This window comes from Ochotona princeps, chromosome 12, assembly GCF_030435755.1.
Source record: "Ochotona princeps isolate mOchPri1 chromosome 12, mOchPri1.hap1, whole genome shotgun sequence".
Taxonomy (NCBI): Eukaryota; Metazoa; Chordata; class Mammalia; order Lagomorpha; family Ochotonidae; genus Ochotona; species Ochotona princeps.
Window position 1 is genome coordinate 7,083,138 of NC_080843.1, and position 144,179 is coordinate 7,227,316.

General features: G+C 41.0%; 1 protein-coding gene across 3 annotated transcripts; it reads right to left on the reverse strand.

The window, feature by feature from the left end:
- Positions 1–313: 313 nt before the first annotated feature.
- TPP2 (tripeptidyl peptidase 2) lies at positions 314–65,374 on the reverse strand. Of its 3 annotated transcripts, XM_004577365.4 has the most exons (30): positions 65,107–65,372; positions 57,444–57,572; positions 51,975–52,070; positions 50,285–50,389; positions 49,447–49,571; positions 44,301–44,464; positions 43,094–43,248; positions 42,449–42,525; positions 40,804–40,931; positions 39,324–39,423; positions 36,442–36,590; positions 34,701–34,816; positions 30,579–30,747; positions 30,090–30,247; positions 29,044–29,120; positions 26,482–26,588; positions 24,786–24,940; positions 23,622–23,738; positions 23,331–23,431; positions 21,541–21,637; positions 20,374–20,511; positions 18,897–19,141; positions 18,601–18,679; positions 16,788–16,826; positions 11,646–11,797; positions 8,694–8,790; positions 7,615–7,745; positions 2,533–2,740; positions 1,772–1,891; positions 314–1,230 (listed from the first exon to the last, which is right to left on the reverse strand). In XM_004577365.4, exons 1-30 carry the CDS (start codon positions 65,269–65,271, stop codon positions 1,141–1,143), a joined length of 3,789 nt encoding a protein of 1,262 aa, XP_004577422.2. In that variant the 5' UTR covers positions 65,272–65,372; the 3' UTR covers positions 314–1,140. The 3 variants fall into 3 exon arrangements, with proteins under 3 accessions (XP_004577422.2, XP_004577423.2, XP_058526483.1); XM_004577366.3 differs by lacking the exon at positions 16,788–16,826 and having other exon boundaries at positions 65,107–65,371; XM_058670500.1 differs by lacking the exons at positions 314–1,230; positions 1,772–1,891 and having other exon boundaries at positions 2,575–2,740; positions 7,604–7,745; positions 65,107–65,374.
- Positions 65,375–144,179: the final 78,805 nt, after the last annotated feature.

A 144,179-nucleotide genomic window follows, 5' to 3' on the forward strand; every position in this document is an offset into this window, starting at 1 on the left:
TCTAAGAAGACAAGATTAAAAACCTACAGCCCCTCACCCACCATTGGCTATAAGTGACTACAGACTTTTTAATATTATCTAAGTCTGTTTATTTCATGGAGTCAGGATGAGAGAAGCAGGTATGGCAGCCAGAAAATTAAAAATAGTAAGACATACAAATCACACCATAAGAACTGGAAATAAGTTCACGTAACTGCAGGACTATAAGAAACATTATAAAGCTAATTACCATATGTTTATTTTTTGGTGTATAAGTTTAATATAGTAGCTTTGATATAGCAAAAAAACTTGATTATGAAAAATTAAGACCAACTTTACGAAGCTTCAATATTCACTTTTATTATTTATAAAAAAATGAAAGTATCAGAGTGCATAAGGTGTACTATGATCTTGGTTCTGCACATTATTTCTTGTGTTTTACATTATTTTGACTTTAATAAACATACCTTATGTATATTTTTACATTGCTCAATAAGATTGCTATCTGGCACTTACACATGTATTACCTGTTCAATCTGATGCCTTGCACTTCAAGAGGTTATAGCACAACTTGCCTGTAATTCTGAAGATGAAAGTTTATGGAATCAGTTAAATTCACGCAATTGCCACACACTTGTGCTGATTTTATTTTTTCTTCTTAATTGAATGTAAATGTTTGCAAAAGAAAACAATCTGGAACTGAGGTTGTTAATTTGTAGTCCAATAAATAATTTTAGCTACGCTTAATGTAGCTTTTTTAAGGCCTTCATACATTTGAAAAAATTAGAGTTGAGCATGTTAAAACCCTGTTTGTTTATAAAATAAAAATAGAATTTTACAGGTTTGCAGTTAAAAGTTAATGTTTAAAATCTCTCATGCATGTAATAAGCTGCAACCCAACTCAAAATGCTAGCCGCTGGCGGGCAGGACACACCCCCGCCAGCACTGTGAAGCATTAAGAAAACAGCATGATGGAAGAGGTCTAGATTTACATGTACTAGGCCACAAGTCAGTGAATTCTCTGATAAATACACATCATTTTAATAATCAGCATTTGGTGGTGGATGAAAACATGCATTAGACTAAAAACGCCACAAATTTGTTCTTATATCCATTCACTATAAAACTTTCCTTTTTTAATTTAAACTTTGTGCTTCTATATTAGAATACACAATAATCAGGAGGATACATGATGGGAAGCCAGTTTTCAGTAAAAGATGCACAATGGGTCCATCCAAGTAACTTCATCAACTATAATAAAATAAGAAAAATATTATGAAATCACAGAATTATGAAGCTCACTATTCAAGAAAAGTTCCGAATATTTACTACAAATGAAGTAGTGACATGCAGAGCTCTCCTTTTACCAATCATCAAACATAATACCAACAATCCATTTCACCACCAACTAACAACCAACTTATCCTTCTGATTAGTATCTTGAACAACTTTACGCCGCTAACTTTTCTCATATCTGCCCAATTTGGCATACCTTTTTTCCTTCACAAATAAAATTCTGTTTTTCAGTTATACAAAATTAACACATTTTATCCTTGTTGAAAACACATTTGAAAGCAATAAAGATTATTTGGGTTTGAGCAAAAATATTTATAATTTAACTAGTACGTTGTTGGTTTTATAACCATTGTATAGGTCACATTACACGAATTAAAATTAAAAGTGGTCAGGTGATAATGTTATATCACACTACCGTAGCCCTCCCCTCTTATAATCTTGTCACTATTCAATATTGATGTGACATATTCATTTTAACAGTTGAAGCATCACTTACTTGAATACAATTTTTCCAGTTTTCTTTTGTTGGCTTTTCTTCCACAAGTTTAGTGGCAAATTTAAGGCCTCTCCCATACATCTTGTTAACTAATGCATGCTTGTATGCAAATGTCAAAACCTGTAACAGAAAGTGAGATAAAGCTTAAGTATGAAATATTTACATTTTACAGCATGTAACTTTAACACTACAAAGAATTAAGGCTTTAAGAAAAGTTTAGTTTCAAAATAAATTAAAATAAATGCATTATATCAAGAAAATTTTAAAAGCTATAGAATAATCAGTATTTACAAGAAATCTAGGTAATTTCACAGAACAGCTAATTTGTTTTTCAGAAGAGAGCTAGGACCCTGAGAAATCACGTGTCCTAAAATCCATTTCAAAATGTTTCCTGAATGCAAAAGAAACCAGAGCTGACACAAGTCGTTCCAAAAGAGAAAACCAGGGTAGAAATAAAAATAATCATTATAAGTTACATTCATTATAAGCATAATGAGCATAAGCGTTAAAATAAGAAATTCTATTGAATATAATTTTAATGACTGTAATTTCATGTTTTTATTTTTATACTAACTTGATGCTTAAATTTTCAGTAATCTACAATACACATGCTACTTTTGTATAAGCTGTTGCACCATTAGTTCTTGCATATTTGAAGTAGATTTTTATTAATTTGTTTATAACAGTTGATAGACAAATAATGGTTAACATTTTCCAAACAGGCTGGGCCTGGGAGCAACCAGCACTACAGCAGAATTTACCTTATTATCAAACAGATCAGTCCATTTTGTAGTTTCCCAAAACGTTTCGGACAGAGAATCCAAAGTCCTGTCCCCCTCCTCCTCTCGTCCTTCTCCATCACTGGAAACAGCCCCTTCCTGAGCCCGGGCGTGAAGAAGGTGGTCGGCCAGTGCACAGCCCTTTCTACAAAGGGCATCTACGAGGGTGGATTTCTGTTTGTCCATATCACTGCAGAGAAAATCGAGAAAACATTTCAAGTAACAGTAAAGTTTCCTTGAAAGTACAGACTTATTTGAGATTAAATCCATGCTTTCTCTGGCCTAGGTTTTATAATGTAGAAATACTACATATATAGCCATGTACATACATCTGTACTGTATATAAGACTGACACCAAACGAATCACTACATCATGCAGATTTCATGAGTCCGGGTAGCTGTATACCTGGTGGGAACAGAATGCCGTAAGCAATACAGCTGAAACATCAATTGGCTCCAACTCTTCATTAAGCCAGTATTTTGTGTCTTCGGTGACTTGAGAAGCAGCAATTTTTCTATTTATCAATGTGTTTGTACAGTGGTTGTTCTAGTCATGAGCTTTCATTTCAGAACAGTATTACTACTCTGAATATGCTAACAACTACCTTGACATTTTAACATATTGGTTTGTTTTGCACTCGAAAACAACTGTCCTCATTTTGCAGAAGAGGAAACTGCAGCACAGAGAGATGAATTGATGCAGCAAACACCTTCCAAGCAGGGCACGGCGGGTCTCCTCTAATCACCATGGAAGCCCCCCAGCTGCTCCGCAGAGCCCTCTACTTCCTTCAGGTGCCGAGGACAGTGTCTACCCATAAATCATAGTTAAAGGAAATGCCTGTACAACATGCTACACTCCAGGAAGAAGTGCTACAATCTAGGATGTTTGCTCATCTGAGGCATTCTGTCCAACTCCAGTTAGATGTGGGAGCACATAATGAAGCCAAAGTGCTGAGGTAATACCAAGAGGCATTCAAAGTGAGCTGCTCTGACAGGGATTCTGAAGGATCCAGAGTGGAACAGGAAATCCGCTAGGACTGTAAAACCCACAGGGATTAGTAGGAGAGACACCTTGAAGCCCAACAACTTGGGGCTGGCAGGATCATCAATCATCTTGTGCGTGAACGAGTCCGGGTCATTTAAGAGGCTACAGAATGGGGTCATTAACTATCACGGAAAATGCCGGCACTGTAGCACTTGCCAACACAACATCCGCAGAGAACCAAAGCTGATTTGGTTTCATACCGTGAAAGTCATCGGGAGACAATGTGGACACAGGTAGAGACACTCCGATGTCTGGAGAGGGCAGGTACCAACCTTAACACACTTGCAATGTAGATGCAATTATGCTTTCATGGTACCCCCTACATTTCAAACTTTGAAGAAACAACTTTTACTTGGAAAGGTGCCTGGGGACAGCTTGTTACTCTAACTCAAGAACAAAAGGAATAACGAGTAGGCTTTTGGGGTCTGAAACTTAGGGAACAGTTACATAGCTTTTTATCTGATAAACCACTCTCCCAGCTACACCTTTTAGACATCAGGTCCTATCCTACACACTTAGCAGTGTTTCATTTATACCCTAGGAGTAAGGCATAACAATTAACCCAACTTTGGAAAAGTGAAAGGGGACCTTGAAATAGCTTTTTTTACAAGGCAGGTTTCATCACCCATGCCAAAACAGATGGCTCCAGGTGCTGAGAGAGAGGCAGGAAGGATGCAGAAGTGAAAAGGAAGTGAGGGTGGGGTGACACAAGCGTTCTACACTTGGCAGCTGCTAAGACGTCTATTTTAGCATCTTGTCTTCCAGTAATCTAAATTCCACCTATCTGCAATATTGCTTTCCTGTTCTCTTATAAAATTTAGTTGTGGCCTGCTTCGAGTACATATCTTATTAACCCAAGGTAGTCTTTCCACTTAAAAGGAAGTCAGATTTCCTTCCTAGAGAAGCTTTAAAATTTAAAACATTTATTTACTTTGTATCATTACCCTTAACTTCATAGTTTGCATTAGATTGTAAATTTTTCTAATAAGAGTACCTTCAAAAAAATAGTGTCTTCATTTTATAAGTTCATTTAAGTGACAGCGCACATAAAATACTGCCTTAACACTGTTTAAATCTGATCCAGCTAGGTAATCATCAAGGTAATAATCACTACCTACCTTTCTAAATGGAAGAAACTTAAATTGAATTAATACTTCAATGCCTAAATAAGCAAAATGTAGTATCAACTGAACCAAAAGTTAATATCAGATTATCTACAAAGGGCAAATTACACTTATAAAATTATAAAATGGTTATTTTTGACTCAAGAGAAATTGGTAAGTCCCACTGCTACTTGGCGGTTGATGAAACCTATGAGAAATATACTACCCTAAAGCATGCAGCTGTGAGAGCAATCTACTGCAGACCTGAATATGACCCTTAGTTCAAATACAGCTGGTCTAAGTCCTGGAAGCCTGGCTAAAGCAAAGGCCTGGGGAAACACATCTTCATTACAAGGTAGAGCAAACAGACGCAACGTTGCCAATAACTTAAAACTTGATCCACTCTGAGTATTGTCACAATCCTTTTATAGTACTTTTTTTCAAAGCCGCATTAAGTTCAAACTGCATCTCTCCATTTTAACAAGAATATTATTTATTTGAAAGGCAGAGCCAATGAAATGATGGATAACGGTTCATCCCTCCAAAGCACACAAAAGCCAGGCTAGGCAAGGACTCAACCCTGTGGGCCATCACCTCCTGTCCCCTTAGCACATGCATCGGCAGCAGGCTGCCATGAGATGAGCTGGGATAGGAAGCCAGGCACTTGATGTATGACATGGGTGTCCCCAGTCTTGGGCTCTTTACCAAACACCTGCCTTAGGTTATTATTTTACAATGGAGACAGCATCTAGCATTGACCCAATATGAAATAATGAAATAGAAATGACAAGGGGGAAAAAAAAACCACTAAATTTTTGGTTCGCCTTGACCAGGAATAGAGATCAGTTTTGGATGGTAATGTTAAGAAGACATAGGCAAAAATATCAGGAGATATAAATAGATCTTAGAATTTACTAAAGTTTCAGGATGAGCCACACACATGTATTTTCACACATACTTGAATCTGAGGAAACTGTATTCTTTTCACAAACGGTTTTGGGAAGCACCACGCCCAGCTAAGGCTGCTGCCACAGCGGGGTCAAACAGAACAACATGGGCCACTGTTTCTGGCACTGGTGATTTGAAGAAGAGAGTTCCGGCATGATCAAAGCCAGATGCCTTCTGTAAGAGGATTAATATTGCCTGGATTTAGGGCAGTAGAACTGGAGGGTACATCAATCTAGCAATAAATGAGCATCCATGTAGGAAACCGAACATGTCAGAGTATGCTGTTGGCAGAAGTCAAGATGAGGCAAAGCTCTGTTAGTGCCTCAGGAGCAGGGAGGGGATTTGGTATTTAGACAGGGGGATGGCCTAGGAGAGAAACACCTCTCCACTGTATGACAGAATCAACCACAACAGGTACTCTGGGGGCTACACTCAGACTTCTGAGATAAAAATGAATCGTGCTTAGGACGGGCATTTGACATGTGCCGTATCTCCTATGAGAGTGCCTGGGTGGTACAATTCCAGATTCCGACGCACACACTGGGAGGCAGCAGACAGGCCATGGTTCAGTGCTTGCACCCCTGCCGCCACCATGCAGTCCCGGATTCAGTTCTGGGCTCCTCTGCTTTGGTCTGGCCCAGCTTCAGCTGCTGCCAAGTATTTAGAGTGAACCAGTGCAAGGAAGATCTGTGTGTCTCTGCCTCACTACTTTTACTAAAGTCCTACTGCTTTTTCTGTAGATGGTAATGGAAGTGAACAGTGGCTTTCCCACTTGGCAGCACTGGCACCTGGGCCAGTGCATCTTAACTCCTGGAGCCTCAGATACCACTTCTATAAAATTGGGTAAATATTTCCCAGCATCATGTGATTTGGGAGACTAAGTTTAAATAAGACCACTTAAAAGCTCCAAATGATTTCTCCTATGTAACTAGCATTTAATAAATGGTAGCTGTATTTTCAAATATTAACAAAATCAAGATGGCAAAATTTGAGTTTACATTGGTTGGATGATTAAATGACATAAGAAAGCCATGATCTCAAATGAAATCATTACAAACCCAGTTAGGCTTTGCTATGCACATTGTACTGAGTTTTAGAAAGCCCTTCTTTTCCACACAATCCTGGAATTGGTGTTGTGGTGTAGCAGGGCAAGCCATCTGCAATGCTAGAATCCCATAGGGGTGCTGGATCGAGGCCCAGATGGTCCATTTCCAATTCTGCTCCCTGGTAATGCACTTGGGAAAGCAGCAGACTGCCCAAACATTTGGGCCTTTACCACCCATATGAAGACTCAGATGGAGTTCCAGGTTTCTAGCATCACCTTGGCCCAGGCCCGGCCTTTACTACCATTTGGGGAATTAGCAGGGCACTGGATGGGAAGCGGAAAAGCCACGACACAAACTGGCACATGGGATACTAGCACTTAAAAAGGGAGGATCAGCCATTCGGCCATCATGCTGACCCTACATCCTTCTCCCTCTCCCTGTAACTCCGCCTTTCAAATAAGCAAATGAATTAAACAAAACAAAACTACTTTTCCAAAGCAAACACAAGGCAGCTCTAAAACTCAAGTTGTCAGGTTATAGTTTTAAACTGATTTATTTGCTTTATCATTTATTTTATTAGGTATTGCCAATTAAATTTTAGGTTTTCCATGTTATGAGTCAATAATTTTATAGGGTGTTATGTTTTGCCTCCTCAATATATCTAGTCCACACAAACCCAAGTAGCTGGACTGTGTGGTTGCAGCTGTTCAAATTCCTGGCAGTAAAAGAGTCCCTGCCTTGGATTTGCCCCTAGAGAAATGGAGAAAGTGATTACAGAATTTCTAAGGAGGGAGTATCTACTATTGATAATTCTGACTTTATGACATAAGCATAAAAGACTATCCTTAGTCACATCCATCCCTAGCTTTTATCAAGTAACTAAGAAATGAGATGCAAGAAAGATTATTTACTGGTTAGGTACTTTTTTATAATAGCTGCATCGGGCCTGGGGTCAGTCTTCATGGCGATATAAACTGCTAGAGCCGTCTGATCTATGTGCGAAATAACAGCATCTGCAGCTTCAACAATTTCATTAAGTCTTTTCATTCGTTCCTGGGAAGGGAAAAAAGAAATGAGTAAAAAATAGGTGTAATAATCACTGAACTAAAGCATTTTTGTTTCTGTTGTCTCTAAGATTTTGAATCACAGCTTGAGGGGGTCTACATGTAATCCACTTACAGCCCATGCTAACTCTTAATGTGGCTTTTCTAATTATCAGCATATCTACAAAATTTGATCTCACACACAAAAAATCCTAGTTTCCATTCTTTGTTGGAGTTCAATTGTGAGAGTAGGGAAAAATAACGAAGTTCATAAAATTTTTGAATGCTTTTTAAAAAGGCACCTCCTTTTCTGTTTAACATTTTAGGAATGTGATTACCTATTCTTGCTTTCCTGAACCCACACTTGAAAACACAAGTTAAATAAAGTACCACGTGATGAAACAAATTCTTCCTATTTCATAAAACCCAAGTAATCAGATTTAAGATAATAACTGATGGTATAACTGTGATTACCTCAGTATTCTCACTTTCGCTCACCTCTTCTTAGCCTTTTAGGAAGTCTAGTTGACTCAAAATCCTCGGTGACTTTTAACTGACTATACACTGCCACTACTACTCCTGAGAGCAGTCCAGTTAGGGCAGTCTGGCACCATGGAGGATTCTCACAACAGTGCTAACACAAAGCTTTCCTGCTTTCAGTGAAAGCATTCGGATCTCCAAATGGCCAGGACCTTGGTCTACTGCTCTCTACCCCATGGTTGAGGTTACTACCATAATCCTAAGGGCATCTTATTCAGAGCATCAGTAAGAATCCTCAAAGTAAACTCACAACAGTAGCCAATTACCTGAATAAAAATAGTTACAAATTCACTGGGAGGAAACATGTTTTCAAGTTGTGAAGAATGGAAATGTGTAAGACTGCACCTATACTCAAACAAAACAAAACCGTATGCAATACTATAAACCTAATAAAATACTAAAAATGAACATGCCCAACCTTTTCAGCATCCAACTGATGAAGTCGTGCAACATACAGAGGAAGGTAAGAAGGGTATGTTTCCTTCAATTCATTATAAATGTCACTAGAATCCAACCTATTTAAGAAAGAAAGAGAGGAACATTCATTCTTTTTATATATATAAAAAATTACATTTATGCCTTTTTTATCTCACATTATTTCAAAATGCCTGCAGAAAAGATAAAAGGACAATTCTAGCTATCCTCAATATCTGAAGGAGACCAGTGTTCAGGGTCCCTGCTCAGCAGCAGCACATGCCAGCACCTCACGTACAATGGGGCGGTATTTGCTTATAATCTGTATAGTCCATCCACACAGCTTAGAATACTCTTCCCAATATTTACAACCATTGATACAATGTAAATGCTATGTAAATAGATGTCACATCATATTGTTTGGAAAAATAATAAGACAAAAATGCACACAGTACAGACACAACTAGGGCCCAAGTACACAGTTCATGAGCCACTGGCAGGGGACCTGTGGAAGAGAGTGCCAGCCGCAGTTACTGAGCAGGATCAACATTTGCAGGTGGCATTTACTAAATGGTAGCTAGAAATCCAAGAACATAAAGTTGAATATAGTTGCCATTGTGAAATACATCGCGAGGCTATTTTTTAAAATATAAATTATAGATCTTGTAAAACATGCAAGATGTCATGAACTATTGTGATTGCTGCAAAGCCATAGCAACTGTGGTTGAACTAAGAAAAACGAAGAAAAAAATGTAACGATATTAAAAACAGAAAACAGGAAAGAATTTATATAAAAATATTCATAAAACCTTAGTGTGTATTTTTACATGTAAAGTAAAAGTAAAGTAAAAGTGTTGGTTTTGTTCTCATAATTATTGGGGGAAGAATAGGAAAAAAATCAGTTTAATTTATTCATTATACTAAGAATTAGCACATACTTTGGCTACATGACATATTTGCTGTTTGTATTATTTTCATAAAGTTTTACTATCAGTTTTATAATATTACCATAACCCTTGATAATACTTCAAGTTAACTTAATCTGTGACATCATTTTAAATGCACAATTCAGTAACTTCAAGTTTATTAACAGATACATGCAAACATCACAACAGTCAATTTTAAAACAAACTCTTCAGCGCTACGCTATCCATTTCCTCCAATCTCCTAAAGCCCTAAGCAAACTACTTGCTGCAAATGGAATCATATACTGTGCGGTCTTTCAAGACTGGCTATTTTCACTTCGTGTACAGTTTTCAAAGCTGTCTTGTGAGTGATGACTAGTTTTTATTTTGTTGCTTTCAACTATATAGTCTTCATATTTTGCGATGATCTCTCTGCTGATTTCTTTGCATTTGTTTTAGCTGGAGCTTACGGAGCAGCCTTTTTATGTAGATCAATGTTATACACTCTACATATGGAGTTTTCATCCATTATGTCTCCCACTTTCTCCTTTTCTGGTATTCCCATCTTTGTTTGAAGATGGTTATTTATTTTCCTAATTTCTTCCTCACTGCTTTTGACAGAAATCAGGCTTGAATTATTTCTACTCTGTCATAAACGCAGTGTTTCTTCAAGAAGAGCCTGTGTCTGTGGTGGTACCAGCTTGAGTGTCAAGTTTTTGCCTCACTGGAATGAGGCTGCAAGTGTGGGTGGGGAAGACAGGCAGGAAGCAGCCCTGGCACAAATACCTCACCTTCTCTTTTGCCGAATTTTCCTTAATGTTTTCTTACTTAACATTTATTCGTTGTCAATATGCCTTAGGACAAGAGGCTCTAAAAGTGACTTATGCTAGTTTCACTGGGGAGCAGGAACAAACCAAGAATGTACATCTTACTGTAACCAGCCAGAGAAAACCCTAAAACCCCTTGACTGTGGGTGGAGGTACAATCGAGCTTTAAGTGGAAGGTATACATGAATGTGGACTGCAGTCCCCATCCTGGTTCAACTGTGGGAGTCACTTTCATATGACACAGCTCTGCTCCCTTTAAGACTGTGTTAACGGAGTTATTCTGCCAGAGGACTCCCCTAGACAATCAGCAATGCTGCAACACCAAAAGACAAACTTCACTGACTTGACCACAGAGAACAGACAAACGTAAAACGTAAGTTCAGACAGAGTGTGTGTGAACTGCAACAAGTCCAGAAAAGTGTTAGTTTTGTTTTCATAGTAAGAAGTTAAAAGCCACAATAATAGAAATATGGACAAAGAACATTTTCATTTGACAGAACCTATGCAAAAAATGAAGGCTAACATTTAAATGGCTGAACCTTAACAATGACTAACTAAATATAAAGACAGCAATAGTGGCCTTTTTGAATCTTGTAGTAGCACCCACATACTAGTACAGGCAGCATAAATTATTACATGTGCTCTGCACAGCAATTTGGCAAACCAAGAAGTTTGTCAAAAATTAATGTGACTCAACAGTTGTATTTTTAAGATATTGAAAGAAACTAAAGAAGTCTTCATGATAAAAGTGTTCATCTAAGCATTACAGAGAAAAGCTATAAACATGCATATGCTAGACAAAATGCTTAAACAGATGATGTATCTAGCCGACCATAAATGAAACAGTCATTAAAATGTTATTTTAATGGGCTATCAAATGATAGGAAATGTTCATAATCAAAAAGTAATTGGAAAACTAGAACACAACATTATTCATTTTACTACATGTACGAACAGAAAATTAAAATACACAATCATTATCTTTGGAGGGTGGATAAATTATTTTGCTTTCTTATTCATACCTCCCAATAAAAAAAAATCAGAAGATATACATTTTAAATTCCTATCATAAAAAGAATTATAGGAACAAATACGTAAAACTTATAAATAGTTAGAATCCTATCGTGTGCTGTTACTATGTTTATATATAACCTATTCATTTATTGTTATGGCTGGGAAAATAAAACCAAATATTTACAGAATTAAAATCCACCAAAAACCTACTTTGTCATCCACTGAATTTTAAGATCTCGTAATGCTTCTGTAAATTCTTCTTTTAAATCTTTCTCTTTTTCTGATTCTTTCTCTTTATCTTTGCTGCCATTCTTAGTCTTTGTTGGTGGAGGTATTAAATAATAATGAACAGGGATTACATCCTACAAATGTGGAGAGAAATTCTTATATTAATATAATTAATTTTGCATACTTTAAAATCATCTTCAATAGCTGGATATCATGTCCACAAGGGAATAGATCTGGACTGTACTACAGTGTACTCCAGATTCTAAGGGCCACAATGTATCAAAAACTACAACCTGAGATTCCAGTAATTTTCTCCTCAATTTAAAAATATTGACGCTTCTAATTTTTCTTTTTAAAGAAAAGAGATCAGAGTTTTCACTTTTTTTTAGCTTTATTGACAAAATGCTATCAAAAGTACTTTTAAATTGGAACAGGGGAGCAAAACAAGTTAAAGAACATCTTGTCCAAGTCAACTGGAGGAGACACTGACATCTTGATTCAGTCAATAGGACTGAGTCCCACCATGCGCCAAGCAACGCTGGAACAGGTGACTGACAGTGCAGATGAGGCCCTTTCTTGCTCTGAGGGGCAAACCTCCTAACGTGGAAATTTGGATAATAAACATACAAGTAAGTAACTACTCTCTGATACTGACAGATGATATACGGGATTAAAACAAGTAAAAGGGCAGTTTGGCTGATAGACAAGGTGAAGGAACCAAGGGAGACACGGAAGTTCTGGACAGTCACTAGCTGAAGAGCAAGGGCAAACCCGGTGGGGGAAGTGACCTTGTTGCATGTATTGAGAAAGTCAAGTATGGCTTGATCAAATATAACCTGTTCTAAGCACATGAAGATGCCTAACTCCAGAGTCTTACACAAGCAATGACATACCAAAAAATTCTTTTTTAATGATTGTGGATCCTGCATGAATTCAACATTTTGATTCCTTTTAGTAATTTGATACTGTTTGTGGAGTGGTTCATAGCAGGCAAAAATGAACTCAGGAAAATAAGTTAGGAAGCAAACTTAAGAATCTTAGTAATGCCTTGAACTGAAAATCAGACGCAAAATGGAATACAGATCGGAGATCAACAGTGCTGTCTTTGGTACTAAAAACTCTAAATTATATATGGGGTTGAATAAAACTGGCAGGGATGGGTCATGGGAGAGGTGGGTCCATGGTGCTGTATTATACAGATGTTCTAGAAATCTGGGGTCACAGGGAAAACCCCCATCAAGAAGGAAGTGATCAGCAGAGGCCTTAGTCAGAGACAGTGTGCACAAGAGGGAGGGGGTGACCACAAAGCCTCGCAGCAGAGCTGGCTGCGACACTCATGAGCACAGTGTCACATGCAAGGACAGGGAGAAACCAACACACACACTTGAAGAGAGAACACCAAGCAAATACGCCCATCTCCCAGGAGTTTTGCTTTGAAGACAGCAGAGAAATGGACCCTAATTATATTTGTTTTATTAGCATGTATTTAGTTATGAAAAATAATTTATTACTTGTGAAATGAAATCACTTTATACTTGCCAGGTCTGTTTTTGGCATAACTAGGTGTCTTCAATAAACCATTATTAAGTCATTTTTTGAAAATCTATCTTCAGGTTTGTATTAAAATTAAAATGTATTAAAATGTTATATTATTTTATTTAACAAATGTTCTAAAACTGAAGCAAATTATATTACCCAAAAGTCTTCACTGCATTAATTACAGTGATTTTAGGAATAGCCTTACAGAAGTTGAATCAAAACTTCACTCCAAGTCCCCATTCCCTAGCAAGTAGGATCTTTAAATGTACATACTCTATACATTTAAAGATGTACATACTCTATACATTTAAAGATGCTTATATTTACTCTGAGGATTAGAAAGGAAGATCTACCACTGGAATTCTAGTAGTATTACAACACAAAAGAGTAGCTACTGCTTTACACGACTCAGTGGAAGCCTAGGAAACGACTTGGCTGGGAGACCACTCAAGGCAACCTTGGCCAGTCAGTGTCCCCTCCTTGGGAGGCTTGCGACTCTGGAAGCAAAGGCCTTCTGTGAAGTGCAGGTGTGGGAGAACAAGAAGCCTCTTTCTTCGGCTACTCTTTCAGTACTCCACACCTGCCCTTCCTTCCTTTTGCAGGTTCACTGTATTAGATGGGCATTTCCTGGGAAAAGCCAACGTAAGGCACCTGCAAAATCTGGGCTGGTGACTTCGTTAGTACTGATGTAAACAGACTGAGAACTCAGGTATAAAAGGGACTCAATATTTGGACTCAAGTTTGTCATCCAGTATTCTAGAACATAAACCTTGGCTTGGCTATCCTTACTTATTCTGAGAGAAAGATGTTCATCCTCAGCTTCCTACGTTTCCTTCCCCCACAGAGAGGGAGGACACGACCTGGCAGGAAGCAGTTCTTCCCTTGCAATTCAAAGGGAAGGCATTTACCATTAGTGTTTTAGTACAGAAAACAGATTAAAATGGGTAATCCAGTAAATGCAACTTATAATTAGTAACTCATTCTAACAAAGGCATTTACAAAATCTCTTACCATAGAAATCTCAAACTACTATTCAAAGCACAGACAAAAATTTATGCTGAATTACCTTAGGAAAAATACCAAGGCTTTACAACTAGCATTTTACACATTAAATATATCATATTTATGATTGTTAGTAGCATCCTATAAAGTACTCAGGATAAAAACTTTTAATAAAAGTTATGAGTGTGATAGGTTTAATTTCTAATAAAAAGGGTCATTTTTCATTTGCCTTATCACAGCCATTTGTCTTTTGGTCAAGTATTTTTACAAGTCACTTTTCAAAGGCATAATACCGGAATAATTTAGCAGAATTAATCTACCTTAAATCTTAAGAAATCTTCATTGTGGTTTAAATAATCAGTCAAGAAAAATCTTCAGGGCAAAAGTGCTATGATGTGTTTTCTATAGTTCACACTTAAAAACAAGTTTAAAGAATTATTCGAGAAGTATTTTAAAAAACTGAAAGATGTTTTTAAGAAAATGAAACATTTGTCAAAACAGAAACTACTCTTCAGGCACATAACACACCACTCCCCAAAGGGTGACAAAAAGAGGAAGTTTTCTTAGTTCTACTATGATATAAGATCTATAAACTAAAAAAAAAAAAAAAAAAAAAATTAAGCTTTATACAAACTGATATAACTGCCTTAATGATTAACAGCTTGATTGGGTGCTAATTACAACATGATAAAAAAGTAACTGTTCTTTTATACTTCAATGAACTTTAAAATGGTGGTGGACTTTTCCATATTAAAAGTTAACACAGGACCTGGCACCATGGCCTAGTGGCTCAAGTCCTTGCCTTGAACGCGCCAGGATCCCATATGGGTGCAGATTCTAACCCGGCAGCTCCACTTTCCATCCAGCTCCCTGCTTGTGGCCTGGGAAGCAGTTGAGGACGACCCAGAGCCTTGGAATCCTGCACCCACGTGGGAGACCCGGAAGAGCTCTTGGCCCCACGCTAAGGATAAGCATAGCACTGGCCTTTGCGGTCACTTGGGGAGTGAATCATAGGATGGAAGATCTTCCTCTCTGTCTCTCCTCCTCTCTCTGTATATCTGACTTTGCAATAAAAATAAAATCTTTTAAAAAAAGTCTACATAATCCAGAGAAATATCCATGGGGAATGACATATTCATTGTTAACTGGTATTGTCAACAACTAAAAAAATTATGTGACTGAAATCTTTCAAAAAATAAGATACTATATATTTGCACTGATACAGTGTTACAGTGTGAACAAGTAAAGATAACTCTAGCTACCAAGTTCTTTACACAAGTTTTAATAATTTTCAACAATAATCTCTTAGTTCATTCAATACTTTCCTTTTTTTCCTTTCTTACCTTCTATAGGTTAACTCAAAATAATCTATACAAATTTCCAAAGGTCAATCAAAATGTATAATAATAACAAGGGAAGAAACCAAATATGGTATTCATGACAAACACCTTTTGCTTTTAATGGGATCCCACAAAACCTTTTCCTTGTTCCCCAAAGCAGTGGCTTTCAAACCACTTTCAAGACGGAGCAAAGATAAACACATCAATACATATAACAAAATTACAGTCCTCTGGGAGTGAACTGACATTTCCTATTTTACTTTTATATGATGGTTATGCTCTACTAAATGAATTTACCAGGTCCTCAAATGGGTCAAGACACACCCAGCCTGAAAACAACTATTTTTTATAAGAATCCTCTATTGGGTAAAGATCATTTCTGATGGTGCATTTTGTTTGAGCAAAGTGTTTGCATGGTTTCGCAAGGAGTTTTACTCATCATCAAATGGTGTTCTCTAGTTTCTTATTACTACAAATCAGGGAACATGAAGACCCCTTCTCATTACACCTTAAAATACTACTGATTCTTCCACTGTAATATTTCATCCCTGAAGAATGTTGAAAGATGTTAAACATGCATAAATACTGGCCCTCTCTTGACAGAATTACGTGAAGCAGCAATGTTCTAAACTGGGCTTTAGGGGTCCATCAAAGACTGTCTGATGTGGCAGAGAAGTCAAGCAGCCCATCTGAGTTACAGTCTTCAACCGGCTGTGACCTGGGTGTGAGCTTTAATTTCGGCCAGCAGTCTGTTTCTGACCTTACTATATCCACTGCTCTCTTGGTCTCTTACTTCCCAGAATGAGGTCAGAGGTAACAATAGGGAACAAAACAGCACTTCAAAAAGATAAGACTAACTTGACTGATCAAATTATTCAAATTAAAAATGCCTGTAAACTTTAAAAACACTTAAGTTCTTTATCTTATACACCTAAGAAAAAATCGCATCCATCTGTCCGTAGGATTTTAAACACTGTAGATTTCATTATCTGATATAAGAAATGAATAGCATTAAAATTTGTCTATCTACAGAAAACCAGGGTCTTCCAGCCATGTAAACTGAAGAAGTGTCTTTAGGAAACACGCGTTTCTGTAGATCAGCACTGCTAAGAGCATTATACTGCAGAATGTGAAGAAAGGAAGCTGGGAGTTTGTTACAAGACTTACACTAGTGACAGAAGAAAGTTCAACTAATATGTGAGTAAGGGTTCAGACATCTTTTGTAAGAACTGACGATCAGTACCTTTTTAAATTTTCCTTGTCGTTTTGCAGCAGACTGCCCCTGGGAGTTAGAACGACATTCTGTAAGAAAACATGCACGATCTACACAGGATGGAGACACCACCTCTGTCTAATTGTCTTCCAGTTACGTTCCACTTGTATGTGTCACTGCACTTAGGAGGGTCAAGTCTAAGATGAAAATGGCATGCTCTTAAAAAGCAACATTGCCATTTCATTTTTTAAAGAAAAAAAAATGCACCTAAATACATCATTTCCAGGGAAAAAAAAGCTTTTCAACTTTTTATCTGAAAAAGCTATTAAATCAATATTCAATAGTTTATGAAGGTTTAAAGACTGAATTTAGCTGGTGGTCTATAGAATTTGACTTTAAAGCATGTTATGATAATCATAGGTGTATGCATTCTTATGACAAGCATCATTTACAGTTACTGTGAAAGTCAACGTGCAGTAAAGTCAACAGTCGCCATCCCCACCACCAAATACACCCAAATACACAACCAACGCAAACTACTGTGGAGTTATTAAACAATGTGCTGATAATTATAATGGATTGATTTATGTTAATGTTGTCTCCTAAGTTAATCCAACACATTTAAAATTTGACTTCACAATTTCCAATGAAACAATACAGCCAACAATAGTTACTACATTTGAGTCACTAAAATCACTTAGACTAACAGTCTTTTTGACTCTTTAAAAGTGTCACCTGTCTGCTGGTGAGAAATGCATGGTGAAACAGCTGTGCTTCCCCTAAGATGAGCTCTACAGAGACTACCACCAGGATGGAACACAGATTACAGGATCATCGACTAATGATTTATTTGAAATTACAATAAAGTATGTATTCATGTGTATCAGTAGTATAACAGAAATTATATCTATGAAATGTTGGCATAAACAACTCTTTCTAACCATCAAATTCCCAACTTACGCATCAATGACAGTGAATAAGTGGCTTTCGGTTCATCAAGAAGTTGTACGAGATGTACTCATTTGGATAACAGCACATAGTGCCTCCAGCATTAAATGACAGACTAATGTACTCTGTGAAAACTAATGCCCAAGAGAATGCAGAACCCTGGGAATGACAATTGGTTTCACTGCCATTGAGCTAAAATGGTAGGTAACATGGCAAAAGGAGACTGAACTGTATACACAATGTTCACACAATGAATCTATATTGAAAACAGAGATCGGAAAAACACTAACACAAATAACTATAAAATTTTGTAACACTAATTTCTAAACTATAATAATGAAAAACATTTAATAAAATTGTGATTCTAAAGGGCAGTTCCCCCTAAACCCTTCAATTTATGTAATTACGTAACACTCCAGCAAAGAAAGGTCTGTACAAATGTGAAAACTTACTATTATCAGTATTAATTGTTCTGTTATTTAGAAGCACCCAAAGATATTCAGATTTCTTCCTATATCCCTTATACTCTATGTTGTTAAAATTCTATGCTAACTTTAAACATCCCATTCACATAAGCCATGTCTGATTTGGAGCTATATGCTTCATAGAAAAGTTCAAGCATATTAACCACATTATATTGTATGGTTTTAGGACACAAGAACTTAGGTGTGTGAAAAAAAACACACTTAAATTTCTACACAAATATGATATTTTTAAAAGGTAATCACATGTTAATTTACCTTTACTAGCGAAATGGAAAAAAAAATCATAAAAAAATGTTTTTTCTTCAGCAACATTTTCTTATTTATTCGACCTCCAATGTGGATTTAATTTCCATTCCAAAAAAATACAAAACTTCAGAGTAGGTAATTTCAATGTAAAAATTAATACTCACAGCTTTCTTTCCAAGTTCAGTCTTTGATAATGTTAAGGATCCTGAAAGGTAACATCCAGGTCCAGCCCCTTTGGGTATTCTAACAACAGAAATCAAAGAAGGAAGTGTCACAAAGATAATTTAGAAGGGAAATAGCAAAACAATTCTATCCTTGAGTAAGAGTGAAAAGCTAAAAAATAACCTCAGCCTAAAATGACAAATGAACATACACTGAATTCATCCTAATGTAAGGGACTAACATTAAAACGATAATACAAAAATGACAGTCAGTAAGTAAAATCGATATTTTCACTTACTTATCATCAGGCAAGGAAGTAACAAAGAAAGGCTGGTTGTATTTGGGTGGTAATGTCAAACTGCTTGATTTCTTCTTTCCTAAGAGTGCAAGGCTATGATTTTCATGAATATCTAAACTCAAGGTGTTAGACAACCTGTGAGAAACAATAAATGGAAGATCTTTCAGACGCTCCAGATCACTGATTTGCTCATGACGAATCTGTAGGCGAATTGTATAATCTCCTTTCTCCAGTTTCAAAGAATACTGCAAAAGAAAAACATTTGAGAAAGGTTGAACCAAGCTAGTTGAAATCAGTTAGAAGGTGGAGAGCAATGGGCAATACAATGGAATGCACACTGCAAGCTAGTATTTGTGTCTTTTACACACACAGAGTTCAGCACGGTGGCAGGCTAACAGGACAGGAGCATGAGGCGACTTGCCTATGGCCACATAAAAAAAGTGTCAGGGAACTCAAGCAAGGTCTGACTCCAAAACTGGCACTCTTACTACAGCAGGCCTCACTGATATACAAAACTCAATCAGTATCTGCTCAGTCTGACATAAGCAAAACAACGTTCTAGCTGTGGGCTGCCTAAGGCATACCCAAAATGCCAAAATTTAGTGAATTGAAGTTACTAGACAATGTTCAAGATGAAAATATACACATTGCTGTACATACTTGACTTCTGGGAATATTTTTATTACAACTAAAGTGTCACTTCCCTTATTATACACAAGAAGAAACAAGTCAATAGAGATCAAAGGAAAAAAATCTGCTATGCCTGACCCTGGCTAATGAGCACAATAAGATGGGATGTTATGTTCTGAATCAGCATTTTTTTTATGAGAAGATGTAAAAACTCACCAACTTAATGGCGCTGCAGTAACCTATATGTACTGAGATTATAAATGCTACCTGCTTTGAGAAAAAAAGATTCTTTCTTTGAATGGCTAATTTAAAACTTTCATAAATTATTTTATTTTTCTGCATAAAATTACAGGAATTATCTAATTCCTTGTAATATTTTATTCATGGAAAACATTTCTCTAAATTCTATCACTGGAAAACTGTCTCCCTTCAGTGTGATAGCACAAACGACAGTGTTGACATGTAAGCACTCTCAATCTGAAAAGTTGTAATAAACCGAGGCCACATGGCCACTACCGTAGTGCTCCTGCGACTCATTCACACCCAAGACCATTTCACCGTGCTTGTCCATCACAGGCAGGTGAACACTGTGTAGGAAGCACATGTACTATAAACCAAAGCCGTGCTGCCCTGTCTCCAGGGCCATCCTTAGCTTTGTCTGCTCCAAAGCAGGCGTTAGTGCAAACTCATGCAGAGAAGTTGTCGTAATTGTTACTTGGTAACAGAACCCCTCAAGAATTAGAAATTTACTAAATATAAAACCGTGGTGTTTAAAAAACACAAATATTACATTAAGAAGTCAGCAATCATGACTTGGGAGGTGAGAATGTCACTGTTCATTCTATACCTGATGCGGATAGGCATCGCCTGAGCCCATCTGTCTTTTGTTCTGGTCAAAAATAATCCACAGCTGGCTGTCAAATTCTGATTCATACAATAATTCACAAAGCAGTGGGCAGCTTGGGGTTACTTCTCCACTTTTGGGCTAAAAAAAAAAAAAAAGTGATTACTCAACATAGTTTGTGTATGATTTCCACTATAAATTTTTAATAGTACAGACATGAATTCCTAATGAAAATGTATTAAAATTATCTTGGAAAAAAGATTTGAAAACAGAACATTTAGTATTATGGCATTAATAAAACACACTTTTCCTTGGCAGATTTCTATGTCTTCTATCTGCTGGTTCACTCCTAAATAGCTGTGATAGATGGAGCTGAGTTGATCCACAGCTGGGAGCCAGGAGCTTCTTCCTAGTCTCCCACATGTGTGAAGAGGTCTAAGGACTTGAATCATCCTCCGTTGCTTTCCAAGGTTATAAGCAGAGATTTAAGTGGAGCAGCTGAGACAAGAACCAGTGCTCTGGGATGCTGGTGCTAGCAGGTGAAGGATTAGTCTCCTATGCCACTGTTTGGGCCTGGCTTTACAGACTTTTAAAAGTATACAGCTAATATGGGTACTCATTAACAAAGTCATACAACGGGCATTTCTATAATCTTTGTGAAACTCTCCTGTTCTTCAAAACCTCTTCTCACTTTATATACAGTAATCCAGCAATTCACGGAGAACAAAGATCACATACTCCAGTGGAAATAAATCAATATGATGTCAATAGCAATTTTATTGTGATCTCAGTGATTGTGCAACAACACTTGATCCATCATCTACTGCAGCCTCGACTTTCACCAAGCACTTCAACTAGCAGCTAGCCAGGTCTTTTTCCCACTGTTCTGATGTGTGCTTCACAGGAACCAGTATGTGACATTTCTCAGACATTTAACCATGTCTGTGTCAGATGGCATCCCTGGATAGACACAGGTGATTACAGAAACTGAAGCTCAAAGGCCATGCCACCATGAATGGAATATAAAGAATTACAAATCAGGATCTGCTAAAGAATCCCTCTACTAAGAAGTGTTAGCTACTTAATCCCATTCCATTTTATACCATACTACAGACTGCCCTTCCGCTCTCCTAAACAAAGCACAGTAAGATATATTTACGAGGCACTTACTTGATGGAAGTTATATGTCAGAATCATCTCATAAAGTTGGCGATTATTTGGCAAAACATCTCTTGATCCTAAAGGTTTTGTTTTTGCACTCACTGGGCTGTAATGAGGCAATTAAATAACTGATTTGATCAAAGAGCTTATTTAATGAGATAAAATCACAGGCAAAAAATTTTATGTATTATAAAATGTGATAGGTGAGTACTCCTGAGAACTGTCTTTAGATTTCAGTAGTATTTCATTAACTCATTTAATTTTAACAAAATCATAAGTTACATATGGGTACATTTTGCAATAAATGTGACAAAGGAAATCTTTCCCTACCAAAAGGACTTCCAAATGTTGCATAGGGCTCTTAACACAAGCACAACCAAACGCTAGGACGGTAATTCTGACAGCACTGGGATAGGTCCTGACCTGTCTCCTGCTCGCCATATTCCAAGAACCACACAAGCTCAGGCTGACCAGGGTACTTCACTTTCTAATATTCTCTCAAGTAAGTTATTAAGGTCCTGATTTCATGAAGGAAGATACTGAGATTGGGGAAGTAAATTTTTAATACAATAATGTTTGTAAAATGTAATAATTTACTCCTTGGATTTACTTCTAACTATTGAGATTTAGACAGAAAACATTAAAATGTTATGATTTATTACATCTTCAAAAGTTGGCAGTTTTAATTTTACTGATAATTCTAGGAATGTTATATCTATAGGCATTACTGCATCACTGGCTACTATCTCTAGTCGATTATCTCTTTAAAATAAAGATTATTTTATTTTCATCTACTTGAAAGGCAAAATCATACACACATGCACGCATGCACAGAAACACAGAGATCTCCCTCACCTGCTGGGTTAGTCCTCGAATGCCAGCAACACCCAGACGTGGGCCAGGCCAAGACACAGAGCCCAGCCTTGCATACGGGGGGCATAAGTACTAGGGCAACCTTTGCTAGGAAGCATCAGGAAGCTAGGGTCAAAGAGGAGTGGGACTCAAACCACACCTCATCTCAAGGATTAGCTTCTCACTGCACCAAAACACCCTAATGTAGTTGCGATTTCGCTTCATGCTGATATAGACTGGTCATAGAAACCATAAAAACCATGTATCTTTATAATGCAGTGAATATGTGAGTACAGGTCAGCGTCCTGCTTCCAAACATGTTGTCGTAAAAATACTAGACTGCTTAATTTTCTTTCTTTATAGCAAGAAACAGAATGGTTAATGTCCACTGATGCTGTCACTCACAGCTGGGATTGCATATTCCCCATTCATAATCCTGTCAGTGAAGTGTGACAGGCAGCCTGGATGCTGCTGCTGGGCTTTGTCTTAAGACACAGCTGAGCTTAATCAGGCAGGAAAGGAATGGATGTTTACCTGTGGTGTTTAAAGGGATTACAACACTGACCGTGGCTGGGCACCATGGTTCCGGGAATTATGTTACTCAGGATGCCAGCATCTCCCACCGGAGTGTTGGCTCGAGGCCGGAACTCCACTTGAGATCTAGCTTTCTGGTAGTGCATCCTAGGAGACGGCAGCTGATGGCCCTTGACAATCATGTGGGAGACCCACCCGGAATTCTTAGCTTAGGTCTGGCCCAGTCCTGGCTATTGCAGGAACTTGAGGAGTGAAGCAGTAGATGGGTGATCTCTATTTTTCTTTCTGTTGCTCTTTCAAGTAGAAAATTATAAACAAACATTAAACAAACAAAAAAAAAACGTTAAAAAAAAAATGCTTCCCAAAGAGTATAGGAAATCTATCCCTAATGACATTGAACATTTGAACAATACCGCAATGTTTGGACCCAGCTCTTCAAAGTGATGCAAGGAGCCAGATCTTCGTATTTCAAGGAGGACTGAACATCAAAACGGTTGATTCCTTCCGAAGCATGCTACAAAGGATATTATCAAATTATTGCCTCATACCTTACTAAAAATAATTTGTTAAAAAATAAGTGTATAGACTGAAAAGTATGTAAATATCCATGAACAAAGCCTACTATTTAAATGTAACCAATGAAAATATTTTTCAATAATAAAAGCAACTGATATTCAAAAGGATGGAAATACTGTAGGACTTACAATGTTTAACTGAGGAGCAGTACACACAATCCCATGGAAAGAAATGGTATAATCAATATTGACATCACTAAGACTTGCCCACCAACGAGCAATGCAGAATTCAATTGCTTTTCCACCCTACAAATAAAAATGTCATAAAGATCTCTTATTTTTGCTCAAATTTCATAATATAAATATTAGTTATTACAAAGGCATTTCATGCTTTCAAAATTTTCCTGTTTAAAGTAAGACAACTCAAGGAACTCCTACCAGCTAGGAAAATGACAAATTCCCATTGTACAGACAGGGTGCCAGTATTTGCATACACAGTTATTTAGACATCATCCTGTACTTCTTGTCAAAAGAGATTTCAGGCAGCTTTTGAAAGCACACATAATAATATGTGTTGAAAAAAACAACATGGAATAAAGAACTAGGAGAAAAAAAAAAGATCGACAATAATGACAAGATAAAGGATGACTGTTAAGGCATTTTCACCAACCACCGGCAACCAAAGCAAAATGAGATGTTCACTAACATTTTCCTTCCTATTAAAAAGTTAAACAACAATCAAATAAAACTGTCTCCTAGCACTGGGTTTTAAATTAAGGTTTCCAGTAATCAGTGAATCGGGAAGTTTAAAATGAATTACGAACAGAGCACAAATAAAAGTTTCCAGAAATGAAGCTATAGGAGAAAGATGACACCATATGTAAATGCGAAGTGGCAAGTGTCGGAGGCGACATGAGCATACTCTGCTTCTGCAGAGGACACACTTGTCATCGTTTCTAACTCAGAAGGGAAGAGGATGGAGACCTGCACCAGCTTCACCTACAACATGGATTCTCAGTACATGAACATTCATAAGTTACGTGAGATGCAGGAAAATCTAAGAGACCGGTCTACTCATGAGGCAGCAACCCAGATCATGGTCCAGTCCTAAGGAGTCAGAATCTACCAACTAGCACTTCTCTTTGCCTAAATTATTGCAGAGTTACAAAGACATGAATGTTAAGGTCAGACTTGCTTTCAAGTAAGTTAATTATCTTTCTATTTCACGTATTTGACAATAACAAAAACATAAACTTCCAATGTCCTTTGAATGCAAGTTACAACATTAAATTCTAATACTCAGTGTTAATTTTCATCAATTGTTCAGGATTGCAAATGGCAATCCACACTTACAAGGACAGGAAACGCTTCAGTCAGTGTTCCTTTTTCTGGAAGGGAGCAAAACTTATAGAACTCATGACTTCGATAGGCTCTCTGCTTCACAAGCTGCACAGCATGAAGAACAAACTTGGCTGACACCTCAGAAGAACATGAACACACGGTAACTTCTAGATAAGGAAGCAGAGATGCAAAGTTTTTGGATTGTTAAGGACTTAAAATGCAAAGAAATGAGTTTTAAAATGACCATTTCTTTAAGAATAAATACTACAAATAAAATGACATTTAAAAAATGAAAAACATACTATTTTCTAAAAAAAAGAACACGATATTAGTAAGGCTGGAAGGGTAGAATATTTTTATATGAAATAAATTGATATTGAACAATTATCATGCACCAAACACCAAGAAACATTAAGCTATTAGCAATGTACAAATTATTATCTGCACATTGTATAAATAATTGTGTAAGTAATTCCGTCCTTTCCTTCTGTTTTAGTTGAAACCAAGTAATAAATGGTAAAGGAAAGAAGGCTACAAAATTTTGGAAACCTAGGTTCTATTAACTGTTCATTTCCCCCAGCTTCTCCTTCTAGGTCTATGTGTGTCCTGTTCGCTTGTATATAGTGTGAGCATTAGAACTACACATACTGGATTTCACTTTGTGGCCTAGCTTGGAACCAAACCAAAATCATTGTAAAACCAGCTCAGCGTAGTCATACAGCTGCTCCTGGAGCGCAAGGGGACTGAAGCACACCTTGGCTCTCCTGTTAACTGGGACAAGCAGAAAAAGAGCCAGCTCTCAGAACCTAATCAGCTGCTTGGAGCAGCAAATCTAACATTATGATAACATTTCTACCTAACTAAATAGGCCTCACCTGCGGTACATTTCTTGTTTCTAACATTTACTGATTTATGTATTTGAAATGTAAACCCCTCCCACATCCTCATCCCCTTTGTACACAAACAGGGACAGCAGCCAGGCTTGACTTGACCCACCGTCTCCCATGTGGATGGCAGGGGCTGAGCACTTGAGACATGACCGGATGCCACCCAAGGAATGCATTCATTAGTAAGAAGCCAGAATGGACAGGGAGCGCCCACGTGGGATGTGGGTGTTTCGGGCAGCATCTTAACCACAGTGCCATGACCCCTCCTATTCAGTGATTCTAAAAAATATCTTCTTTAAAGTGATCAAGTTTCAAACTACAGATTTAGGAGCACAGTGACACCACCCACTCTGCCCTCCCTCATGCCACGTTTCCCAACACTCTCTTTCCTTTTTATTCAAATTTTTACAATGACATACTTGCATTTCACTTCACACAGGTTTAACACTCTATTAGGTAAAGATATCAACATATAGCAAATAGTAAAAACAAAAATCCCTACTATTCCTCAAGAGCACAAAGACTGTAAACAGTAATCAAATCTCAAAATGTCAACCTTGATCACAGAAATCCCATTTTTTGGGGGGAGTACTCTGTGTATTAGTTACCACAGATCTGAAAGTTTAACCTCTTGGGGTGTAAGCAAGTGCTATGTGATTAGATTGATTTGTACTAAATGCGTAAGTACACACAGCTTGAACCTAACAGCAAGGTGCCAAATACAAGAGAAAAAAACCCATATGCTCATGTACTCCAGTCACAACCATTAAAGAAGCGGCACATGCACGAAGGGAGGTTTGCAGACACAGACTTGTACTTACCAGCCCATGTTGCACCCTCAGGAACTTCAATAAAATGCCTTCGAATCTGACCAGGCTTAAAGTGTACGTCTGCAAAGGCCACATCATAATGTGATGATTCATTTACTCTGAAAATAAAAATAAATTACTAAATGTGATGTTTTTATGACAATAGTCTCACATTTGCAATAACCCCAGGCACTCCAGATTTTGCTCAATAAATGTAAAGGAAAAGTTCATCAGAAATAAACACATGCATTTACAAGCTAGTTGCAAAGTAGCACGTGCACTATGTTTCATTTTTGGAATATATTAACAGGTGATTTTTGCACTGTAGAGTACAGGTGAACTTCTCTACTTATCCATTAAAATTTTTAAAAACATTTCTCTTTTTTGTTGAAAGGCAGATTTACAGAGAGGTGACAGTGAAAGATCTTCCATATGTTGGTTCACTCCCCAAGTGGCTGCAATGGCCAGAGCTGAGTCGATTTGAAGCCAGGAGCCTCTTTTGGGTCTCCAATGCAGATGCAGAGTCCCAAGACTTTGGGCCATCCTCGACTGCTTTCCCAGGACACAAGCAGGGAGGTGGATGGGAAGTGGGACAGCCAGGACATGAACTGGGGCCCACATGGGATCCCAGAGGTTGCAAGGTGAGGATTTAGCCACTGGGCCATCAAGCTGGGCCTTATTTTAAACTCTACCAATTACACAGATACTAGGCTTTTAAAAAGCTCTCATGCTTTCCTGAGCTTACATACTCTACTTCTTTTTGTTAAAGTAATTCAACAACACTTACAGAACTGACTACTATCAGATTCTGGACTGTCCAGTGATTATTAGTAAAATCAAAAACCATGCTCTGTGACACCAATAGCATCATAAACATTATTATAAGATTGTTATTTAACTAAACTCTCTGGTAGGTGCCAAAACACTCCTATGTTACTGAACAATTAAGAATAAATGTGAAACAGTTAAATATACCTAGGTAATGATACTAGATTCTCTTTGTTTCTACCCGTAATGCTACTATGTACTTAAACAGCAGAATGTTCAACTCTGTTACTGAACAACTTAGGAATGTGGGGATGAAAGGTGTGTGTGGGGGGGAAATGGGGAGAAAAGAAAGGAAAAGGAAAGGGGAGAACTACTAACAAGACTATATCTTGGTAAAAAAATTTAAAATCTGAAAATACTAATTTTGTAAGAAATAAATTAAGCACAAAGGTCCATTGTAAAACCATCTGCTACGGGAGCACTAGGTGTATTCTAGAGACAAACTCTCGTTAGTATGGACACAAACGTGATTAGCACCTATTAAGTGAAACGTATTGTTCTTACCAGCTAGAGATTTTACAAAAAAAAACAAAAAACAAAAAACAAACCAACCATGCTCCTAACTCCAGTGGGGAAAAAAGAACAAGTGGAGACATTTAGTGTTATATGAGAGCACTTAATAATATTCATGGAAAAAAGGAATTAAAAGATGCTTATTCTGTTGTGAAAAATCTTGAAATCCAGGCATTGCTTTTTGGAATACACATTTTCCATGGGCTTAACAAAGATTTCCTATGAGCTCTGGAGAGCCAGTAGCAGCAACAGAAAGTAGAATATGTGGTTACTCAAAGAGAGCACAGATACTTCCCCAAGAGCATTAGCAGAAACCTAAAATCCTTATTTGTTACCTTGTCTAGACCCCCACTGGACTTCAGAACATATGGCTGGCATCTAACTATGTGAATTACCCATGTTCATCGTAATTTTACAATTTAACATCCTCAATTTCACTGCACGTTTCTCAAGGTTAAGACCTCGTACAACTTAATATTTACCTGAGCAATTCAATAGAATCACTAATTTAGAACTTTCATTTGTCTGTGGATTCTCAAAATCCCAATTTAATCCTTTAACTACCGAACATTTTATATTTTATTGTCTTATATATGGAACTCATAAAGGGAGGCGTTATCATCTCATCTTTAAGGAGTGCAGAAATTAAATGAGAAATTATCACATACTGGATCAAGGTACTGCAAACAAGAGACTGTCTCACTTGGGGATGGCAAGATAACTGAAGCAAACGACCCGAATGTGCAAGTCCTTAAAACATTTGGTGTTAGAATGAATGAGCCGCTTACAGCACGTGATGACAGGAACCACTAACTGGGGCTGCACTCCTGTGGGGTCATCGTGGTATAATGTAGGGAGCTTGCTGCTCTGTGATGTAACTATGCGTTTTAGTCACGAAGTTTAACAGCAGTTCTGAAAGCCCTAGTTTCAGACTGAGACAAAGGGAAAATGAAGAGTTTGGAATACACAGGAGACTAGAAAAGCAGAACTAAGGGCGAAACCCCAGATAAAGAAGCATGAAAAGGATGCTGCGAATGAAGACATCCTGTCATATCCTCCAGGCCAGGAAAGAGGAAGGTGATACAGAGGGAATCAATCACTCTGGTGGCAGCAGCTGCAGGAATCAGCTGTTACCTGGTTCTGCCCTAATAACCCTGGACAAGTACACATTATTCCATAAACACCACTGAAAAGTCGGACGTCACAGCAAGCTGTGAATAACCCGTGACTTACTTTGCTGCTATCACCGTGGTGATTGGAACTCTGAAAAGAGGACCTGCATTTGGGGATGCTATATCATAGCCACACACCTTGAAAAAGAACAGCAGGTATCAATTTTCATAAACAAACTTTCACAAAAGCAGAACATCAAGTATAATTACTCTGTCAGTCACAAAATAATCTAATTTTCAAGTCAAACTGTCCTAAACACAAATTAATATCAGTTTCCTGACTCTACAATATTAATAGCAAAAAAGCACAATCAAGTATATGTGTTAACAATCTCTAATTCAGATTAATGAGGAAATGGGACATCAAGTACAAAAAGAATGTACATTAATTACTCTCAAGTGCAATTAGTTTAAATTACTGTCACTGACAAGTTGTGAGACAGACACTACTACTACATTCTATGCTTGCTTGCTACTGTTCGATGAACCCGTTTTCTTCAAGTGGGAGGTAAATGTTAACTAACCAATGTTTAGCAGAGCAAAACAAAGGACAAATCAGAGGAAAAGTGTACTTGAGAAGGCATTTGCTTCTTTCTCTTCATTTTTCCACATTTTAAAAAACATTTGTCATAAATAATCCCTTGAGATACAGAATGCACAAACGCCCCAATCCACTGCCTCATTCTTCAAATGCCCTCGGACTGGGTTAGGCCAGGCCCAAACTGGGAGCTCTGGACACATTCCAGCTCTCCCACAATGGCTGGCAGGAACGTCTCATACCTGAGACTTCACTAATGTCCTACAGGGTGAGTATCGGCAGTGAGCTGGTTAAGGAAATGAGCCAGGATTTAAGCCCAGGTACTTGATATGGGATATGGTACCAACCGCTAGGTCAATTAGCTACCTCCACAGGGTAATTTTAAAGTTCCTTACTGCTCAAATGAATACAGATTTAACAAAAGAACTGGAAAATCCAGCAAGTGGAAAGGTTTTGCTGTTTCTTAACAAGAACGCAATGTACTGCAAACAGACTTGGAATCCTTTATTTTTACCTTTTAAACATTTTGAAAAGAGTAAAGATAGATAAAACTGAAGGTAAGCCAATACCTCTGTATAATGTAATCCTTCTCTTAATCCCCTGGGATCCACACGTATGTTTATGTGTCTACATTGATTCATGAGTTCCAAATGGCTGGGACACTGAACCCAAGATGAATTTGAAGTTAAAGCTAAATGGAGCTGAAGGGATATTTTTTCAGAGTTTTCTGGCATTTAAAAAAAACAAAAATCAGAAATTAGTTTTTCTTTGGCTTTTCCAACTTTCCTTCATTAAACAGTGCTATCTTCAGTCTAGGAATGTGGTGTGTTTGGCTGGCTGTGTAATACCCTGGACATGAGCAGCCATCCGACACAAAACCAGGAAGGAATCTTCCTCACATTTCACTGTACTTGGGATCCATTCATAATCTATCAAACATGGCTATGACCTTAAACAATTTAATCGGTATTTTTAACTGAGCTATTTCCTCTTAAGTCCAACATCACTCATTCAAACCACAAACTGAGTGCACCCACTCATTACTGCCTCCTGCTCACCTGTGTTCTCTGGAAACACAGGTTCAATGCCGACGCCGTGGTCTGAGGGTGCAGCCACCTGCACAGGATCTCGGAGGTAGATGCCACGGTTATTCCCAACAGTAACAGTGAAACCTAACTTGTTGGCAAATGATGTGTTCTGAATGAGGTAGTCATAGGCTTTATCAACCTACAAGAGAATATAAAAGACACAAATAGACATAAATTGTAGAATGAAGAAAATATTAGGTTGCAAAATATTAACCAACTGGATTTTAGATGTGGCAAAGTACAAGTGAAAACTTAGCATTTCTCTTCCATTTTACACCTGCACATTTCTACACAAAATGTCAGCCATTTACCACTGGATGCATCCTGCATTGCACACATTATTTTCAAGTGACCTAATCCAGAAGCTAAGGCAGTTGCCACTGGAACTGTCAAGTTTTTGTCTCTACTTTTCTGCTTTGATTTTATTTCACATGTCCTCCATCCAGCACATTTCTTTACCAAAATCTGCTTTTGTATCCTTTTGTTCAGAGTTCTAAAGCCATGAAATTTAAAATTTAGATAGGGTGAGTGACTGTTGTAATAGTGTTACACAGTAAGTATCCACTGGGGCACGACCTTGGACCTGGGAGTTTAAACTTCCAGCAGCCTCCTGGCTGCTGGTGGGTCTCAGGACGGGGTGTCTCATGCCTGGATCCCAGACGCCAGCCACCACGTGCACGTGGTGAGCTGTCCCGGGCGGCCAGTGCGCCATTTGGTGCCAGGCTCCGCCTGCTGGCCACCCAGCCGGGACCTCTGGGGTTTTGGTTCTTTGAATCGCTGCTTTGGTAGCTCCAGTTTGAACCCACTGAGCTTCTAGGACGCGAATCAATCACAAAGATTCCCAATGACAGTAACTCTTCCTTTGAAAAACTTGTAATCACTGAACAATGTTGACCACCAAATACCAGTCCATGCAAAAGCTATGGCTCGGGGCTTGTCCAGCAGAATCATATCCTGTTACATGACATGATGATGGATCAGGAGAGGGGTCACATTAAGTATGGCCATTACATTAACTAATGCTCGAGAACCATATCTGGGGGTAGATTCTGTGGGGGATGTGTGGGCCATACCCTGTGGAAATTCTAGCCCCACTGGTTAGCTTGAGGGTTGGGGTGGTGATGGACTAAGCTAGGTGTGACCAACGAGCCTGCCATCAATCACAGGTAAAGGAACCCACAACAGTCTGGACTGGTCAAGGCAGCAGCACCCAAATGTGCATCCTGAATAGGGTGTGGGGTCGGCCGGGCTGCAACATTCACCAGCTCATACAAGGCCAAATGGAAGGCCAGAATACGCTGGGCGCTGGCCTAAACCCAATGGCAGGTATGAGAACTGGGTCTGGGAGTGAATTAAGTGTAGGATCTTGGGAAACTCCCTTGGCGAGTCATAGCTTCCGCTGGTGAACATATGGTCCAGACCTGGGGGTCGGACAAGCTGGGCAAAGTAGCTCCAACAGCTGGCTAATGTGTCAATTGGTAATGGAACAGGGTGGATGGGGCAGGACTGAGCAAACCTTAGCCCACAAGCAAAACTAGAGACCAGGATGGAGCACAGTTCATGCTGAGCTAGGCTCTTGCACCTACTCGTCTGCATGAGCCAGGGGTGCTAAGCCACAGTGTCTAAGGTAGAGGCCAGGACAGGTGAGGGGCTGAGTCAAGCTGAAACAGACCAACCACTGGCAGGCACATGATCTACGGCTGGGAACAGACCCAGTTGGGAAGCTAAGGGGACACCCTAACTGGGTTGAGGTTTCCACCAAGGGGCGGTGGCCTGGAATGGGGGCTGCGTTCTGATCAGGAAACGGTTGTCGTCTCCCTTGGCACAAGTGTGGACTGGGATTGGACGCACCGAGCCTGGTCAGACTCGAACACCCTCTGGTGTCCTGGAGGACCAGGGTAGATGGGGGATGGACTAGGCAAGGTCTCAACCCCTACTGAACCATGTGTGAGCCATGTACGGGTATGGATGAGCCATGTATGGGTATGGACGAGCCATGGCTGGGCTGAAATATCCAACAGCAATAACCAGCTTGGGTTGAAGGCCAGTCAGGAAAAGCCACTGTTCCTGCTAGGACAGGAGGTGAACTGAGTAGGGCTGGCTCATGGACCCACTGGTATGCGCAAAATCTGGCATTGAGACAGGTTCTGATGGAGGAGCCTGGGCAACTCCTCTGGCAGGACACAGAACTAGCAGGTAAGCGCAAGAAGCATGATGGGAAACAGCCCAGAATAGGCCATGGAGGGTTTCCCACTGGCATACATTTAGCATGGGTTGGAGGCAGACCAGGCTGAATCAGTACATGTCATCCACTGGCAAATCCAAGCACCAGAACAGTGTGGGTCGAGCCAGGTTCAGTCGCAACAAAAACTAGTGCACAATACGGAATGCCAAGGTGAGGATGCCTGTACCGGATATGACCATAGCGCCCAACCTGCACACGTGAGAACCAGGAAAGGAGGAGGCAGAGCCGGCAGGGGAATAAGGGGTGGTTCCCTTGCTGGACAGCTACTCCCACTGGAGAGTTTGAGCTGGGATGGGGGCAGACCAGACTAGGCAGGGCTACAACACCTGTGCGCCTCATGTGGACCAGATCAGGGATAGGCTGGGCTGGGCTGATGATTCTTACTGGTGCAAAATTAGAGTGGGTGAGGCTTGTTTGGGCTTAGCCACAGCATCAGCTGGCAGAAGCTGGCACTGGGGTCTAATTCTGTCAAGTCAAACCACTGAACTACCTGGAGAGTACATAATAAGGGAGTGGGAGAGGTCTGGGAGGGAAATAGTGGGCTCCTCCCTCTTGGGTTACCACTTACACGGGAGGGCATGAAAACTAGGACAGGGGCTGGGGTGGCTAGACAGATACCCAACAACATCTGTGTGGGCTGCATAGTGAGCTGGTTAGATGGAACTAAGCTTTAATACCCATTGACATGTATGAGAGCCAAATGGGATGTGGGACAGACTGGACCAGTCTGCTACACATACTGGCAAACCAGGGTAGGGGGGCGGGCCTGGTGGGGGTTATTGCAGGTTGCTCCAACTAGGCTGCAGCTCCCACTGGTTTATGCGAGGGCCGAGTATGCGCTGGGCAGAACCAGGCTGGACTGCAACACCCATGGGTTCCAGTGGAAGCCGGGGCTGAAAACAGAACCAACCCAGCGATTGCAACCACCAGCTGATCAGGGCAATGGACTGTGCTGGGCCCTGTACTTGCTAGTACATACAAGAATCTGGTCTGAGGACACCTCAGACAAAGTTTCTTTGGAGATCACCCCAATCGAAATGCTGGACTCAGAACCCTAACCAAGAAAAGACAGAAGACAGAACAGGTCAAACAACCATCTCAGCTATGTGTCGGCAGTGAAATACTGGGCAAATGGAGACTCTATGATGGACTATGTCAATCAGTGAATTCTTCAAAGACCTCATTGTGCTTGGAGTGGCAAGATTGACAGTGATTCATAACTGGTGAACTATGGAAACCACTTGAGCAAGAACCTCGGAGCATGCCCTACATCCAGGACCTGGGAAGGGTGGGAAATTGGGTGGGCCTTCTCCCTTAATACCCCCCTTTAAACATGAAGGAAACAATATGGAAATAATAGCCTTACCCACTTTCCTATAGGCCTTGAACCTTTTTACCCTAATTAACAATGTAAAGACTGTAAAAAGTATAATAGAAAAAGATTATTAAAAAAAAATAAGCATCCACTACGAAAATATCATATATTGGGCCCAGTGCAATAGCCTAGCAGCTAAAGTCCTCGCCATGCAGCAGGATCCTATATGGGTGCCGGTTCTAATCCCGGCTGCCCCGTTTCCCATCCAGCTCCCTGTTTATGGCCTGGGAAAGCAGTCAAGGACAGCCCAAAGCCTTGGGATCCTGCACCCATGTGGGAGACCCAGAGGAGGCTCTGGGTTCCTGGCTTCAGATCAGCTCAGCTGCAGCCCTTATGCCCACTTGGGGAGTGAATCAGTAGACAGAAGATCCTCCTCTCTCTCCCCCCTCTTCTCTGTATATCTGCCTTTCCAATAAAAATAAATCTTCAAAAAAATATATCACCCATCAATCACTTATACAGGTAACAATACCTGAATAATACCATGTCCTTGGGCAAATACTTCTATATTGTCAGCCTTCACTGCAGTGTTTTCTAGAGCTCTTCTAACTGAATGAACTGTGTAGTCAACATTATTAGCTTTCAGACCTGGAATTAAAAATGTAAATAAGAAAGTATTAAACATTTCCATTTTTCCAACTTCCCCGGACCCTGATCATACTTTAATACTTTGATTCATTTTAATATAAATCTTATAACTGAAATAAACAATCTGACTCAGACTGCCTGCATCACACAAGATCCCATTCGCTAAGAATCTGCTTCCAGGCAGTGGCAGTGATACAGTCTATGAAGAGGCAACACAAAAATATGGAGACCCCGAAAGGCATTTGAATGACACTGTCTTTAAAAAACAGTCCTGGTCAAACAGTAAAGTTGCTGGCAGTGTTTTTAAATGGATATTGTAAACACCAGGGGAACTTCAAAGAGTAAAAAAGACCTTTAGGTCTAACAAACTCATTCAGAATCTCTGAGATCTGGATTCCATGGTTTGGTATGTATGAAAAACATCCCAGGATTTCAGGATAAGGTCCGAGAACTGGGAACTATTATTTTTCCAAGAACGAATGTGGAGGTTTGCAATCTGACAGCCTTGTGCTACTGACTGTTGTCAGAATAAAAGGAACTACACATCATCACTCCTGTCCCTTGATAGTTGATGAAACACACAAACATGACACTGCTGTAAGAGCAAATCCAGTGACTGTGTTAATGCCAATGCAAAACTGCACCGTTCCATCATAACTGACAGAACAGCTGGATCTTTCAGATGGTATATGAGTCCGCAAGGCCAAAAAGCGGCAGAGAGGATGCTAAGCGGAGAGGCACAGAGACCTTGTAAGTATTTGGTGAGGCTGACCAGGACTAACGAGGAGGTCAGAAAGTCATGTAAAAACGCATCCTAAGCATTTACATTCAGTCCAGTGAATGATTTAAGTCTCTTGTGCTGGCAACTCCTGGGCACCAGTGTATACAGCACACAATGTGCAAGGGCACAGGAGTACGGCAAAGGGGGGGACGGAGAAAAGATGGGAGTGAGGGACACTTCCGAGGCAGGAGTTTCACAGCAGCCTGGCTCCCCTAACGTGCGTCTCAGCCAACACCGACACCACACTACTTAAATACCACTTACCACCCGAGCAATTGCCACTTCCCTTACTACTTCTTTTGCTTCACAGCTTATAACATGAAATACAAAGTTTATTTTGTTTAAAGTCTGCCTCTCTTGACTATAGTAAAAACTATTTTTTTCACTAAGTTCAGTAAAATATTGCTTGACTAATAGCAGATAGTCCATAAATTTACAAGCATTTGTTCTGAATGAATGAATATACAATCACATTACCACTATCAGGGCAGGGATTGTGGATTAAACTACACTTTGGGGGTGCTTGTATTTTGTATTGGTTCCTGGTTCAAGTCTGGGCTGCAGTACTCGGTCCCTTTCACCCACGTGAGGGACCCCTCGGAGCTTCAGCCTCTTGCCCTGGCCTGGCTCAGCCCAGCTCTCGCAGGCATTTGGGGAGGGAATCAGTGCATAGAAGAATCTCCTGTGTCTCTATCACCCTGCCTGCCAAATAATTACAAGTAAACATTTTCAAAAATTATCATACACTATTCTCTACCTTAAGTTTTAATTTTCCCCGGGACTTGATTAATTCTGCGATATGTTTGCTAAAAACTAAAACATTCATCTGCGGGAAGGTGCTTACCTGAAAGTACTAGGGCAATGCCACCACAAGCGTTGGGGGAAGACATGGACGTCCCGTTCATTAGCTGCGTGCCCCTCAGTGTCCAGTTCGGCACAGAAGCAATGGCTCCTCCTGGTGCACTAATACTCACGCCAAGGGCCCCATCAGCACTATATAGAAAGCCATTGAAGTTGGTTTATGATTGTGAAAGCTGGATATAGATGGGCAGTCTTAAAAAGATCACTGGTCAATAAATTAACTATAGTGCAACATCATGCGCTATTTTGTACTCATTCCAAATAATGACAGACATTATTCCAGGGAGGCATGGGTAAAACATATCTAGTGCAGTTCTCATTACAAACATTTCTAAGTTGACAGAAATCTCTGTGTGCATGCCCCTGGGCTTACGTTTAATAGGCCAAAGATGCAGGAATATTTAGACAGCAAAAATTAAGGTGTTCAAGCTCCCTGAAGACAGTCTCCAATGTGTATAAAGTTGCTGCATTTCCTCTGTCTTCAAGTCTAACACTGCACTGTGCAACAGAAATCTAGTGCAGGTTACATGTGATTTTAAATTCTCTATGGTCCACATTTTTAAAAGCTAAAGCTAGCAAAAGGCTGGTCAAATGAATTATAAGACTGCATTTTACTTACCTGGACATGTAAAAATAGGATATAAACATGAGCTATTTTCTTATGCTAAATGTTCAAAATTTGGTGTTCACACTTATAGCACAGTTCAACTCAGATTTACCTCAAGACAGTGTGTAAGATTAGCACGATGGCCCAGCTGAGGCTTCGGCTCAGCGCAGTTTACTGAGTAACACTGGCATCCAACACAGCTCTGTCCTCTCTCCCAAATGAACGTCACTCTACACTACTCCCTACTCCTGGAAAGCACACCGAAAGGCCCCCAGAGGCCGCTGCACCTCCTGCCTCTACCCTTCTCCCTGAGCCAGGTGAACTGCTGCTATTCCGGCCTCTAGAATGATGATTCAAAGGACACTTGTGAGAAGGTCACTTGTACCTATCACAGAAAATGAGCATTCTTGGGTATACTACATACTGTCTACTGACATTCACAATGATCACTGAGTACTTCACAGTCGAAAAATATTTGGGAACAGCGTTGAATCCTGATTACTTTTTATTCTTTATTAATTCTCTACTGTTAGAGTAGCTAAATAATAAAGACATTTCACATGTTCAGAACATTATTCCATAAATGTTTTAAGAAACATTTTCCTTATAATTAAGAATAAACTAGTGACATTTCTCTTCTAAATTATAACATGCAATAAAAATAAAATGTGCTTATGTAGACTTTATTTGATACTCTGTCTTTAAAAAGAAGCACCAGGAAATCAAGTAAATAAATGTTCAAGTCTGACCATCTGAAAGGTACTGCTTTTTCAATGACTGCCACAATACATATTGTTTGGGGAATAGCACCCAATTTTTGGATTTTATATCCTAATAGTTAAATATATGCAAAAGTATTTTATTACACAGTAAAAGTAAAATAAATTCTCTCACTTCTTTGCAGTATGTGAATAGTGTCTTAATCCAAGTTTTCCTTTCAATTCACTAATGTTTGATATTAAAAAAAAATTCCTTACATCTTCTATGCCAAATAAGATCAGGAAAAATGGTTTAAAATTCCCCAATACTTTGCTTCTTTATAGATTATAACACAAAGCTTAAAACTTCAAACTCAGTTTTGAAAATAAAAGTAATAATTTAAAAACTTTTAACAATTCAACATGTTAACCGTAGGCAATCCAGTTCAGCGGTATTCTGGGGCTAATTAGGGCAGTCTATGTACGAGATGAAGCCTAGTCATTCATGTGGTTGCTTTCATTGCCAAAGAGTTTACACTAAATTGCTGAAATAAATATTCTTTAAAGAAAAATTACCTGGAGAAGTCTAAGAAGATACCTATAACTCCGAGAACTGATCATCACATTTGACCTGGTCCCAACCAACTTTCATGACCCTATTTTCCTCCACCCCTTAGTATCTGTTTTACACTCTAACACACAAGACTACCAGTTATTCTCTGAGTTCACGCTGCCCTTCCTCTCGGTGTTCCCTTCCCCGCCTCCCACACCCTCCCCATCCTCAAGGCCAGCGCCATCAGCACTTCGAGAGAGGCTCACGTAATGCTCCCACTTCTGTAACCTCCTCATCCTACAGTGGTATTCTGAACCACAGCACACACTGTCCTTGTGTTCTAGACAATAAAGCATTTACTCAAGTGAATTCAAAGATTGTTTTGAAAAATTAACTCCAAACAGGTTTAAGGGGTTAAGACAGGCATTTCTTTTTAAAAGGCATTTGCAGTGATGCCATATGAAGCATCACACAAATTAGGATTTAATATACCTCCCGAGAAAGATACTCAGTTTCTGGAATCAGATAAACACACATCAATGGAGTGCAGGAAATCAAAACAGATGAATTTCAATTGTTGTTTAGAACTTGCTTACTTAAAGATCCCCAACAATTACTCAGGTTGTGACTTCAAAACATGAACACAGGGAAGCACAATAAGTGTGACGCTGGAGAAAAGGGCACATTTTATATTTTTCCACCAAAACTCGAACATCAAAATTATTGAAAAGAATATCCTTGCTCCTTTCTGAAGATATTCTTTACACGTCCTTTACAGGGACATAAGGATATACCCTCTGAACAGTTACGTCATATCATTCATGCAACAGAGTAACTGTATTTTATTTCCTCAATTATCTAAGATGAGATTGCAAATCAAAATGTAAATGCTGAAAAAGTAAAAAGCCAATAGAAAGAACAGGTAAAATTATCTAAAGCATTGCCTCTCCAAACTATGTAAAAATGACCAAGCACACGCAGTGGGCCCAGGTTCTCCTCGCACCTACCTGGGGCCTCGAGAAGACCACGTGTACTGATTTGCAGGCAGTTTCTCTCTCAGGGAGTACTCAGCAACCATCATATCAGGAGAAACATAAGCACCAACACCTGGGAAAGAAATCCAATCACCTTCCCAAACAAAATGCAGATCCCAATTCCAAATCCATTATTCATCTGGATACACTGTATAATATTTTACAACAGTTGTCTCACTTATGAAAAGGGGGCCCAGCACAGCAGCCTAGTGTCTCAAGTCCTTGCCTTGCACACACTAGGATCCCATTTGGGCATTGGTTTGTATCCCACTGTTACACTTCCCATCCAGTTCCCTGCAGGTAGCCTAGGAAAGCAGTCGAATATGGCCCAGGCCTTGGGACCCTGCACCTGCATGGGAGACCAGGAGGAAGCTCCTGGCTCCTGGCTTTGGATTGGCTCAGCTCTGGCCATTGCGGCCACTTGAAGAGTGAAACAATGGATAGAAGATCTTCCTCTCTGTCTCCTTTTTGCTCTGTAAATCCGACTTTCCAATAAAAATAAATCTTTAAAAAAGAAAGAAAATGTAATAAGAAACAAGAGAACATAACTTTATATCAGCCATAATACTAACAACTGTCTTGGGGCTGGTGTTGTGGTGTAGTGTGTAAAGCCACCATCTGTAGGATTGGCACCCCATTAGGGTACCAGTTTGAGTCCCAGCTGCTCCACTTCTGATCCAACTCTCTGTTACTGTGCCTGGGAAAGAAGTAGTAGAGGGGCCATGTGCTTGGGATTCTGACCCACGTGTTAGAACTTGCAGAAACTCCTGGCTATTGGCTTCCAGCCTGGCTATTGTGGTCATTTGGGGGAGTGAACTAGTATGAGGAAGATCTTTTACTTTGGAACTTTTTCAAATAAATAAATGAACCTTTAAAAACATATAACAAGTATCTTATGGGATTGTTTGGTGAATTACACATATTAATGTACCTAAACTTTGACTCTGTAAATCTATTAATCCTTTTATACTGGTCTTCTTTTATTTGTAAGATTTCTTTTCTATATTTGAAAGGCAGAGGGGACAAGATACAGAGCTTTCTTCTATCCACTCATCCATTTCTCAAATTGGTGCCACAGCCAGGGCTGGGCCAGGCAAAAGCCAGCAGGCAAGAACTCTACCTGGGCACCCACATGGGTACTGACATTTAGGCCATCACTTGCTGCATTCCAAGGTGCACCAAGAGGGAGTTGGAATGGAAGTGGAGCAAGAGGGACTGCAAATGGCCCCGATTCGGGGCGCCAGGACTGCGGGCAGTGACTTACTCGTTTGTGCCAACACTGGTCCATTAGTCTATTTTGGACTGTAAGTTCTAGTTAAGCTGATCCTCTAACGGACAGTTCTGAGTAGAAGCTTAAGTTGTATTTCTACACAGCAGAATCACAATTGCCATATGATGAATCCTGCAATCAACTGGGCTTTAAACAATCCTACTTCTGAAACAGGAAACTAACCTATCACACTTGATGTAGTTCCACCTGGACAACCAACTGTAGAAAGGCATGGACCATTATTTCCAGCACTTGACACATAAATTATATTGTGCTTCCAGACTGCCTCATTAATCACTTCACAAATTCTCCTGAAAAAGAGAAATCCTTTAAACATAAGAAACTGTCACATTTTAATAGACATACTAACTTTCAAATAAGATTTGTATTAAAACGAGACTAAAAATGGGTTCCACATTACAGAATTAAAACAATGGCTAAAAGAGGTTGTACATTAGAATTACCGAGTACACTTTCTCAACTAAAATAATGGGGTCCTGCTCACGAGGAGTTTATAGAATAAAGGTTTTATTCAAATACATGGTTACATAAATTCTGGCATATCTAGTATTAGGTGGGACTTGATAAAGCCATTTTAAGGGACACAGTACAATTGAGTCTCAATGAAGGAAAGACATGTTAAGAAAATGATAGATTACTTTGTAGTACTAAAAAGCAGTAAATATTAACAAAATACTAAAATGTTAACAATGACCGCGTAGTGGGGCAATGCCTGGTTTAACTTCCACCCCCACTTCAAATAACGCCTACAGTAGGACCTACTCTGGAAATCCATATGTATGTTTATAATCAGAACTGTTTAAGTTAAAAATGTTATTTTTCATTGCAAAAATGAAGGGGAAATCAAGCAGAGGAAGCACTTAAGCGCACGATTTTAATACAGAAGAATCGCGTTAGAACCGGACAGCAAGTGAAAAAAACGTACTGTCATAACTGAAGGTGACAAAGTCAGGTTCTGAAGAAGAAACCCAAGTTAATTTAAAAGTACAGGGTTAATCTGAGCACGGAAAGACTAGCAGGGAAAAACTAACCAAAGGGATGAATGTCAGAGTCAGAGGGAAGTGAGGAGGCAAGGCTGTTAAGGAATGGAATGACTGAGCATGACTGGGTGTGTGTTAGCAGAGCAGCAAACGACATCTCACAAGGAACCTGAGACCAGAGAAAATCGGCCTGTTTAACAAGGGCAAATGACAGGGTCTTGTTTGGTCACTTATCCATTGACAGGACTTTAAAGAACCCTACTGCTAAGTTTGTCTGAATGGCTTGGTGGCAGTGAGGGACAGGTGATCAATAAGCAAATAATCTAAGGTAATTTCAAATTGTTATTGCTATGAAGAAAAAAGCCAAGCAACAGGAGGCTAGGGCCCCGGCACTGGATTTGGCAGTGAAAGACACCGACATGGATGAGGAGACATGGAGACAATCAGTGTCCCATCAGTACAGAGTCACTGAAGACAACAACAGGGCATCAGCAGGGCTCACGGTCAGTCAGGCAGCACAGCTGACAGAGGTTTCTGGGTCACAGTACTCCGGTGGGAGTACTTACAGGGATGGCCCACATGTTCTACAAACACCAGAGATCTGCAAGCTGTTAGGAAGACCTGCAAGGTTAGACTAACCAAGGTAAGAGCCGAGAGGCCACTATGCTTGAGACTGAGATCATAAACAACAAAGTAGGGCCTAGGACCCAGAAGACAGTTACCAGCTAACCACCGTAATCCTTGGTTTTCCACTGTGACATTTAACCATCTGTGAAAGACATTTTAGGCTCTTCAGCCAATGAGACTCCATGGCCGACAATACTCACCCAGCATTTGGCCAGTGAGTTGCTTCTCCATAGCTGTAGTTTACAAGATCACACTTGTGATTTATAACTTCTATCATCTATTAAAAATATTAAAACTCTATATTAAGTAGGAATTTACAGAAATAGCTTACTTGCTAAAACAAACGCAAATAATCTTAATTTCTTTAACAAATCCTACCCTGATCACTAAGTTACTGCTAGGAATCTGGTGAGGTACAAAAAAAATAAAATACCAGAATACTAAGTAGCAAACAAAAATAAAACTAACATTTCCAGAATGGAGTAAGGTCAAGGAGGGTGACAGATAGAGGGAACCAAATGGGCCTTCTACATTCTAAAATCCATTTCAAATGTTAAAATGAACTACAGAATACTGAGCTGATAAATTCCTCTAAAGCTGATGGAAGTTGGCTCACAATTTTTTTTAATCTCAAAATCATCTGCTGAGATTTACTAAAAATGAAAACTACAACAAATTTGTAAACAAAGTTTAAGCCAAAGAATTCTAGTAAATTTTTAATATAATTTAAAAATAAGTAAGCATTTTTCTTAGTCTTGTATATTTCATGTATCCTTACCAGCTTAAAAAATACCCAACACCCTCAATCCTTGAAGCTTTTCACTCCATGACTGACAGGTACTCACTGCTCTTATGAGGCCTGTGCCTGTTTCCATTGTGCTTAGCCTGGTATCACCAATCTTGATGGAAAGAATCTGAGCACCAGGAGCTACGCCATTCCGTTCAGGTTCTTCTGGAAAATGCCCAGCAGCTATACTCGCTACGTGTGTCCCGTGAGCTCCTAAAGGAAGAGGTCAAAATAACAAAATGTTCTTACTGACAAAATTCTAACGATTCAATCTGCCTATTATCAATCTTGATAAAATGATAAAAGTCTGATCTATGTATTAATATATCACTTACAAATAATTCATGAATTCAAACTCCATGAATTATATATACTATTCTCTACTCTGATTCCACCCGTTCATTGAAAGCAAAATTCCAAGTCACAAACAAAACCTTATATCCAGAATATATATGTTAAAAAAAATACTTCTCGGGCCCGGCGGCATGGCCTAGTGGCTAAGGTCCTCGCCTTGAATGCGCCAGGATCCCATATGGTCGCTGGTTCTAATCCCGGCAGCTCCACTTCCTCTCTATCTCTCCTCCTCTCTGTATATCTGACTTTGTAATAAAAATAAAATAAATCTTTAGAAAACAAATACTTCTGTGTGTGTGTGTGTGCAAAGACCTCATCTCAAATGGGTGAAATTTATGACAAAGACATTTCATAAGAGGCTATCAAGTGGGAAATGGGAAAATACAATTCCATCAGTCATTTCAGAAAATCAAATTAAAATCACAGAGAAATGCAGGTGTATATATACCAAGACATCACAGCAGCATCATTAAAAAACAAAACAAAACAAAACAAAAAACCCAAAGGTTCATTTATCAATTAACAAAACATCCATTAACAAAAAATGAATACATAATATGTAAGAATCCATAGATACACAACAAGTATGAGCTACTTCTGTGCTCTGACATGAAGTAAACAAAAATAAGGTTGAGCTACACACACACACGAAAGTATGAATTAATCCATTTATACAAGAGATGACAAAATAGCTGTAATTTACGGAGAACATTACACTTCAACTTTCTGTTGAATCACTGCTAGAATAAACCCTTCAGCATTATGACAAAACAAACAACCTTTGCTACTGAGTCAAGTTGAAAAACATGGTTTCAAAACTAGTCTACCAGGTGAGACCTCTACACTGAATTCTGTATGCGTTGCTCGGTGCTACAGAAATGTTTCTCATTAGAAAGTCAGGAACAGAATACCTCCACTGGTCACAATCGAGAGTAGGTTGCCATCATCATATATATTAACAGAGTAATTCAACATCTCAGCTGTGCCAAAAGAGCCATACTCTTGGGCCTCTTTGTAGTTTCTCAACACTGTTGCTTTACTCAAGTCCCCATCTTCATTTGAATCAATGCAGGCTCTGTTAATTAACAAAGAGTAGACAGCAAACTTTAATCAATTCTTCACTTTTCTGAAGATCACATAATATGGTTTCTCAATTCTCTTCATACTATCTATTCCTATTATGACAAATACCATGCACAAAAATTCATGATTCCTCCCGTCCATCACAAAACCTCAGAAAACCATCCGGCCACCTGAGAAATCAGAACCAAAGCTTGACCTAAAGCTTTGGACAAGTTTAAATAGTGTAGAAACACTGGCCTGACTTTACTTCTTATTTCTTCTTTACAAGAAGCTTATGCGGGCTTCTTGAAATGACAAACTGTACATGGGTTTGGTCGTCTCATTTTAAAAGTCTTAAATAATTATCTTTCACAGAAAGTACTATTTACATTTCTTTATTTTGTTAACTTTTAAAATATATACATTCCAAATGCCTTTAGAACATAGTTTGATTGAAGAGTCACAAATGTACAACATTTAAAAATCAATATTAAGTTCTTGGCTATTACACATTTACCTTGCTTTTTAAAGAATAAGAATGGTGTTTTAAAACAAATTTCCAACATTGATAACATTAACTAAAGTCCACTACAGTACAACACAATGAGAGTGTTCTTATCATATATTCTGAACAATATCTATTTCATTAACTAATTATAACAGTTTGGAAGAATCCCCAAAAGCTTGTTTTGATGCTTCTGCCAATGTGACAGCTCAAAGTGCTGTTATCAGCCTTTCAAAAAATATGGACTACACCCTGGTATAGACAACTAAATACTTTTGTGGGAAAAGACAAAGAGAAAGCAGTGTAACAGGTGGAATCAGGGTTGAGTTTAAAAGGTTAAAAGTATGCCACTAAATCTTCTATTTGCTACAGTTAGCAGCATATTTTATTTCAAAACTTATGATTCGTCAGCACCTAAGATGAGGGTCACCTACAGTCTCTTCCCTTCGTTTCTCCTGCAGCAATTAGGCACACAGTCAGTGATTTCAAGTCTCATCCTCTATGTTTTCCAATGGTTCCTAGCCTAAGTCTGTAACCCCACAATGTCCTTATGCCTGGCCCTTGATCTCCCATCACACTGTGTGACCCCAACAAAACTCTCACAGTTCTTCTGATGCCCTCTGCATCTTTCTCCTCTGCCATCAAAGCCATCTATGTCTTTCAACAACAACAAAAAATCACAACAGTTTTTAGGGAAGGGCCACCACTGTGGCAAAGTGGTTAAGCTCCCACATGCAATGCCAGCATCCTGTAAGAGTGCCAGCTTCTCCATCCATGTGCAAGATCTGGAAAAAGCTCTGGGATCCTGAGTTCCACTTGAAACAGCAGTCATTTGGGGAGTAAAATAGTAGATGAAAGATCTGCCTCTCAGGCCTGGCGTGTGGCCTAGCGGCTAAAGTCCTCAACTTGACACACCAGGATCCCAGACACGCACCGGTTCTAATCCTGGCAGCTCCACTTCCCATCCAGCTCCCTGCTTGTGCCCCTGGAAAGCAGCCAAGGAGAGCCCAAAGCCTTGGGACCCCAAGCCTGTGGGGCAGACCCAGAAGAAGCTCATGGCTCCCGACTTCAGATTGGCTCAGTTCTGACTGTGGTGGCTACTTGGTGAGTAAATCAGCAGACGATAGATCTTCCGCTCTGTCTCTCCTCCTCTTTCTATATCTGCCTTTCCAATAAAAATAAATCTTAAAATAACTGTATCTCCCTCTAATTCTGCCTTTCAAATAAATAAAGTAAAAATAAATAAATAAAAGCAAAGCCTTAAGAAAGAAAACTACTTTAAAAAGGTATTTTGGGGGAAAATGTTCAAAACTAATACGGATTTAGTGCCCGGCGGCGTGGCCTAGCGGCTAAAGTCCTCGCCTTGACCCTGCCGGGATCCCATATGGGCGCTGGTTCTAATCCCGGCTGCTCCACTTCCCATCCAGCTCCCCGCTTGTGGCCTGGGAAAGCAGTCGAGGATGGCCCAATGCGTTGGGACACTGCACCTGCGTGGGAGACCTGGAAGATGTTCCAGGTTCCCGGCATCATTGGCGCGCACCGGCCCGTTGCGGCACACTTGGGCAGTGAATCATCGGATGGAAGATCTTCCTCTCTGTCTCTCCTCCTCTCTGTATATCTGACTTTGTAATAAAAAAAAAAAAAAAAAAAAAACTAATACGCATTTGGACTCAGAGCGACAGGTGCACACCAAACAAAATAACCTAGTACAGTGAGTCCTAGTCATCTACAGTTTAACCTGCGGTTAACAACAATTTGGAAATACTAGACAAAACATGCCAGAAATAATTCCTAGGTTTTAAGTTGTGAATCATCTTCAGTAACACATTGAGCAACAGGGCTGCTACTGTTATACAGTGGGTTTAGCCACCAGTTGCAACCCTGGCATCACACACTGGCGCACTGGTTTAGCTTCTGGTGGCTCAATTTCTGATCCAGCTCTCTGCTCATGCACCTGGGAAGGCTGAGTGGAGCACACTGGGATGGAGTGTTTGGCTGGCCCAGTCCCAGTGAGGTCACCTGGGGAGTGAGCCAGATGAAAGATTCTCCCTGTCATTCCCTCTTTCTCATTCTGCCTTTCAAATAAATATAGAACTCTTAAAAAAAAACCAAAAATCTTGTTGCTAGCATTGCACACAGAAGGTGAAAGTGCTGGCTTATAACAGTGGTATGCCGTTAAGAGCACAGGTTTGCAGCATCAGATGGCCCAAGTACTTGGGCCCCAGATGAAGTGCCAGGCTCTTGGGTTCTACCTGCCTTATCTTTAGCCATTGTGCCATCTGGGGAGTGACTCAGCACACAGATTTCCTCCTCTCAGTCTCTGTCTTTCCCTCTGTTTTCATGACTCTGCCTCTCATCACATCCTGCCTGTTATATGAATCATCCCCTTTTCCAAAGTAGCCATGCAGTGTGACCCACTGAGCAGTAACCTGTCAGCCATCTGGTCTATCAAATCGATCACCACAGTCTCACCATGTCTATACTAATTTTACTCCTTTACTTAGTAATAGCTCCAGAGCACAGGACTGATGACGCTGGCAACCTGAACCCACCTGAAAAGTCACAGCTTTCTGTAAGCGAAAAGGTAAAAAGTAGAATTTACATTTTAAAAAATGTCTTCTACCCATGAAATTGTGAAGAAAAAAAGAAACTCACATTATTTTGCTATCATACGTCAAACTACAAAAGTTACACTTGAGTACAAGGTGTAACTACTTAACTGAGATGGAAAAGGCACTGAATTCATGTATGTATTTTTGTATGAAAACAATAGCATACATAGGGTTTGGTCTTAAGCAGTTCCAGACATCCTCTGGGGACCTTGGAATGTAATCCCAGTGGATAAGGGAGATCTATTCTGCACATGAAAGCTGCACTAGTATTTACTATCTGGATTGTAACAAGTATATGCAGATATTTTATGAATACCTCCAATCCTCAGTAGGAATTTCTCATTCAGCTGAACATTTCAAACATTTACCACAAGATTATGAATTACTATCTACACATGTGACAGCAAGGGCCTCTGAAAAAAAATACACTGTAAAGGTGAAAAAGCTGAGAACAGAAGCATTCACATCATGTTTTCTAACTGCCACATCTTATAAAACATGAGCAGGAACTCAAACTTCAAAATTATTCATTATCAAGTTTCAAAAAAATGTCTCTAATTTATTGCAGAAACCCTAAAACACACATGCACCTAGATTTCTTAACAAGAACATATATTTTTTTCATGAAGATAGTGACTCAAGAAGACATGCAACTAGCTCCAAAAAACACAACTGCAATTTGGAAGCACTAAGAAACAGAAAGGTGTATGAGAGGTAACTGAAAAAACTGAACTGTAATGACAGAAATAGTACTAGGAGCAGCTGGCTACATTTACATTTAGTGTTTACTGTGTCTTGGAACATCAACTGTTAGAATCCTAGTTAACAGTGGAACAGGTTAGGCGGGTTAAACCATGCGCTGCAGGCTGCAGACACTCCTTGGAACATGAACTGTTAGAATCCTAGTTAACAGTGGAACAGGTTAGGCGGGCTAAACCATGCGCTGCAGGCTGCAGACACTCCTTGGAACATGAACTGTTAGAATCCTAGTTAACAGTGGAACAGGTTAGGCGGGTTAAACCATGCGCTGCAGGCTGCAGACACTCCTTGGAACATGAACTGTTAGAATCCTAGTTAACAGTGGAACAGGTTAGGCGGGCTAAACCATGCGCTGCAGGCTGCACGCTCGGATTTCTGCACTGACCTTTCAGCCACTGTCATTACACTTGGAGCTTCAACTTAGGTTCTATGTAAATCTTCACTCAATTTTCCTCTTTTGTCCTTAAAATGTTTTTGCAATATTCACTTGTAGCTACTTTCCACATTATCCAATTTCACTCAGGAATATTTTCACGTGTATCAACAACCACTGTCGTTAAGACAGTTCATGAGGTAAGTTTGTTTAAAATAGTTACAGATCAGGTTTAATGTTAAAAATACTACTAGAGGGCCCAGCGGCATGGCCTAGCAGCTAAAGTCCTCGCCTTGAACACACACCCCGGGATCCCATATGGGCGCCGGTTCTAATCCCGGCAGCTCCACTTCCCATCCAGCTCTCTGCTTGTGGCCTGGGAAAGCAGTCGAGGACGGCCCAATGCCTTGGGACACTGCACCCGCGTGGGAGACCTGGAGGAGGTTCCAGGTTCCCAGCATCGGATCGGCGCGCACCGGCCCGTTGCAGCTCACTTGGGGAATGAACCATCGGACGGAAGATCTTCCTCTCTGTCTCTCCTCCTCTCTGTATATCTGACTTTGTAATAAAAATAAATAAATCTTAAAAAAAAAATACTACCAGAAAGCTCAAAACTACTTAAAAGTCAATTTGCCTCTCAAATATTTCAATGGATGATACTGCATAGCTCTAAGGATTTCCTGTTCTGCAGAGTAAATAAAAACAATTTTTAAATGAGAGAGGTCTATAAAATACATAAATTTTACCTCCAGGCTTCGCCATCATGCCATACCAGGCAGTCATACACAGGCCCAGGGTCACTATATTTTTTCTCAAAAGAATTTAACAACTCAACTTGACTCTGAAGCTCCTCCTTGATTAGCTTATTTGCCTAAAAATTTAGAAAATAAGATTAATAATATATTTTGAAATCTGTTTATTTCTGAAATTTGTATTAATTGCAACCAATAATAAAATCATTTTACCCTGGAAATTGTAAAAAATTTTTCTTTTTATACCTATGTAACCTGCAGTTTAAACAAAGCAGATAACAATGAATATTCAACATAAAAAAATTTCTTTTGGGAAAGACATTGCTGAATGTTGGTCATTTCCCGTGGTCAAGATATGCTGGTCATTAATCTGTACTCTATATACCTCAATCACACAAGAAATTCTAAAAGAAAATTGCTATGACATACATTATTCATAGACTTTTAGATGTTAATATCAGGACCTTTTCTCAAATTTGCTTATGGATCCAAATAAATAGTAAATGTAAGCCCTTTTATCTAGAATTCGCAAAACTAAATACATGATTTAATGGGATAAATTAAACTGAATTTTAGTTCTTTGGTTATGAATGTAATCAAATGTTTTAAAATGACTAACGTACAAACTGAATTAAGAACTGGTACTATCATGTACTGCTTCTCTGAAACATTTAACTTACATTATCAGATAAAGGTAAGGCAGGTTTTCAAATAATTAGGGAAATGAGAAATCTAAATAGAATATAAACTGAGAGACATAAAAGAGTCCTCTAAGAACATGATGGCAGGACGGTTCTACGGGGATATTTAAATAAAAGTAACTAGCACCAACTTGGGAACAGCCATTGTTGGCAACATCAAATTCTTCCTGTTTTCTGCAGGCTTCTGCAAGGGCTACTCTATGAACAGGATCCCAGATCTTCTCCTTCCGTTCTTTCTGCAAAGACAGAAAAACTACCTCACAATCAGGCTGACAAATGTTCCAGTAACCTGGAAAAACCTACAGGGTTATTTAATGTGACCCTTGTTGACAGAGGCTGTGATACCACACAATTCTCCTACAACCATATTTCTAATGAAGCTGACAAAGCCAAGGCTCAATTATTAAAAACTGGCTAATTCATTGTACCCAGGTTTGAAAAGAACAAATTTACAGAGTACCTTCAAATGTGTTTTCATGTATCATAATCCCCAATTTAAATCCTCAGCTTCTCCAGGAACACACAACATCAGGCGTTTAAATGCCATTAGCAGTCACTTAAAGTAAGAAAACCCTATTTTCTGGCCCCACACCCAAGTGCAAGCCGAGAACTAAAATGACAATATGGTTGCATTTTGATGGATATGCAGGTATCCTCAATTTGTTCACTTTTTTCCTATCCTCACTGACTGAAAAAGGTTGTGTAATTACTGAAACGGTCTTATTTTTTTTTAACTCCAGTATCGTTAAACTATGGTAGCTCCCAAAAGAAATCCTTTCTAGTAAAACAGTCAACTCAAATAAGCTAAAAGGGAGCATTTTAACTTATTATATCACATGCCATCAACACAACTGATAGCACTTTATAGAGCATTAAAATGCTTTTACATTCATTTTAAGATAAAACAGTATTTGATATGGTATGTGCCCAATTCTTTCATAGTTTTTTGAGGACGCCAGAAGGAATAAAATCTGACAAACAGAGGTTGCACAGATGATTTATAAATTTCTGTGGTTCAAAGAAAACGGCCCATACATCTTACATATCAGGCCCATTTTCAAGGCTTACATCTTGCTCTACCTCTGAAACCCAGGGTTATGTCTGTTTCTAGTATTTCGGCTAGAAATGCTAAAATCTTCTAAAGCTGTATGGTCTACTACAGTAGCCACCAGCCACACGCTAGCATTTAAACTTACATTTCAGATTACATAAAACTTACTTTTCAGTTAATAACAACCACATTTCAAGTTCTCAACAGCTACTGTGGCTTGAGGCTGCCAGGATGGACAGCGCAGACCCTGTAAGTTAAGTCCACTGCCAAAGCTCTACTAAACAGCACTGACTCATGCCATACATGTCATTTATTTCTCTCAATGACAGACTTGTGCTTGCTGTACTTCAGTGGTCCTGATTAATCTTCTTAATACTGACCAACTAGCTGAAAGCAAGAAAACTAATCAGGAAAGGCGGGACAATTAACAGAAACAGAATCAAGAAAATATGAATTCTCAATCAAACCTCTAACCTTTCTCAACTAAGGAAAATTTAAAAAATCCAAAGAAAGCTATATTCTATCTCTCACAAAACATCAAAAAAAACCAAACAAAACCCTGAATACATTATCAGTGTATTCAACAGATTTCCTAAGCTCACCTATGTTCCCAGAATTAAGAACCACCATTTTAGATAATGTTCCATTGAGCAGAATCTTTCAGCAGTTAAGTTTGAAAGCCACCCAGAACCCAGACACAGTTAAGGGTTAAGACTTAGCTGGTCCATGAAAAAAACGGAAAAAAGTCCAGAAACCAGGTTGGATGTTACCTGTATCCTTTCCTTGAGAGCCTTTGGATAGAAGTCATAGCCGTTTTTTATGCCAATATGGTATTTGCCTGAGGGATTTATCCAGCTTGTAGGAATCTAAAGAAAAACAGGTAAATTGTTCACTTGTAAATAGTTCTCAATCCAGTAACACATGACTGGGAGTGCTGGGGAGTTCTTCCATTCCCATACTAACAGCTCAAGTGGAGAAAGCAGGCTCAGGGAGAAGCACTTATATTTTAAGCAGTCTTTATCTCCACAGTTTCTCTCATCCATAAATACGATGGTTCAACAGGAATAATACTTCACGTATACAGTGTTTCATGGTTTGTAAACATCTAATTAGCCAAATTCATTGCTCAGATGCCCAAAACAGTTGTAGCAGGGCTGGGCTGGGCAGAAGTTGAGAGCCTGGAACTCAATCCAGATCTCCCAATGTGTGCAGCAGAACTAAAACATCTGTGCCCTCGTTGGCACCTGCAGGGTGCAGCACTGGCAGCAGCTAGAATTAGCAGCTGCAGACAGGAATCAAACCAGGGCCAGGGATATGGCATGTCGTCAGTCTCAATCAGCTCTTAACCACTAGGAAAAATGCCCACCCCAACACTTTTTAAACATAGACGACACTTCATCTCTCCCTTTCATCACTCCGCATCTCACTGTTACAGAATGGAGAGACTTAGCTTTAATGTTCTTGCAACGGCCTATGAAACAACCATAACAATAATAAAAGTCTGCAGTCACACAAAGTAAGCACTTGCAGGCAAACTGAAAGAACATTTCACTCCAAGTGTTGCACCACACAGCTGGCTTTGTCAACCTAGGGAACCGGCAACTTGTCTGTATGAACGGCCACAAAAAGCCATGAAATTCCCCAAAACAAAATAATAATAATTAAATGAGCTGCAAAATAAAAAATTAAGATATTTAATCACAATTACTTGAAATATACAACATGGTAAAAAAAAAATTGACATAAATTAAATTATAAACTAGACCTGATTCAAAATCTGCTGAATCCCATACATCTCATGATACAATTTCCTTACAATGAAATCAGCCTTGACACAAAATTAAATAAAAAACAAGAAATCAAAGATTAAAAATCAGGGTTATGCTATGTAATCACAGCCTAAAGCAAAGCTTTTTTATTATCATTACTACTAGAAAGGCAGATGTACAGAGAGAAGAGACAAACTTTCCATCCGCTGTTTCCTTCGCCAAGTAGCCTCAACAGCTAGAGCTGAGTCTATCTGAAGACAGGGGCCAGTTTCTTTCTAGGTTTCCCATGTGGGTGCAGTGTCTCAAGAACTTGGGCGATCCTCTGCTGCTTTCCCAGGCTTTAGACAGGGAGCTGGAGCAGAAGTGGAGCAGCTGGGGTACACATTGGCATCTGAATGGGATGTCAGCACTACAGGCACCATGCCAGTCCCCTGAGTAAAGCTAACTGTGTGAGGCGACTATACAACAGATTATCTTTCACATGAATGTTATCTATATTTACTTTCCATCACTTTAAAAATCAAAGCTTTACATATTCATCATCCTCTAAGAGACAATGCCCAAGAGTGACGTTCTGAACGACCCAAGTCTCACAAATGTCACTGTGTCATGTCATACAATCCTTCAGGAGTTTTGTTTCTGGTATTCTTTGTTTTGGCTTAAAGCTGTTTGTCTCATCAGCCATATGGCATGTGTCACACACCACTTCCTCTAGGTACTGCTGTATCCAAATATTGTGCTCAGTCTGACCAAGTCATTTACTAAGCCTGGAGGACAGTATTCACTAAAGTAGTTTATAAAGTAAAAACAATATACTGAAAATAAGTGGTATAATTATGGCATTTTAATATTGGTGTTGGGACATTCATTCTATTTATAGAAAAAAAAATACAACTCCTATACCAACTAAGAACAAAATCAACTCCAGGTAAACTCCAATATCGAATATGAAGAGAACTGAAACTTATCAAAATATAAGAGCATTTCTTCATGATCTTGGAGTCAAGAGTTTTTTTTAAAAGACACAAAGAGCCCTAATGAAAACCCAGATAGATACTCAACTACATTAAAAAACCTCAATCCATCAAAAAACATGATGTAGAGGGGCCAGAGTTTTGGCACAGCGGGAAAAGAAGGGCTTGCAATACTGGCATCCCATCCAGGCACTGGTTCATGTCCGCAGTGCTCCACTTCCACTTTGCCTGCTGATGATCTGGGAAAAGCAGCAAAAGATGGCCCAAGTGTATGGACCCCTGCAACAACATGGGAGATCTTGGGACTAGTTCCTGGCTTCAGCCTGGTCCAGTCCCTAGCCACCGCAGCCAGCTACAGAGTGAACAAGCAAATGGAAGAACTCACTCTCTCTCTCTCTCTCTGTATATATATATATATATATATATATATATATATATACACACACACACACACGTATATACGTATATACACATATATGTGACTTTCAAATTAATGAACTACTTGTTTAAAAAAGACATGTAGAAAATGAAAACATACATAAAGTGAGAGGACACTTGCAAGACTTAAAATCATAGAACAGGTGAAGATACCACAAGTTTTGGAAAGGTAGCACTGCCATTAAAACACACAGACCCTGCTAGTTTTAGTACAAATGCTTGCAAAACTGGTAGGAAACAGTGAGGCTGAATCTCTGTATCTCAGCAGTCCCATCCCCAGGCACGCATTCTAGCGACATCTTACCGAAATGTACATGCCCAGGCTACAGATGCAAAAAAGTTCTGTAAATAACCAAATAAAATATGCTGAGACACAATAAAGGAACTTTGTCAATTAAAAGTGGGCAAAATTAAACAAAGCTCATACAAGATTTAGAAGATAATCCTGAAAAATTCCCGGAAATTGTTCAGGACAAAAGGCCAGAGTTGAAAAGGTGTAAAAACGTAAAATTATAGGATCAGTTCAAGAGTGACAATTTCAATTAAAAGGAATTCCAGATAAAAGAACAACAAAAATAGGGAAAAATTCTACAGGAGACAATGCAAGAAAACTTCCCAAAAATGAAGGACTTGAGAACAAAACTTTCTTCAACAACTTAATTCTACAAATAGCCTAAGCTTAGCAAAAAGATGAAAAAACTGAAGAACATGAAGCATTGTGGGATCCCAGAAGGGTGCTGGTTTGAGTCGCAGCTGCTCCACTTGTGACTGGGAAGACAGGGAGAGGGCACAGGTGGTTGGCTCTCTGCACCTGCAGGGGAGATGCGGATGAAGCACCTGTGTTTCCACCCAGCCCAGTTACTCGATGGAAGACATGTCTGTCTCTTGCCCATGCTCTCTATAACTGTGTCTTTAAAAATAAATAAATAAATAAATATTCTAAAAAGCATTATTCACAACCTTTTTAAAAGGGTTTTTAAAAAAATTTATTCTTATTATTTTTAAATTAGAAAGGCAGATTTACAAAGGAGAGGCAGAGAAAGAGCTTCCATCCGCTGGCTCACTTTCCAAATGGCCACAATGACCAGAACTGAGCCAATCTGAGACAAGGAGCCTTGAGCTTCTTTCAAGTCCCCTACATGAGTGCAGGGTCCCAAGGCTTTGGGCCATCCTTCACTGCCTTCCCAGACCACAAATAGGGAGCTGGATGGGAAGTGGAGTAGCCAAGACACAAACCATGTGGGATCCTGGCACTTGAAGTGGGAGGAATAACCAGGTGAGCCAGTGTACACAGCCAATATTATTCTTTAATAAGAACTTAAACTATCAATCAAAGTTGTAAGCCAGCCTGACTTGAAGTCATCATCAGAGGAGATATGAGTTAGGGACTTTGCTTATCAGAAGCCTTGCAGAGATATTTGTCTTTAAATTACGTTGATATTTTGAACACTTAAATTTATTGGGTTACTACACCTATTTCAAAACAAATGAGAATCATACCTTACATGGTTCCCAATCTATTTGACTTACTAGGACTCTAGCTTTCTAAAGTAACAAAATTCACCACAAGTTCTGCTTACTGGTTTAAAAAATACAGCACCAAATACATTCAAATTCTTGCCAACCTTCATGCTTACTAGCTAATGTCTCATGAATTACATGATGCTTGCTTTGCAATTAATTTTCATGTCTAACTTACCTAAACTTTTCTAACAAGAACATAAGATAAGACAAAACCTGTCTATAGTTATTATGGCCTAACTATTTCTTCCTGGTCTGTTTCACCAGGAAATCATGAAGATAGCCAATGACGATGGCAAAACTACCATGGCAGAAACAGGAACTAAGCCTAGTGGTTACGAGACCTGTGTCCCACACAGGAGCTCCCAGGTTGAATCCCACGCTCCTCTCCCGCCGCTACACTCCTGAGAGCAACCTTTGATGACAGTGGCGATGGCTCAGGTGGTTGAACTCCTAGCTCCAGCAGGAGACCCGGGCTGAGGGTGTGTCTCTGGGCTTCGGCCCAATCAGGGGCTGCTGTGGGCATTTGAAAAATGAACCAGGGGATGAGTGCACATTCTGTCCCTCGAATAAAACCAAAACTAACAAAGCTGTTGCCAAATAATAGCTTGTAGTCATTTTCTCCACTTTCCTATTCAAAATTTAAAATTGAATTTGGCCATCTCACTGAAAACCACCCCAATTTTACAGACATTTTTAAACTAATAAAATAATGATCTACATGTCCTTGTGTAAACAGGCTTTTGAAAGTATGTGGTAGATTTTTGGACTTGCTTCCAAGGAGCAGAATACAGGGACAGAAAGGCCTCACCCTGAGGGAAGGTGACTGTACGGCACAGAGCAGCAGTGTGGAGGCTCATGGGGCAGGGAACGGAAGCCCACCAATAAGCCACTGAAGAGGCCTGGAACAGACTAACCCTCTAACCCACAAGCCAAGTTACATGTGAATGTAAACAGGACCAACTGTCTACAAATTCATGAGACAGGCCCCAGCTAACTTACATTTAGATTCCCAACTCATGGCAACTATGAGGAGATAACTACTTGCTTTAAAAATTTTTTTTTTTTAATTTTTATTGGAAAGGCAGTTTTTACAAAAAGAGAAGAGAGACAGAGAAAAAGAACTCTTCCATCTGCTGGTTCACTTCCCAGATGATGCAATGGCTAGAGCTGAGCTGATCTGAAGCCAGAGGCCAGGAGCTTCTTCTGGGTCCTACACGGCTGCAGAAGCCCAAGGTTTTTGGATCATTCTGTGCTGCTTTCCCAGACTACACGCAGAGAGCTGGATCAGAAGTACAACGGTGTGGACACAAACCAGTGTCCATATGAGACTAGCAGGCCAAATATTAGCGTGACATGCCATCTCACTGACCCCAACCACTTGCTTTTTGAAACCATGAGGTTTGGGGTAACTTGTTATTCAGCAACAGGTAACTAATACCCTATTAACAAATGTAAGCTAAAAACGAAAAATCGATGCGTTGAAGCAACAGTACAAGGACAAAAAGCAAACACCGCATGAAGGTGAAAACCCAACCTTCAGCACTCTTCCTGAAAGACCAATGATTTCACCGTCTTTTGGCTCTACTTCGGTAGCAGTATTCACATCACCACTTCCTGTCGTATCGATGATATCAATGATTTTTGGTTTTCCATCAGTTGTAACCTGAAAAATCAAGACAATGAAAAGCATAAAGTATAGATTTGATATTTTTATTTTAAAGAAAACAATGTAAAGCCCGGTAAATCTGTGTGTGTACGTGCGACATCTACAAAAAGAAGTTTTCATTTCAAAGATAACTGAGTTGTTCTAAGCCAAAAGTCAGACAGATCGCTTGAGAACAGTCAGTCACAGAAGCGTCAGACTCCTTGAGGTAGTTTCACATTCTCAACAATATTTTCACTGCCCACGGTGTTAGGGACATGGGATTAATACACATAAGAATCCTTGCTCTCTCATGGAACTTGCAGGGAGTTGACTGCTGAGTCAACTGACAGAGAAGTGCTAAAGTGTCAGAGGGTGACCGTTTCTATTAAGAAAGCTTAAGGAAAGACAGCAGACACGTGATATGGAGATTTGAAAAGCAATTCAGCCTATCAGGGCCTCACTGAGCAAGTATAAAACTTCAGGGGAAAAATGTTGAGTACCACTTCACTACTGATATCACACTAGCATGTCAAACAAAATACACTTCATCCGCCACCCCCATCCCTCTTGCCTACCAAATCTTTTTTTTTATTTTTCCTCCTTAAGGCTTTGCTATCTCAGAAAGCACTACGCACCCAAATGCTAATGCAAAAACATAAAAGTTGTCCCCTGATGTTTTCCTGCAAGGCACACTTTACACTAAAACCACTGGAAACTCCTGTCAATTTCTCCTCTCAATTACGGCTCACCTCCATCACCTTCTCCCATTTTTATTAACACTATCTTCATTCTTCAAATCATCATCATCTCTTGCCTTCCAAATATGGGGTTGTCTTCTTAGAAATTCCTCAGACTCTACTGTCGGCTCCCTCAACAGCAGAACTCAACATACTGTGTTAGGAAACTCATCTCCATGACACCTGCAGTGAACTCGGCACTCAGCATCTAACAGGTTCTGCATGAGCTGAGCCTAGCTATCTTCTGTGACTTACAAGTCAAGGCATGATGACCTCTGTCCTTTCATTTCTGCAACATGTCCAATTCTGTGCAAAAGGCCCTTCTGCCTAGAATCCCTGACTGTTCAGTGGTTTCACAGGATTTCTTCTTATCCTTTAGTTTCCTATCTCAGCACAACCCCCTTAGAAAGTCCACTGATTGCCTCTTTTAGGTGGCTGCCACCCTCAACTTGACTATCCTTTCACATTTTTCCTTTGTTGTCCTTTCAAAATATACCTTTTTCCTTCATAGAACCTAACTCAAACTGTAATTATCTAATTAGCTGATTCTTTAAAAATCTATTTCTTTGCTTATAACCCAAGTGCCACAAACCAGGAACTGGCTTGTTTTATCCATACCCACCAAACTATATCCAATATCTCACACTGATGTTAAGTACTCAGCAAATATTTAATTATTAAATGATATGACTAATACTTTGGCATTAAGGTTAATATTGGTAAGGGATGATTTCATGCTGGACCACAAATCTTCCCTTGAGATACAGTATAACTCTTTTAGGGAATAGCAGAATTTTATTGCTCATACTGCTTTTGTGGGTAAAATAAACTTCAGGCTAGATTTGAAAAGGAAAGTTGTTGCCTTCACAATTCATGAATTGAATTATCAGGAGGAATCAAGCATAACAGACAGAAAGTCTGAAAACAAACAAAAAAAGACCTCTACACCTGAAGAAATAAATAAGAACATTAACAATAGCAAAGTCATCAGATTTATTTTTACCCAGAGCATTCATATTTTTTTTTTTAAGATTTTTTTTTTAAATTGGAAAGGCAGAAATACACAGAGGAGATACAGAGAGGAAGATGTTCAGTCGGCTGCTGGTTCACTCCCCAACTGGCCACAATGGCTGAAGCTGAGCCAATCCAAAGCTAGGAGCCAGGAGCTTCTTCTGCGTCTCTCATGTAGCTGAAGAGTCCCACGGCTACAGGCCATTCTCTACTACTTTCCCAGGCCACAAGAAGGGAGCTGGAAGGGAATTGGAGCAGCAGGGACATGAACCGGCACCCATATGGAATCCCTGTGGATGCAAGGTGAGGATTTAGCCACTAGCCCATTGCACCCTGTCCAAGAATTAGTAATCTTAGACCAAAACTCAGTGGCTGTTCTTTCGAATAACAGGCACCACCGCTCAACTCCAATTATGTCCTTGGTAGTCAAAGCTATATAAGCTACAACCTAGATGTCCACCAGCAGATGGCTGGATAAATAAAATGTGGCATATATACACCATGGACTATTACTCAGCCATCAAAAAGAAGGAAAACTTGTCTTCTGCAACAAAATGGATGCAACTGGAAAACATTATGCTTAGTGGAAAAAAAGGCAGTCCCCAAAGACAAGTATGTTTCTCCTCACCTGTGGTAACGAATTCACAGAGTAATAAAAAATATAATCTATATGAGCAAGAATGACATTTTGAAATTGGTTATTGTTTACAGCTTTTGTTTCTACACTTGAAGAATAGGGTTTTTTTTATGTGCTATGTGTTGAAATCTTTAGCTAATGGAGTGAAAGCTGTGATTGTGAAGTAAAATGAAAAGTATGACATTCTAAAAACTAAAAAAAAAATCAAACAAGATGGAAGGAGAGGAGGGGAAATGCGGGCAGCAGGGAGGACAGGGTCGAAAGGATCACTCCTAAATCTGTACTGTGAAATCTGTGAAATGTGTTCACTAATACGAATGAAAAAGTTATAATAAAAAATAAAGACTTGTAACTTTTGAAAAGCTCAAAATCATAATAAAGAATCACTGCAGACAACATGCCAGATGAAATTATAAGACTTAAATCACATTTTTATTTTAGAGGAATGGTTTGTGTATCTTGAAAAAGGAAACAGGAGCATAATGAACAAAAATTTTAAGAGAATCTACCAAAACGAAAATGGAAACAATAGGAATTATACCCAATAATCAAAAGTAGCTTAAACATGTACTAACAATGTAAGGAAACAAGTTGTTTTTAAATGCATTCCAAATAAAGACATGATCTGAAAGACACTAAGAAACACAAATCACCTCTCCTTATCTTTCCATTCAGTGAGGACACTGTTTCAGTGACTTGAAATTAAAGAGATCACTACACCAAGTTAGATACAGACAGACAACTCTGACTGGATTCTTCATTATCAGGAAATGAAAAGGCAAAGAATCCAACAGGACCCTCTGCTGTTTCCGCGGGCTTTACTTACAGGAACACTTTCTCACATGCACATACACAAAAACATCTTGCACATGCAATTTTAGATGTATGCATTTATTTATTTATTTATTGATTAAGAGTTGAAAGGCAGAATGAGAGGGAGAGAATCTTCCTTTCACTGGTTCACTCCGCAAATGGCCACAACAGTCAGGACTCCACCTTGGTCTCCTGCATGCTGGCAGGAGCCTATGGCTTTCTCAGGAGCATTAGCAGGAAGTTCAAACGGAAGTGGAATCACTGTCACAAGCTGGGGGTTAACCTGCTGCACCACAACCTTGGCCCCACATCCACAGAGGTCTTGCTATACCAATGAGATAAAGGCTGTCCACTGGAAGTAAAAAGACAAAGGCATGAAAGGTTTGAAATGTGGGGCTTTGAAAAAGGCAAAAACCTGAAAATTTGGCAATGCAGCTTTGGGAGAAGAAGGAAACTGAATCTATGTTAACATTTAATGAATCCCTCAGCTTCGAGAAGTGGAGTATGTGGGAGGAACATAGGAATCAAGCCACTATTCGTAGAAACCAACAGGAAGTCCTGTGTGCTGATGCTGAAGACTAAGAAATGCCTACCAGTCTATGCCAGCAGGTGGATGCAAACTGCCAACAGGGCCCAAGTATCAAGAACTGAAGAAACCTTCTCATGGCACAACTGGTGAGGGAGGGAGCCACTCACAAGAGAGTAGAGGCCGGAAGTATCACAGACTGTTCCAAACCAACCGAAGGGAACGTCAAAGCACGGCCTTGAAATTTCAGGGAAGACACCGACAACACTAAGCACAGCAAAGTTCCAGATGCAAATTCTCATTAGGTTTGTTCTAGAAACACAGTGATAAATGAGTTAGACACTCTCTGCTTTCATATGACTTATCAACAACTGAGAAGACAAATGGGCCAGAATTATAATTCTTTTTCTCCACAAGGAAATTGTAGTTTGCAATACACACACGCACAGGGGGGCTTTAGAAAGTTTGTGGAAGTAAGAGTTAAAAGAAGTAGAGTAAGGTTGGTGTAAAAAAGTTAGAATCCATGCAGTATTTTCATCATAAATATTTCTATGCACATTTTAGCTACCTTGATGTACATTTTTACTATTCAACAAAAATATTTAGGATTATAAGCATATTTTGCATAGATTTTGATTTTCATATATGCATTCGAGGAATTTTAACTTACTCATGAAAAAGGTATATAAACAGAAACACTAAAATGAAATAATTTAAGTTCTATCAGGGGACATGAACAAACTGCTCTGAAACTAAGAGTAAAAAAAAAAACCTAAATGACAAGTGACTCTGTTGGCAGGGATGAGGTCTTGGTAACCTCTGAAACCACAGGCTCTGAACACAACAGCGGATGACACATGAATACACGCTGCGGCCAAACTCAATCAGCACATTTCCTAAAAAGTAACATGCTCAAGACTCAGCTGGGTCTTAGGAGGATTAAGCAGAAGTTTAAGATGATTATAGCTGGTGTGCTGACAAATTAAACATCACAAATAAACACATGCACTGACAAAGGACCTGAACATCTGGTGAGTGAAAAAGTGGAGAATGATAAAAGAGAAACAGTGAAGAACAAAACACACGGTGAGAACAGAAGCTCGAGGTGGCTGGCGAAGACTCACACATACACAAAGTTCACATTTTTGGATTCTCAGACAAAAGGAAATGGGATTCCAAAATCACTTTGTTTGCAACAAGGGTTTAACACGAGGTCTGTTTGGAAGGACAATGTTCGGCAGTGTGAAAGATGGATCAAAGACTGGCTGGTGGCAGGAAGACTTGCTGACTGCTGGAAGAAAACACACGTACCTTTATACACTCCGGACCAGTCCAAGTTCTACCTTGTGAGTGGACCCTGACTGCCCACCCGGCCCCTGGCCCCCAGGGCTGGCGCCACGCATCGCCTCAACAGGCCCCACAGCAGGTGTACTCTGCGGGACTACAGCACCTCCAGCAGTCCCAACATTTGATGGGAAATATGTAACCATTTGTGTACTCTTATCTCACCTGCCCCAGGACCCACTGTTGACATGTCCAGACAGCTTTCCCACAACTCGGCCAAAGCACACTGCCAATGAATGAGACGTCCCACTGTGCTCTTTAAGGTTTTCCCTTTATGACTTTCCTCAGATTCTGTTTAGCTTCCCAAATGGCCTGCTCAGCCTCCTCATCCCTTTATGTTTTCTTTCCTTTTAATTTGTCCACACCTCCTTATAAGAACTCAGCATGCCCCACTGTCCTCTTTAGAGGAAACCAAAGTAAGCTTAAACTGAGCAATAAATATTCAACACACAGTAACTACACCTGTGCCAATTTAGATGCAATATTTGCAGAGTTGTAAATGATGTACTCACACACCTACAATATAAATTTGTCAAAAGGTGAGAACCCTCCAAGTCAGTCCATCAGGGATGGGTGCTGAGCCTACTGGCTAGGGACCTGAAGCCCCATGCAGTGCTGGGGTTTGGGTGCCACCCCCAGCTTGCCACCCAGGCACACTCAGGGAGGCAATGGAGACGGTTCAGGTACCTGGCCTGCCGCCGTTCACTCTGGGGACCTGGGTGTCATTTCCAGCTCTCAGCTCCGGTCCAGGCATTTGGAGAGCGAACCAATGAGTGAGAGCGTGCTCTCGCTGCCTCTCAATAACCACAAAAACCGCCACCATTAAAACAAAAAAGAAAAAAAGGAAGGAAAAGGAGAAAGAGCTTAGGTTCCCAGGGTCATAGTCCACAGTGCGGAGTTGGTTTCTAGGTCAGCATTTCATCAACAGCTGCCCAGAGGTGTGGCTCTGGCTGCTGGGCCCACCCCACGAGTGACCAGCAGGTGAGCAGTAACTCCCTCTCCTTCCTTCCATGCTCTTCCAAGTAAATAACTTTTTTTAAAAAAAAGAGATTAAAAATTTTTTTTTATTGGAAAGTCAGATATACAGAGAAGGAGAGACAGAAAGGAAGATCTTCCATCCAATGATTCACTCCCCAAGCGGCTACAAAAGCTGGAGCTGAGCTGATCTGAAGCCAGGAGCCCAGAGCCTCTTCTGGGTCTCCCATGCGGGTGCAGGATCCCAAGGCTTTGGAGCAGTGAGCTGGATGGGAAAGGGGGCCAGCGGGATTAGAATCGGTGCCCTATGGGATCCTGGCGCATGCAAGGCGAGGACTCTAGCCACTCGGCTGTAGCATAGGGCCCTCAAGTAAATAACCTTTAAATAAAAGTTATTCAATTTTAAGAAAGAAATGTGAATTGAATACCACATGAAATTAACCTCATAATAAATTTTCGCAACACTTCAGCATGAAATTATTGTCATTTGACAGAAAGTTTCTGAATAATGTGATCCCCACTGAGCTGTATATACTTGTCCCTATCGCCAGACAGGACAGCCAGTGCCACACACAGGAGCTGTTCTCCTCCCACTGGGCCCTATAAAAAGCAAACACGGGCAGAGCAGAATGGAAAGCCTGGTGACCCTGTAATAAAGCCTCAAGGAGGTGATTGCTCTCACGGCTAGAAGACTTAAGAGCCATTAGGAGGACAACAAGAGTTAAGTATTAGTTAGCAGGAGAACCCTGGGAGCTGCGGGCTCCGCTCCAGGCGCCTAGGAGCCAACACCCGCAGCGCTCCGGCTCCAGGAGGGCTGCCCTCCTAGCCCAGGTCCACCTCAGATGACACATACAGAGAAGGCTGGCAGACACAGACGGAGGAGGGCGAGTCCGCAACACCCACATCAATTGTTTACTGGTGGATTTCCGTAGAAGGTTAAGTTTACCAAAGTTAAGGCTTCCGATGCAGACACTGCTCTCATACACACACACACACAAATTCCAAAGGGCTAAAAGTTTGCCTGAAACCAACTAAACTGGGTTCCCACGTAAAACGAGGGCCAGCGACCCTACAACAAACACGCTGCACAAGACGAGTAAAAATAGAGCACACGCGACGACCGGCACAAGCCCTTCCGGAAGCCGCCCAAGTTATCTTCTCGAAACCGTAACCGGGCGGTCTGCCAGGCGCCCCTCGCCCGATTTCAGCCCTCTCCGCCCCGCACCCCCACGCCGTGCTAAAAGCGTCCGATTCTCGCCCAGAGATCGGGTGCCCGCGTCTCCCCCGTCTCCCCACGCCCGCCGCGCCCCGCTAGCTGCTTTTGTCTGGGCCAGCTGCTCGGCCCAGGCCGGCCGCCGGACACCCGGGCGCCGCCGGGTCCCGCCGTTGCCTCCCCCGGCCCGGGCAGGGCCGCAGCGCCGGGTACCGGCCCGATGAGCTCCGAGGCCGCCCGCCCTCCTCAGCCCAACCCGCCTCTCGGCGACCCCGGCCCTCTTGGGGCTTCCTCACCTGCATGCCCGGAGCCCCGGGATCGACCCCCGTGTCCAGCACCGCGATGAGCACCCCGCGCCCGTCATACTCCGGGTAGCGGCAGAGGAAGGACGCGGCTCCGGTCTCTTTCTTGGGTAGGAGACCGTGGAAGGGGAAGGGCTCCTCGGTGGCGGAGGTGGCCATGGACGCAGGCTGGAGGACGAGGAAGAGGCAAACTGCCAGGCTGCGCGCGGACGGGCGGCGCGAGGACACACGGTGGCCGCAGGCCGGAGGCGGAGGCAAGGGGCGGGGCCGAACGGTTCCCAGCCAATCCCGGAGCGCCAGGGCCGGGGCGACCAATCCAGTGCTGCAACGTCAACCAACGGCGCCGCTCTGTTGAGCTGCAGAGAAGAGGGCGGAGTCTGTGAACCTAAAGGGAGGGTTCGGGCCTCGAACCACCAGATCAGCGGTAGAAGTCGCCGGCCGTGAACCAGCCACCCCAGGCCCTGATCTAGACACTCGGGGCCCCTGAACCCGAACACCCAGTGAGAGATGAGAGGGAAGGAGCGGGCACTGGCCAGCGGAGACTCTGAACTTGAGGTGGTGTTGGGACCTCACCTCACGCTCGCTTCTTCCCCTCAGGCCGTAGACTCGGGGCGCGGGCGAGCCGTGGGGTCGGCGTGGTAGCCCGTGAGGAAAGCCGAGACGGCCCCGCCGGTGCTCGCTGCTTTCCCGTGGGCACGTCTGGAGAAGCCAGTCCACCTCAGGCCGGCGGCCGAGCGCCCCGGCGGCTCTCCCGCGCCCTCCCCGGCCCGGCATCGGCGGGTTCACGCCACAGCCCCGGCTGGCACCAGCTGTCCCGGCAGCCGGGGCGATGGTAGCAGGTCTGGGGAGGGCTGCTTCTCACTGCAGCGATTTGAAATGCTTAAAATAAAACCTATAGAAAGCAGAGTAGATTAGGCTTGAGAGCCCAGTCTCAAAAGGTGAAAACTCCAGCGAGGGAGCTAGCACTCGGACTACCACAGCTTCCCAACAGCGTAAGTGAGGCCTTTAATGTATCTGTCACAACTGCTGAGAACCTGATTTTTATCCATGACAAGACCAGCAGTGACTACTGATACAGTTATTACCAACATCCGACTGAACAGATTTAACGTAGAGGCGTCAAAGGAAACAAGCGAAATGAGACTTTTAAGGTTTCCTCTTTTTTTTGAGATGAAATGTAACTGGTAGCGCTTCTTGACAGTTTTGGAGCCTCTGGGTGCTCTCAGCGGGCCTGGGAGCCCAGCCACAGCATTTACGAGGTTCTTCATGTGGTCCCCAAATCAGTGGCTGTGGAGTGGTTTCTGTTGACTCCGGTGACAGTCTTCAATTGCGCAAATCCTAGGGAAGCATGTTCTTGTGACTGGCCAGGAAAAGGAGAGTTTGGTGCTGTGTAAAAATGGTGCATGGAGCACCAAAAGACACTTCTACTTAATTCCACTTTCCAAACACTCACTCCACGAGTGGGTAGGGAATGAACTGTTTTCTGAAACGTGAGTGGAGGAATGTCTATTAGACTGTGTGATAATAGTGTTCACCGAGGTGCTACTTTTTGCTTGTGTAGCCCATAAAAATGCTTTAGAAATTCTGCATCCCTTTGTACACTAGTAAGGTGGCATCGAATTTGTCGTTGCAGATTTAAGAAATTCTAAAGGATATAATTTTGATCCTATTGCAAATTTTGGGTCTTTAATGAAATTTTATATCTTTTACTTGAATAGTTATAGTTGATGTAGCTCTTTGATATCTGCCGAATTCCTAAAACATGTTTTGTTTACAATCAATTGTATATCTTATGTCACTAATTTTTCTTGAAATTTTATTTTAATTGTACACAGAACTTATTCTAATGTAAATTACACTTATAATGGAAAATTGTATTGATCCTTTATCATCTGCAACAAAGATTATATATATTGTTTATTTAAAAATGACATTTATTTGTTTGCAATGCAATTAGAGAGACAGAGAGGAATCTTCCATCTACTGGTTGACTTCCTAAGTGCTTGCACTGGCTGAGGCTAGCTGGGCCAAAGGCAGGCCCTGAACTCCACCCAGATCTCCTATGTGGCTGCCGGAGCCCAAAGGCCTGGGTTGTCCGTTATCAAGGAGGTGAATCGAGAACATGAATCAGTAACCATATGGCATCACAGTAGCCATATGCCAGTCTCAAGGTGTCTCTATTTACCTTTGATTTATTTATTGATAGGGGAGCTCTTCCATCTGCTGGTTCACTCCTTAGATGGCCACAGTAACTGGGACTGGGCCACCTCAAGTCAGGAGCCAGAAGCAGCTTTGTCCAGGTCTCCCACGTGGCTGGTAGAGGCCCAGGCACTTGGGTCATCTTCTGCTGCTTTTCCCAGGCCATTAGCAGGAAGCTGGGTTGAAAGCGGAGCAGCTGAGACTGGAAATGATGCTCATATGCAGTACCAGCGTTTCAGGCAACAGTTTAACCCACTACACCATAATCCTGGCTTCATCTAATTTTTATTTTTAAGTTAGTACTGATTTCTCAGGATCACAGTGTTAAAACATCTTTTGTGTTATCTTTTGATCACAAAGTTGATGAAAGCATTTATACACAATGAAATACTAGTCAGATGTGAAAAGGAATGAAGGCCAGTCATTTGCAATAAAATAGATAGAACTGGAAGTGACCAAGTTAAAGCCCAGAAAGGCAAATCCTGCAGTTTCTGCTTCCTGCGGGAGCGAAAACAAAAACATACAATCCCGACACAGAATGCTGATTAATAGAGACAGGAAGAGCTAAGTTTTGGTTTAAAAAAATAGGGGAAGCTGGATGTGTGCTCTTTTGAGAACACTTTGTACTGTTGTGCAATCTGTTTTGTAAATTTAAAACTATTCTGAAATGAAAGGTTAAAAAATCAAGTGCGACTCTCTTACACTTTAAATCTGCCCACATTTTTAAGCAAATAGAATGAATAAATTGAAGCTTTGATTGAAAATTATAGAATGAAAATAAAACTTCTTACTGAAAATATGGCTTTTACAAAGATGCATATAGGATGGTAAGACATGCTACTGTTAATGACAGGACCACTGCAGTGTGAAGGAGGCGGTTTCCCTGGTGTTTCTGTTGTAAATGTGGAGCCCTCACCCAGTGCTAATCTTTTAGGGAGCAAAACCCAACTGCTGCTGCTGAGATGATGAGAACTTAGAAGGATAGTTTTTCCTATTTTACAAATTGCTTGATGACAAATGGCATTGTTGGCTAAAAGTTTTGCATAATTTGGAGAAAAAGGTGGATTTAATCAGACAAAATGAAAAAAATACCTAATACTAACACCCAGCGCAGCAATATATTCTTTGTGCATTGGTATTTCCAGGTACTTGTTCCCCCTAGTGCGTTCTAAGATATTTTTAAGAAACTGATCTACTAAGTGTGATCTTAAAATTATTCTCAGTTGAAAAGAAAAAGCAACATTGGATTGGGTATCAGACTTTGACTACAAAGACAGTTTTCTTGACCGTATTTCAGATCTTCCCTTGGTTTGATACTCAGAGTCTATGGCACCTGCTAGATGCAGAATGTACGCCGACCCAGAATAGGAGGTGCAGAGGAGCACAGCCAGGTAGGTGCATCTAGGCAGGAGTGGAGATAAGGTTTAAGGGCCGGGAAAATCATTGTGTTGAATTCAGTCCTGCCTTTATTCCACAGTTTGAAGACCGATAGTTTATTTAAGGTGTGAAAAAAATTAAGTTTATATAAGGTGTGAAAAAAAATCACTTTGACTAAAAAAGTCATTTACCCTTTGTCTTTAAACCGGATCATTTTATATGTAGTCTACACTTACACTTTTTCCTGCTTTGACTTAATGGCCATCTCAGTTAAGGGGAATCTAAATGGCTGTGTCAAATTATGTAAGTTGATTGTACACTGGTCCTGGAAGCAAACAGCTAGAAGATACTTGGAAGACATAGATAAAGGGCTACTAAATGGGAGGGAGAGACAGAGGAGGATGGTACAAAGGGTCAGTAGGCCAAGGCCTCAGGAGATGAAGGAATAGGCCGGACCCACAAAAGTTCCCACACAGCGTTGTTTGAAGCAGAAATGCTGAGTCAGACCTGATCAACATTTTCTTTCCTGACACCTGCCCCGCTTAAAGATTGCAAACAGTTGCAAAAAGCAACTGTTGCCTATGTGTCACCTTTGCAACTAGTTTTGCCCTGAGCATTTAGAGAATGTCTTAATCTAATTCCTAAACTCAGTGTAAGCATCCAAAACATCCCAACTGCTGGGTTTGGAAATACTGAGCATTTACAGCATGGCTGGGGAGTGAGTGTGGCAGGAATGCTGGGGCACTGAAAGAAGGGTCACTTCCTGGACAGCTGTGCTGGCCTCCGGGGCACCCTGCAATGTGTGGGGTCTACAACACAACCACTGAGCCGTCGTCTTTTCACTGCTGCTAAGAATAATTAAGAGATTTGTGTAAAAATAGAGACATAATATGGAAGAATTCTACTAGCTTCTATGGGATGAGAAAGAATCAGGTGGAAGCATTGGTTGAGGAGGTAATTTATCAGTTTGTCGGCAAAGGGCATTATGCTGTATTTTCAAGAAGACCTCTGGTTGTGAATGGGGCTGCACAGAAAGGAGCAGTGAGGCACAATACAGTAACAGAATGCCAAAGGCCAAGAGTCGCCACAGAAACGAGATTGCTTTCAAAGCAGCAGCAGCAATGCACTGACAACTGAATTTTCAACAATAATGAAGAAAAATGAGAAGACACTGAAATGACAGTTCAACAATTTTGGGAGAAAATCCAGTCATCCCTTGGTGCTTGTTGGGGGAGGATATGGTCCAGGAATTCCCCACCCCAACACACACACACACACACACACACACACACACACCCCAGAATCTACAGATACTTAAACTGCTAACATAATCTGGCCTAGTATAGCCTACACACATCCTCTCATACATTTAAATTATCTTTGCATTACGTATAACACCTAGTTCAATGTAAGTGATGTACAAATGGTTGTTAAACTGTATTGTTTAGGAAATAATGACAAGGAGAAAATAAGTACCTCAGACCAGGTGCATTCCTCCCCCAACCTCCCACAAACATTTTCAATCTGGAGTTGATTGAATCCTCAGATGTGGAACCAGAGGACGGAGTGTAATTGCCAGCCTGGGATTCCATATAGTAATGAAACCATCCTTCAAGAATGAGGATGAGATAAGGCTGTTGTCAGAGATACAGCAGCTGAGACGGTGTGTCACTGGACGGGCGGCAAAGGAGAAACCCTGAAGGATAGGCCCTGTGCAGAGGAAAGGCAATCCAATTGCAAAGGCAGAACTTCAGGGGAGAGTAGAACATAGAAAATGGTAAATTTGAGTGGAAATGTAATGCTGACTTAAGAGATAGTGATGGCAATAATAATTTTAATGCATTGTGAAAAAAAATAGTCTAGATGGGCAGATATTATGCCAGAGTGGGTTAAGCTGCCACTCAGCACATCCCATGTTGGAGGGTTGGGTTGGAGTTCCACCTCTGCTCGTGATCCAACTCCCTGCTGATGCACAAACTGGGAGGCAGTGGGTGATGGCTCAAATACCTGGATACTGCCACTTACTTGGGAGATGTAGAGGCAGTTTTTGGTTTCTGGCTTTGGCCCGATTTAGACTTTGCTGTTGAGGGCATTTCGGCAATGAATCAGCAGATAAAAGGTCTCACTTTTTCAAATAAATAAAAAATAAACATTTATGATACACATAGAATTAAAGTATATAATAGCAATGGCAAAAAGAGAAAAATGGACAGAGAAAAAAAGAGAACCACAATATCCAAAATTTGTTTCATTATGTGGAAAAAAACGAGGAAGTATCAACTCAATAGGGCTCTGATAAGTTAAGGATGTACTTGAAGCGTAAGTGCGATGCATTCACATGAAATAGATCCAATGTTCTGCAAATAGGAAGATATGAATTTTCCTGTAGGAAAGGAGTCTCTGCAGGGAAGTTGCTACTTGTAGTCCTGGGAGAGGTAAAGAGGTCCCAGTGTGCAGTGGAAGTCTTTGGCTGTCTCCTTGGCGACCTTCCCCTCACAGCATGCTGGTGTTCGAGGCCCACCTGCTCTGTCTGCAGAGCCACTGGGAACACTGGTTGCAGCAGCAAGTCTCTCACCTGCCACAGGCCTTAACGGGCTGGAGGTTTAAAGACACAAGAGAAGCTTGCAGCATATGGCCTTATCTAGAGGGGCTGGCTTGTCCTGGGAAGTACAGAGGAGGCTCATGCAGTGGACAGCCTCTGCACGCAGCCCTGACAGAGGGGACATTGTGATCATGGTTGTAAGGTTCCACTCAAACCTGTCTGCAGCCTTCAGCGGTGACACAGAGAAACCTCGTGTCTGTTAGGGACGGCTTTGCTATGGCAGCACAGAAACCAGAGGTTCAGTAACTTGGAGACGTTTCACACCAGTCTGCACTGCGGGCTGCTGGTGACACTGCTCCCAGTAATCTGGTCTTGGGCTCAGGCTGAAGCAGCAGGCACTGGCAGGAACTTAGTTGGTTGCTGTGCTGGGAGGAAGAGCTGAGGAAAGCAGACAGCTTCCATTGCTTGGGCTCACATTTCATTGACCAAAGCAAGTCTCAAGGCCAAGCCCAAGTTCAAGGGTAGAAAAGTGCAGTTTCATCATGTACTCGGGAACAATCTTAATCTGTTTGGTGTGCTGCAAAAATATCACAAACTGGGTGGACTGTAAATGACAGGTTTATTTCTCACAGTCCTGGAGGCCAAGAGATTCACCAACAGGTAGGTCCAATGAAGGGAAGATCTGACTGGTTGTGATTTCTACCACAGCCTTGTCAGGACCCAGTGTGTTTTCATGCTGGTGAAATAGCAGTGATGTATTATGGTTGCAAAAATGTACCTCCTCCTGTGGGCAGTGTGGATGAGCTGTTAAACAGAGGGAGCTACCTGTGCATAAGCACTTAGATAAAGGAAAAGCACCCATGGAGCTGGCTTTTGGGGACAGTGAGCTAAAGTACCACCTACAATACTGCCATCTTTCATTGACCTCAGTTTGCGTCTTGGCTGCTCCACTTCCAACCTGGCTCCCTGCTGAGGCACCTGGAAAATGAGTGGAAGGTGCCCCAAATCTCTGTGCTCCTGTACCTCCATGGGAGACCTGGGTGGAACTGATGCAGCCGATGGGCCCGCCCTCAGCTGTAATGTGCATCTGTAGGGTGGACCAGCTAATGGAAACTCTCCATCTCTGTGTAAATCTGCCCCTCAAACAAAGCTTTTCACTTATATAGCTCACTGTAAATAACTACATAGTACCTGTTGCTTTCGAAGGTGGAAAGCTGTGACCCTGAACACTCTATTGTTTAGCATGTTGTTTCTAATTCAGAATAAGTTCCATGTTAGCCTGATTTAATATTTAAATGGTCGCTCTTTTTTATGTACCTGGTTACATAGTCTTCAGTTCTGTCACTGTAAGTGGGAAAATTAAAGCAGTAGAAAAGGTCGTCATTGTGTTCCATGGTGTATGAGGATAGGAATGGCATGTGTAAAGTCCTCTCGAATTCTGTGCAAACATTTTATACATGTCAGATATATATACATATTCATACATGTACCTGTATGTATATTTCCTCTCCCATTTAAAAAAAGTTTTATTTATTTATCTGTTTATTATTTGAAAGGCAGAATCACAGAGAGAAGGAGAGACAGAGAGCGATCTCTCATCCTTTGTTCTACTTCCCAAATAGCCACAATGGCCAGAGCCCAACCAATCTGAAGCTAGGAGCTTCCTGTATATGTGTAGGGGTCCAAGGACTTGAGCTACCCTCCAGTGTTTTCACAGGCCATAAGCATGGAGATAGATTGGAAGTGGAGCAGCTAATTGTGATGGTGGTGCTGCAGACAGATGTTTGGCCGGCTATGCCATGGTGCTGAGCCCCACTCCTGTTCCTTTTTTTTTTTTTATATTTGCTGTTAATGCGATTTTTAAACACCACAATATTTTCTGATGTAGAATTCTTCTTTCATTTTAATCCTGCATAAGCCTCCCTTACCCCCCATAGCCTGGTGGCTAAATCCTTGCCTTACACACATGGGCACTGTTTCATGTCCCAGCTACTCTTGCTTCCCATCCAGCTCCCTGCTTGTAGCCTGGAAAAGCAGTAGAGGATGGCCCAAGGCCTTGGGACCTCGTGCCCATGTGGGAGACCCAGAAGATGCTCCTGGCTTCAGAGGGGCTTTAGATAGGCTCAGCTCTGGCCATTGTGACCACTTGGGGAGTGAACGAGCAGATGAAAAATGGAAGATCTTTCTTTCTGAATCTCCTTCTGTCTGTATATCTGCCTTTCCAGTAAAAAATAAGTCTTCATCAAAACAAAACAAAACAAAATAAATTCTGCATATTATCATCATTTATTTCACTTCATGGGTTTTTTTTAAAGCCTCTTATGAAGTTGGAAATTCTCTGTTACAAATACAGTTGTTTCCAAATCATACACCTTTCAGACAAGGCGGTGTTTCATTTAGAGGCAGGCATGTGGCAAGGCAGGTTGACGGGGGGACACTTCTATTTCATTTTGGAGTGTCGGTTCTTGTCCTGGCTAACCTGTTTCGAATCCAGCTTCCTGGTAATGTATTGTGGGAGGCAGTAGACGATGGCGTGAATGCTCAGGCACCTGTCACTCGTGTAGGAGACCCAGTCAGAGTTCCTGGAGCTTCAGCCTGGCTGTTGCAGCATTTGAGGAGTGAAACAGAGGATGGAAGATTCATTCTCTCTCTCTCTCTCGCTCTCTCTTCTCATTCTCTTTCTGTCACTCTGTCAGGTATGAAAGTGAATAAACTCCAAAGTGTCATCATTTACTTTAGTTTTCGTGAAGCCAAATTTCTGTATATGACTTATATGAGTCCCAACCCCATCCTAGGGAAATTCAAGCCATGATCCCTACTAAGTGGGCAGGAATTATATAGCCCACCTACTCTCTGACTAAAGGGGGCTTAGATCAGAATTGCACTTCTGGGCTGTGACAGCAGGGAGCAGGCAGTTCGCAGTGTGTACTGAAGACGTGTATTTAACGTCACAAGAGATGTATTCCCAGCGCCTGCATGAGAGCTTAGGGCTGCCATTGATCCCGAACTGCTCTACGGTTCTACGATTCTGTGATTTTACTTGCAGAAAAACCCAGTCCTGTGAGGATCTGTTTGGATTGACCTGTGGTTCCCCTGTATCTTTGTATTAGGTGTTGCATAGTCTTTGGAATTTCCTTTTACATAGTATGGGGTAAAGAAGGCTTTAACTAGAGCAGGTTATAGAAGACTTATTTTGTTTCACCCCAGGTCCTGATATATGTTAAGCAACAAAAACATACTCCCCCTGAGTTCCTTGACAGTGAGTCATCATGATGAGAGCAAGTATGTTACTCAGACAATGCAGCCATTGTTGGAGTTAGAGTTCCTGTTCTCCAGTGTCTCACTGCCTCCCATCTGCTGATGGGCTCTGTGTAGCTGGCGCTGTTGTTACTTGCAGCACCTGCACTGGATTCCATTCATGCCATCCACCTACCCACACTTGGAGGGCTGGAAAACATGTCAGTTTTAAGATCCCAATCAAAATAAAAGCCTAGTCATGATGCCAAGCATCTTGAATTGGACAAGAGAGGTAGAGGATACAGCAGTGATGTATTTAGGCAGAAGTTTAAAGGGTCTTGCTTTCTGGGTCTGGTCTGCTGCTGCTGAGCCACTTGCCCTTTAACAAAGCCTCAGTTCCCTCCCAGTAAATCTGGGGGTATAATGGGGGTTAGGTTACAGGAGTTAAATGGAAAAAAAAAACCACATCTTCCAAGAGGCAGCAAATAATTGTTATTATCGTAAAGTGGTTGGTATGCAATGGATAAGATAGGACTGATAAAGCTAGCATTCCACTACCTCCTATTAAGACTCAAAGTAGACAAAATGATCATGCTTTTTAAAAAATTAATTTAAAAAAGTCTATTTAGGTATTTAGTAGAGAGACCTTGCAAGGTTGTCCTTAATCAAACAATTTATTCCGTATTTTAAAAAATATAGTTAGCAAAGTTTTTATTTTTCCTATTTTTTAAAAGCAAAATAATCTTTGACCTCGTGGAGAATGACAAATGGTGAACTGGCCGCAAGGTTCACTCTGTTTGTGTGAGCACATGAATGGGGATGGTAGTGTTTGGGGTGCAGCCGGAACTAGCTTCTCTGAAGTCTTCTGAAGCTCACTGTGTTGAGGACCTGCCAGTCTCGAATACATTTGTACATTTTCTTGGATACTTTGGAATGAGTTAGGGGAAACAAAAAAAGCAATTGTATAGTAGACAGAAAAGAAAAAGAAGATTTTAAACTTTGTGGAACAAAGTTATGTTATACAATCCTGCACCATATCGTGATGCTTTGGCCAGTGAGGAAAATAGTGTATGGCTGCTGTAGCACAAGTCCAGGCCTCTGATATACTGCAGTGTCTGAGTTTGTATGTGCTATTCGATTTATACAACTATGAAATTGCATGATGTACTTGTCAGAACACATTCTAATTATGCAATATATGACTGCATGCAAGTATGTAATGAATAAGTACTTACGCATGCACAACCACCATGCATGTATTGAAGTCAGGGAACAATTATTATTTAAATAGGAAGAAAATATTTTCTCAACCAGTGTCCTCATTTACCCAAAGATCTGAAGCACTTAAAGCTCTTGTTAAAACACTAATGATTTAGGATTCCAGCCCTCACTTGCCGGGTCAGACTCTCCAGGAGAGGCCCACACAACCTGAATTTCAACAGGTGACTTTCATCATAAGGGAAGCTGGGAAATGCTGAGCTCAATAGTACTTATTTGGTGTGCTCAGATCTGAGATAGCTCAGTAATACAGAGAATTAAAATGAGGAAGTTTCTTTTTTTTTTTTTTAAAGATTCATTTATTTTTATTGGAAAGGCAGATCTACAGAGAGAAATAAATACAGAAAGAAAGATCTTCCATTGCTGGCTCACTCCCCAAGTGGCCAAAGTGGCCAGAGCTGAACTAATCCAAAGCCAGGAGCTTCTGGGTTTTCCATGTGGGTGTAGGGACTCAGTACTTTGGGCCAACCTCTACTGCTTTTCCATGCTACAAGCAGGGAGCTGGACAGGAAGTGGAGCAGCCAGGACATGAACAGTGCCCATGTGGGATCCTATTGGATACAAAGCGAGGATTTAGCCACTAGCCTATTGCATGGGGCCCAAAATGGGGAAGTTTCTTTAAGATGTTGTTATTTTACCAACTAGTGTGGCAATTATCAAGTTATTCAGTCAATTTTTTGCTACTCTGTTCTGTGATATGGGAACTAGATCCTGGTAACCCTTTTGCCTTCTCAGATGGTACAGTTTTTGTAAAGGATTTAATTATATGCTTGAAAAATTTACAGAGGTGGGGGACTGAGAGAGATCTTCCATTCACTGGTTCTTTCCCCAAACTTCTGTAGTGACCATGACTGGCCTGGGTTGAAGCCAGGAGCCAAGAACTTCACCTGGGTCTCATGGGTAGGCAGGTGTCCAATATCTGAGCTGTCCTTCACTGCTTTCCTCCACCATCAGCCAGGAGCTGGGTCAGAGTGGGGCAGCTGGGATAGGAATTGATGCCTCTGTGGGATACCAGCATAGGAGGTGAGAGGTTTAATGTGCTGCACGATGATGAAGGCCTGCTGGTTCAACTTTAAGCTTTGCCAATTGTCTGCATTTACTGTTTCGGTTTAGCCTTCTCATTTTTAAAGGACTCTCTAGATTTATTATATTTTTCCCTTTGAAATTTATGATTACCTTTGAAACCCACTAGTATCAGCCTTTCCTGCGAAACTGTTTCTGCTGTGATCTCAAATCTGTGACATCCAAAGGTTGATTCTCATCTTTGTAGTTGAGTATCCACTGATGCAGTTGACACCATTGGAAGCTATTTCCTCCTTAATAGTCTTGTTTCTTTGTTTTTTCAGAACAACTGTCTACTCACATTGTCTTCCTGTTTCTTAACTTTAACCCCTTCTGTTGGTTCCTCCTTTTTTTCCCCGACCTTTGAATGTCTCAGATAGACGTGGCCCATCTACACTTCATTTCCTTGATGATGAAACCTTGGTACATAGCTTTACGTAAGTTTTAAAACTTGAAGATGCAAACATTTGAGTGTCTGGTTGAACCTTTCAGACTCTGCCTGTACGATCTCTCTACTCTGGGAACTAATACTTGGTATACTCCAAACTTCAGCTCATCTTCCCCTAAATCTGCTGTGCCTCCAGTATTCCTTTTCTCATTTATTTAGAAATTCATGCACCAGTTACTCTGGCCATAGATCTTTCCCCTCCTCACTCTTTTTTTTTTAACTATAAAATCTATTTTCATTGTATTTGAAATGTAGAGAGAAATGAGGGAGAGAGTGTGCCTGTATGCTGGCTTACCCCTCATATGCCTGTGGTAGGCACAACTGGGCCAAAGCTGAAAGCAGGGGCCAGACCTACTATGAGTGTGACAGGGCCCCAAGTACAAAGCCATCACCTGCTGCCTGACTGGGTGCACTTTGGCAGGAAGCTATGTAGCTGAGAATGAACCACCGCTAGCTTCTTCACCCAAGACATTGTGATGTTTTATGTGTATTATTCAGGAGTCTTCTCTATCAAGAGAGGCTGGATTATGTTTTGTTCAAAGTGACCCCCCACGTTCAGACCCTGGGTGGCAGAGCAGCCATAGGCCAGAACATTGCTGGCCAGTCACATGGCCAGGGAAGGTGGCACTGGAGCATCTGTCTGGGTGTGAGAAGCGTGATTGTTCTGCTTCCAGCCTATTGGTCAAAGCACAGAAACAGAGTTCTACGCAGAAGGATGTACAGACTGTTGTAGCAAACACAGTTAGCAAACCAGGAATCACTGCTCCTGTACTAGAGAATATGTGATTCTCATTGCCATGTTTTTGTCAACTGAAATGCCGGTTGAGTTACATGGATTTCTCACCAATATCTTGTCACACAAGCTCATCTCGTCGGTTATGAGAACTTGTTTTTTTCACACAAGTCTACTGGATGACACTAATATCAGGTTTGCTTTACATGTGCATCTGTAAGCTTTTTAATCTGTACTTTCACATTGGGAGTAAAGAACTGAAAAAGTCACACTTTCATGTCATGTGGGTTTTTGAAATTGTTGAATCAGCCTCTGCTAGTTGAGAGGAGTTTAAAATTTTCCCAACCCTGGTCACATGACAAATTTTCTTGGCTTTCAATCTCAGAGCAGTACTGTTCACGGGTCTTTTTTTTCTTAAGATTTATTGATTTTTATTGGAAAGTCAGATATACAGAGAAGAAGAGAAACACAGAGGAAGATCTTCCATCTGATGATTTACTCCTGATTGAGTGCAACGGCTGGTGCTGTGCCAATCCAAAGCCAGGAGCCAGGAACTTCCACCAGGTTTCCCACGTGGGTACAGGGTTCCAAGGCCTTGGGTCATCCTCAACTGCTTTCCCAGGCTACAAGCAGGGAGCTGGATGGGAAGTGGGGCTGCCGGGATTAGAACAGGCACCTATATGGAATCCTGGCCTGTGCAAGTTGAGGACTTCAGCTGCTAGGCTACTGTGCTACTTTTTAAATCAATAGTCATATCTTCAGTCCAAAAATGTGGCCTCTTTGTCACTTCTTAGCTATGAATCACACGTGCAAATATTACTTTCTGGAGTGGCCTTAGACATGATCTTTTTCTGGCTGTCCATATTGGTGATTCGGTACTGCTGAGCTCATGGACCACACACTATAACTCCTGGCTGAATGACGTTTATCTCAGGTGCACTTTTTTCCCTGTGAGCACATCATAGCCTTCCTGTGCTTATTCACACTGCACTTTTTGCACACATTCAGGGGTCCTTTAGACAGTGACATTTCCATTAAAAAATCAAAAGCTAGAAAACACAACAAACCAGTACACAGAACTGGAAAAGGACACCTGTTTATAGTACGAGAGCTGAAACAGGAGAGCAGAATTTTGCTTTGTCTGGCTTCCATGGAGAACTTGCTCACTGAGTGACTTAACTGTCACCACCCCCAAAATACTATTTTTAACATCTAAATACAATTAAAATCAAGTGAGCAAACAGGCAGATTTGTAATATGGAATCCATAATGAATGAGGATTGGCTGTTAACCACCCTCCCTCAGGGTGAGTCACCAAATGCTCGTGAGCAGTAGTGAAATGTGCATGTCACCTCTCCTAACTAGTCCCCCTGAGTTTGCCTTGGCCCTCATCAGTGTTTTCTGAGCATGGCAGCCAGTGTGATCCTGTTGTAAAGCAACTGTGAGCATGTGGCTTTTCTGCTCAAGCTTTTCTGAAACTTATACACAATACTTGGAATAAAGGCTGAAGACCTTCAGGGGCCTACCATGTGCTTGTGCTCATCTACCAGCCTCCTTGCTGGGCCCACAAGGTCTGCTCCCTCTATGCCCAGAATGTCCTACTCTTAGGTGTCCTGTTGGCTTATCCCTTATTTTCTTCATGCTTTGCTCAAATGTCACCTTCTGAATAAGCCCTATCATGCTAAGAGATTTAAGCTGGCCTGAACTCTGTTTTATTTTATTCTTTGATAGTCATTTGACCCTTATAATTTTTTATTCTTAATGATGTTTGAGGAATCTTCTTTTTAAAAAATGGAGGGAAGAGAGAAAGAGAGACTCAGAGAAATATCTTCCATTTGTTGGCTCACTCTACAAAAACTCATACTGGACCTGGTGCTGTGGCCCAGCGACTAAAGTCTTTGCCTTGGACGTGCCAGGATCCCATATGGGCGCCGGTTCTAGTCCCAGCGGCTCCACTTCCCATCCAGCTCCCTGCTTGTGGACTGGGAAAGCAGTTGAGGATGGCCCAATGCTTTGGGACCCTGAACCCGCGTGGGAGACCTGGGAGAGGTTATGGTTCCTGGCTTCGAATCGGCGCGCATCGGCCCATTGCAGCTCACTTGGGGAGTGAAACATTGGACGGAAGATCTTCCTCTCTCTCTCTCCTCCTCTCTGTATATCTGACTTTGTAATAAAATAAATGAATAAAAAAAATAAATCTTAAAAAGAAAAAACCCATACCAGCCCAGGCTGAGCCAGACTGAGGCCAAGAGCTGGGAACTCAGTCTGGGTCTCACATGGGTAGCAGAGACCCAAGTCCTTGAGCCATCACCTGCTGCCAACCAGTGCACATTAGTGGACACAGATTAGAACTGGAGCTGGGAATTGAACCCAGGCACCGGGATGTGGGACACAGGCATCACATTTGGTGTTTTAACTGCTACACAAAATGTCTTTCCTCATTTCCCAATTGTAAGACGTTCTGTAAGGTCCTGCAAGGCCCCTTCACTAGGATCACTGGCATAAATAAACCAAGCACTGAGTACTAGGGGATTGAGTCATAAGTAGAGGCTCAGTTTCCTAACCTTCACTCCATAGAACAAAATGTGTGTGTAATAGGTACAATAGTGAAATTACAAGTAGGGTATTCTGTATGTCCTTTTATCCTCTTGCAGATGATGGACGATGATATTTACTGGAGCCAGGTGTCATTCACATGGAGAAGCAATGACAGAACAGTTTTGGAGACTGGGAGCTGTATGCCCTGGCAGAGGTGTGGCACCAGCACAGCTTTAGTAATGGTAGCATTTCCAAGCAGCATCCCTGAGTGCCACCATGCTTGTTTGGTAGTGAGGATGTGCCAACATGGCCAGCGTTACCTCTCCTCTAACAAGGAGCCTGGCAACCTACAGAAGAACGCTTTACTCCAAAGCAGATGCTGCACATGGATTCTTAAGACAGTGCTTGAGGTCAGTAGTAAATGATTCAGAAATGTTTGTTCTAAAATAATTAGAATTAAAACCTGGATTCTAATTTTATTTAGATATATCCTAAAGATGCTTTAGGATATAAAGATATTGTAAGCATCTCCCATGGGCTGTTTGGCATGGCAGATCTTTCAGCAACTATTTATAGGCTCTATGCTGGAGGCCAAGTGTTCTAGAAGGCACAGCAGGGAACAAGGTTGTCCTTGTACTTAAGCAAGTCTCAGCCTCATGTTTAGTGTCAGGTCTGGTGAGGAACCTGGGCCAGTGAAGTGAACCCACTGTTCGGCCAGGCTGGCCTGCCTTCCTTTCTTTCATCGTAGCGTGAGAAGGTCCTTTGTGAAGTGCCCCAAGGTCCACCCTGGAGCTGTCCTTCCAGCCTCTGGGGACTCTGTGCTGGGTGTTTGCCTCTCAGAATTTCTGGCTGAGATTCTCTTGAATTTATTTATCCATGGGCTCCTTTGTCTGAAATTCTCTCAGTTTTACTTTTCCTTCAGTCCCTAATTTTGTTTTATTTTGGATGTCTAGTAAGTAGTAATTACTCTCAAACCAGCAAGAAGGAAAAACACTGTGAAAGGCAACAGAGCTATTGAAAAGTCTAAATTCAGAGGACTGTGCAAATTCTTTCATTTACTGGGTGGGCAACCTTGTTCCTTTGTAAAAAGTGATGTGCCTGCCTTACAATCTATGGATCATATTTTCTTGAAGTAATGTTTTAAGATGTGTGATCTAATATTTTGATAAATCGAATATACATATTGATAATATATTGATATTTGATAAATGAATATATATATTATATATTTGGAGCCTACCAGCCTAAAGACTTACTTTTTACTTTTTGGAAAGGCAGAGTGACTGACTTAGAGAGGTACAAACAGAGGGAGAAAGAACTGTACCTGTTGTTTTTTTTCTCCTAACTGTTGTGACAGTCAGGCTGGGCCAGGCCAGACCCAAGAGTGAACAACTTTAGTTTGGTCTTCTAAATGGATGGTAGTGGCCGAGTATATGAGCCATATTTCACTGCTTCCCATATTTCTTTGAGCCACCTGGGATATGAACTGGTGCTCCATTTTCCATCCAGCTCCCTGCTTATGGCCTGGGAAAGCAGTCAAGGACAGCCCAAAACTTTGGGACCCTGCACCCATGAGGGAAATCCTGGCTATTGTGAATAATTCTGAAATGAAACGAACTGTGCAACTGTCTCTTTCAGTGCTTAATTTCAATTCTTTTGGATATATATTCAGCAGAGCATTTACTGAATTGCATGATGGTTGTAGGTTTAATTTTTTGGTGGAAATTTTACACCATTTTCATGATAGTCGCATCATTTTCCATTCCCACCATCAGTGCCAAAGGCTTCAGTTTCTCCAAAAACACTAGTATTTTTTTGTGTGTGTGGTTCTAATAGACGTGTTAATAGATGTGATATGATATCTCACTGTGGTTCTGGTTTATGTTTTCTCTTCTTTTTAATTTAATTTTATTTTTAATGTTGTTTACATAGTTGAGAGGGATGCACACCATGTGGATTTCCAGTTAGGGTGGGGGGAGTCAGGTGTGGAGGAAGATGGGCATTACAAATATTTCAATTTCTGTTTTCCTGTGTCTGCAGGGAGGGGAAGAGGAGGGGGCCATTCCTTGCTGTCAAACTACATTGGCACCTGCAGATAGGGGATACTGCCCTGTTGATGTCTTACAGATCCCAATGTGGGGAAGAGTGTTCTGAGGGCGTCACTTGAGTGGCTTTGATAAATCCAAGACATTATCAGCTTCATTAAATCAGGGTTGAGAAAATATTTTCAAGGTCTATTGGCTGCCCAGGTCCACCTTAGTGCACCCCCAGACTGAGGAACATGCTGCAAAGATAGCCAGGAGAATGTTCCAACCTGTGCTACTTTCCATCCTTTGATGAGGCATTTGATGTCCTCTGCTGGCCTAGATGAGTTTGCTGTCATGTCCCCTGTTGGCATCTGTTGGCACTGCATAAGCATCAGCAACTGAAGAGACACACCCTCAATCGCATATCCTGTGATGTTCCTCATGGCTGGAATTTGAGTCCAGGCATCTGGTTAGATGAGATTCAGTTTATCACCTGTACGAGCCATTGCATATACTGGTGGATGTAGCTGCCTGATCAGTTCCTCCCCTAGCCCCAGCCCCTACAACTTATGGGTGTTTTAGGTCAGCCCAGCCCAGTGCAGCCCACCACAGGCCCCGTCCCCATGCAGACCAGCAGGTGCTATAGACCATTTGGGGTAACCCCCTAAACCTCTACCAGGCCTGCTCTCAGCCCCAGCCTTTGTGTGTGCGAGCACATGCTGTGGCCCAGCCCACAACTCTTGCTCCCATGATCACCAGCGGGAGCTGCGAATCAACGGGGGAGGCTTGTAGTTCCCTTACCAGGCCTGCTCCCAGGGGCTACTGTGGTCCATCCTGACATAACTTGTACCCTGTCCCAGCACTTGCTAGCTGGTGTTGTGGTGTAGCCAGACTGGCCCACACCCATTTTGGCTCTTGTGTGCACCAGTAGGTGTGGCAGCCTAGTCCAGCCTGGCTTGCCCCCAGACTGGCCTGCCTCCTGAGTGGCCCTCCACCAGTCCCAGCTGGGGAGTTTATGTTTTTCTGATGCTTCACCAGTGAAGCAGTAGCCCAGCAAAGGAGTCCCTGAAGTTCTCCTACCAGGCCCATTCCCAGTGCTGGATCTTCCAAATACCAGTGAGTGCTATGGCCCACTCTGAGATGGCCTACCCAGTCTTGATATTTGCCAGCATATGCAGCAGCCTGACGCAGCTTGGTTCACCCCCAGTTCCAGCTCTTGCCAGCAGCTGCAGCAGTTTAGTCCAGTCTGGCTCAACCTCAGCCCTCATGTGAACTGGTAGTTGTTGCAGTCCAACCCAGCTGGCCTGTACCTCAACATGGCTCTTGCTTGTGCCAGTGTGTGCTATGAACTGGCACAGTCCAGCGTGCCCCCAGACCTGGCTCACACCTATGCTGATAGGTGCTGCAGCCCATCCTGCCCTCAGCCCTGGTTCTCTTGCGCACCAGTGGGAGCAGCAGACTAGTAGGGGAGTTTCCCAAGTTCTCCTACCAGGCGTGCTCCCAGCCCCAGGTCTCACATGTGCTGGTGTATGCGTCAGCCTAGCCTGACATGGGTGGCCCCCAGTCCTGTCTGTGGCCTAACCCAACTGGTTCACACCCATTCCAGCTCAACCTGGTAGGTGCTGCGTCCTAGCCCAGCCTGGCAACCACCCCATCCCCCAATCCAGTTCTCTTGTGAACCTGTAGGTGCTGCAGCCTAGCCTAGCTTTCCATACCCATTATGGTTTCCTTGAGTGCCATTGGGTTTTGGAGCTAGCAGTCTGGTCTGCTCCCAGACTCAAAGGTTGTTGCTGTCTTGCCCAGCCCACTTTGCCCAGCCTGGCCCCCTCCCAGCCCCGGCTCCCACAAGTGTCAGGTGAATTCTGTGGTACAGCCTGGCTAGGCCTGTCACCACCCCCAGTTCTCCACATAAACTGATGGATACTGCAGTCCCACATAGGTGAGCCTACAATTCCCCTCAGAGTCTGCACAAAGATTTGATTCTCTCAGGTTCTGGCGGGTGCTATAGCCCCGCCTGACATGGCCCATCCCTTGCTCTGACACTTGTGGGTGCTGTAGCTCAGCCACCCAGGTGTGACATCCAGCCCCAGCTTTTGTGTGCCCACCAATGGGCAGCAGGCAATGCTATTTAACCCAATTCAGGTCTCTTACGTGGACTGATGCCTTGGCCTGACCTACACATGCCCTACAGTTTGCCCTCTCTAAACCACCTGGTCTCAGCTGCTTCACCTACCTGCAGGTGCAGTGACCAGGTCTGTGAAAGGTGCCAGAAGTCATTCCTCCTCTATTGAATATGCCCTCAGCTACTTCCACTCCAATGCGTCCCCAGACGCCTCTCCCTGGGCAATTTGTAGCTCTCTTGCCTGGGAGTCTGGGTGGCGTATCCAGGCCTGAAGTTCCCCACTTTCCCCACATAGCTTTAAAACTGTGAGAATAGATAACTGTGCTGGCACATTGGTATAGTTAACATGAATTTGGCATTAACTAGGTCCGGAATGCCCACCAGCTACTGGCTGCTTTTCTCCCAGCAATATAATGTTTGCCTAGGTATAAGGCAACTTAGGCAGTTGCCTATAGCTGGGGAGTTTATGTTTTTCTGATGACAAGTGATGCTGTTTATCTTCATGCATCCACTGACCAGTTGTCTCTCTTCCTTGGGGAAATATGAACCCAAGTCCTTTGCCCGTCTTAAAATCAAGTTATTAGATTTCTAGCATAAGTTGCATGAGTTCCTAATATAGTTTAAAAATGAACTTCTTGGTCCATATATGGTTTGCAAATGTTTCTCTCATTTCTATTGTAAATCAGTCACTTTCTCTGGGTTCTTATCATTCTCGAAGAGAGTTACAATCTTATTTCTCCAAAAGCATATATTTAGCCTAAAGTATTCTTCGAAATTGTCACAATGTCTTTAAGTTACTCCTAAAGTTGCTAGAGACAGGCCTGATTGAATAGGCTTTCGGGGGGGGGGAGGATTATATATCTAAGTATCTATATCTATGTCTCTATATCTATATTTGTATTTTTATCTATGTCTATGTTTATGTCTGTATCTATAGAGAGGATTATATCTATCTATCTATCTATACCTATCTATCTATAGAGAGAGAAAAAGAGAGAAGATAGATAGATTAGGGAGATCCCATCTGCTCATTTACTCCTCATGTCCATAGCCACTGGATCTAGGGACCAGGAACTCAATCTAGGCTTCCTGTGAACACTGGATATATACTTGTGCATTATTTATGTGATGTTTATTGTTTCCTGGGTGTGTGTCTTTCACTTCTTTGCTTAGATGTATTTAGTACTTTCTTCTTTGTTGGTGCTGTTGTAGCTAGGATTGTGTTCTTGCTGTCATTTTTTGATGGTTGCCAGGAGGTTTTCATCAGGCTGCTTGCTGGTGTAAGCTGATAGTTTCAATTGCATCTGAAAGCTCTGTGCTTTCACGCTCACACTTCACAGCTGCTTCTTTTAATGTGGTGTGACTTTGGACAACCTCTGTTGTCATACTTATTCTAAGTACTTTTGGCTCTGCACTTTTGTTCTAGGTTTCAGGGTGACTTCCTTGCCATGAGTTAAGTATTATAATATTCTATGTTCATTCTGTATATGTACCTTTAGTTGTACTGTCATGTATTTTTTTTGTGTTGTTTAGCATATATTTGTTTGTACATGAAGAATTACCATTAGCCTTTATTTTTCAGAACATATTTTTTTTAATCTGAGAGATAGGACTTCTATCCTCTAGTCCACTCCCCAAATGCCCACAGTGACCATCGCTGGACTGGGCTCGCAGCTAGGAGCTGGGGCTGCAGTTTAGGAGCTCCAGCGGGGAGGCAGGAACCCAGTGGTTTGAATCGTCACTGTGGCTTCCTGGCATCTGCGTTGATAGGGAGCTGGAGGCGGGAGCTAAGGCTGGAGAGCCCACATAAGCACTCTGATATGGGGTAGGGCTGTCTTCACTGCCAGGCTGGACACCTTCTTCCCCTCAGCACTTTGTGTAAAGCAGGTGTTGCAACAACGAACTTCCTCGCTTTTTACGTCCTCCTGTTGCTCATTATCAGATGCAGTTCCTCCCCATCCAACCACAGCCTAATGCACATCCTTCAAGCTCCTGCCCACTAGGGCTCAGCTCCTGTGACCTCTGGCCATTCTTCTCGTAACCCTTGGGGCACCCAATCCTCCACCCACCAAGGCATCTATTTTCCCTATACTCCAGCAGTTTCAGAGGTGAATCACACGATTATGTTGATGAGTGCTTCTGAGCAGTCTGTCTTCAGGCCCTGGGCACCTTAGGTCCTTTGGATGATAAAGATCCAGATTCCAAGTGACAGGTGTCAGGAGCACTGTCCCTCCCCTTCCCCACCAGTCTTCCATATCCACCTTACATTTCTAAAGATTTTTCTCCCATGAGTTGTTAGGTCCTGGCCCTCAGCCATAGACTGATTTCAAAAGGACATGGAACCCCACTGTGACTCTGTGGCCTATGCTTCTTGCCTTTCCCATTTCAGAATGCCATTTGTCTGTGGGGTAAAACCCTGGTTTACTGGCCCAGGCATGGCCCTTCACTGTCTCTGGATGATTTCTGAGCCCTGGGAGTGTTGTTTTCCATGAGAAACTATCCCCCAGGAAGCTTCTTAGCTTACATCTACAGGTCAAAAACATGCGGCACAGACCTCGTTCACACAGGTACCTGGAGCCTGTGGGGGTGGAGCTGAGCCCACTCAAGTCCCCCTTGGGGTTCAGACAGCTGCACTGATGTTGTAAGTTCAAGCAAAAGAATGAGAGTGACAACGGGGAGTTGACAGCTCCCAGTGGAAACAGAAAGGAGGAGAGAGAAAGCCCAGTCGTGTGGGTCATACTGAGAGTTCTCATAAGTGTAGGAGGTGGATGGTGGTGTGTTAGCCCACGGACTGTAGGGTTGTGCTTGTGTTGCAGGGATGGATTTTACGCTGTCCTGACAGAGTGACAGGGGACAGGGTTTTGTTTGGGGGGAAGAAGGAAATGGAGGATCTGGTGATCTTTACCTTACCAAGATAGCACAGAGCAATGGTTATGTCCCTACGCTGGAGGTGGGCTTGAACCTTGGCGCTGTACCCTGGTGCTAGTGCCTCAACCTCTCTTTATTTCCTCACCTAGGAAAAAAAGGGTGCTAATGTAATAATAATACTGATTCCATTGGGATGCTGCAAAAAGTTACATGATGTTGTATAAAATGCTTAGAGCCATTTCTGTCATCTGGTGAAGACCAGAAAATTGTCTGCTTAGATGCTTCTTTGTTTAAATGGCTGTAATATTTGTAGCTGGCTCTGATGGATAGTAAATATCCAATGCACAGACAAGGAAGCAGGCTATTTGGATAGTAAACCTTTAAAACATAACGCTGGTCAGTTATAATGTCCTCAACATTATCATTAACAAGAGTTGACATTTATTGATTGCTTTATATTTATAAACTTTCATCCAGTATGTTTAATTTCTGTAGGTGGGTATGTGTGTGTGTTAAGTCCTTCTAAATGTCATCAAAAGCAGTTGGCATTTGCTTTCAGTATGGGTGTTGCAATAGTGCCACCTTCTGATTGGTGTTCCGCTTTACAAGCCAATACATCTTGTCTCTAATCACCCCCAGGTGTCTTGAAGTGTAGTTCTGTTCTAGGGGATCTTGAGTGAGTTGTGGTAAGTCAATCTCACAAAATCATCCCGTAAAGACACTGCCTGGTATGCATTAGATGATGACAAAGCAATACGATGTAAAGAAATAGAATGAAAAATTATGCATACAAAAAATCCAACAGGGAAGACTAGAATGCTTGCTTGCTATGAATTCCCTGTTCTGTGAAGAGATATGATAGGATGGAACATGTTACAGAAAAGGGCAAATAAAACATGCCCCGAAGACTAGGGATCTTCTATAGAGTTGAGCAGAGAGATAGAGGGAAGGCAGAGTCTCAGGGAAAATAGTCATGAGCATATGGGACAAAGGCAATACCTCGGAGCCGGAAGTTAAAAGTGCAAGACTACAAGTTCTAATAATGAAGGGATTGAGGGAAATAAATTGTGAAACGAAGTAGGTATTTTACCTGTATTATATAATTTAATTCTACAATCAGGTCTTACAACTGGTCTTACTCTTTCAAATATGAGAATGTAGAGGTTCAAAAAAAGTGTAGTATCTTGGTTAAGTTATAGATTTAATGATTAACAACCTTGTCTTGGACTCCAAGCTCTTGCTATCGTATAATTCACCATTCTTCCCCCTATTTTCACTTTAATTTACCATTATTTTCTAATTTTTAGAAAAAGAAGAAACATAAAATATGAGCTAATATCTTCCTTTTAAAAATATTTATTTTTATTTGAAAGGCAGATTTTACTCAAAATGTGATTGACGGGAAAAGGAGCAACAGAGAGATGTCATCCATCTGCTAGTTCACTCCCCAAGTGGCTGCAATGGCTATAGTAGAGTCTGTCTGAAGCCAGGGGAGCAGTAGTTTTCTATTTCCAGATTTTCCATGTGGGTTCTGGGTCCCAAGAATTCAGGTCACCCTCCACTGCTTTCCCAGGTTATAAGCTGGGAGCTAGATGAGAAGTGGAGCAGCTTGGACACGAACTAGCGCCCATATGATATGGAGTAAGATTAGCATGCTGTGCCACTGCAGCAGCCCCACAGCTAATATTCCTTGGGTGTTTATATCAATGAATGATGCCAAAGCCAAATACTTTCACATGTATGTCTTCACTGAGTTTTAAAAAAAAGAGTATTATTTAAGCACGGTATTTTTCTTTTTTGTCTTCTCAGAACCCAGATGTGCCTAATAATATGTTGTTATTGTCATTTGTGTTACCCAAGAACAGAATTTTCCCTTCTGTCCCCCCTTGATTACATCTCAACTTGACTGCCACTCCATGGGGTGCAATTCTAACTTGTGCAATGTATTTTCCTGTGTGTTTCCTTGGGTATTTAAAGTTTATGTAAAGGTAAGTTTATCTTGAAACAATAATTTCAAACTCTTTTCAGTTTTTAAAAATAGTGTGCATCTCCATTAATAATTTTTAGAGTGTGTGTTCCTTTTATAGTTGCCTGCATTCTAATTTGTTTCTCATGATTCTTATTTTTGTTTACTCAATATTGCCTTAATGTTCCCTCCATGTGGCTCTGTGCACACCATGTAGATTGCTTCTAGCAGCCTGTTGGCATGCTTACCTCTTCCCAGGGATCGCAAAGCAGTGTGCACTCCTGTGCATGCACTCTGCTAGGCTTTGCTTGTGATTTCTCCTTCAAATGCTTGCTCCCAGCTTGTTCCCAGATTGGGCAGTGATGGGAGGTAGTGGGACTTTTAACAGGATGGGCCTTCTGGGGGGTCCTAGATTTTAGGATCCCAGTCATGCTCTCTGGCTTCCTCTCTGTCGATGTCTCCTCACTCACATTATTGCCTGTGCTCCCACCAGGTTGCTGTCCACTGCCAGGCCTTCACCCCAGCCTGTTGAACCAATGGGGCCACATGATTGTGGACTTTCCTTATAGCTTCTCAAACTGTGAGCTAAATAAACCTCTTTTCTTTGTAAAGTTAGCCCACTTAAGGTCTTTCACTACAGTCATAGAGAAACAGACTAACACACCCTCTGAAGGGCCTGGGTAGGAATTCCTGTGATGGCCATGCCTTGCCTGGCCACAGCATTTTCACAGAGACCCATCTGTCAGCAGCCAAAGCCAAGGCTCACCAACAGCATGTGCACCAGAGCCCCATCTCTCTGCTAGCAGCAGATTATCAAGTGTCTAATTTCTCCCTCTCTTATTAGTTGAAAATGAAGTCTCATTGTGACTTTTATTTGAAATTCTGACAGCTGGTGTGTGCTAAGTTTTCTTCATAAATGTATTAGCTCTTTGTTCAGGTCTTTTGCCCATCTGGTGTGTTCTCATGGACCTGGAGGAGAACTGCCCCCAGATTTTACCATTCCCGAGCATTGACTTTCAGGGTTACCAGAAGAAGCAAATAGCAAATCCCTAACTCAGACATTTTGTTGAGTTATTATTCAGCTTTCACCGCACCTGTTAGGTGGAAAAACTTCAGTCCTGCAACAGGAACACAGTTCAAAGCAAAATAATGAAGTTATCTCTTTATCCGCTCAATACCTCCATTCCTGTCTTTCCCCTGTGTTCAGCTTTAAAAGACAGTTAATTTTTATTTTGGCTTTACTTTCTAAAAAATAATCACCCATGATTCTGCCATTTCAAAGGAGGCACCATGCCATGCCATGCTTTTTTCTCCCAAATTAACTTGGAAATATGCATAAGGTATTCAGGATGTGTGCCAGCCTAGCCTAGAGCTCAGTGCTGTGCTTTTACATATTCCTTTAAAAAATTTTATTTATTTTTTATTGCAAAGTCAAATATACAGAGAGGAGAGACAGAGAGGAAGATCTTCTGTCCGAAGATTCACTCCCCAAGTGAGTGCAACGGCTTGTGCTGCGGCGATCCGAAGCCAGGATCCAGGAACTTCCTCCAGGTCTCCCACACAGGTGCAGGGTCCCAAGGCTTTGGGCTGTCCTCGACTGCTTTCCCATGCCACAAGCAGGGAGCTGGATGGGAAGTGGAGCAGCTAGAATTAGAACTGGTGCCCATATGGGATCCTGGTGTGTTCAAAGCGAGGACTTTAACTGCTAGGCTACTGCACAGGGCTCAACTTCTACATATTCCTTTAAAGTGCAGTGTGAAGGGAGCTTTCAAAAGTGCAAGTGAGTTACTCTTGACTTTTTAAAAATAATCTTCCCACTTAAAAATATTCATCAGTTCAATTCTTTGTGTAATAGTTGAAAGGCCACAAATGCATAAGTTATTGTTTGTTATCAAGCTTAACCACACATTTAAGAGTGCATTTTAAGTAAAGCATCATTTATTTATCATTGATTGAATTGTCTCTGTGAATAGTAACAGTAGTGATTTAAAATAAATTTATATTGTAGTCATACATGCATTAAAAAGGGGCCAGCAAGGTGCCTAATATCATCTTCTGGAGTTGTTAGAGTTTTCTATTGTTTTAATGATTTCTCAGGATAAACTTTGTTAATGCTTGAGTAAAACAAAAGCACTATGGGCCTGGCGGCGTGGCCTAGAGGCTAAAGTCTTCGCCTTGAACGCGCCAGGATCCCATATGGGCGCCGGTTCTGGTCCCGGCAGCTCCACTTCCCATCCAGCTCTCTGCTTGTGGCCTGGGAAGGCAGTCGAGGACAGCCCAAAGCCTTGGGACCCTGCACCCGTGTGGGAGACCTGGAAGAGGTTCCTGGTTCCCGGCATCGGATCGGCGCGCACCGGCCCGTTGCGGCTCACTTGGGGAGTGAATCATCGGACGGAAGATCTTCCTCTCTGTCTCTCCTCCTCTGTGTATATCTGACTTTGTAATACAAAATAAATCTTAAAAAAAACCCAGCACTGTTGTTCAGATAATCTTGAACATGTAAGATAGTATCTACTTCATAGAATAAGCTATTAATATAACTTTTTAAGATGGTAATGATAATTACTAGCAGTTGGGAAAGCAGGTAGATTGGGAGAGGCTGATCAAAACGTTGAAATCATGAAAGGAATACTTCTGGACACCTATTGTACAGCATGGTCACCATAGCTAATATTGATGCATTGTATGGTTGGGCATTTCTGAGAGAGGAGACATTAACTTAGTATCTTTGCTTTAGAATGATGAAGCTTCAGTTGTATTTTGATAGGATGAATACATGACAATAAGTAGTACAGCAATAATTTTTGAGTGTTGGGCATTTATACCATGCTGTCTCCATATCAATACGTGTAGATATGGCTTGACTGGGAAGTCTGTTTCGAGTAAGCTGCTGCTGCCAGAACTTTAGGTTCCCTGTTAGGCTAGCATACTACGTGCTTAGCTGTTAACTTTCAGTTATCCAGGACTACTTCAGAGATGGCAATTTTTTTTCCTTGCCCTGAAATTGGAGCTGGTCACTGTGTGAAAAGGTCATTGAGCACTGTAGTCAGGGTGGACTCAAGGATTTTTCTACAACAAAGAAATTCTCATTCATTGATAAGCTTTTCTGAGGAAGAATGGGAATGATGAAGTTGGGGATTAGCATGTATTCTGTATCTGAACCTAGCACTATGCAATTTTACTGTTTAACTGTTTTACTGAAATAAGAAAGGGAGGAACTTCTGTGACAATCAGGCATGTTCAGGGCAGTTACCTTGGATTTTAGCTTAAGATGTCACACTTTATAGGGGGAAAAAGCGAGGGCAGCATGTCAAGTATCATCCATTTAGGAAACAGATGGCTACATGCAAATGGATGGATGCATGAAAGCTAAACACGTGCTCTGACCACCGCCAAATCGGGCAGTATCTGGTCCTGCGCACAATTCACATTTGAGAGCACACACACACACACACACACACACACACATCTAATGAGCAATAGAACCTAATTTCTAAAGCCAGAAGAGTGGAAAATGTATGAGAGATGGAATTCCTCAATTCCAGTTCTGGATCTGACCCACACTGATTTCAGGAATTGTCTGCTCATCTAACCCTCCTTGCTTGTCAACATTCTCATTCATCGTATGAGAAAATAATCCTCGCTTCCTACCTATTGATTTTACATGAGAAGTAATTGGAAAAATGAACGTAAAACTTTTCTACAAACTGAAAAGCACAATACAAAAAGATAATAATTTTTAACCCACCAAAAACTAGTGTAATGCCGAATATAACAGGTTCTAAACATTTAACGATCAAATAAAAATCAACCTGCTTTACTTCTCCCTCTAATCCAATGTGGTGAGTCCTGTGGAACTAAAACTCCACCCAGATTATGGGTTGAGATATTCTACTTCAGTTTAAACTTTGACTTTTTTAAAATTATAAAACAAAAATATATGTTTATATTCACATTATATTATCATGTACATTGTAATGTTTGAATATATCAGATTATATACTTAGTAAATGATTTAAATAAAGCTAATGAACGTATCAGTCACCTCATACACTTGTTTTTGGAGTAGGAACAAATAATGTCTGAAAGCAAATCAAACCAAAATTTAGTCCTATGTTGATGTGTGAATATTAAGAGATGATATTTTTACTTTCATACTCTAAAATCTGATGACCAGAACAACTTCCAATTTGCATATACATATACTTACTTATGTGAAAACTGCTCATGTCATCTGGTTGTCAATAATCCAAGCTGAACGTATGCTTGGTGGAAGTGATTTGGGGATGATAAATATAGATTTCCTCCCAGGAGCAAGGGCCTGCACAGTGCTCCACACAGGGAATAGTCTGTAGGTGTCATTGGTTCATCCTCTGTATCTGCTCTGGGAGCTCATTCGCCAGCTCTACTCTTTTATCTCCTACACAAGAGTATTTCAAGGTTCGTGGGAGTTCTCCCCAGTTAAGGTTGATCAGTCATTATTTTCTCAACTTACAGCTTCCCAGATGCTTGAGTTGGTGAAGATTCTCTTTTTCTCTCCACACATTTCTGTTTGGTTTGTCTCCCTTAACCATTTTCAAAGCTCTAAATTCATGTGCCAGTTATCCTACACATGGAGAGTAGATAGGTCATGAGAGGCTGGGAAAGGCAGGTGTGGAGAGAGCATGTCAATGGGTGTAGGAGTACAGCTGGATAGGAAAAATAACTTCTAGCTTTCTGGCATACAGTAGGATAACTGTGGCTGACAGTAAGTGTATTTTAAAGTAATAGGCAGAAAGCATTCCCAGAACAAATAAGTGATAAATGCTTATGGAAAAAGGTAAGCAAATTACCTCAATATAATCTTAATACAAACATATATTGAAATATCACACTGTATTCCATAAATATCTTCAATCAATGTCAGTTAATATGAAATAATATGAAAACTTAAAAATGAATAGAGATTTTCTTTGGAAGTCTGTAAGACTTATCTATAACATACCACATCAAGATAAAGTTAGAATGATGGGAACATTTCAACAAATTTAAGCTAACGAACTCACTGTATGTCCTCCCTGGATATTTTGAAAAGCCATAAACTACGTGCTTAGATTAAGGAGCCCTACTGTTTAATTTAAAGCCCTAATTCATCATAAAACAAAGAACTATTTTAATATGTGTATTTCTTGTTAAAATAAAATCTCTGTATAGATCATCCCTAGTAATTAATGCTGAAGCTAGTCGCAGACCTCCACGTGATTGCTTTATTGATGCAAATGCTCCAAGGCACTAAGTTACATTAGCCTCCTGTATTGGCCAATCTGCTTTCCTTTCCTTACATGCTTTTCTCCAGTACTACAGTTGCCAGTTATTTTCCTGTTTCCAGGAATTGCTGCAGATGGTCTGCACAGTTTCTTCACTGTCAGCTGACCCATCCCACTGATGTTTCTTGCTGTGTCCTCTCAAGGTCAAGAGGGTATGGTGATTTTGGAGGCAGGCTTCCATCTCTGTGCTGACAGCCCCATGTCTGTGTGGCCAAAGTAGTGCTGCTTGGCTTTGTCTTGCATGCCCTAATCCTGTATCTTGCAGTTCTCCTCCAGGATCCTTTCCCTGTTATCAGAAAAAGACAGTTGCAGAGGAGTGCACATTTTGATACTCTGCCTGAACTATAATTTCAATTTGAAGCAAACTGTGAGGTGTGCCCTAGCTTATTTTCCCTGCTGAAGTATTCTCAAAGCCCACTGCTTCCATTTGAATTTGTTCTCTCAATCAGCAAATATTCCTGAAATATGCCATTTAAAAGCCCTTGTAGATACAGTCCAGAGCTTTCAATGCATCATCTCAGGAGACTCGATGGCTCCCACACAGGAGGTTATCATGCCAGTTCTACAGTAACAGCTCCTACTGTGAAGACTTCAATATTTGTAGTTTGAAAAAAAAACATCTTGTACAGATTGGTCATTTGAAATGGGAAGGTCCAAAGTGCTCCAGAATCTGAAACTTTGAGTGCCATGCAGGTTGCAGATTAACAGTGCTTAGCTGGTAAAGTATGTGCAAATATCCCAAAGTAGGAGAAACTCTGATCCTGAATCATTCAGATAAGGGATACTCAACTTGTATATATCATGAGTCTTTTGCATGACTGTCAAGGGAAAAGGGATGGACAATGTATCTGAAGAGACTCATGTGGCGTCTTTCAAAAAGCTCATGGGAAATGTGTACTGTGAGAAAACAGCATAGGTTTCAAAATATTTTTGCACTAAAATAATTATCTTGTAAATTCAATTTTTTAAAAGATTTATTTATTTTATTACAAAGTCAGATATACATAGAGGAGGAGAGACAGAGAGGAAGATCCTCCATCTAATGATTCACGCCCCAAGTGAGCTGCAACGGGCCGATGCTGCACCGATCCGAAGCCGGGAACCAGGAACCTCTTCCGGGTCCCCCACACGGGTGCAGGGTCCCAAAGCATTGGGCCGTCCTTGACTGCCTTCCCAGGCCACAAGCAGGGAGCCGGATGGGAAGTGGAGCTGCCGGGACTAGAACCGGCGCCCATATGGGATCCCGGGGCTTTCAAGGCGAGGACCCCAGCCACTAGGGCACGCCGCCAGGCCCTGTAAATTCAATTTTATCACAAACTGAAGTGCCCTTCTCTTTTGTTCTGATGCAGTAAGTAGGTTGGGCAAGTATTACTAATTTTTTAAATTACAGGCTTAAAAATCAGTGAAGTTGGTGGGAATTAGAGACAGAGACATGCAGGAGATGAATTGGCAGCAGGAGACGAAGCAATTATATTTTCATTTTAGGTTTTAACAAGTAGGGTGCTGAAGAGTGCTGCCACACAGAACATGGGGCATCACGCATGGGGTTGTGAGGTCTTGCCTTGTGAAGGGCACAGCCCTTAGCGATAACTGTGAAAGAACACTGCATGAACCACAGGGCCAGCATACAATGAAATCTGAACGTGTCCCAGATAGATTTCCACCTGTGTTTCCTCTGTCTTCTTCTCTTGTGCTGTCTTCATTGTTGAGGGACTATCCTAACTCTACCCGCTTCCCACCCGCAGTCAGTGTGACTCATGAACTGACTCTCCCAGGATGCCCATTCCTCTGGGGTGACTTGAGGATGGCGTCCGTGTCGGGAGATGCGCTTGCTGTGGCAGATGTCACACACGGCAGAGACCTTTTCTTTGTTAGGAGAAGCGAAGCCATGCGTAGCGCTAGCAGTTGCTGGGATTGCAAGATGCCTTTGAGAGAATAGCCTCATGTTTCTGAGCAAAGTGCCTTGAGCAGAACACTTGATAAATATTTATGAGGAATGCTTTCCAGGACTTCCTTTGCTGATGCCATCTTTATAGCCCACCCGAAGGCTGCAGAAATTGCAACGCCGAGACATCCAGTTAGCCCTGAATGAGCTGATCAGAAACTGTCGGGCTGTGATTTCCTGATTGTTTACGCTGACATCTGGTGAATATACACGTGTGACGACTGTTCAGTGAGAGCTCCCTGTGACACCCCCTCAAACGAAAAGTCATCTGTTCAGCTCCAACTGGGACAGCATGCTAAAAATGTCTTCACTTTGACATTAAATTAGCTCACTGGAGCACAGAATGCTCCAAAGGAGGAGCCTGTTACTTTTCTTTTTCAATTGAGTATTCCTTGTGAATAATGTATTTTCTGGATAACCCAGGTCGTTAAATGCTGCATTTAACCTAAATGCTAAAGTGAGCATAAATTCCTGTTAGCTAAGCATAGTAATTATTTAAACTATGAGGTGACCTGACCAGAGAGGAGAATTTGTCAACAGAATATTTAGAAAGATTTACCCCTAAGGTAACAAGCATGAGGACATAGACGTATTAATTTAGCAGAACAATCACTTCTCACTACTAGCGCAAAAGAAGGTATCTAGTAATTTTTATAATTTTCTTTTTTAATTTTTAGAGACAGTGAATGAGACAGAAAGAACGAGAGAACAAGAGAGAGAGAGAGAGAGAGAGAGCACACTGTTATTTATTGCTTCACTTTCTAGATGCCCACAGTATTCCCTGGTGAGCTCAAAGCCAGGACCTGAGAACTCAGTACAGGTCAGAGGAGGCAAAATACTTGAGAGATCGCTGCTGCTTCCTGGGTCTGAGTCAGGAAGCAGACGGATCGGGGAGCTGGAGCTCCAGGTACGCTGCTGTGGGACCAGATGTTGTAACAGGCATTTTAACACTGAACAAAACTCCTTCACTCTTAGCTGTGCTTTTAGTAAGTTGAAAATTCACTTCTAAGAAATAATGATTCAAGCTTTTGGTTCCTTCCTAAAAGAACAAACTCACTTATTTATTTGGAATATGTGTCACTTCTGTGATAAGAATGCACAAACAAGTGACCTTTAGTGATACATGGGAATCTAGAGCAGCACTAAGAACTAGCTAGCAATAGAAGCTAATGCTGCACGCAACTTGACATGGTTTGACTAGTGTGTATGTGAAAATGGCTATGTCCCAGGTGTAAACTGTGGCTAAAATAACAGCAGTGTTGGAAAATCAGGGCTCTTCTAGTGGAAGGTCTCTTCTTTAGAGTGATGGCAGTCTTCCGATTTAGTCTGCTACCATGAGAAAATTCATGACATTTACGCTGATATAAAATCAGACTGAAATTTCTTGATGTGGTAGGCCATTGTAGGGCTGTTTTGAGTTTTCCATCACTTGAAATGTGTGTGTCCTCCATACTCATAGGAGTGAGGCTGATCACATATTGGACTAGAAAATTGAGGACTACATGCAGTGGTAAGGACGGGCCCTGGCAGGGCAGGGGCAGAAGGTTGGGGAGATGAGGGGAGAATGAGTCCTGATGAGGATCACAAGCAACATTTGCAACCTGAAAAATGGTCATTTCTGTAATTTATTTTTATGTTTCTTTGAAAAGCATAGAGATAGATCAAGGGAGGGAGAGAGGGGGACACACACACAGCAGAGAAAGAGAGAGAGAGAGAGAGAGATCCTATCTCCTATCTACTGGTTTTACTGGTTTACTGCATAAATGTTTGTGGTAGACCAGGCCAAAGCCAGAAGCCCAGAACTCAATCTGGGTCTCCCATGTGGGTAGCAGGAAGCCAAGTTGATCCACCACCTGTTGCTTCCTGGTGCGTATCAATAGCGAGTTATGATCAGAAGCAGATCTAGGACTTGAACCTAGCCATTCTTTAGCCACTGCACAAGCTACTAACTCCACTCTGTAACACCTGTGACTGGGATCTTTCCTGATTTCTGCAGCTACACTGATCTTTAAGGCAAGGCACCCTGGGCCATGTCTATTTAGGGAAGTGTATGTAACTCAACTCTGTTACTCAGGCAATGCATTAGATAAAGGTGTAGTGACTTTTTATTGATTAGCTGAAAACTCTGAGTGCTAAAAGCCCCCAAGTGGTTCCAGCCTTCCAAAATTGCCAGGGAAGAGGAAAAGAGGAATCTGGGGGCACACATATAGCAGGTGCCTTTGTACTGTTCTTGTCTGCTTTTCTCAGTCTGTTGGCTTTGTTCTTGCTTCGTTCCCACACTTCCTGCAGCACTGAAAGGTTGAGTTTTCCACGTAGTAGTCTCACCACAAGGAAGGCTGCCCTTTCCTCTCCAGCACCAGCCCAATACCAGATGTTATGGGCTTTTAATGTCAGAGAGGGCCTCGTTTGAATTTTTGTATGTTCACTTGTGTTGCCTTGACAGCAATACTGACTCTGGGTGGTGTGCAAAGAAAACAGTTTATTTATCCCATGCCTTTTGAGGCTGAAAATCCAAGATAAGGTGGTCCTATCTGAGCTCTGTGAAGGATTCTTTGGTTACACCACATCCAGCAGAGAAACTAGAAGGGAATTGACTGAACCCAGAAGGGGAAAGGGAGTGGGAAGGCCTGGCTTTGTCGCAACCCCCATTTCAAGAACTGACTGCTTGAGACAAACATTAATCCCTGCAAAAAGTAGTGCTCTGTGGCCTAATTACCTTCCTTCAGCCTCCTGTAAAGTTTCCATCAGGTCAACAATGTCACACTGAAGACCCAGCTTCCAGCACACGAACCTTTGGGAACATGCCTCAAACCAGGATCAAATGGTAGCCGTAGGGCAGATGTCAAAAACCTCAGGAAATACCATTGTAACAGCTTAGTTCTCAAATTCATTTCCTATGGTCAGAGATTTGGCATGATGAAGAATATCATGAGATGGGAGCACCAGCTCCTAGGAAGAGCAGGTGCATTGGGAAGGCTTGCACAGATTTCAACAGAAGTGACCTCTAATCACAAGGCAGGAAGTTGATTTATTTTCCTGTCTGAATAATAGAATGCTATTTTCACTGAATTCTCAGATCTAGTTTCCCTTTCTCTTGTTTTTTACCAAAAGTCAGAATGTATAATATATGCTAAAAATATTTTGTTAAGTTAAATGAGGTTTGTTTTTAACACTAATCATGATACAAAACTGTATTTTATGTTGTTTAGATATATAATAGAGAATTACAGAAATTAATATTCTGAATTCCTTTTCTCTTCCCTTCATATTCACTTTTTCATATTTCTGAAGATCAGTTATGAACTGACTTTCTTTTGGAAGTCTATTGTACTGTGATATTAAAAAGAGCAAAGTGGGTGTTTTCATGTGAGTCATACAGAACAAGAATGATATAGTACCACCTCATATGACACAGACTTCATGTGAAAAAGGAAATCCCAGACAGAACTACTAAGAAGAGAAGGCATTTGTCTTCCTCTCTGGTGTTTATCCAAATGAGATGTGTTCTGGGATCTGCTGTACACACCGCACACAGATGTCGTCTCCATAGGATCCTCTTTCGTGGAGCTAGACTGACAGTGACCGTTTTACTTGGAACCCAGTGTCTGCAAGTCAGGCAGGCTGGATTTGGGCACCAACTGATTACTGGAGTTTTCTGAGGAATCAAAGTGCTCATAGTCAATAACTTCAAGTGGCTAGAGGAACAAAGCTTCCAGAAGAATGGGAGGATGACCTGGAGACAAACTCCCCTGCATAGTCCAGTCAGCTTGTCATAGGCCAGCCGAGTTGGATGTTGTAGTCGTTTTTTGGGGGTGGGGAATCTAGGAGTGCCCAGGAGAAAGGCTGTCTTGGACAGGGATGCTCAGTGTCCACTGAACACTCCCTTGTCTCCTACAAGATACTCTTATATTCCTTTTCACTGTGCTCCATGCCCACAAGGCCTGTATTGTGAATCATCTCCTTGCCTACTAGCTTTTGGCCAATGGGAAGGCTTAGCAGAGATGAGATGGAGATAAGAGGGCTGAGTTGTTTCCTTCCATGGCTTCACACTTTCTGATGTTTTCCAGTACCTTCAGATGGCCACCAAATGTTCCCGTTGGCTGCCACTCTTATTACAGATGTTTTCTCTGGTTTCTAGCACCTTGTCAGTGACCTTTCTCCTTCCCCTACCGTGATGACTTCTCCAGTAGGGCTGACCCCTGGAGGTAGTAGTGGGGCCACTGTTGCTTCATTGAAGTGAGGCCCTGGTGGTCATTGCTGGATAATCCACAACCCTCTTGGATTCTACATTGATTTTCTAATTTCCTTCTGGTCTTCAAAGTATTTTCTATGTTAAAAGACTCTTTGGTTCTGGTTTTAACTTTTTATTCATACTTAGTGAACTGAGCTTCTATGAACCTAAAACAATTTAATATTTATTGAAGGTCAACAATTAGTTTAATAGTACGGTAGGTCTCCACATAGTTACAATAACTATGTAGCATATATTAGAATTCTTGTTCTGAGGCTCAGAATAATTGAACCTAAGACATCATGTTTCACTTGCATACCGAAACATATGTGCTTCTGTAGTTCAGAAACCAAGGCAACAACAATTTAGTGACCAAAAGCTTAGCAAGAATGTAACCAGAGCTGTATTCCTTGTCTGTATTGTGTAACCAAAGAATGTGAGGGCAAGTTTGAACCTAACAATCATGTTAGAACCAGTAAATTATGCTATACTTTCAAAAAAGCCACATTTCTTCAGAGATTCATTTTGAGCTTGTTTATCCCTAGAGAGCTTTCTGAGTGCCTTGACTGTGTCAACTCCATGGTCACCTCCAGTTAACAATCTTTAAAAATCAGTGCCCCTTAGCTTTGGGGTTTCTTTTTGTGTCTTCATTGTACACATCCATACATTGGCCCTTGTTTCCATCAGCCTTAATTCCTCTCTGTCCCTGAGATCGTGGACTGCCAGTTCTCTTTGCATCGTCTGGTTTGACCAATCTCTCCTCTAACTTCTGAGTGAAGAAAGGCACACTGCAGGGGTAGAGGTAGCTTTCTTGACACTGGACTTGGCTGGTGGGTATTTGTGCATATTAGAATGCAGTCTTAAGCTTGGACTGGGCACTTGTCTCTCTTCTTTGTCTAGTTTTGCATCCTTGCTCAGGGCTCTACAGCAGGTACAACCAGGCAGGCCTGGCTTGGATCACCGGCGAAAGTTCCAGGATTTTTCTCTGATGCTCTGCTCTACCTGCTAAATATCTATTGGTGTATTTCTCTGAACCCAGGGCCCAGTGAGCAGTAAGGCAGAAAAATGCCTCTAAGATCAAGGATTCTGATAGTGTTTTTCCAGCATCTGACATTGTTCCTAAAATTTTCTTGCCCTTCATGTGTCTGACTGTGTTATAAATTTATTTGTAAATCATGAGAATTCCATAAAAAATATTGAATTAATGTGTTGGACTATAGATTTGGGGCATATAATTCAATCTGTTCAAATCCTAGAGGAAAAATGAAAGTTAGATTTTAGGGTGCAGAATCTTGTCAACTCAATCAAAAAACTTGTGTAAGAAGTTAGATCATGTTAAATTCTTTCACTGTAAGAAGCTGTTGGAACAGTAGGTGGAGGCTCCACTGAATCATCCTGGTGGCACCTCTCAGATCCTGCACCTGATAGCATAAAACCAGTTGCTGATGCAAGCCCAAGATGAGTAACTCTTTTAATTGAAGCACTAGATCAAGAAGCTTCTCAAATATGAATAGAGATCATGAACAAATTCACATTCATTCGGGCATAGCAATCGTTTCTCAAAACAGTCTTCTTTTTACCTATTTTTACCTTCTTCGTTTTAATGTGTTTAAATAGTTAAAAGAGTAGGTTTCAAAGTCTGTCATGGACCTAAAAAGCTTCACTGGGACCATTGGGGGATCCTGAGGTTGAGAATGTTTTCATAACAATATAAGACGCTATTTGCTGCCCCCATTCCCTAGCCCTACTTCCACACACAATTATTTATGCCTGGCAGACAGTTTGTTGCCAATTCTAACATTGCAGTTTTTACGAGAAATAAGAACCTTGTGAAGGTGGGGCTCGAGTTAAGGATGCTAAGAGGAAAGTGAAGCCCACAAAAGCAGCACCACCAGAAGCTGGAAGAAGGAAGGAAAAAATCCTTCCTGGGGAATCAGGGGTCCCCAAGTCTCCAGGTTTGTGTTAATTTAATTGGCCCACTCTTTGTTCATTTGTCAGAGTAGTCTAAAGATGATTCCTGGGTCCGGCGCCGTGGCCTAGTGGCTAAAGTCCTCACTTTGAACATGCCACGATCCCATATGGGCGCCGGTTCTAATCTAGGCGGACCCACTTCCCATCCAGCTCCCTGCTTGTGGCATGGGAAAGCAGTCAAGGACGGTTCAAAGCCTTGGGACCCTGCACCTGTGCGGGAGATCTGGAGGAAGTTCCTGGATCCTGGCTTCAGATCGGCGCAGCACAAGCCGTTGTGCTCACTTGGGGAGTGAATCATTGGATGGAAGATCTTCCTCTCTGTCTCTCCCCTCTGTATATCTGACTTTGCAATAAAAAAATAAATAGATCTTAAAAAAATAAATAAAAAAATAAAAAAGATGATTCCTATTATTATGGACTTTAAAAGAAATGGGGTAAACTCTTTACCCATATTGCATGCCTCTTTAAAATCAGATACCACTTTCAGAAACAGCTCTTTATCAATCTATCATTTGTCTTGATATTGTCTCCTGACTAAAGTGATATTCTTGATATAATTAACTGTGGAGAGTGGGATGCTGAAACTGCTCCCCAGAATAGAAAAGCCAGAATAAGAAGGGCTGTTGCAAGATGGCGGCTGGCCCAGGGCCAGGAGGCAGAGTTGGTCTTGCAGCAGGTAAACAGGAAGTCACAGGGATATGCTAGCGCCCTCGCTGCGATTATGTCATTGCTACTGGCCTGTCACGTAGTGCCAAGTGGACCCACAGGGAGAAGTGATTGGTGGAAAATGATATAAAAGTAGCCGGTAAAAGGTAGGAAGGAGGGGACAAAAGACAGAGAGACTACGATGAGAAGGACAGATGAAGAGCAGAAAGACTCGGGGCCGGAATGAGAAGAATAGGGCAGGGAAGACGGACGGGGAAAGCGGAGAGAGGGCTGGAGAAGTGGGCAGGAAAGCCAAGGCCAACGGGGACCGAGACAGCGGAGAGAAGGATGTACACGTGGCCGCTTTTGGCAGTGACAGGGCCGGTTGCGGTTCCGGCTTTTCCCAGACCCTCAGAGTATGCCTCGTCATCTTAGTGTCGCTGCGGGACGGCGACAATTAACAAATTTCTCCCAGTTAATTTAACAAACTTGAATACATGGGATACTTTTTATATCTTTGATCCTGCAAGGTTTTAAAAGTTGTGATGATGTTTTTCCCAATGAAGTATTAAGTTTTTGGTCAAGTTTCTGCACTGATTGCTGTTTCTGCCACGACTTTCCTCCCAGTAGGCCCTTCAGGACCTGGATTACACACTTAAGCACATTAGTTAATGTGTTCCTGCCTTGTAAAACATCATCTGGGTCAGTAATGACTGTGCAATAAAAGTGGTCATTCCGTGAAAATAGAGTATATGTGTATAGTCCTAAGCAATTTGAGGGACTTTCAAAATGTTCATGAAAGTGGTGTATTATGAAAAACCTATACATGGATTTTCGAAATACATTTTACCAAAATAAGATTATCTTTGAGTTCTCCTTTTCTATGAGTTTCTGAATTATCCTTACAATGTGAATTATTACTCATTTTTTTTTACAATATTACTCATGTTTTACAAATGACAAATTTGAAGTCCTGTGAACTGCCAGTCTACTTAGGGCAGAATTAACAATGGAATTCGCTGTTTCTTTCTTTTCATATCTTTAAGTCTTCGTGCAGGACCATTTGGCTTTTTTAGAAATTTCTCTAAGTCAGTAATTTTTAAAATGAACTTTCCCCCCCCCCCCGTGAAACAGTAACCACCGCATATTTATTTCACCTACAGTGTAACCATGCAGCCTTGGATAATGTGCACACAGGAATTCCAAGAGTTTACTTAGATAATGTCCTGTCCAGTTGCAGCATCAGAATCTGGGAAATTGACCCCCTCTCCCCTAGTTACTGGATACCACCTGAGTTTTTCTTGGCTTGGTAGGATTTCTTGGGAAGCAGGAGTTCAAGGTCATAGAAGAGACGCTGAGGGCATGGGAAGCTTGGAGGTCTGGTGGGGGGCACTTCTTGTCCACCCAGTGGAAGCTGTGGGCCATGCCCTTCCTCTGCCATCAGGGGAGGCAGCACTCTGTGCACAGCATCCAGTATCAGGCTTCAGACCCACTGCATTTCGTGGTAGATTCTGATTCGCATTGAGCCCTTCTTCCTTTCTGACTTACTCTTTTTTTAAAGCTTTATTTATTTTTATTGCAAAGTCAGATATACAGAGGGGAGAGACAGAGAGGAAGATCTTCCATCCAATGATTCACTCCCCTAGTGAGCACAACGGCTTGTGCTGCGCCGATCTGAAGCCAGGATCCAGGAACTTCCTCCAGATCTCCCGCACAGGTGCAGGGTCCCAAGGCTTTGAACTGTCCTTGACTGCTTTCCCATGCCACAAGCAGGGAGCTGGATGGGAAGTGGGTCCGCCTAGATTAGAACCGGCGCCCATATGGGATCGTGGCATGTTCAAAGTGAGGACTTTAGCCACTAGGCCACGGCGCCGGGCCCCTCTGACTTACTCTCTGGCAGAGTAAGATCTTGCAGTTTTTCCCAAATCACTGAAGCAAGCACAAGCCCTTTGCAAATGTTTCATGGGTTTTAACCATTTAAACCTTAGGAGGAAAATGAGTCAGAAATAAGAAAAAGGCCTGCCTGTTAACATTTCTCAACACAGCTGCCTCTGATGGTTGTTGGATGCTAAAGAGCATGAGTTACTCTTAGCTGTCCTTTGCTACCAGCTCATCTCCCAGAATTTCTGCCCTGTGTTATAAAGCAGGGCTCCAGCCACTGTCCTGTTCTCTCCATGGCTTGACTGTTGAAATGAATGCCCTTTTCATGTGGGAGTTTTTGGATGCGCCTCTTGGGGGCAGCAGACCCTCAGTACTGGACGATATTTCCTTGGCTGGGTTGAAGTCTTTTATCATCAATAAATTAAGTGGCAGCCTGTTTGTTTCTCTGGTGGAGTGTATTGTGAGGTCACTATTTTAGTCCTGTCCATTAACCTGTTAGCTAAAATAATAAACCTATGAATCAAAGTCAGATGTCTTTGCAAATTTACATATTTAATAAAAGGTGCAATTAATCAACTGACTCACAGTTTAATTTAGCCCACTTTTGTTTTTCATACTTCCTCCATGAAATCCCCAAACCAGTTTGGTTGTTCTTTAACTATTATGTGGTTGTTTCCACACATGTCAGTAACCTGCACAGGGCTAAAGGCCACAAGCTATAAATTGATGTATTTTCAGTGAGACTAATGCTGATGAATATATGAATTAATGCAAGTACCTAACAGTGTGAAAGCTATTGGTTTGAATTACATTTTCTTAATGAACATTTAACTGTTCATTTTTTCATGTTTTCATTAAGGTTTTAAATTTTTAGTGTTATTTTTTTTTACCAAGAGAAAATAAACATTTTAAATTTTATTTTAAAATGGAAATGTAAAATTGGAATACAATGTGATGTTTCACTACAGGCATACATTGCATAATATCCAGTCAGGGTAAATATATTTATTCTTTGAGACATCTAACATTTTTTTATGCTAGATGGTTAGAGCATAAAGTAGGATTTAATTTCTCTATTGTTAAGGAACTCATGCATCCTCTTTTCCTTTGTTTCCTAAGTCTTCCATTTTTATTTTCTGAAGATCTATTTATTTATTTATTTGAAACGTATATTTATAGAGAGAAGGAGAGAGAGAGAAACAGAGAGGTCTTCCATCTGCCGGTTTACTCCACAAGTGGCTGCAATGGCCAGAGCTGAGCCAACAGAAGCCAGGAGCGTCTTCTGGGTCACCCACATGTTGCAGGGCCCCAAGGGCTTGAACCCCTTCTGCTGCCTTCCCAGTGCATAAGCAGGGAGCTAGACTGGAAGTGGAGCAGTACCTATGGGATGCCAGCACTGCAGGCAGAGGATTGGATCTCCACAGTCTTGTGTCTCTAGAAGGGATCATGTGGCTCGTCTCGATAAATTCTCCAACACTGGAAGAGTAACTGAGCGCTTTGAGCACTGTCGAGCTTCCACTCATCTGAAATAGAGTAGAATCTACTTTGTAATCTACTCAAATGCTATTTGGATCCTTTTTATTTACTTATTCATTTTCCTTCAGAGAACCTGCTACCTGGGAAGGGTTTATGCACGTGGAAATATTAGGAAGAATGAGAATAAATGCTGGTTGGACAAGAGTTTTTTGACAAGATTTTCCTGCCCTCTTACCCTGCTGTCAATGAGATCCCTCTGGAAATTCCTTCCAGCTTTTCTCAGGAGATCATCTACAGGCAAAATGAAATACTTTTAATTCAGTGCCTTCAAATGGCCAGGTACAGCTTCCATAGTCATATTTTTAATCTTCATTTTTTTAAGTTTAAAAAGATAACTGTATTTCCTTAAATTTTCAGAATAGTCATTGAGTCATTGAGTTGAGATATACTAGAAATATCTAAGAGCATACAGAGGCAAGATCTTAAAAATTATTGATCACCATTGCATAAAATAACTCCACTGTTTAATAAAACATATGCGTATGTATATATGTGACAACTGTAGTCCCATTAGAATAATAATAAGACTGTGTGTTTCTACATTGTTAAACCATTATTTTTCTCTTCTAAATATCTCATGTGATTGGCAAGTTTCAGTTATCTACATGATGAGTTTTTCTGGAACTTTTCCTTCTGGTCCTACTTGGTCCTAACCCAGGGTCTGTTCACTTTGAGCAATATCTCAAGGCTACTAGGGTTCTTGTTTCTTTGTGTATTATAGAAAGAAACAAAGAAGGTGGCTATATTTTATTCAGAAAAATAATGTGAAAATGTTAGGAAATATGGAAGGGAATTGAATGTACCAAAAAAAGGGTGGGTCATATTTTGGGATACCGCTTTGTTTCAACTGGTTAGCAGCCTCATATTATTCTCCTGCTTTTCGAAGAGGGATTATTTAATCACAATAATTGAAACTTTCATTTCTAGGGCAATTTAACGTGTTTTGTGAAGGTTTCACACAGACTCATTATTACTATCCCCAGGGAGCAGGGAAATATTGTAAAAGCAAGCAGTTCTTCAAAGCCTCAGAGAAATAAGCATGGAAGAATATGAGTTATTTCAAAATTAAGGCGTTTACTATAAATAGCCTTGAGAGTTTCCTCAACTTGTAAACTTGACACTTAACACGACCAAATTGGGCTTTAAATATTGCAAGGATAAAATTCATATGCTCCAGTGCCCTGTAGTTTAAAGCTGTCATAAATCCATTTTACATGTACTTTCTTTTCTTGAAAGGTGAATGAGCCATGCCAATATATAAAGGACATCTGGTTACAGTCAAGCCTCAGGGCAAATTACACAGTTTCGATATCATGGGATGGATCTCCTGAATATTTTCCCTACTTCACTACTCAATCTTAACCCCTGGCATCACCCTGTTCCAAGAATTCTTTAAGTACCTCCATGTCTCCTGTTAAATGTATGTGGGCATTGTGTATGTACACTTGTCCCTGGGGATTGGGGTGGATTCATTCCCAAGGTCCCCTGCACATACCATGACTTCCGAAGGCAGACATTATGTCTTAAGTAAAATGGCATAACGTCTGCACACAGCCTGCACACACCCTCCTGTCTACAGTGGAACATCTCCAGATGACTCACCATACATAATTTCATGTAGTGCTGTGCAACTAGCTGCTGCCTTGTCTTGTAGGAAAAGAAGTCTGCATGCACAGAATACAAGTAAGACGTGAGGTGAACCAGGCTCCCAGCAGAGCACTGGAGAGGCTGGGCTTCTGGGGATGGTGGCCTGCTGCAGTGGGTCAGCCAGCACTGCGCTCCGCTGCATGGGTTCTCAGCAGCAGCTTGCTTGCAGCAGATTCGGGTGGATACTCTGCCCCCAAATGTTTCAGGTTTTTGGTTATTGGAATCTATGACTGTTGAAGCCACATTTACGGAGGGATGCAGCTGTACCTGGCATCTACTGTGGACCTGTCTAGCTCTTGTCCCTTTCCCACTGGAGTGTGAAACTGAAGGCAAAGTCTGTGTGACTTTAGCACCTACCATCATGGGCTTAGTTTGTGGCACATCACATGCAAAAAAGGATATTGAGGAAACAAAATAAAGGAAGGCATGAAATGCTTTTCCAGCTCAGATTTTTTTCTTTCTAATCCTTTCTTTAGTTTTTCCAGGTAATATTTATATGTGAAATAGTACCTGGATTTCCATTACTCACTGCAAACCCTGGAAACTGCTGGGCATTGCAGGCTATCTGGGGATGAACATACCCAAAGAAAAGGGAAACCTGAACCAGTGTAGGGATTAACTTTGTCCTTACGCTGGTGTTTTGTTATTTAAATATTGGCCCATTATTCACAGAGTCTAAGATAGCTGTTCTATCAGATAAATCGACCATAGGATGTTTGCCTGAATTTTCCATATCGCATTTACATCTCAATTAAAATAATTTCACAAAACTTGCTTATTTTCGCCTTGAGTCATTTTGCTATTTTTTCCATTTTGAAAACTCAATTAATTACAAGAGATTCATCTGTGCTGTTACCCTTCCGATCATTTAAACATACACAGGCTATAATTACATAATTATTGGTTGCTAAAATGTGGGTGCCTATTTATGATGTTCTGTTAGATCCAAAAAGGAAGGTTTGTGATTGGAATGTATTAGCTCTGTCACAGTAACATAATTTCTAATCACATTACCTGAACATTGAAAGTTGTTTTACTTCATTAAGGAAAAGAAATAAAGCACTTGTTTTCTCTCATTTTTTCTCAGACTTACTTCAAAATGTTTAAAAATATGTGTATAGGTGAATGACCTACTGAAATCACTTAAGAGACAGAGAGAGAGAGAGAGTCGAGGGAGAGAGCACTCTTTTTTTTTTTTTTTTTTTAAAGATTTTATTCATTTTATTACAGCCAGATATATACAGAGGAGAGACAGAGAGGAAGATCTTCCGTCCGATGATTCACTCCCCAAGTGAGCCGCAACGGGCCGATGCGCGCCGATCCGAAGCCGGGAACCTGGAACCTCTTCCGGGTCTCCCACGCGGGTGCAGGGTCCCAATGCATTGGGCCATCCTCAACTGCTTTCCCAGGCCACAAGCAGGGAGCTGGATGGGAAGTGGAGCTGCCGGGATTAGAACCGGCGCCCATATGGGATCCCGGGGTGTGTGTTCAAGGCGAGGGCTTTAGCCGCTAGGCCACGCCGCCGGGCCCAGGAGAGAGCACTCTTACCAGGTAGCTACTCCTCAGGTGCCGGCCACCGCTGGAGCCGGGTACAGACAATCCAGTTCAGTTCCTCCACGTGGGTGACAGGGAACCATTCACTGGAACGGTCACCTACTGCTCCCCAGGGTATACATCAGCTAGAAGGTACAACTGGGCATAGAAACTAAATTAGAACCTAGGAACTCCTGTATAGGATCCAGGTTTTCCAACTGATATCTTAGCTGCCAGTCAGACCAAATACCTATCCCAATGTTTTAAAAAGAAAAAAGAAAAAAAACCCCTTATATTTCATGTTTGCCTGTTAGAATTACTCAATTAGAAGTTTCTTTTATACAAAACTGAACCAGAAAATCATCTGAACTCAAATCCTACAGCAAATTTTATTCAAAATAAGAGCAGACCTTAAGAATTCTGTTAACTGTCATTTTCTCACTTTGAAATTAGCTATAATGTTGCAACTTTAAATTAAAAATAAGTCATAAAAAGAAAAATTAATACTATTTTATTTATAGACATGCCTCTCAACATCAATATTTTAGTTTAAAAAAAATCAGAAAAGTTTTATATAAGCAATGTATTTCCAAGAAGTTGTCCTGTCATTAAACTCAAGCTGAACATTTGCTAACTTCTTCAATAGATCTGGTTTTCTTTAGTCTCTCTCTCTTTAAAGATTTATTTATTTTTATTGGAAAGTCAGGTGTACAGAGAGAAGGAGATATATAGAGAAAGATCTTCTGTCTGCTGGCTCACACCCCACGTGTTTCCAACAACTGGGGCTGAGCTGCTCTGAAGCTAGCAACAAGGAGCTTCTTCCTGGTCTACCACGTGGGTGCAGGGTCCCAGGGTTTGGGCCGTCCTTGTCTGCTTTCCCAGGCCACAAGCAGGGAGCTGAATGGGAAGTGGAGCAGCTATGTTGAAGAATAGGCGGCCTTTCCCAGGCAAGGATTCTTAGAGTTTGAGATTTGTGTGAGCACCTGGGAATCCTATCGAAGTGTGTGTTCTACGTCACTGGTTCTGGGGCAGTTCCCTGGTGACGCCAAGATTTCTGGGATCAGGACCACAGTTTAAACACCAAAGACTCTGTTTTTTTAAGTTTAAAACTCCTTGGAAACTCCTTGGTTGGACAGTTAAGATCATCCTATGTGAACTGGCCAGGAATTGCATGTGCAAGGTGGTTCTCCTGGACTGGCCTTCTCACTGCTTTAAAAGTTGGTGATGTGACTTTTCTCATCTTTTTAAAATTAAGAAAAGCTTTGAATAAAATTAAGGCCATTCTTAAAAAAAAAACCAACAAGGACTTTTCCTTTAAAAACATTTTAACCTTGAACAGCTAAAGCAATCCTGGGCAGGAACAAAACTGTTGCCCTAACACTATTTTATTTCACTAGATACGGCAGAGTTCTAGTAATTAAAACAGCTGCTAAGTGGTACAAAAACCAGACTCAGACTAATGAAACAGAAGAGAGAACCCAGAGAGAATTCTGTTCATTTATAGTCAATTGACTTTAGGCAAAGTGGCCAAGAATACACAATGGGGAAAAGAAACTACATTTGATAAAGGATATTGGTTCAACCCAATACCCACATACTGAATAATGGAATTAGGCTCTTCACACTATATTAAAAGAATCAACTTAAATATTTAAATGTGAGGTGAGCACTTAGACTGGGGGCTAAGATTTGTTGGTGTGCCCTTGATTTGTAACAGAGCTCTAGCATCCTGCTAAGGCTATGTTGATGCCTCAAGTAGTTGGGTCCCTGACGCCCTTGTGGAAGAGGTGCGTTGAGTTCTGCCTCCTGGCTTTGGTCCCAGCCTAACCTGGCTATTGAATGCATTTGGGGAGCGAATCAGCAGATGTGGGCTCTTCTTTTTGTCTCCCATCTTCTCTAATAATAATAACAAAAACAACAGCAGTAAGTACATATAAAATCTGAAATATAAATTCCAAGAAGAAAACAACGGAAAATCTCTATTATACTGCTCTGAATGATGATTTTTTGATATGCTTCCAAAAGCAGAGGAAACAAAAACAAAAACAGAAAATAGTTATGTCAAGTTAAAAAATTTTCTATACAGCTAAAGAAACAGCCAACAAAATAAATCCATAAGCTACAAAATGGGAGAAAGTATTGTGAACTACATGTCTGATACTAGGGTGATATCTAAAATATGCAAGAAAATTAAAAATTCAATATTATGTAAATGACCCAAGTAAAGAAAGGGATCTGAACAGACAGTTTTAAAAAGAAGACATGCAGGGCCTGGCACAGTAGCCTAGTAGCTAAATTCCTCACCTTGCATGTGCCAGGATTCCATAAGGAAGCCGGTTCATGTCCCGGCGGCCCAGCTTCCCATCCAGCTCCTTGCTTGTGACCTGGGAAAGCAGTCCAGGATGGCCCAAACCTTTGGGCCCTGAAGCTGCTTGGGAGAGCTGGAACAAACTCCTTGTTCCTGGCTTTGGATTAGCTCAGCGCTGGTCACTGCTGCCACTTGTGGAGTGAACCAGCGGATGGAAGATCTCTGTCTCTCCTTCTCTCTGTGTATCTGACTTTCTAATAAAATAAATAAATCTTAAAAAAGACATGTAAATGGCCAACTGGGATATGAAAATATGCTCCATATTATTAATCACCAGAAAATTACCTAAAAAGTACAACAAGGTATCACCTTAACAAGATAGAATGGCTGTTTTCAAAAAGTGGGAAACTAATGAGTGTTGAAAGAGATGGAGACAACAGGGAAGCCTTTCACTCCATTTATGACTATGTACATTCATGCATCCATTACAGAAAATATGGAAATTCCTCATAAACATCTAATAAATGGAGTGATCATACGGTCCGGCAATCTCCTGATGGGGGATGTGAAATCAATGCATTGAAGAGACATCTGCACTCCATGTTCAACTGACTTGTCTATCACCTGAAGAATGGATAAAGCAAAAGTGAGGCTAATATACAATGGTAAACTATTCAGCATTAACAAAGAAGAAAATCCTGTCGCTTGCTACAAAACAGATAAACTGGGAGGACATTCTGTTATGGAAAATAAACCAGGACCAGACTTGACTGTACTCACACACGTATGTGGAATGTAACCTCTAACCTCTACTACATGCTCTGGTCAAAGAATACAGAATTTCAGCTACCCTGGAGGAATGAGCTTAAGGTATGTTGTGTAACACAGCGACTATGGTTAGTAAGGACATACTCTATTCTAGAAAATTGCTGAGAGATTTAACATGTTCTCATCACAGAAATGAGAACAGAAAGGTACATGTATTTCAAAACAACACATATACATGCTAAATACAGTGACTGGAGAAATAATGCTTTGCAACTTAAAGTGAATTTCATGAAAATTATAAAAGTAAAATTTACTTGAAAGAAAAAAAACTGAAAGCAGAATTTGTGCATCCTGGGTGAAATGTAATGTTTCCTAACATCTGTCCAGTAATTAAAGAGGATCTTTTATTACCAGAAACAGATTTGGTTTAGCTTTCAAATATCAACATTTTTCAAAAGTCTACATCGTCTGGGCTCCAGAGAGATAGAGATGGATGGACAGATTTAAATCCATTGTGAAAATAGGATTCTCTCCACAACTCTGGGAGGGGGTTTGTGATTCCTTTAGGTGGTTGACCTGGCCTGTGACCACAACTCTGGGAGGGGGTCTGTGATTCCTTTACGTGGTTGACCTGGCCTGTAACCACTCCTGAGTGCTACGGTTGGCACAGAAGGACTTGGCTGTCATCCTTCGAGTTTCACAAGAGAGAGCTAAAGTTCTATTATACTGTAAAATTCCACCAAGAGATTCACAAGGTAAGAAGTATGAGAGACTTTTCTCTTAGCAGTATAAGAGCACTTTTTATTTAAATATTCAAGGGCTGCGCATTAATAATAGAAGCCACATTTGAGCTTCAACTTCAGGTATGAATGGGAAGGGGAGTATAACTTGAAATTCTGTGGATCAAGGAGATCTTTGCTCATTTTTATGGTTCAGTTTTGTAGAATGAGATACTCTAAGTAACAGGTATGTCATTGACTGTGTAAATGGGCAATGTTTCTTAAACTTGTCTCCCACCAGCTCCATCCACAGCACCTGCAAACTGTAGCTGGTGAGGCAAATTCTGTTTCTCACAGATGTATTAAGTCAGGAACTTAATCAGAAGTTGCCAACAGGCTCTCAAGGTGGTTCTGATGTATGGTAAATGTTCAGAATCAAGGGTTTCATGAAATTGAACCAGCTGTTGTCAACCTGGTGCTTTGCCTGCTCTCCCTCCTGGGGGTGGGGGTGGGGTTTTGCTGACATCTAGTGGGCATAGGCCGGGAATGCAGCGTTACTAAGTCCAATGCAGCCTACTGCCCTGTCCCTCCTTGTCCCCCAAAGAATTCGCCAACCTGTTTTGTCAAGGACGGAGGTTAAGATATTCAGGAGTAAATCCTACAGGCTGAATTTTTTTCCAAAGCAGTTAAAGCTAACAGACAGGCAGCATGGGTCAGGAATGGTCTGGAGTGGAAGTCTAGCTATGCACATAAAACAGTTGTGTGGATCTGTTTTGTTTCCATGATGGGCACAACTCCTGCAGATTGTATTGGGTGCCACGAGGATCAAATGGAAACTGATGCTAATTGAATTGAACTAAAGGCTTTTCCAGTGGGAGGGAGAGGCAGAGGCCAGAAGTGGGCACAGGATGTCTCTGCCTCAGCTGTCTGCAAATGACCCGATGCCTTCAAGGAATTTCTGTTTAGGTTGGATAATATTTTCTCTTGCTATCTAACAGCCTTGCTCGCAACAGTTCATATTCACTTTCCTATTGTCATTACTTATAGCCTGATACAGAAATAACTGCTTCTTGGCTTAGGGTAGGGGTCCCTGATTATAAGCAGGAGATTCTGGTTAAAGCTCCTTAAAGCACAGGTTGCTGAGCTCCACTCTAGTAACGCCTTTACTCATAAGTCAGCTGGATCTGTGAAGCTGTTATTTAAAGATTTCATTTATTATTTGAAAGGTAGAGTGACACTAACACACAAACACACAGAGAAATTTTCCATTTGCTGTTTCACTCCTCAAATGACTGTGACATGGCAGGAACCTAAGTACCTGGGTCATCTTCCACTATCCTCCCGGGGCATTACCAGGGAACTGGAGTGGAAGTGGAGCAGCCAGGATTGAAACCAGCACTCCCATATGGGGTCCCAGTAGCGTAAGTAGTGACTTAAGCTGCTGTACCGCAGCACTAGCCCTGAGAAGGGGATTCGGATGCTAGTGGCCTGGGACCATGTCTTCAGGGATTGCTCTCTGCTCTATTCATGGAAGACGAGATAATTGCCAGGCTGCTACTTTCTGTCTTTGGGAAGCCTTGCCTGGGCACATTTTGGTGGCTTATTGCCAAGCCTCTTTGACATAAAGGATAGTTCTTATTTTCCTGGCAAGTAAAACAACTTTCCTTATTAATTTCTTGCCTAAAATGGCCCATATACTTCTCCTTAATCTCAATGATGTTAACACTTTTAGCAATTTAATATTGATGATGGCCTTGGCTTGTTCTGGGCTGATTGAAGTCACTCCATTTAGCAATCGTATTTAAACGCAGAGGATGAACACTTGGTTTAACAAAAACAGGGTATGCTAATGTATTTTAGATACAGAAAAAAAGCCTCTTGCTATTCAGAGTTTGTTCTTATTTCAGGATGTTTTGCACTATAAGAAGAGCAAAAGTGATGGGAATGATGGAATGTGTCTGGCCTGAAATCTTTACATTTGAAATGTTCATGTACACATATGGATTATGGATTATCTGCCTCCAAATAAAGAGGGTCGATGGTTGGAAATACAGTTCCCTAGACCCTGCCCCACCTGTGACTGTTTTCAAATATCAGACACAGCAGAGGGTCTTTGGGAAGTGGCCTACACCTGCAGTGCATCAGACTTACCTTGAGGAGGGGAGTATAAGAGTCTGCAGCTGTGCTGAGGAACTGATGGCTGGCGGCGGGAGGTGAAGCCTGGATGTTTTCAGCAGAGAGTCCGCCAGGTTCCTGACACTGCACCATTGCAAAGCCACACAGAGGAGCAGGAGTAGTCCATTCAGAAGGGTCTCTGACTGTCTCCAGAGTCTACTGCGGCATTTCTACACACGGGTGAGTGACAAGTTTCTCAAACTCCCAGGAAGCAGTGCAGAGACATTCATGGTCTGGTATCCCCAGAAGTTCATGCCAGGGGTTGTGGATCTGCGGGGAGTTTGGACTTTGCCTTTGGCTTTAGATGAGCATCTGTGGGGATGGGAGGGAGTACAGAACAAGAGGTAGGACAGAATCAGAGCCACTGGGAGTGTGAGGAGAAAGTCGAGCTGCATTGGTGGGAAGCTGTAGGCCTTCTACTCACACCCTCATCCCTGGGCCTTGGAGGAATATATACAGCCCTCGCTGCTACAACGAGATTTGCAAGTTTTCATATATTTGAGAAAAAAAGATTTGTATGCAAATTCTTTAGGGAAGGGGGTACACAGAAACTAGGAGTGAATTTACAGAGCTCTGTTCCAACACAGCAGATATCTTTAGGATTTGTCTAAAGTCCTTGTTTACAGTCTTGTAAACCCTAAAAAGAAGTCATTGGAGATATTATAGCTCGAAAAATTTGTAGATAAACTGTGTGCAGTGAAAGCATCTTGCCTGGCTGCGTCTAGTGACACAGGTGTGTCCTGTTAAGTGTTGACCGGGAGCAAGGGTGTGTGTCTGCCATTAGGATGAGGCATTCAAGCTTCCTCCTGTCTCATGAGGCTTGAATTTCTATGACACCAAAGTTGTCAAGGGGGCTGCGATGGAAACATTGTTTCTGTGTTATCTGAATCAGATAAGCTGTGATCCTCTGTTGCTCGGTTGAAACTTAAATGTGAGGGAGTAACAGGTGTGAGCAATGAATCAGTGTGCTAGTAGGGGAGAAGTGTGGCACAATGGTGTTGCTGAGTATTCAGTCTACACAATATGTAAAGTCTTCAGGGTGGTGTCTCTCCCACTATTGATTCATTCCTTGGCCTGTCTCTCTTTGCACCTTGAATTGTGATTGTGCATCCCTGGGAAAGGGGGAAAAGAGAACGAATTCGCTTTAGTGGTTGGCAAAATGAACATGCTTAGAGACCTTCATCTTCATCCTCAAACCTGTGGCCAAGTGACTGTCCATGGATGACACGGTGCTGCAGATGTCGCTATCGGGGATCCTGAGGTGGGGAGGTTATTTCTGCATGTTCTGGGTGGGTATGATGTCATCACGAGTATCCTCCTAAGGATAGGGCCAGTCAAGTGAGTGAGTGGAGGTGGAGCTGACACGGAGGGTTTTGTGTGATGGAGGAAGGGGCAAGGGGAGCCTGTGGAGGGAGCGCAGTGCTGCAGACATGTTGGGTTTTGTTCAGTGAAACCCTTTCAGAACCAGAAGATGATAAATGGATGTTGTGCTAAGTCTTTAAATGCATGTAATTTGGTACAGCAATGAGAGGAAACTGACACCACCGAATGCTTTAACTTAGAATTTGCCAAACTAATACATCCTAAAGTTGGAAGAAATGTGTGTGTGTGTGTGTATGTGTGGAAATGGAGACTGAGTTAATTATCAGAAAACTATCTTGTGGGCTCACTTCAGAGACCATAATTGACAAAAAACAGACTGGGGACTTGAAGTTTCAACATGGATATTCATGTGGAGGTGACAGTGTGATTTTTCAAAGGTGCTGGCTGTTTAAATTTCTTATTTCACTGTAGTTCACCTGCTGTATCTTCAGTGAACTGAATACTTTATAAGAACTGTTGTAAAGCTCCCACTGAGGATGAGGGCATTCCAGCAGAGGCATTGTGCTACAGTGTGGAGCTTAAATTAATTTATTCAGTCTATCATGATAGCTAGGCGCACAATTCTATCCATCATTTAATAATCTAGAATGGTGCATTGGTGGCTAACATTCAAAATCATTACAGTATTGATTAACCACCCTCTGATGAAACCATCCTAGATCGAATAATCCTAATATAAGTTTCAAGAATACCCCTACCCATCTGTTTCTCCAACTTCTTCAGTGAAGGAATTAATAGTAATTAACTATTGAAGTTTGGGGAGCTAGGTGAAGAAACTATTCTGGAAAGGAGGGCTCTGTGTCTCTCAGTGTATCTAAAAGCGTTAGGGTTAGGGTTAGTGTATGTTGTTCCCATGATGAGAGTTCAAGTCAAACACACTCTTTTCCCCTGCCCCTTCCTCAACCCTTATCTCTCTGTGCCTGGAACTTCCAAATAAAACTAATGGCAGCTTTTTCTTCCCTATAAAATTAACCCTATCGAGAACCACAGGGGTGAGGGATGCAGAATAATGCTGTTTAAGTTTGTAGACGCTCTATTGAGCATATAGTTTGGCTGCTATTTACTTTTACATTTCCTTTTGTTAGTGAGACTTAATTTTACGCCTTGAGTAAAATCTTGCCCCCCCTTTTTTGGCGAGACCTGTAAGTACTTGAAGCTTCTAAAAGACACAAGAAAATGAATGTTACAATTTTAATATTGTTACTTTTAGCATTCAGTGGGATCTTAGGGCGTCATCTCTAAGAAAGTTCAGTGTTTTAATTTGTAAAGTGAGAGATTTAGTGTTTCCTCAAGGGAAGGAAGCATGAACTGTGCCTGTCTCACTCAGTGTTAATGTCCCAGTGACTGTACCTGAGCAGATAATAGTGTTTAAATAGATCAACAAATTAGGCTGCCATAATTTTGTTTCTATAAGTAATTTTTCACAAAGGCAAGGTCTGCAGTTCTAAAATGAACTTTTCTCCTTTATTGCAATCTAGTAATTTCTTCAAAGATTTATTGAGGTGTAATTGATATACAAAGAAATGTGCTTATTTGATGTATGCCATTTGATTAGATTATATCTAAACAATTGCCTGTGATACTGTCACCACAATCTAATGAAAGGCTCTTCTTTCTCTTAAAGTTTGTGTCTCTTGTTTTTGTAATAGGAGCACATAATAGGTATCTGCTCTCTTAGGTTCAAAGTGTGGAGTTTGTATCATTAACTACAGGCACTGCATTTGTAAGCAGATCCCCAAAATGTTTTCATCTAGCTTTATTGAAACTCTACCCTTTGACAAAGCAGCTGGCATTATCTTTAGGAGTACAAGGGCATTGCTTAAAGTATTTTAACTGGTACAGTGTTTCACACATCTCAAAGATCCATGAGCATTCATGAGAGATGAGTCTTGGAGCTGCTTTGATTTCTTTCCCTTTGTTTTTCCTTTTCTGTTTCCTTTCCTTTATTAAAAAAAGATTTACTTATTTGCTATGCAGAGTTGATGATCAAAGGGAGAGTAGGACTAGAGCAGTGTCCAGAATTAAAGGTAAGACATGTCACCTGGGACTTGAAAGAACTGTCTTAGACCCCTATAAGGTGTTGCTTGCACTTCCCAAGGTGGGGGTGGAAACTGTTATGGGAAGGACTGGCTTGCTCCGGAAAGCTGGAGAAGTTGCTACCCCCAGAGGACATTTGGGCAGGAACCACTCAAGTGCCCGAGATGCAGCAAGGAAACAGTACTCAGAAAGCTGCAATTCAGTAAGGATTGTGCTATCGTCATGGCTACCCCTAATTACAGCTACCAGTGTGGGTTTCGCCCTTGTTTGCATTGTGGTTTTTCTCACTGTAGTCCTGATACCTCGGGGGGGGGAGGGGAAACGATTATGCCTGCTGCTTCAGATTTTGTCATAGTGTCTCAGAAACTGGGCTCTGCCCATGGTCACATATTTAATTCTTAATATCCTGAATGACCTAACAAGGAAAGTGCAGAATTTTCTTAGTTATTTACAAGTACAATTTAAAGAGGTTTAAAAATTTCTTTTGAAGTAAGGCTCCTGTTGATTTTTTTTCTTGTCTCCCCACTAAGCTCTTTAGGTCATGACAACATAAAATTGGTAAATGAGTGTCAGGATTAAGATACGCTTTTCATACTCATGCATCTTAGATCAACTGAGTGTCTAACATTGAAAGGCATCTTTGGAGATAATTTTTGCTAAGGGTAAGGACACTGAGGCACACAATGGTTGGGGTGCTTTTGACTGAACAAGATAAAACACAAAACTTCTGTCCATGACCTATCCTAGTGGTTTCACACAGGTTACATGTGGGCCAATACCATTGGCAGTCCTCTATTTCTTACTTATTTTTGGTTTGGTGTCTGCTTTTTGAAAAAACTGGTATCTAGCTACATGTTTTTATTCTAAGGTGGGTTTCCAGCACTGAAGGCAATTACAATTATCTTGCTAATCTATTAATTCCTCTTCTTGTTTTTTTTTCCTGACTTCTGTATTTCCAATTTCTGGTTTTGGGGACAGGAAGCACAGCTCTCATTTGTCTATTCCTTTGTTTAGGCAGTTCCTTGCTGCTTTGAACATCCTACCCCTCTGTCACTCGGGCATCAAATTCTAGCTTAGTGAAGATGACTGGCCTGATCCAACTTCCTATTTATCGTCTCCTGAGTTCTTGTAGCATTCCTATTGTAGCTGTAGTCTGTCTTACATTACTTGTTAACATATTGTGCAAGAGAGACAGTATGTTGTCAATCCCCCAGAAATTGCTAGTGATTGTAATGGAAACCCCAGATCTTGGAGGTAGGTTTAGAAATGATTAAGAGGACTTGTTTATTTGTTTTGAATTCTTATCTAGAACCAGAACTATCCAATTTCTCTACTTAAGGTAGAGTCGCCTTTTGTATTGGTACACAGCATATTGAGACCATGGAACTCTTCCACATCTGTGGGCACAGTACTTAATCCTGAATTGTTGGCTCTGCCTCCCACACCTGGCTGGAAAATCCCCAGTCCTTAGGGACTATGAGAAATGACCTTGTTCATTGGGCAAAACCCAGAGCATGTTCACCTCACCCCATCTTCATCTGTTCTTCGGGAGCAGGTGTCCTTGACACCTACTGGGCATGAAGACTAGGAGGTGGTGGGAGTCAGGCATCTTTTAGAAGGATGGAATGAACATGGATTTGAAGGTAGGAGGAGTCCCCTAGGTGACGGGGCTGGAGGGGAGAGAAGGACTCGGGCATTCCTGACAGTGTAAGTTTGTGGAGTCACCAAGAAGGCTGCTGGAAACTATAGGCATTTCCTGTTGTCAGTATAAATGTGTGCAGAGGGGCAAGGCTGGGCACCCAGGGGAGGTGTAGGATTTATATCAAGATAACTGGTAGTCAAGAATGGACATTCAGGTAGAATTTGATCATTTACTACCAATATTTCTATCAATATTTGGCAATAATTATAAAGAACGCATCTTAGTCTTTATCATGGGAGATGCACAGCATCATTCAGCTTCTAATCCAGTTCCCTGTGAAGCGGTGGGTGATGGCTGAAGTACTTGAGTTCTTGGCACGCATGCAGGGGAGATTAGGATAGAGTTCTGGCTTCCTGCTTCAGGTTGGTCTAATCCTGACTGCTGCAGCCATTTAGAGAATGAACCAGAGGATGGAAGGTGTCTTTCTCTCTCCTCCTCCCTCTCTTCCCCTTCCTGTGTCACCGTGCCTTTCACATAAATACATCTTTCAAAAAAAGTGAAACATAAATCTGAGTACAATGCAAAAAGCTCATGAAAAACAAAACTGAAGATAAGTTACTAAAAGTAATTAAGATACATGCTGTTTTAAAATAATACACACTCTCCGTGAGCTGTTTGAAAACCTCATGTGAATAATCCTTGAACATAAAGGTGTTATGTAATCTGGTTATGAAGTCACTCCAGTGTTACAACGCACCTAAACAGTACTTTGTGTACAACTGTTGGAGGATTCACAGCAAGGAGGTATGCAGAAAAGATTAGTTCATTCATTTAGCATTCCTCATTGATTTTTGACTGACTCCCCAAATGCAGTTCTTAAATAATGAAGTGGTAACCTAGTTAAGTCATGTCTTTGATGTACAATAAAAACGAACATCACTGCTCATTTTAATCTGGTCCTTAGGAATCTGCTCTTCAGCAAGGCTTATTTCAACATTCAGACAGAAGTCGAAGACCAGAAAGAGTCCAGTTGGCAAGTGTTTGCTTTTAACTTACAGGGAAAGATAAAGCAAAAATGAGAGTATTTAGTTTCCCTGCAGAAAAATGGAGCAGCTGCTCTTAGTGGAACAATGGCTTCTGTATGCTGTTGTGTGCAGGAAACTTCATGTGTGAGAGTGTGTGTGTGTACCTTTGTGTGGTATGAGTGTACGTGTGTGTCTGGTATAAACTTCATGTGTGAGAGTGTGTGTGTGTACCTTTGTGTGGTATGAGTGTACGTGTGTGTCTGGTATAAACTTCATGTGTGAGAGTGTGTGTGTGTACCTTTGTGTGGTATGAGTGTACGTGTGTATGGTATAAACTTCATGTGTGAGAGTGTGTGTGTGTACCTTTGTGTGGTATGAGTGTACGTGTGTCTGGTATAAACTTCATGTGTGAGAGTGTGTGTGTACCTTTGTGTGGTATGAGTGTACATGTGTGTCTGGTATAAACTTGCATGTGTGTCTTCAGTCAGCTTCCTTGCTGGATAACTTGCCCGGGGATTGGCACAGGGGAAAAGACGGGAAGATGAATTGTACCAGCCAGCTCCTGTAAGGAGCTCTTTCCACCCACCAGGCTGTCAGTTACCATGCTTCTCCCTTTGCAAAGCTTTTCCATCTTGGGAGGAATTTTCACTGTTTAGCACTGCACATTCCATGAATGTCATGGCAGAATTCTGAATATTTTTGAGTCTGGAATAACCACTGTTTTGGAGAAGAAGAGAATGTTTTTGCAAAGCTAGAAAATGTAATGAAAAAATTATTGCCTCTGAAATTGGAAACAATCACATATTACAAAGTTTGAAACTCTATAGCTATAGCATCTTGAAATCGATATTACTTAACTAAATTACACTAGATTTACATATTCACATACACAAAAATATATGAAAAAGCTTCATAGAAAGTATGCAATAGAGAGAATTAGGCATGGATTTCAATTTTTTACATTAACGTAAGCTCATAATCAGATTTACCATGACTTTTCTGAAGCCCCCAGAGTAACTTCTTTATAATCCTAGATTCAGAGTTGTAAATGAAGTCCATGGGTTACTTAGAGTTTTACATTCATGTTTTCTTAGTATTTTTTTTAATGAAAATTAGATGATAGAATTTTCATCATCTTCCTTAAAGGATCTGTTAAGGATTATGAAGTGTGATATAAATATGTCCAGGCACACAGAACAGTGCTAATGGAAATTATCTTAATTAGGGAAAGTGTGTTTTTCCTGTTAATGAAACAAAAGTATCTTTCCCAAAGGCTGTGCTGTAAAAACTTTTACAATGAAAAATCTTGTTAAATGTTTTTCATCAATTTTCTTGCTGAAAGAAATCCTCTGTGTTCATGATGTGTGCTGACATTTTGTAGAACAGAGCCTGGGGTTTTATAGCTCAATATTTATTTTAAAATAGCCTGGATTTATATCCATACATTTCAAACCTTTGAATTCATGATTTCCTGGTAGATTCTTATTTGCTGTCTTAATGATCAGAAATTGTCTCAGAAAATATAACTTATCTGAGTCTTTCATTAATCACTGCTGAAAACTTGACTTTTTCTCTAAACAAATTTTGCCAATACATAAACTCTATTGTGTTTTCTTGGACAGCACTTCCCCCCCAGGTAGTTTTTTTTCCAGTGGAAAAGACATTTGTGAAATTGAGTAGGATCAATCTTGACATTTGAAGATGGCCATAAGTTGGTAAGATTTCTACATTTCAAATTATTGAACAATTCGGACATTTAATGGTTCAGACTTTGAGTTCTGAGTGTCTTACCAGGGATTGCATTAGTCACCCTGGATCCAGACTAGTGAAACTGATGTCTACTGAGACTCATTTTACACATTAAGAAGCTGAGACGACTTGAGATGGCTCCTGAGTTAGTCAAAGGAATCAGACTGGCTAATTTGACTCTTCATCACCATGCTCTAATAGATGTGAGAACTTGTTCTGAGGCAACAAAAAAACAAACAACTCAAAACAAAATAAAAAAAAAACAAGGAAGAATGAACACCTGTGAGATGGATAACAGAAATGGTCCCACCGGTGCATCTCATGGTTCTCCTGTCAGAGGGACTGGCTTTGAGTCCCAGCTCCTCCAATTCTGGTTTGGTGTTCACTTGTGCCTTGGGAGGCAGCAGATGGGTCAAGCAGCTCCCTGCCACGCACAGGAGAGATTTGGATTGATTTCTTGGCTACCAGTTTAAACCTGGCCCACTCCCAGCTGCTTCTGGTATTTGGGGAGAGAACCAGCAGATGAAAGATCTGTTTGCCTCCCTGCTTTCAGAAGTGTGTGTGTCTGTTCCTGTGTTTCACCATAGCTCTGCCTTAAAATAAAATGTATAAATAAAATGAAAGGATTAACAGCAAGCATAAAACCTGGACATACTATGAAACCTCTCGAGCCTTCAAAAGCCAGACGAAATGTTTGTAGCATATGGTAAACCATCATGCTTGCTTTAACAATAGGAGCTTATGTTGAGTTAGTAATTATGTGATTAATGATAAACAATGACCACTCTGTCTAAATCTGTAATCATATTGACAAAAACATAATTTCCTTTTTCTGGTAAGCATAAAGAAATGCATAGGATGGCTGAGACTGGTCAGAAGAGCTCTGTTTCATTAGCGTTCAAACATGTGCCTCTATCTCATCTGCTTAATTCTGCCTCTGTTTTCCTCGCTCCCCCACTTCTTCTCCTTTACTCTTTGTCATCCTTAGTGTCCTCCTAAGCCAATATTATTAGATTGTTTTATGTGCCTGAATTCCATCATTCTACAATCAGTGTGTCTTACTGAATATCAGGGTGGGGCCAAGCGGTCCGCCTATTTGGGTATCACCTTCAGTTCGGGGACCTCCTGCATTGCCGGAGAGTGGGACATCTGTAGTGGATGGGGGCAGGGAGGGTGGAGTTGGGTTTCCCTGACCTCCACTGAACATTCTCATTGTCTTCTAGACTGTCAAAATGTGTAGCTGATGCTGGTTTTATTGTAATTATGGGGAATGCTTACTAAATACTATGGTCACAAAGAATGTTTGTACTAAACTGGGAGTAGCAAGTTAGTTTTCCAATTATGTTAAATATTTACCAAAAAAGTTTCTCATTAAGTGTTTTAATCTAGCTAAGCATTAAGTAATAGGTTCTGTTGGGCTGGTTATTGACTCTTAAATTTCAGAGAGTACCCTGAGTTTGGCTAAAAACCATTTAAAGTTTTATAATTCTGTCATTTCAGTTGTAACTCCTAGCTTGACTATCAATGTTTGACCTGAATTATCTGAATAACTTTATAAGACAGTACTAAGTTAAAAATTGCAAAGAATCGGTGATCTTAATTGGCAGAGCAAAGGAGAAAATGAAAGAGAAGGCAGTACATAGCTTGCAAAGTGCTAGAACACTGAGCAAGGAAAGAGAAAAGGGCCCTGAGCATTCATTTTGAACAATTTTGACTTTTATAGGCTAAGCACATGATAACAGCTGTCTTTATGAATAAAATAAAAATGAATAGCCAGTGTGTGAGCAACATATGTTAAATATATTTCAGGCTACCCGATTTGTTTTCTTTTTCCATGTTGATTAGGAATATACTCTAAAAGGCAAGTCAATATTAAGAGTTAGAGCAATTCAGAAGGAAATGTTTTCTGATTTCAGCTAATGACATAAAGGAGACCTGTCTTCAAAGTGAAACGGGTCAGGAAAAGTAAGGAACAGTTATGGTTGGGATGCTGTGGTCAGATGGATCTATTTTTCCAAATACGATGTTCTTTCACAAAGTTGCTTTTTGCTTACTTTTTCTGAGTCCAGAGATATGTGAATATACTCACACTGTAAAAGGTTCAAATGATGCAACGTTCACATGGCAGGAAGAAGTGGATGCGCTCTGTGGTCATTCAGCCTAGCTCGCATGCTGGCCTTCTCCCTGGAGTAAGCAGCTGTCACCTGCTTGGCCTGTATCCTTCCACAGCACCGCCTACGAATCTCCCTGTGGCGGATTAGTTGCTATTTAAAAGGGATCAATTTACTTTGTTCTGTGACTTGACTTTATTCTAGTTAACATATCTGACACCTCTTAATAAAATATGAATAGATTTTAGAAATCAAAGAGCTCTAGAGAGCTAATGAAAATCGCAAAGCTTACCCGCTGTTCTCTGTGGCTGCGTCACCTTCAGAGAGGCTCGGCGCTCAGTGGTTTCTCGTGCTTGCTGCTGTTGCCTTCACATCTGTAAACCATGTGCTTACATATTTCTGCCTCACTTGTCTAGTTTAAATACTCTTTTTTTTGTTTTTTTTTCTTTTAAAGATTTTATTTTTATTACAAAGTCAGATATACTGAGAGGAGGAGAGATAGAGAGGAAGTGGAGCTGCCGGGATTAGAACCAGCGGCCACATGGGATCAAGGCGAGGACCTTAGCCACTAGGCCATGCTGCTGAGCCCTAGACTCTCTTTTTTTAAACATTTTTTTTTTTTTTGAAAGTCAGATATAAAGAGACGAGGAGAGGCAGAGAGGAAGGTCTTCCATCCGATGGTTCACTCCCCAAGTGGCCGGAATGGCTGGAACTGAGCCAATTCTAAGCCAAGAGCCAGGACCTCTTCTGGGTCTCCCTCGTGGGTGCAGGGTCCTAAGGCTTTGGGCTGTGCTTGACTGCTTTCCTGGGTCACATGCAGGGAGCTGGATGGGAAGCGAGGCTGCTGGGATATGAACTGGCACCTATATGGGATCCTGGCGCGTTCAAAATGAGGACTTTAACCACTGCTATCGCGCTGGGCCTTTAATAGAGTCTTTTATGGAAGATGAGAAATGAGATCTATTCCTCCTCTCATTTTTTTCCGCTTTTATCTGTTGTCTCTCCCCTGACCTGCCGATTACAGTATGATGGGATTTATTATTACAATTGACATTCACATTTTAGTGCCCACATAAAAATTAACAGCGGACACATGTGGTACAATACTTCCTCAAATTACTTCAATTTTCTCTGTACTTAACACACACCTATTCCTTTGAGTTGTGTTCTTTGGTCCGTTTTGAATTTACCCCCAAACTTAGAGAAGTATGAAATTCCTCTTGACACTTAGGTCAGATAATACTTAGACTTATCCCTCCCCCTACACCCCCTTAGGAGATGTTTTCTTCCGGACTAGTCTATTGTCTTTTTTCAATTATTTTCATTATGCATCTCAAAAATAGTGATTTCTTAAAACAATCTGATTTTCTAGCTTCATTTGTTTTTCCCCAAAGGATAATTTTTCTTGCTGTTTTCAGTGCAGTTCAGCATAGAAAATGCAGAAGTGATTATTTCCAGTTACTCATGTTTTAGAACAGCAGGTTGTGTTGCTGCAACTTTAAAAGAAATTGGTAAGATGCCTCTTGCATCATCTTGGTGCACAATTCTGAGTTTATAAATTTTCATGCATTTTTGGTCTCCATCCTTTACAGTGATTCTTTTTAGTGCCCGAGTTGCCCTCTCTTTGCTCAGTAGAAGTCTCTTCAGGTTGTTATCGTTAAAACATGCCTCAAAGAATCTTTGACAACTTCTTTTCTTTTGGGTAAAGTATTCAGCATCTTTTGTAATTTCAAGTAGAATGAGATTGTGTATTTTTTGCATAATCAGTGGCCACTTAAGACTTGCAATTCAGGGAACTCATCTTTTGCCTACTTTTCTGTTGGAATATTGATAATTTTCTTAATTTTTAGATTTTTCAGATAATGGGAATACTAGCTCTTTGTGATCTAAATTATGCATCTACATTTTCCATTGTTACTTTACCAAAAGGTTTTGAAGGAATGATTATAAACACACATTTCATCTTCCATCTTATTTTAATATTACTGCATGTATTTAAATTTTAATTTGTGCACAGTACTGTTTTATATCATAATTTATCAAGTGGTTCTTTCGTAGATACTTCAGTTTTTATTTTTCCCTATTACAAACAGGAATCTCGGACATTTTTACCCTGGTAGTTATGATAGGTGTCTAGAAGTGGAATTGCTACATCAAATATAAGTTGATTTAAAGTTTTGATAGTAATTCATGTTCTTGAAAGTCATTACCAATTCTCTCTGAAATCCAGTATAGGAGAATGCTTTCTTGTTCCCTTTCTTATCATTGAGTACAATTTTAGGAACTTATGAATTCATCTTTTTTCCAATTCCTCAAGTTGTTTTATAGGTGGTTGTCCATATTTCTATAAATTTAAGCTATAGTCACCATGGCTAATACATGTACAATTAACAAATGAAAGCATTATAGAAGGCTACTTCATTTTGTGTGGACAAGAATCAAGGTTCCAAAAACTGTTTTGTTTTGTTTTACTAGCATAGCAAACAAACAAACAAACAAAAGCAAAAACCTAAAACAAAACAAGAAAGCTCGGAAAAAGCAGACAAACATAACCAACCAACTTAGCTAACAAAGTACATTTATTTTGGTGACTTTTTCCCTGCATATAGTGTTGGCTTTACAAACAGGAACTATATGTGTTAGTATATATCCCAGGAAGTCTCTGTAGGTGGGAATGAAAGGCCTGTGTCTTAGTTGTTTATCATTACAAGGCAAATAGCACCAGGGAGTTTTCCCAGGACAGCTTTGTTCCTTCTCATTTTCCATCATCATAATTCTTATCTGCAGTAAGACAATCAAGAGTGGGAAGCTCATGTAATACCATTCAGTTTGTTCAGAATACATGCAGCATATCTTTTGTTATCTTTTATATTTTCATTCCATAATGCATCAGGCATTGGTATAACGGTTTTGCTCCTCCCAAAATACTGCAAAAATAAAAGACTGCATCTGTTTTCAGTCAGCAAATGCTAATAAAATAAATATCCTCCAATTGGAATAGTTCTGAGACTGTGTGCTGTAATTATAATCTTACGGCTGAATTCATCAATTGATTTCATAAATCTTACAATTACCGAACCATGTACATTTGGATTATTCTGCATAACCCTCTTTAATATACGAGAGTCAATACTTTTAGATTTTTTAATCCAAACTGCTTCTGACAACAATTTCTATAGTTCTCCTACATCCCCAAATGTTGTTTTAAAACTGTATCAAAATATGCATAGCTATTTCTGAAGAGATTGCATACCAAAATATGCTTAATCGGCAAAGTTAATTCATACATTTGAGTATCTCTACATTTTCACTAGTTAGGTCAACTTAATATTGTCTAGAACTAAGATGGAGGATGAGATTCCAGAAAATATAAAAAAGTATCTGACCCAAACTTTAAAAAACGAAGCACTTCCTTCTAATTCCTTACATCAAACAATAGGCTGGGCCAATGTGACCAATATGACCATGTACTTTATTAATTTGCTTTAAAGTTTTAATGGTATCCAGTTTCAGAAAATTGGGATAACAGCACAGAAATGTCTCATACTCCATACCCTGTTTCTATATTTACTAATATCTTTTATGAGGGACATGTGAATTCTTTTATAACTAACATTAAGGTCTCCATTTTCTGTTACACAATACTTGCGATGATCACACATCACAGTTGTATGTCTCCTTCGATGCACCTTGGTTGTTCTTACTGGCTGTATTAGGGTTCCTCAGAGAAAGAAAACACTGTGTGTTATGAGGAACTAGCTGATAACCACAGTGAGATGCATAACCAAGAGGACTGCCCACAAACTCACCCTGCAAGTCCAAAGGCCTGAACACCAAGAGCTGATAACAGAACCACCTGGGATGAGCCAAGGTTTCAATCCTAAATCGAGCGAAGCAGATATCACAACTCAAGTCAGTGAGGTAAGAAGAATTCTCTTTTTAGATCAGCATTTTTGTTCTCTGTGGGTCTTTAACTGATTAGGTGAGACCTGCCCATTTTAGGAAAGCTCTCCACCTTAGTCTATCAATTTAAATGTGAAACCATCTAAAAACATTCTCAAACAATGTCAAAATAACATGTGGGCCAGCCATGTTGACATACAAAACTAACCATCACCATGTCCTCCCTCCATGCTTTTGGGTAACACTGGCCAGATTTCTCAATTTGGGTTTGCCTGATATTTTTCTCATAATCAGTTTGGGGCTGTAAATATTTGGCGAAAGAACATGGGAGTGACAATCTTGTCACATCTCAACAGTGTGTGTGATTAGCAAAGTGGGAGCTTTGCTCATCTGCCTGAAGCAGGGATTGTCGGCTTCCTCCCCAGCGTCCAGTGCACTCTTGTGCTTTGCATGCTGCATGCCTTAGGAGGAAGTTCCTGGGTACAGCCCACATGGGGCAGAGGACTTACACTCCACTCCTGAGGGTGGAGGCACTACAGAGATAGTTCAAAAACAATCATCCAACATTTCCTTGCTTCATTAACCATTTTTTTAAAGATTTTATTATTATTGGAAAGCCGGATATACAGAGAGGAGGAGAGACAGAGAGGAAGATCTTCCGTCCGATGTTTCACTCCCCAAGTGAGCCGCAACGGGCCAGTGCGCGCTGATCCGATGCCAGGAACCAGGAACCTCTTCCGGGTCTCTCATGCGGGTGCAGTGTCCCAAAGTTTTGGGCCCTCCTCAACTGCTTTCCCAGGCCACAAGCAGGGAGCTGGATGGGAAGTGGAGCTGCCGGGATTAGAACCGGCGCCCATATGGGATCACGGGACTTTCAAGGTGAGGACTTTAGCCACTAGGCCATGCCGCCGGGCCCTAATTAACCATTTTTATACCACTATGGACTCATGTATTTTGTAGCTTAGGTTGCAATTTGGTGCGGTGTTGTTAATTTTGTTCCTCATTGGCTCAAGGTTTAGCTACTGAGAACTTTCCTATTGGCAATTGATGATAGTCTTATTGATCTGGTCCGGGAAAAATATTTTATTTTCTTGATTTGATTTTTCCAAATTATTTGAGGTCTGGTATTTCTTCATAGGCTCTTGTATTTTTGTGCTGTTTCTTCTGTAACATAATTGTCTAATTGTTCAAACATAAATTTTGTTGAACTTTTTCAGTCCACATTATACATGACATGTTCATATGTATGAAATTTATAATCTTATAATTAAATTTGTTTTTTTATCACATGAAAGTTATACATTTTATGCAAATTTGCCAATACTTAAATTCTTTTAAATTACTGAGATAAGTTTTTTTTTTTTGAGAACATTTTAAATGTATATTCTAGTCAAGGGCTTTTAAAATTTTTAACAGATTTAAGATCAGAGTTACATAGGAAAAGGAAAGACAGCAACAGACAGCCGAAGAGATTCTCTGCTGATTCACTCCCTAAGCTGCTATCATTGCCAGGGTCAAGCAGGCTAAAGCCAGAAGGCTGGAGCTGTAGCTCAGTCTGCTACACGGATGGCCCAAGCGCCTGGGCCATCTCATGCTGCTTTTGGCGTACTATCAGCAGGGAGTTGGAGTCACAGTGGAGCAGTCAGAACTAAAATTGATTCCCATAGGGGATGCGAGCATCGCAGGCGGCAGCTCTACCTGCTACATAACACTGGCCTCATAGAGTCAAAGATTAATGCTCAAAGTGTAAAACAAGTAAAAAATGAAAGGCATTTGCAAGGTGAAAATCGTTTCTTTCGGTTTTTTTTAAGGTTACAAAAATAGTTCCATTTTTCATCTTCCATTCTAACTTATGTTCCATAAATGTTTTTATTTGAAAAAGCTACATTAATTTTGGGCTTATTTTCTCTTATGGACTAGATTAATTCTTCTGTTTTTTTCCCACTTGAAAATGTACCAGGTATGAATACTATTCATGGAGTAGAGAATCTCCCAGTGTTACAGAAAGATCGTTTTATCCCTCAAAGCTCAGCTTTCATATGTACATGGATATATTGTTGCAGATTCCAATGTGTGCTATTACTTAAAAGAGAAAACACAGTTTATCCATTGTAAGTTTCAATCTTTTAAAATTAGGTTAAAAATAGTATGGGCTGACTTCAGACTGTACTTGCATGCAATACCAAAGCAGCAGTGAACATTGTTGTGTTTGTCTACTATGCCTAGAAAGGAAACACTTTGGAATTTTGAAGTATATTCATAGGATCAGTCTTAAAATTGGTTGGTAACTGTGGTGGAAACTTATATAAGAGTAGTGAGAGATTTGAATGTTGAAAATCAGAGCTGTGGTATTAGCATGAATTCACTCAATTACATATATTTTTTTAAACATTTATTTTTATTACAAAGTCAGATATACAGAGAGGAGGAGAGACAGAGAGGAAGATCTTCCATCCACTGATTCACTCTTCTAGTGACCACAACGGCCGGTGCTGTGCCGATCCAAAGCCAGGATCCAGGAACCTCTTCCAGGTCTCCCACACAGGGGCAGGGTCCCAAAGCTTTGGGCCGTCCTCGACTGCTTTCCCAGGCCACAAGCAGGGAGCTGGATGGGAAGTGGAACTGCCAGGATTAGAACTGGCGTCTATATGGGATCCTGGCACGGTCAAGGCGAGGACTTCAGCCACTAGGCCATGGCGCCGGGCCCTCAATTACACATTTATCTATGTACCAATGTGCCAGGAAATTGGGACATTACAGCAAATGAAAAAGCTAAGATCCTCAGGGAATTTTTAAAGATGTTTTTATTTGAAAAAGTGACAGAGATGGAGAAGACTTTCCATCTGTTGATTCACTCCCTGATTGGCCACAGCATCTGGGACTAGGCCATGTCAATTCCAGGGTCTGTAACTGGATGGCAGGTGCCCAAGCAGTTGGGCCATCTTTGGCTTTCTTCCCAGGCACTTCAGCAGATAGCTGGATCAGGAGTGGAACACCCAGTCTTCAAACCAATCTTTATATGAGATGCTGGCACTGCAGGTGCCAGCTTAACCCTCTGCATCACAGTGCCAGCCCCACTGATGGAATTCTTGCTCACTAAAATGAAGATGAGAGTCATGGATAAGATAAAAAACTCTGGTTGTGATGTGGATCTCAGGAGCTGTCTCAGAGAGGCAACCCAACAAAACTGTCTACGATCTTGATTTTTCCCTAATAACTCATGATAGAACTGCCAATGCAGACAATAATACTAAATTCACATAGTAACTGCCTCCACGCCAACTGGTTTATTAGCTCCTCAAAGCACAATACAACTATGGACTTTTTATTTGAAAATATCTTGCATAGAGAACAGTCTGAATAAAACCCATAACCTTTTTATTCTCCAGATATTATTCCCAAATTTCCTTAAATGGAGATTTCTATATTTTTGTTTGACAGGAGTAAGGCAGATATTATATAAGTAATTATTTTACAAGAGAAAATAGCAGAGGTACGAGGGAATATCCAACACAGAATGGGAGTCTCTGATGATATTGAATGGACTGCTGATGGTTCTGCAGGAACTGATAGATTGAGATGTCAATTTAAATATGAGTGAGCCAGTAGAAGGAAATATCTTAGGAAAGAAAGTATTTTCATTAAAGGAAAAAAGATAAGGCTTCTCTGTGTTAATATAAATGCCTGACCAGGACTGGGTACAGCGTGAACAGAAGTGCCCCAGATTTGGTTCTGGAAAAAGGGGGTTGAGGGCAGACACTGCAGGCTTGTTGACTGTGGTATTATACTGCAGAACTTGCAGTGGGTTCTGGAGGGTTTTAAACAAGGAGATGGTAACAAGATTGCAATTTTCAGAGATCACTTAAGGGAAATGGAATATGTCTTGGTCAAGTGGGAGGTAGGGCTGGGAAAGCAGGAAGGATAGAAAAGTCAGTAATGGGCACTTGCCACCACTCAGTTGAGAAAAATGTGATCTAGCTGAAGTGAGGAAGCAGAGAGGTGAAGGTAAGTGTGGGGATTTGAATTGCCAGTGTTGAGTGACTTACTGGATTTTGGTGTGTGGATGAGGATTGACACAGGATGTCAGGTTGTCACCAAGGGTGGCACAGGAGGAGAGGCAGCTTGAAAAGCTGAAGAGTGGCTGAAGGTACTGCAGCAGTCAGCAGCCAGCTCCATGGAGTGTCTAGATACAGTGCAGGTGTGAACCCATTCAGGTTCACACCTCAAAGAAAATGCTTGTATTAAGATGTCATGGTAGACTGGACTATAAGATGTTGGACTCTATGTTTAGTTTATGCTTGCAAAGAGGGAATTTCAACAGTACTTGATCAGTAGATATGCAACAAGGTGGAATATTCCACATGGGGGAGGGCGGGGGAGGGCGGGGGAGGGGCGGGGTGATTCCCAGTTCCAACGAAACTGTATCACATAATACAATGTAATCAATGAATAAAAAAATAAAATAACATAAAATATTTCATGGTAGAGAGTACTGAGCTTAGGTTATGTATACAGGTGATGGCAGACCAAGAATTGTATCCAGACAGGGTATCTGAAAGTCCTACTTTTAATCTTTCCTCTACAGGTGAACACCTTTTAGAATTTAAGTTTGTAGTTTGTGCACACAGGCAGCCCCGAATGTAATCTCACAGTGAAATAAGTGCTTCAGTAAGGATAGTGACATTGATAAATGAGTGACCCAGAGAGGAAAAAGCATAGAAATATCAAAGAATATATGTGTATGTATATACACTCTCTATATTTGTATATATGATATATGTATATTATATGAAGAAATTATTCACACACACACACATATACACAAAGAAAGATCTTCCATCTCTCCACATGGCTGCAGTGGCTGGAACTGAGCCAATCCTAAGCCAGGAACGAGGACCACCTTCCAGGTTTCCCATGTCAGTGCAGGGTCCCAAGACTTTGGGCTGTCCTCTATTGCTTTCTCAGGCCACAAGCAGGGAGCTGGATGGGAAGTGGAGCAGCTGGGACACAAACTGGCCATATGGGATTCTAGCACATATACAATGTGAGGATTTAGCCACCAGGCTATTGGGTCATCAAAGGATATATATTTTTTGAAAGATTTATTCATTTTATTACAGTCAGATATACAGAGAGGAGGAGAGACAGAGAGGAAGATCTTCCGTCCAATGATTCACTCCCCAAGTGAGCCGCAACGGGCTGGTGCGCGCTGATCCGAAGCCGGGAACCTGGAACCTCTTCTGGATCTCCCACGCGGGTGCAGGGTCCCAATGCATTGGGCCGTCCTCGACTGCTTTCCCAGGCCACAAGCAGGGAACTGGATGGGAAGTGGAGCTGCCGGGACTAGAACCGGCGCCCATATGGGATCCCGGGGCTTTCAAGGTGAGGACTTTAGCCGCTAGGCCACGCCGCCGGGCCCATGAAAGAATATTTTTAAAGGTAGAGTTGAGGGGGGAGTGGGCAGAGGTCTCCCATGTGGGTTAAACAGCCCAACATGAAAACTGGAACAGGGACTTGAACTGGCACCCATGAGTGATGCTGGGATTGCAGGTGGCAGCTTAACTTGCTATTCCATAATTTTTTTTATACTTTTAAACTCTTTTCCTGAGTACTAGCTGTTCATTTTTCAAAATGATTGTCAAGACATATTATCTCTATTGTGCACAGATGAGAAAATGTAAACTTGAACACATTGATTTCCAATCTCAAATATCTTATAAAAGGGAACATCCAAATTTAGATTCACATTTTCTAGTTTATTTGTTTATGAGTTATTTTTCAGTTTTTTTTTTCAAATCCAGGAGCTTGGAATTCCATCTGAGTCTCGAGGAACCCAAGTCCTTGAACCATTGTGTACTGCTTTCCCAGGTACATTAACAGAGACCTAGATGGGAAGCAGAGCAGCTGGGATTTGAACCATGAGGGGCCAAGATTCCAGGAGACAACTTAAATTGCAAAGTCACAACACTAGCTCCTCTTTTTAAGGACTGTTAGGAAGAAAATTGTGAAGAATAATCTTTCTAGATTGCTTCTCACTATTAAGTAGCAACTTTACTGCATCTATTAGAATTTTGGTCAGCCAAAATGATTAAATTCACTATGTTAAAGAAGCTTGTGGATTTTAGATATAACTTAATCCAACACACTAAACTTAAAAGCCATGTGGACATTAGCTTTCGTTATTTCTTCTTTGGTTAGATTTTGTAAGCTTGACTTTAACAATTGTCCCTCAGTATGGTATATTTTGTTCTCAAGTCACCATTTAAGTAACATTATTTGAGAGTGGGCTTTGCATTTTAAAGGAGTAAGAGGGAGGCAGAAGGCTGAGTCATTTTCCAGAATTATACATGGTGAAGAGTGTGGCATAATTGACTGTACTGTTCCTGACATTTTCTGTGAATGCTGAGGAAGACATACATGGTAGTACATACTGTCCATTATGGCTGCTCTGATTTTGTAACTGATAGAGGCTGGCTCTTTCTGTATTTGTTTTCTGCCAAGAATCTTCTTGTGTAGCCCATACATGCTCAATAAGCATATATCAAAAGTATAAAGAGATTGAAATTTGGTATTTGTTTTACTGAGAGTTCTAGAAAGTAGGACAGGAATGATTAGGGTATATTGCAAAATTGGAGATGACAAGGTCAAGAGTTTAATGTCATGTTTTCCTTTGCAAACATGAAGCTGAGCTGATGCCCTAGAATAATAGATTCAAAGAATGTTTAAGTGTAGTGGATCCAAGGGAGCTGATGAAATGCTATTTAATTGATGAAATTACCTACTGGATGTATTTATGCTATTCTCTATGTGGTATTAGGGAGACAGTGGAAGAGAAAAACAGACCTTACCCACATAGTTTACAAGTTCACGAAAAAGGGCAAACAAGAGGGCCTCTGCTGAATGTGCTGAACATTTGGTTATTTGTCACTCAAATGACCCTGTCTATTGACAACCCAAATTGGATGCCTGCTATTACAGGTGCCTTGAAAGTTAAGGCAGACTGGGAGGAGCTTGCCTGAATGAGCTGCAGATTCCCCTACCTACCTTTCTTCTGTGGACCTACTTTCTTGGCATCACAGGGTGCAGGTCCAGTGGCTGCCTAGGAGCCTTGGGATCCCTGCCAGCCCCAGCATTATTGAACAGGCCAGTTTGCACTCCACCCTAGCAGTTGGCATCACCACACTTTGTTAACACAAAGCATGCCTCTCACAGTTTCTTGTTCGTTCTCTTCCCTACTGTAGTCTCCACGTTGCCCTCATGGTGCTGTCTCCTGTTCTCCATGGATGTGAGTCTACATGGCCATGCAGCTGCTGTAAATCTTGTATTTTCAGTATTGTGTTTGTCTGACTGGCCATGAGGTTAGAAAACGGATCCTTCCCTCATTAGTAAAGATGAAGTGATCAAAGCAAAGGGGTTTTAGAGATTGAGTGAAAATTGTCTCACAATATTCACTTGTTGTAGGGTATGAAGAAGCGAAATGGAAGCAAAGGGATTGACACAAATATGTAGAGACTGAAGCAAGTTAAGACCAAATAAAGATGAAAGTGAATGTTGCTGTATACTTTATACACGATTCAGAAATAGCCCAACAGTACTGAAATTGACTTATTACTTTTATTAATATGAGCATTAGCTAATAGGAGAATTTAGAGATTTTTAAAAAGATAGGGATTGATATTTACTGATTGGTTCAAATGCATGGCTTGGGAAGTTCAATTTTTCATCTGCTAGTTTTCAATCATCACTGATTTAGCAGGTCTTCCATAACATCATTCATCTTTGTGTCAGAAACCTACAGGGAATGGCTGACACACTCCCATGGTGCATGTCAGATATACAAAAAATGAAACTGTAAAAATGAGGGGGTTTATGCATGTAGGCATATCACCACTTGCTTTCCTGAAGCAGCACTTCCCTGAGGGTGAACTCTTCACTACTCTCATCTTAATTGTATTTTCATTTGAGGTAAAAACAAACAAATCAGTCTGGCAGCCTTGAAGATGGAGGCTCTTCAGATTGGAAACTTGCTGGCTTTGCTTGGCCAAGTGCCACTGCAGCTATGACCATGGTGATTTGAAATTAACTAAGACAATGTTTACTTATCTGAACAAAGTGGAATTACAATCAAAATCTAATTGTATAATGAAGTAATCAACCCTCTTGCACTGTGCACTGAGTCCTTAGTTTGGGAATAATGAATTGTACATTTCTCTACCATTGTTAGCACTGAGTTTTGAGCCAGTTCCCAGGAGGCCAGTTGGGTCTCCAGAAATCCTCACTCTCCACTGAGTCATTGTCTAGCTTGTCCTTATATTTTTAGTTGTAGGGGAACTAGATTGTTACTTTAGACAGTAGATGGAGAGTAAGGAGATTAGAAAGGAAAAGAAGGTCACAAAGCATTCCCACACTAAGCTCGAATGTTAATAATTTTAAGTGTCTCAAGACTGCCTGGCAAGCAAATGGAAAGAAAAGCCATAGAGAAAGATGTGCTTAGATTTGACTGATTACGATAGTTATAGCCACTTCACTACAGTCCTACTGCAGGACAGGCTGTGTGCTGATAGTGGCATACATTAGCTTGACAGACTTGTAAACCTTGGAGCACTAGGAATTACATGACAACAAACTTACATCTGGGTCTCTTCCCAGAAATTCTGACTTTCATGCTTTAGGTTTAGGCTTGAATATCTGGATGTTTGAAAGTTCCCAGGTACAGTCTAATTTGAAAAGCACACAGTTTAATTTGTGCACAACCTTGGAATATAAATGTTATATTCCAAATTTGAATGGTGGCATAAATAAGATTCAGAACTTAAGCTACTGTAGGTCATGTATTCATTAAGTGTTAATATGAGAACTAGAGCCCAACTCTGCTAGACTTTGGGGCTTGTGCTATTCCATGAATGAATCTACTGCTCTGATTATTGTGGTGAGAGAGTTGAAGACAAACAGCCTTGCTATTCATTATTCATAGTTTATATTAGAAATGGGCTATGCATATGGAAGTGGGACTTGAGCAGCTTGAAAAATGTTACTAACATTTTATAATCCCAGGGGCCCAAGTTAAGCTGATTTTTCTATATTTAGAGCTGTCAGAGCTAAGGTTAATTCTCTGAGCTCTTTGACTGAAGGAAAGGAAAGGTTATATTGGAATTATACTGCAAAGATCGAAATCAGTTCTCTTCTGTTTTATGAATGAATTGCAGTGAATATATTTGGCATTTTATAATTTGTCTTACCACCCCTGTTATCTTTTTCTGAGCTCACTTTTCAAGTGACAGAGTGATTTATTGACTGTCTTCTAAAAGTTCCATTTCACTGAACAAATAATGAATATAAAAATCTGCCACTTGACCTAGCATTGACTCAGATACTCAAAAGCTTCATTTGATTAAAAAGAACTCACAAAAATGAAGTCCAGCAAATGTCATAATCTAGGAAAATTGATAAAATCCCAACATTTGTTCTTTTAAAAATCAATGGGAGGCAATTTAACTTTTTGTGTTTGGGGACCCAAGCATGGGTTTGCTTTTGCTTTGCAATTTGTTTTTAGCCACATCTGTCTCCCATTTACTGCACTTGTTTTCACCTCATGGCCACATCCCAAAAGAACCATCAGAAAGCTCTTCTACTCCCACCAAAGGCCAGAGCCAGTTATATTCAGGAAGATTGGAACTATGTAGCCATGGATCAAAATTAAATATCTGTATTCTTTTTAAGGATTACTTAGTTAAGGAATGTCTGAAACTAATGAGTGAAAGCCTAAAAATAACCCAAATAACCCAAAATAGGAGACTAGTGAGAACTATGAGATGTTTTTACCTTAGGCGTCTAAAAAAAGCATGTGTTACGTAACATAGCATTTGTGGTGTAGCAATAACATTGTGAGTTGTCTGAGACAAGAGGAAAGCTGAACTACAAATCCCACAAATGGAGACTGATTTCTACCTGTTCTGGGCAAATATTATCTACTCACTTCCCTGTTTAGAGTAGTTAAGTTGCAGACTAGCTTGATGGGAAAGAGTTTGCATGTCTGCAAGCTGCCAGAAAGACCTTGCCCAGGTGTGGTCCAAGGTAAAACTGTGAAGGTTCCATGTTTAATGGTGATGTTGGAAGGTATGTGGAGAGGGATATGTTCACATAAATAGGTTGAATCAGTGTGAGATCTCAAGGGGAGTGTTGAAGGCAATGATGATAATGTGGGATGGATAATGTACAGGGCAAGTGGACAAATAAGTTGATATGTCAGGCTGCTTGACATAGAAGGAGGGAGCTACAGATAGAAAGGGATAGGATCTCTTGGTTTTGATATGTATAAAGAATTAACTGCCATGCCTATGTACTTACACATATGTGTATTGCTTGTGTGCACACATGAGTAAACAACATATATGGTTATTACCCACTGAAATACCCTGGGAGAGGCAGTACCCAAATGAGTATGAACATTCCTAATCCTTTGATTCTGCCTTATATTACCTTTCTGTGGAGAATGGTATTTAGAACTTCTTGGAGAAATAACTGATTCCAGGTGCAATGGACCTGTAACTTCTTGTGTCAGAAAGCAGTGTTACAGGATTGATGAGGACATTTCAAACGGCTAGAAAAGCTTCCAAAACTGGGCACAATTTGAGTGTCAGATCAAACAATAATAATAATTACTTCTCCAAATAAAAAAAAAATCCTTGAATTCATTTAATTATAAGTGAGTTAAAGTGTGATTTTAAAAAAGGTCGCTGATATATTTCAATGTGTCTCCTTACAAAATATGTGTTAATTACAAAGGAGAAATTGAGCAATCTCTGTTAGGAAGGAAGCCCAGCAGAAGCCATCTGGCCAAAAGGTTAGTGTGACCAAAGTCAACCATGGGACAATACCGCCTGTTGAAGGACATGAAAATGCATCACTCCTGTGAAATTCCTGTCATAGAGAACCAAACCTGAATCCAATCACAAGGAGACAGCAGACAAACCTGTTCCACAAAACAAAAAACAAAAAACAAACAAACAAACAAAAACAACCCAGCCTGTAGTTTTGAAATACTTGAAGGCTGGATCAGAGAGGCTGAGAAACCACTGTCATTTCACTGCAATGTGTGGAGCTGAGCTGGGTCCTGAAGAGCAGCGTCCATAGAAACTTGGATGGATCTGGCGATCGGGGCATAATAATGTGCTGGTGTTAGCTTTCTGATTTTCATGACGGAGTTAGAGATGTATAAGGCGATGTCTTTATTTCTAAGTGGTGAGGCATCAACCCAGCAGCCTACGATCATGATTCAGAAAACTAAAGCTTGTACTGTACTTGCAGTTTCTAGCTTGAAATGATTCCAATTTTTAAAAAAGAAACCAGTCCAAAGCTAATCATTCTTAGTCTTCTCAATGGAAAGTCTCAGCCTGTTGTTTTTATCTGCTCTCCTTGTTTCCCTATGAAGAGGTCTAGACTCCTATTTATTTTGACGACGTGTGAGTCCCCCTGGGGGCAATGACCCTCAACCCAGTGTTCACTGCTTTCCTCTGAGCTGAGTCAGGTGATGGAGTCACGTAGTGAAAGATCCCTTCCCAGGAGACAGGGCATAAAGGGCCATCTGCTCGGGTGTACATTTTTTTGTAATGGTTTTCATTTCTGTTATAAAATATAGGAATGTCAGATAGGCCTGAGGGCATGTGGGGCCATTCTGAAGCAAAATAATGAGGATTTCACATCCACTGTGTCTGCCTTTGAGGCCTTTTCCCTGCCCAGCACCCCAGTTCTGGTGTTTGGGCTCCAGCCTCCCTTCAAGTATACCCTCTCTGTTTTGCTTTTGTCCTTCCACCTGTCTGATTGGGACAGACTTCCCCTTGTTTGCTTGCCTTTGGTTGTCTGCATTACTGAACCTTCCCGTTTTCTTACCATGACTTACTTGTGAATATAAATTACACTTCATGTGAACAGTGAACATTCTCTGTATTCCATAATCAAGCCTGGAAATGTCTCTAGTGTGGAGCTGAGGTGCTTTCTACTTGGTGGAAGAGCCACTGGAAGAACGGGAGACTTTGCAGTGGATGACACACTGTCCACTTCTCATGGATATTATGGCCTGGTTGATGGTTATCATGCAGACACCTTGTGGGAAGTTAAGGCATGACACAATGCTTTGGCATGAAGAGCTCTTTCACTGAGGCTGTGGGCTATGTTGGGGAGGCACAGAAAAGACAGGAAAGAGAGAAATCTCCAACTCTGGTGTTTCCCAAAGGCTTTAAATGGGTGTACATAGCTTTGATAACTAAGAAAATGAAATTGAGAATGTGTAGTGGCTGTGAAGATGTGTTCAACAATGGATTAAACAGTGTGTGTTTTAGTCCCATGGAGTCCCATGCAACAACTGTATGGAGGGTGCCTGATGTCCTTTCCGTTTTTCTCATTCTCTTGGAAAATCAAGCTTATGCCATCCATAGTAATGGTTCCTACTGATGTCTGCTCTGTGGGTGAAAATCACAATTAAAAATTGAATACAGATTTAATGACAACTTTAAGGAGATCTTGTTATTGATTATTATTAAGTGTACTAATAAGAGTTAAAATTGCTAAGTTTTAAAATGTTATATATAGTTCTAAAAAACTTGGAAGCTAGTATTTGCTCTTATTTTTCAGCATTTTTACTTTGTTATTTTTTGGTTGAAATTATATCATTCAATAGAAATGTTAATATTGCATAACAGGGAAAGACTTCTCAAGGCTAGAAATAGTTTAAGTAACTCTTCAGTTGTCAGGATGACTTATTAATTATTTAGAGCCTTTTGAACTTTTGGATTGAAATCTTAGTCATGTTTAAAATGCATCATTATAGTAATTCTTGTCACTTATTTATCAAACTTATTTTAGGTCTCAACAATGTGCAATATATTCCTTGAGATATAAAAATTCTTGTTTGCCTCCTGAGTTCACTGCGTAGTAGGAAAGATAGGATGAACATGAGGCATGCTATAAAAATTAGAAAGTAGTAAGTCCAGCAAGCGTTAACACAGGTGGAAGTGGTTGTCCTATAGCAAGTGGGAGGGAGAAAGACAGTGAGGCCACGCTTAGTGGGATGAAGAGCGTGGGAAGAAATGAGGGGCAGGACCCACAGTATGATCCAAGGGTGGTGATCAAAGTGGAGGCTACAGTTAATATAGAGAATCTGTTATTGGCCTCCAGCCACCTTCATGATGGGCTTGTGAGAGTTACAGTTCTGTAAGAACCACAACTTCAATAGACAAAAGCACTCTGTTGGACATAGTAGACGTCTGCTAAGCTGGCTGGTTTGCTTTGCTGAGGAGAGACTTTCGTTTGCTCTCATTCACAGGCTGCTTTCTTTTGTCCTATCTTCAATGATGACACAAGATTACAGTTTTGGATTCTAATACCTGTAATGATCAATTCTACATGTCCACATTACTAGGCTACAATTTTCAACTATACAGTTAAATATAACTCCAGGTGGTTCTATGATGTAGTTCCATTGATGGGGTTAAAATGGATACTCAGATGACTAAATAAGAGAAATAATTCTATGTGTATGGGTAGACCTGTTTCAACCAGTTTGAAGACTTTAGGTGCAGAACAAGAGCATCCCTGAGAAAATGAATTTTACTTATGCACTGAAGCTTCAGTCAGCCCCAACAAACATGCAGCCTAATTTCTCTTCCTGGTTTTGGATCTCTGACCCCTGGCTGATACAACACACAGATGCCGTATTCCTTTTTGAAATTACGCTCATTGGTTCCCTCTGCTGAATTTTATTCTCAGTGCTCTCATATATGTCAAATTCTCCATTGCTTTTCTTTCCAGAACTTATTCATTGTTTCCTATTGATGGTTTAAAAATTCTGCTTTGGGGCTCAATAGACTAATCCTCCACCTGCAAGCACTATCATCCCAGATGGGCTTGAGTTCTGGCTGCTCCACTTCCCATCCAGATCTCTGCTTATGGCCTGGGAAAGCAGCAGAGGGTGGCTCAAGTTGTTGTGCCACTAAGTCTATGTGGCTTCAGACTGGCTCAGCTCTGGCTCAGCTTTGGCTGTTATGGCCATTTGGGGAATAACCAGTGAGAAGATCCTTCTTTGTCTCTCCTCTCTTTAAATCTGATTTTCAAATAAAAGTAAATAAATCTTTAAAAGCATTGTTTGATATTTAACATT

Excerpts from the sequence above, each read along its gene's own strand:
- TPP2 (XM_004577365.4), bottom strand. The coding sequence starts at position 65,271 with ATGGCCACCTCCGCCACCGAGGAGCCCTTCCCCTTCCACGGTCTCCTA. Across the intron at positions 30,248-30,578 it reads TGTGTTTCCAGAGAACACAG|AAAACTCTGAAAAAATATCC; the intron begins GTGAGCAGGAGG and ends TTTAAATGCCAG. Across the intron at positions 19,142-20,373 it reads GCGATGCCTATCCGCATCAG|TATTCTTTGAAACTGGAGAA; the intron begins GTATAGAATGAA and ends TTTCTTTTGCAG.